General features: G+C 37.8%; 1 protein-coding gene across 4 annotated transcripts; it reads left to right on the top strand.

Annotated features, from left to right (window-relative positions):
- Positions 1–25,928: 25,928 nt before the first annotated feature.
- Positions 25,929–142,651, top strand: SEMA3C (semaphorin 3C). Of its 4 annotated transcripts, XM_064656428.1 has the most exons (19): positions 25,933–26,061; positions 26,242–26,335; positions 29,408–29,548; positions 93,218–93,378; positions 95,530–95,592; positions 96,951–97,070; positions 100,804–100,894; positions 104,649–104,768; positions 106,675–106,817; positions 108,765–108,879; positions 111,036–111,105; positions 113,807–113,951; positions 118,648–118,870; positions 127,399–127,487; positions 129,620–129,661; positions 130,919–131,076; positions 134,393–134,460; positions 137,116–137,246; positions 138,984–142,651. In XM_064656428.1, exons 3-19 carry the CDS (start codon positions 29,446–29,448, stop codon positions 139,395–139,397), a joined length of 2,256 nt encoding a protein of 751 aa, XP_064512498.1. In that variant the 5' UTR covers positions 25,933–26,061; positions 26,242–26,335; positions 29,408–29,445; the 3' UTR covers positions 139,398–142,651. The 4 variants fall into 4 exon arrangements, with proteins under 4 accessions (XP_064512499.1, XP_064512497.1, XP_064512498.1 ...); XM_064656429.1 differs by lacking the exon at positions 26,242–26,335 and having other exon boundaries at positions 25,929–26,061; XM_064656427.1 differs by having other exon boundaries at positions 25,931–26,335.
- The last annotated feature ends 1,528 nt before the right edge of the window (positions 142,652–144,179 follow it).

The following is a 144,179-nucleotide window of genomic DNA, read 5'->3' as shown; positions in this document are numbered from 1 at the left end:
TTACAGCACTAAAACTATCACTTTGGAGAACAAATATTTTATTTAGCAACAGAACGAAGGACTTTTCTCCTGGATGTGCATTTACAATTTTTCAGTAATACAAATTAGATTTGCATTAGTCTGATGGATTAAAATTGGTCAAATTTAAAATTACACAATTTCCTCCTTCCTCAGAGTTTTCTTTTAACTTTGACTAAAAATAGGAACTTAAAACTCTCCTGAATTAAGTGTTTGGTTTTCCATTACCTTTTGGAACTGCCACTGGACAAAAATGCCACCTGGGCTGCTTGAGAAGGATCAGCACAAGTCTAATGAGGAACAGCCGAGGGAGCTGTGGGTGTTTAGCCATGAGAAAAGGAGGATCGGGGGACCTTATTGCTTTTATCAGCTACCTGAAAGAAGGTTGTAGTCATGTGGGTGTCGGTCTCTTCTCCCAAGCAACAAGCAGCAGGACAAGAGGAATGAACCAGGGGAGGTCCAGCTTGTATATTACAAAGATTCTTCAAAGAAGCTGTTGTCGAGCACTGCAACATGCTGCGCAGGGAAATGGTTGAGTACCCAATCCTGCAAGTATTTAAAATAGGTGTAGATGTGGCACTGAAGGACATGGTTTAGTGGTGGACTTGGCAGTGTTAGGTTAACGGTTGGACTCAATGATCTTACAGATCTTTTCCAATCAAAACAGTACTATGAGTACATGATTCTATGAGAGACTGGATAAGGGAAGAGCAACTGATGTTGTCTACCTGGACTTTTGTAAGGCCTTTGATAAGGTCCTCCACAACATTCTTACTTCTAAATTGGAGAGATATGAGTGGACTATTAGGCGAACAAGGAGTTGGCTGCAGGGCCATGTTCAAACAGTTTCTGCATTCAATGGCTCTATATCCAAATGGAGGTCAGTAACCAGTGGTGTTCCTTAAGGGTCCATACAGGGTCCAAAACTATGCCCCTCTAGTCTGCTCTTGTGAGACTCCATCTGGAGTACTGCATTCAGTTCTGGGGTCCCTAATACAAGAAAAACATGGACTTGTTAGAGAGCAGGTCCAGACAACAACCATAAAAACGATTAGAGGTCTGGAGCATCTCCCCTTTGAAAACGGGTTGAGAGAGTTGGGCTTGTTCAGGCTGGAGAAGAGAAGGCTCTGGAGAGATCTTAGGGCAGCTCTTAATATATAAGGGGGCTTATAAGAAAGATGAGGAGAGACTTTTTTACCAGAGTATGTAGTGGAAGAATAAGGCAAAATGGTTTTAAACCTAAAGAAGGCAGATTCAGATTTAGAGGTCTAACTCAGTAAGACAGTTATTGTTCATCAGTGAAGGTTTTGCTCTCAGGAACAAGCAATTAAACTCAATGTAATATCTGAGTACAAAAAATGTACTGCAAGAATTGGTCATTATAGTCTCTATGTCCTTGCATCAACTAAGAAGGTTATTATGGGTTGAAAAGTTAGTAATTTGAGGGCTTCATAAGATGATAAATTTGTTTAATATAGTGATTTGATGTCATGTAACAAGGGTTATATTTTCTCATGAAGTTGAAGGTGCTTGAAGTTGCAATAATTCACAAATATCCTTTTCAAATCTTCTAGAAATTATATAAAGATTTATCACTTATAGTTCCAAGCAAGATGGAATTCCATCCACTGCTGGACATAATTTATTATCCATGGAGATCTGCAAATACTGAGAAAAAAATCTTAAAAATAAAAAATGTACTTGTACTTCTTGAGGTTTATAACCTCAAGAATTACCAGGAGTATGGTAAAAGCAAAAATAACTAAATGGTTTTAAAATGCTTTATTGACTTTCTTTACCCAGACTTTCTTAAATTACCCTCTCTCTCTGTTTCTGTGAATTTTTTTCTTGATTTCTTTTTCTATTTTTTTTAATAAACAAGATTTTTTGGACCATGTTTTATAAGTGTGTTGTGTGTGTTGTCTTACTGGTCTTGCCAGGTTTGCAAGTACACATCATTAGAACTGTATATACACTACTCATTGTATAAAGGAACATTTGTAAAAAGTGGAATCAACACTGTTTCTCTTTTGCCACTCCTGGAAGAAAAAGCTTAAATATCCACATATTAATGACTTCTTCTTAAATGACTTCTTTGTCAGAACACTGACTGTTTCTAAAGGCAAGTTCTTAAGAAAAAATTAGCGACTCACAACCTTGTGAAAAAGGGTAATGACAAATGTAAAAAGTCATTTTCAAAGACACTGGTTACACAAAGAGCTGCCTGTTATTTTTTGCTATGTCTGTGATCATAAAGGCAGTTTTTGCTTCTTGTTTTTAGTAAAGATTTCCATCAGCTTTTTTTTTTTATTGTATATAGTATACACACAATTATAATAAGCTCCAGACCTCTGACTTGGCAATAGTTTTCTAAACAACACAACACAAATAAAAGACAAAACCATTGCAAGACATTCAGTAAGTCTGGAATGATTTAGATCCAGCTACTCCATTGAACTGTTATGGGCTGCCTTTATAATATAGCTGGTAAGCAACTACTATGTTTTCTACCCTGAATTCTTCATAATCAGGAAAACTTGCCTGGACATTTCTTTTACATGTACTTTTACATTAGCTGTCCTCTGCAAGAGATTCTAACAATTCTGTGTGTTGATGTTCAGAGACTTTGACTGAGGCTTTTCCTGGAAATTGGGGCAATTCATATTTAGCCTTAATGCTAAAGAAATTTAGCATATCATTGATAAATAACTTTTATGTTATTGACAACAGAAGATTTCTGGAGACTGTTTACACCTCTGCTAAAAGGTAAAAACAACCCAAAAAACCAGCCAGGAATGAAATGAACTATCCGGTCAAAAAGAAAAGACCTGAACATTTGTTTTTGTATTCAATCATAAGGGTTCTTTCTTTCTACCAGTCTGCATTAAAACTTACAGACATCTCAATTTTTTTTTTTTCTTCTTGTTATAGCCCCTCCTACTCGAGTAATAACACATAGAGAAAGAGTTTGAATTATGGATTAATCCTGTGAGACACTGAGCTTGCTACTGAAGATGTCGGGAGGCAGACACAGCTTTTTTAATGTTTATCAATATGAGCTGAGGGAAGACTTAACATACTGAATACCCATGAAAAAATCAGGGGTCTGGGTACGTCAGTAAAGGTATGGAAAATATTCAGGATTTGGTCTCAAAATTTTATTATTAAATTATTTCTTGCAACAAAAAGTGAATTGTAGTAGAGGGTTTGTTTTTCCTTGTCTTTTTTTTATTATTATTATTTTATTGTTTATGTTTTCTTTCTATGGCACATCAGTGCCACTAAGTAGCAAAAAGCAGCCTAGCAACAGTTAGTACACATTGTATATGTGACGGGAGCAACACATTCCAGTTCTTATGATTTCTGGGATATGGCCATGAGAAAGAAAATATGCCCAGATCACTGCTGAGTGCGTATGAACTGTCTGCTCACAGCTGGGTACGTCAAAAGAGCCAGAATAATCTCTGCTGTCTTGTTAGCTGCTTTATAATAGGACAAAAAATTCCATATCAGCACCCTTTCCTCGCCTTTAATCACCCTACCATTATCATCTCTGAAGGAGGCAGCACAGTAATTCAAGCAAACTTTACAGACTTTAGCATATATTTGCATATTATGAATTAGAAATTGCAAAGATTAAGCATTAGCCTTGATTGGAGCAATTGGTTTGTCTGCGGGAGCACAACTCCAAGGGCAAATAAAAAGAAAATTCCTCTATTACAAGAATGCCATTATACATCTACGGTAGCACTTCCCCAGAAAAGCTACAGATACTGTGATTCACAGTAAACCTCCATGGGAGGTTTGGACAGTCTTTGCAAGTGCAGAGGCATCAAGAGTTTAAAAGCACATCCCTAACTAGCAGAACTGTGGGGAGGAGAGGAGGGAGAGGTCCATATCTCTCTTTTAAAGCAGATTCTCTCTTTGGGAATCTGCTCAGAGGAAGATACAGCAGTATGAAGTATGAGCATAGGGGTATAGGGGCAGAAAGGCAGGAAGACTCAATCTTTCAGTGCACAGCACATGATCACCAGATGCAGGTGCAATTCCTCAGATGCCTGAGAATTTCTTTACTTGGTCCTCTGAAAAATGCCCAGATAAGCTCTTCTGCTTACTCCTTGATTAGGTTCAGGCAACTTAACGTTAATTTTTGGTCTTCCTCTGCTGGGAAAGGCCAGGGGGATCACTCTTATCATGTCACCTTACCAATTACCAGGAGAGGGTAAGGCACAATGGCAATTAGAGTCAGAGAAAGAAAGATACTTTTACAGCATTTGCCCCAGATCTGTTAGCAGGCTTAGTAGTCACTAACAACCCAAGAAAAGCACATGGAATGAAAATACAGAAATTTGAAGAATAATTAAAGAATACTCTCCCAAGAGAGAGATTTGATCCAGATTCCCAGCACAATAGTGTATAATTATAATGAGATTAAATACTTACAGTAGTAAGGATCAAAGGCCAAGGTTTATAACACATTTTTGACAGGGGAATGTGAAAACAAATCAGTGCCCAGTGGCCTACAGATGCCTAGCATGATGGTCCTATATCCCAGTGAAATCAGGATAAGTCAGAAACTTCTGAAAATCCCACTAAGTGTGTTGGTAGTAGCTCTGCATGTCTACATAGCATTTGAAAACCTAACTCTCAGCTAAATCATCAATCAGAACACAGAAGACAACAGACAGCAAAGGATTACAGTTTTTATCACAGTTTCTATGTCATTCAGGAACAAGAAAAAAAATACCCTTTTAAGAGTTTGTAATGACACTAAGAATTTCACATCTGTGTTTTAGACACAAAATGATGCACTATATCCCTAAAAGCAAATAAAATCCAAAATTGGAACACCACTTTCAATATTTTTACAATTCTGATTAATATTCATTAAACTTAGCTGACATGACAAAGTTAACACAGTAACAGAAACTTATTGTGATTCTCAGTACTACTAGAAAAAGCAGCATGGCATTTTTTCCATTATCAATGGAAAATTTCAGCATAGATGTCACCAGTCTTTCCTAACTCTGTCATGGCCAATATCCCCATGCATTTACTGGACACACAGTTTGATGCTGGGCTCAGTCTTTACCCTTCAAAATTCCCAGCCCAAATAAAAACACACCGCTTGAATCATAAGATCAGTGACTCACGCCATAAAATCAGGCTTCCTCTTTATTTGGACATTGAACAACTGGCTTGACCCAAGTTGTAACAACTGTTTGCTGAGGAAAAAAAGCAGCAATTTCCCTTAAGCTCAAGGGGAGCTGGTAAGAACAGACGTCAGATTAAGTGTGTTAACAGGGTCACAAGATCATTTAAGTTTTGCTCAGTGTGTGAGTTTTTGAAGTTCTGTGTAGCTTTTAAACAAACACAATTATTGTACTAGAAAGGAGCAGAGACAACCCCAGAAATGTTTGTAGAAATAATAGGTCTGTTAGCTAAGATAGTTTAAAAATCTCACTCCTTTTTGCTGGAAACTGTGTTACTGACTACAAATAAAGATGCTGTCAAAAGCACAGGGAGCAAACAATTTAGAATATGTTGCAGATGTAACAATCAGTACTCATTTAAACCTGAGTAGATACAAATGCTTAAGATACTCAAACTGATTTTTAATTACTACTTTTACTTTGAAATTCAATTTTATTTTAACTTGTGAAGGTAATAGTTGTTGCCAAATCAAATTTCCCAGCTATTTCTTACTCTCCTGTCCCCAAGACTCAGCTAATGCCCTGCATGATTAATTTGTGCTTTTCATCATTTGTGCATTACCAATATTCATGAATATTCAGCAGATAAATTTCTCTTCCTCTCTTACCGTTATATTTTTCCTTTGCTTACACCTGCACAACCCCACTGCCTTCATAGTACATCCTCAGATACACCTGTGCAATGTTACTGAGGATAATGGCCATGCCATGCCAACTTAAATAAAGAAGTATTTTATTGATGGAAAGGCAGAAATCTAAGTCACTCTCCTTTGAAAAAACTTTAATTACTATCCCAAAGACATAAGAATATAACAATCTAATCCCAGTGAAAGATAATTAGGAGTCTGGAGTACCTCTCCTGTGAAGACAGGCTGAGAGAGTCAGGTTGTTCAGTCTGGAGAAGAAAAAGCTCCAGGGAGACCTTGGAGCACCTTTCAGTACCTATGGGGGCTACAAGAGAGATGGAGAGGAACTTTTTGCAAGGGCATGTAGTGACAAGAAGCGGAGAATGGCTTAAAAATGAAAGAGAGCAGGTTTAGATTGTATATAAGGAAGAAATTCTTCACTGTGAGGGTGGTGAGACACTGCAACAGGTTGTCCAGAGAAGTTGTGGATGTCCCGTAGGTCAGTTTAGATCAGGCTTTGAGCAGACTGGTCTAGTGGCATGGGGTTTGGAACTAGTTGATCTTTAAGGTATTTCTAACCCAACCAGCCTATGAATCTATGATTTTAGGAATGTCAAGTATTACATGGTTTATTCACATCAATCCAATGCGATCAAACTATGCTCAGAACCATAAAATGCTGCAGAAGTATAGAATAAAGAGAAACATTTATGTTCTCTACCAACTGTAAGTAAGCTCAAGGTACCTGGGGAGGCAGGGAGGTGGTGTTTCAGTAGAGTTAAAAATCTATTTCTGAAATAGAAGGGGGATTCAGTGAGAATTAAATCTGTAGCAAAATAAAACACAGGAACTATAAATAACCTTTAGGCTTCAAGTTATCACTGTGATTTGTCATAGTGAACCAAACACAACCACCAAGCAGAAACGAGGTTTTGGCAATCAACAGACACCTTGCTGCCAAACATTTCAAAGAATTCACATGATAAAGCATATAGGTGTATGATAAAACATCTTGAAATCTTTTGAATCTCTGCCAGACAGATAGGAATTGATTATGTAGAATTATAATTCTTCTTTCGCCCTTAGCGCTGCCTGGTACAGAGAACTGTCTTTTTTTTAAAAACAAGTCAAGCTTGAAAGTTCAAACCTTTATCAATGCTTGCTGCCAATATGGCAAAGTGAGGAATGTAAGAGTTAGACACAGCAGTGGAGTAAGGGAGTAATGTAAAACTTCTTTTTGTTCACCCCCAGCATTCCCAGCATTGGAGCCCAGACTGCCATGGAAACCTGTGCTGAGTCAGGCAGGGGAAAGCTGCTGGGCTGCTCTCAGAGCCACATGGGACATGTTCTCTTCTCCTGCACCAGCAGAATCTCACATTCATCCCTCTGTTTTTGATGCAATGATTAGCCTGTACCTGGGCTTGCTGAGAAATTTTGGCCTGAAAGATCTTAGATCTTATTTTGGTAGTCACAAGATTCCAGAGATGGTTTCCAGAAAACAGTATATTTTTGATAACTGCAGCCAGCTCCTAATATTTTATTGTATCATGGCAGTGTTTTATCCAGAGGAGCTTTTTGAAATATTCAGATTTCATGTGAAATATATGTCTGGTTCCATGGTCCAGACAGATTTCAAAGGCTCTAAAAATCTTACCCAAACTTCATCAGGAGTAAACTGAGATCATAATGCTGAACCTGCTGACTGCGTTGTCTACAGTCAAGATGCTCAGAGCTGCCAATATGGGAGATATAACCCATCATCTGCAAATCTTATACATCCTTTTATGAGCATATAGAAAAAAATCTGCCACTAAATGGCGGGGAGAAGAAGTGATTTAATTCTTTTTTTCCTAGAATTACAGGAAAGTTCAATAAGTGATCTTTATTTTGATGTGAGGATTCCTACCCCTACTCCTTTTTTCCAATGTTCCCTCACCAAAAACTCGTGAAGCATTTTTATGAGCTATATAAAAGAGGGTTGTTCTTATTCTTTCATACTCAAAATGCACAATGTCCGTTGTCACAGGCTATGATTTTAAGCCATTCAGTGGAACCCACTTATCTGTGTATATATTAGATACATGAGAAAAAATTACTATGTTTGGATCCCTTATACAGAGTCAGTGCATTACACTTAATAGTTATCTGGAAGAGATCAGTTCTGCAGTAGTGCAATCATTTTCAGGATTTCTGTTTTGTTGGAATATATCCACATATAGAACATAAAACATGAATTTTTCTAACTTAGCACACTATTTTTCTGGAGGCTGTTTGAAAAATATTGTATCTATACAAAACCAGAGGGAAAATGTAGGCAGCACTATACACAGTACTTTCAATTATTTGGAATTTGCTATTCACCTATTTGGGTAAGTGCTAAGCCCTGCAATTTTGCAAGTCTTAAGATGTTGCAGGAGTGTTTTCACTTTTCAAGATCAGACCCTAAGTAAATTATGGGGTATCTAATAATGGCACATGATCAGCTCTGTGTCTCATCCAGCTTTATGGATCATCACCAAACTACCAGAGGAGAGTAAGATCAATTTAATTACAAAGTTTGAAGAAGACTTACTTATTAACCCTCATTTTTTAAAGCTCCTATGTGTCTGCCTGCTGTATGAGTCAATATCCTCAGGCACGTCATGCTAGACTTCTGCATTAAATTGGTCTTCTTAAGACAACAAAATGAAATGTAAGAAAAGTGATCCCTTTCCATGTGGAAAACTTCCTGGTCACCCATGTTTAGATGCAAAATGTCCCCACTTTACACCTCCTCTTTTTCTCTAAATTCTGCATGACTAGGAAACACTCATTCTTTGATGAAAGCATCACTGCAGGTAAGTACTGCTAAGACACATCTTTTGTGATAGTTTTCATCACATATAAAACCAGCCACAGTGCTTTGAGAGTCCTCCTAGCCCAGTAATGTCTCCAGAAATGTCCACCTGTGGAAGTACAGGGAAAGAGATGATCAGAGCAGGTACAGTATTTCACCCATAATATTCTGTTCGTCTTCATCTACTTTCAGATTTATTTTCTAGGTGTTCCTTCAGTCTGTCTGGTAACCCATATAAGTGTCTTGCAAACACAGCATTTTTGGCAAAGAATTCCAGAGTTATAAAACCTGTTGCAATGAAGAATCACTTCTTTTTGTTTGTTTTGAAATTCTCTACTCCAAGATGATAGTAGAGGAGGACTATCTGATGGATTTTGTACTGGAAAAAGCATGAATAGATTCCTATCTACCTTCTCCATGGCAATCATTATTTTGCCAAGCTTTATCATACTCATAAACTTTCTCTTTTGTAGGCTAAGGAGGTCCAATCTACTCATCTGTTGCTTATGTGAAAGTTGCTCTACATCTTCATTCAACCTTACTGTCCTTTGTTTCTTTCTTTTGATATAGCAAGGTACACAGATTATGAAAAAATTATATACTAGCTTTCTTATGATTTTTTGTTTCTCTTTCTGTTTCTTTTCCTAACAATCCTTCATATTTTATCGGCTTTTTTGACCACTGACACACTCTGAGCTCTTGTTTCCATAAAACTATTGTATCAGTGAGGTTAAAAAAAAATTATAGAAGTATATCAGTGTATTTTAAACATCTGAGACTTTACTAAAAGTCGCTATGTACTAAGTAGTTCTGCTACATAGTAAAACTTTTATTGTTGAATTTATCTGTCATGTTTCGAAGATGGGAGAGAGACATTTAGCTGACAAAGGAGCAATCAGCAGCCTGGATACTGGAGTACTCACGCCTGGCTATATTCAGGTGTGGCATTATAAGAGGATAAGGTAGCATTAGACTTCCCTAAAATGATGTCTGATAAATGGTATGTTACTATGACACATTTGTACACTTATGTGCCATACATTTTTACAACTGTCCCGGCTGTATTTTTTATAAAAATCCCAAGAGCTGATTTCTACCTCTTTGCCTTTAGATATCTGAAGAAAACAGTAGCACTCTCAGCAGTTTGAAATTCTCATAGTAAGAATTTCTCTGTTGAAACAAAAACTCAGCCAAAAATAGAGAGAGAAGTTTAGGAATTCAATCTAAAAGTTTCAAGTGTTTGTTTTTGTGCTAAAAACCCGTTGTGTAAGAGCCATCCTGCCACATTAACAAGGCCGGGGATGTCCTGATGTGACTAATTTTCTGGATGTTGCAGAACTGTGCTGGTAGTCACTGGGTTTCTATGTGCTGCAAATACTGGTTTCTTTGTTAGTTAAAAAATCCACTTATTCCAGAAATTTTCCATACCTCAATTCAACACTCTGTTGCACCAAACTGTACCTACAGTGCCAGAATATCCATTTTACGCTCATATATCTTTTCTTTTTAGATAACGAAGGCATAAGTTTATGCTGTTTATCAGAGACATTGGTCTTTTGAACTAGAATTGAGAAGAGGTAAATAGTTCCTCTTGTTGAAAAAGAGAATTGCAATAACACCTGAATTATCTGAATATTTCACTACCCTGCTTTTAGTTCTTCTTGATATAGCTTCTCCAAAGCTCCAAAAGAGCTTTTGGCAGGAATTCCTTTTCCCATGCATAGGCTGTGCAATGTTATTACTCCTCATTAGGTCCTGTTGATTCACTTGGGGTTAAAAGGAACCCAGGATGGATACTGATCATTTAAAGGGAGATCAGTGACATACTTTCTACTTCTACAGCTAATAGTGTAGCTATTATAATTCACAGTGTAAAGACTTTTATTCAGGGACAGACAATATAGTCCTGAAAATATGAAATATGAAAAGGTAAAATGTAGATTTTTTTTTTTTCCAATTGAGGAAGAAGTTCAGAGTACTATAAAAATAAAATAGCTGAAAAGAGCAATTTACACTGGCTTATTAAAGTCAGCATTTAAATTCAGGGTGAATGCTTTTAAAGTACTTTAAGAAAGAGCAAGGATGCCAGTTGGATAGCTAGCTTTAGACAGAAAACCAGAATAAGGTGTAGTTTGAACAGAAGATCAAAGAGAGGGACTTACAGAAATTGCACATTGTGCTGGCTACCAGCACAGGAAGCTACAGTCAAGGCAACTAAAGTTAAAGACATAGTGCAATTATTTAAAAACACAAATGAATACAGCATGTCCCTGCTTGGCATTCAGAGCTGCCTGTAATCCTGTAACTCAGGCTGGAAGTGAGCTCCTATTAGCAGGAAAAGTAGAGAGAGAAACCAAAATGTGCTTTGAAGATCTGGATGTCTTTATCTTCATTAACTAATCTTGTCAACTCAGTAAATTTATTCCAGTGCGCAAATGATTGAGCAAACCTTACAGTAAATGAAGGAGAAAGTGGGAAGAGAAGCACTTGATACTGTGGAAAAATCTGTTGACTGCTTAAGAGAGCTTATTTTTCCTCCAGTCTTGTAAAATATCTGTGGCAAGGTCTCTTACATTGTGGAATAAGTTTTTTTTTTCCACAATAACTTTTCGATCAGTATGATTACAGAACAAAAAGCATGGAGGATTCACCCTGCCAAGCTACTCTAACCTTAGCTATTCTAACTCTAGCACAGGCCTTAGGATTTTTATTTAATCACTGTATGCAGGGTCATAACAGGAGGACTACAATTTTAGTCTCTCAATATACTGAAACAAAACCAGATTTTGCTTCTTTATAAGCTTTATGATTGAGTTGATAGCATACACAGATATTCCTGATAAATAAACATGAGAAACAGCAAACAAACAGCAGAGAATGAGTCATACAATCTTCAAGCAATGATACTATACTGATCAGCATATACATGATAGTAAAGACACAGGTTGCATCTTCAACTTTTTTCTGAAGTAACAATGAACCTTGGGATCCTGACCCATCAGTCATTCAAGCTGGCACAAATAGACACGCACTGTTTTGCTTTTATGCCAAGTACCCAACTTGCATGGAAATAGCAAACCACTGGTGGGTGGTGCAGTACAGATGTAGCAACAGCAAATTTTGTGTGTTAGTTAGTACCAAAAGACATTTGCCTGGTTAGATTGTTGTCAGCAGTTTTGTTCATTTGCTCTTTATCCCAGAAGATTTGTTTGCAAACACTGCTGAAAATGTCAGCCAAGTTTAATATACCATATATTCTCATAATGAAATAAAATATATCATCATCACAAATATTTTTTCCATGCCTAATTGACATTCGCTCAAGGAATTTAAAATCTAGCTAGTGCTGTTAAGTAAATAAAGGTTTGGTCCTTACAACTCTTTTTCCTTGCTGGGAAGCTCTTAAATTATGTGAGTCCTCCTACCGACTTCAGGAAGACTGCTGGAGTTATTAAGCACAAATCAAAATTTTATTGTGGCATTTGTCATTAGATAATGGCAGTACCTTCAGGAAGCCATGCATTTTCTGCAATGGGGGTAAATACATTGAACACAGACTTGAAGAAAACCTTTGAGCATCCTTAGGATGCCAGTGCTGTAGCTGATGCAGTTACTGAGGTGTGTTTTGGCCAAAGGCAGGCATGCAAGGTGCGAAGTTTCAGGTACATGTATTATCCTGTCATATTTGACTGTTTCAGGTTCCATACAGCCTCCTTGTCACTTTCTTATTTTTTCTGCCTTGGAACATTTCTGGTACAGTAGGATATACGAACATTTCTTTTTTCCAAAGGCTCAAAAATGCCACATTCACTTCCAAACCTATGTCTCTTCTCAGACAGCAGTGCATTGCGCTGTTGCCAAATACAAACTTGTGGGCTAGATGCCTTGTTTAAGAAAGGTAACCTGAAACTCTGTAAGTTTTGTATAATGCTAACATCTGCATTTATTCAGCTGAAAATTATATGCACAAGGCTAGCTCCTAGCTGGTGTAAACAAGGACAGCTTCTCTGAAGTCACCGAGGATTGCCTCCACTTACACAATCTAAACATATGGTATATATTCATCAGTTCACTTCCCTTACACAAAGTTGGCCAGATTGCCAGTGAGGTATTCATTCATATACTACTCATACATACTCTTGTGCTATAAACAGCAGCCCTCAATTATAAATTGAAATACATATCATTGCTCAGATCAGGGATGTGCTGAGGCAGTTTCAGCTGGTACAAACGGTTCTTGTAACCAACACTGATTATTAAATTTTCCATTTAAAAATGAATCTCAGAAAGTTTAACTCTCCGCTGCAGCTGTCCTTTTGTGCACAGATTGGGTAACTGTGTTGGCTCTTTCTCTCTTGCTTTATGCCCACTTAGTCATGGATTCAGAAATCCCCTCCTGCAGTTTGTATATGGGGGACAAAACCTGGTTTCCCTCTGTTCCATACTCTGTCCTAAGCTTTACCTCATGGCCACTAGCCCATGTTCAGAATTAATTGAAGTTTGACATCCAAATCCTAGTTTAAAGGCAAGGAAGAGCAAACAGAACTAGAAAATAGGACAGACAAAGGGGATCAAATAGCAGGCTTGACTGCATAAAAAGGAGTTGCAAAGGCAAAGGCAGATTTTTCTTCTGGGAGCACAGTGAAAGGATAAGGAGTGGTCAAGGAAAGGATGTGCCAAAACTGACATGAGGAAACTCCAGTTTAGAAAGGAGGAAAAAATTCTTTGTTATAAGAGTGCCCATGGGCACCTCCTCAAGCAGGCTGCTTGTAGAGGTGACTGAACATCAGTCCTTGGAGATTTTCAGGACCTGATGGGATAAGGAGAAATGTGATCTTATTTTGAGGCTGGATTTAACTCCAGACTTTGCAAATCTTAATCATGCTGTGACTCTGCAGTTCAGTTAAATTCATTTTTTGGGTGACAAAAGTGTCAACAAGATAATTCTAGTGACTGCAGGTGAGTAACACTTTGCTACATGAATATAATTTCCAGTGAAACTCACGCACTCCTTTATGACGAATTATATTATGTATGATATATTTTAATATGGAATGATATGATGATATAATATATAGGATAATTTTTTCATTTAAGCAACCCCCAACAGATGATAGCCTAATTTTTACGTAATGTTCTGATAAAATCTACAATTTAGCAGACATGAAGAAAGAAAAAACACTTTCAGCTATTTTCTGTAGAATAGAAGTTTACTGACATAGAGCAACAGCTTTGATAGCTTCAAAGATTTTGCTACATCCTCAGAGAAATATTTCTAATGAAAATGTTGACCTTAAAGAACAGGGATATGAAACAGTATTAAAAAAAATGAACTTTTTAGTGTCTGAGATTTTATGTATATTTTACATACCAAAGGATTTGAAATTCTTGTGATTAGAGATTAAAAAATAAAAGATTTTTGATCTGTAAATGCTAGTAAAACATCCTTTATTTATAATTCTCTAGAGCTTTTGATGATAACTAGTTGTTATGTTTGTGGCTTTTTCAGAAAGTGAACTTTTACTCTGAATTCCCTATTTGCAGTTTATTTTTCACTATTAGCAACTAAGATGATATAACCTCCAAAAGGAATCTAAGTGATACATTAAAAAAAAAACAAACAACAAAACTCAAACCCAAAATGATTTTTTTTTTGTTTCCCTCATACTGCTACATGCCATATAAAAACTACTTTTTTTTAAACTTTGTACAGAGGGCTTCAACGTACTGAAAGCAGATGATCTATGTACAAATTCCCTGTTTGTGTGACATAAGAAATCACTAACCCCATTTTTGGAAATCATGCTTTTCACTTATTGCAATTGCGAAAAGAGAACATAAAAATAAAATTAAAAAGTAAATCATTCTCTTTTGATTGCAACTTACATCACCCTGCACCTGTGTAAACCACCAAACAAGGTGTGAAGTAGTCACCAGTGAGTTTCAAAATACCTCCTCATTAACAAAGATGCTTTAAAAGATTATTGTTCAAAATTAGTTTCTATGATACAAAAATAAAATTAGCATCCTTGAATATTTACAAAGTCAATGTGTATTTTAAAACTAGGAAATCAACATCCTCTCTAAGATGTAAATAACCTATACAGAATGAAAAATGCATTCAACAACTTGAGCATAATTTACTTTTCATGCACCTTTTGTGAATAGACTTGATTTTTGACAATGCCTTCATTATTCAAAAATATTTCAACCAGTCATTATACAAAGATGAAGATAAGCCAGAGTGAGTCCTGAGGCTGTTTGAGGTGGCTCACAAATATTCATTTGCACTTTAAAAGATTTGGGGTCTTTTGCATATCGTAATTGTTCTTTGAATGCTCACAGACAGAGATTGAAAGATGATAGAAAATACTCTTGGTAAATATTCTTTTTTTTTTTTCTGCAGTGACTCCTTTCAGATTTAGCTAGGTTGCTAACTTCATGTTTTCTCTGGATTTGAAAGGCTCTCATACAAACACAGCAAATGTGTGATGCCATCTCCAACAAAGTAGATTTGTAAGACATCAAAAACACAGGTATGCTCTGGTGTTACTGGATGTTGCTGAAAGCTTCTTAAAAGCTTTTCAGTGTTTTCTTTGAGTCATGATGGATTAGTTTTGAGAATCCACCTAAAGGCAATATAGCATTAGGTGAAGAAGGCACTGAGAAACAGATCCTTTCTGAAAAGTTTCCTATTCAAACAGAGAAGCTAAAGAAAGAATGTGGTGAGGGAGTCTCCTTGTCTCCTTTTCTGTGCAAGGTAAAGTCAAGGTGCATAGAAATGGAGGTGAAGTTGTGACACACAGAAATTAACCATCAAGATCACAGAAGATAGGGTGTGAGTTGGGGGAAAGTTTGTTTGTTTGTTTGTTTGTTTGTTTGATTGATTGATTGCTTTTAATCCAGAGCCTGCAGCAGTGAATTGAAAATCCTTCATTATAGTCTCAATTGTTTTTTTACCAGGCCCAAACTGAATAAAACTAGTCACAGAAAGCAGGTAGAAACTGGAGAATGAGATAGCTGAGTAAAAGTTTGAAGCATGTAGAAGGCTGCAGAATTCCTTTAGAGCAATGACACAAAAGAGACTGAAGGAAAGTGCATCTGCTGGCCTACAGAAGTGACTACAGAAGTGACTCTTGAAGTGATAACAGATACTTTCTTCTAAGAAACTAGTAATAGCTCTTTCATATATCACTACTCTGACTGTTTTCAAATCAGTTCTAATAAACTGCCTAAAATGACATTTCACAAAGCAGTTGGTGTTTAAAGGTACTGGAAAAGCACTGAAAAACCTTGAAATCTGTACTGGAAAAATACTGAAACCCCCTGAAACTTGTACCTAGTGTGCGTTCCTAGGATGTATAATGTCTCTGCTAAATAGAGAACTAAAACAGCAAAAAAGGCACACTGTCATTTTATTACAATTATTACTATTAAAAGATGATGTAAGCCTGCTAGTAATACAAAGGAGACTGCCTGGCAGATTGTATGCCCATCTTCAGTTGGGTCTCAAGGATGGGATGGATGCTCTTGATTGAAGTGTCTGCCTTTCTAGGAGCCATCAGACTTTGCTGCACATAAAAGGCCCAACAGTCAAAATAATTCTTTACTAGTGACTATAATTTCTCAATTATTTACATTTAACTGCAAACTTCCATTTGCCATCTGTTACTTCAGATCTTCAAGTATGTAGGTAACAATTAGAATCACAGCAATATCAATAAAGATTAAAAAAAAAATACAGGAAGAATTTTGGAGGAGCAGTAGGTGGTATGTTTGACAAAAATCCTACAGTTTTGTTCGGGCATGTACATAAATCCATGCAAGTGACTCCACTAGTCATGCCACAAGTGGAGCAAGCAGAGCACTCCCAAAAGCAGCCATTCATGGAACTGCCTTATTTGAACCTGTTCCAAATAATGACACCAGCTTGTACGTTGGAATTCAGCTGGGCTGTATTCCTTCATTCCAAGTATTTGTTATCTGCTAAATTTAACAAAAATCCTGTCATTTTTTCTCAAACAGAAAGAAGATGAAAAATCTGATGCAGTAGATGCAGAATTTCATTAGTAGAATTTTCACCTCTAACAGCAGGGATTCCAATATAGATACTGAGGTATCATTGCCTTGGGGGGTTTATCAAGTTATAAAGATATGCAGGTGCTAACATAAATTATTTGTCAGTTCATAACTCAGTGGACTTACTGGCTTCACCGGAATAATATTTTTTTTGCCAACTGCAGTTCTGGCTTTTCAACTCATAATGTCCATGCAATGATGAAGTGGGTTGAAATTCAAAGCCCATAAATCCTTCCCTTACAGGATTCTTTTAATATTAATTAAAAGTTAAAACTACAGAGATGAGAAAATGACCAAATTCAGCTCTTCATTTCAGCTATCAGTTTCTGTAAATAACAGAATCTCTGCACATTTCTGGTATATGCCAATGGAAAAAAAAAATTGACAATCTGGAGAATACCCAAGACATATCTGAAAGCAATTTGTATTCTGCTTGTCAAATTGTTTTTCCTTTTTAGTTGTCAGTGAAAGGGATTTAAAGGTAGAGATCAAGTGATAAATTACATAATTCCAGGAAACAGGACAATGAAATATATCCTTGGCATATGCTAAATAATATTAACTCAGAAAATTTTGTTCTGAGAGACTCACAATTGAAAGAGTCCATTGCTCATTGGGGTGAATAAGGATGATGCAAGATAATCCTAGTCTAGAGACATTTAGAATACCTGACAGAACAGGCACAGGGTGAGACAAGAACAATCCCTGCCCAAGACATCCAGCACATGCAGTCCTGAGTCTTCCTCTGTTCATGAAAAACAGAAATCCAGCTTACATGGTAACCATCTTTCAAGGCTCTGAAAGTCCCACATAGTGATTATTTTTTTTGTTGCTTCTTGTTCCAGAGTGAAGATTTCCTATCTTTCTGGGAAGCAATCCAACATTCACCAACATTAGTAGAAGCCACTACGTTATGTTTTGGGATCTCACTAACTTCTACTCTGAATTTTCTGGAGCAGAGGGGAGAAGAGAATCTCTTTTCCATCCAAAGGGTTTCTTGGGTCCACATTTTGACAGAGCACATCTCTGTATTCCTCCTATTCTCACAGCTTACATCGCTCATAAAAAATGTTAGAGGCTCAGGATTAAGTACTTTTCTTAAAAAATTTTTTTGACTCAGAGCAGGAACTTAAGAATTCATGTCCTTTGTCTCACACATGTTCTAACTCTTTAACTTCCATTTGCATGGAGAGCATAAACAAGTGTTTAATGCTAACCCTGCCTAGGCATACCTTCTGAATTGTGTCTGTAGGTCAAACCACCCACTTTTGGCTTTGTCATCTCCTGTGGTAATTTCCACACTGCAAAAGCAGTACTTTGCCTCTTCTTTGTCTTACCTTGTATCTTCAGACTCTCCAGTAAGAAAACACAAGACAGTGAACTATCCCTGTCCCAGTAACTCATTTAAGGTACTTTTAATTACAGAAGTATTAATACTTGGTGCATGAGTGTAGAGAATTGCCATTTCTTAAAACGTATGTGCTTATACCAAGATGAATTTTCTATGCTAAGTGCATGAATAATGCCCTCTTATGGCAAAATTCAGGGATTCCCCAAAATTTATTTGGTCTAAGATTATTTACATGATAAATTAACCTTAAGGAAAAAAAAAACACTTATCTTGGGAGGACAAAGTAATTATAAGGGAAAATATGCTTGTGCATGATATTACTGTCATAATGCATTATACTAACTTTTTTCTTCTTTATATTTCCTCCACTTCTCCAATGTTTAAGAGGATAAACCTGTCTTGAAAGCATTTTTTTAACAATTATGATAAGGAACTAACTTTTAGAACATTTTAATGAGTGTTCTTTGCCAATTGCTTAATTAAATTGAGTGCATATAAAGCAAAGAGCAAGTATGTATTATACATATGTTTATTGATAATGACAACAAAGGATTTAACTGGTTTCTGGAACTGCTTGTAATATAAGTAAACTGCAAGGAATAAACAGGAAGACTGCATTGAAATATTACTGAAAATGTTTATCTCTAGTTTCACAATACGTTCAAGTACACTAAGTTAAATTTTTATGAAGTAGTAAAAGTTAAGCATTTTAAACATTAGCAATAGCAAAATGGCAACTATGGCAATTTTTAATAAATATTTTGAATCAATTCAGTATTTTTCTTTTGACTTTTCTTCCTCCTAATTGACAGAATAATGGGCAAAGAATAAATTGAATTTAAGTTAGAAAGGTGTAATTTTGGAGAAGATACTGTGTTCTGGCTGCCATTCAAACTATAGATTTTTAATTTTTTTTTGCCTTCTTGACTTAAAACAAACTAATGCTAATAGATTCAAATAAAGATTCAATTAACAGATGTTCTGGAGAGAGTCATATAAAAAAAGATAAATATTTAGTGGAATGTTTATGGTCCTCAAGAAAAAACTGAATGTAGGCTCACTTTAAATTGTAGTTCTTTCAATAAGAAGCCAAGAACCAAGTTAAAGTGACAGAAACTTTTCAGTTTGGTAGCAAATTCTGAGGCTTGGTTCCCAATGTCAGATGTTATGCTGTATTTTGGATGCCTGTGCTAACTCTGAGTGGGTAATTAATAAAATAATAGGCATAAAGTGTATTTTCAATCCATAATAGCCAATAAATACATATGTTAGAATCTACAACAACTTCTAAGTCCTTTTTTAACTAATAAAATATGATTTTAAGCTGATGACTTAATGTTATTTTAAATTAACCCATATCCTGATTGTCCCGAGGCCCAAAAACCTTACAAAGAAGTCAGCAGACTCTCTTAAGTCCCACTGAACACACAACGCCTTCGTAGGCTTTCGCTCTCCAGGCCAAGTGTTTGCTCATGCTTTCCACACAAGTTCTAATGAACACAGTGGGGTAGCTTTCAAGAAGGGTTTTGATGACTGAAATATGATAAATTAATATACTGACAAAAGCATTTTTAGAGCACTGACAGTTAAAAAAAGCAAAACAGAGCTCCTGTCCCTATGAATCATGAGCATTTGGAGGCATCTGTGACAAAGTCTTCTACAATGACAAAGCTCATACTACCTGAGGGTTCACAGGGCACAATCAAGAGCACAGCTTCAACTTCATCTTTTTTAGAACCTTACAGGAATGCAGTGGTATCTATACAACAAAGGAATAAAGTGATCAGTATTACAGGTAAAACATCAGTACAACACCACCTGTACCACAACAATTCCAGAAACAAACCTTGCTTCATAGCAGAAAACATCACAGTCTGTTTGAGAAATGAGTATTGTGATAAAGAATTAGGACTTGAATTACATAGCATCTCAATGTTTCCCACCTTGGGGGAATCATAGGGTCCTTTGGATTTACATTAAAATTGCCAATGCTACTTCAGTTTCCTCAAGAAAAGGTAAGAAAAGTCATACTGAGGTACTTGAGAGATCTGTTTTAAACTCCCAACTACAGTGATAGCTAAGACATAAGGCAAAAGGATCAGGCTTGATTAGTAGGAGAGGAGATACTTCTGGAGCCTATTCCATTTCTCATCATTCTCTGGTCCATATGCACAGACCCTTGACATCTCCAGGGGACAGTGGGCATTATTCAGATTGTTTCAGTCAATGCTCTGTTTGGTATGCATACTTTAAATTACAAAGTTTTTTGGCAGTTTTGCTCTTCCTTAGGGACAGTGGCCAACAGGACATGTTAGGGAAGGACAAGGCACATGCAGAATGGTTCTTCTGCTCCTCTTCTAAAGTAACGGTCAGCAGAATGCAAACAACATGTAGTGAGCAATTAGTTGGCAAATACCATCAGTAAGGCTTAGTCTGTACTTACAGAGAACAAAACAAACCAAACACTGTAAGATATGCAGTCATTACTCTTCATTTGAAGATGAAGGATAGTGGGAAACAGGATTCTGTTGGCATATTATCAGACATTAGACTGGGGGTGTCTAGTTTTATATAAAGTTTACTCCTAAAGCTTCTAGGAGTGTGTTTCAAACCTATGATGAGTAGGAAAAAGTCATAAACCTTCCTTTATTTTTATTTATTTTTTGAACCAGTGATTCACATGATGCTCTATAAACACTGAAGTAGCTCAATCAATGACAAAAAGTTACCTTTCCAAAATGTCTTTTCAACAGAATGAGAGGACTCCCTTGAGTGTTGTGAGCCCCACAGATGTAGCAATGGATCAAGCACCAGACTGGAGAGTGGTATGCTTTGTTGGAAAAGGCCATGATGCCCAAGGGCTATGTCACTGCCCCCTCTATCCTGAAGTAATCTTCTTGCCTCCCCTCCTCTCTCCTTCTACCTCTATTTGTCTATTTGGATAAAAAGCTTCTCCCTGAATGCTACTGCTTTACTTCCCTGTGTGTTCGTAGAACTCCTTACACCATATGACAATACTTCCAATGCACAGATTACACATTGTTGCATCCTTCATGTATTTGTGCTTTCTTCTATTTGTAGCTTGCTTGGCCTGAAGCCATCCTTGGTGCATCAACCACCCATCCCTTTTCATTCACATCTTTCTTGTACATATTCTTAGTCATCAACTTGCGAAATAATGACGACTTGTATGATTTGTTATAAACTCAAGCCTAGCTTTGTGCAAGAACAGTGACTCTGGTTGTATCACTGACCTCATTTAGTCACAATTGCTAAAAAGTAGAAAATCTGACCAAAACATTGTATTTCTCCTAGAAACAGCAATAATGTGGTTGCCTTACTGAAAAGGGGAAGCATGAAGGCCTGGTAGCGTACCAGGAATACGCTTACATCTTGTGTACAGACATAGAAGGACTTATTTGATGACAACCTTGCCAAAATCACAGTCATTAGAGAGGTTACTATGAAGTGCTGACTCACTGACTTCCAGGGAAGCCACTCAGTGCTGGGCCTATTTGATGAGACAACTGGACTTTTACCAAGCTAAGAGCATAATGTTTTCCTCTGCTCCCATATAGGTCATAGTACTTCATCAATGTGGTTACACCAGTCCTAAGCACCTAATTTTTCTTAAACTGTGAAAAGACAAATTGTCTCCTGCAAATGGACTTTCACAGAACCTTAAACAGTAAAAAGTAAACTGATTAATTCAGTTTGACAGCTTATTATTAGTTACATGCCAGTAGTTTTATAAGGCTTTGACCTTGGTGGAAGCTTCACTCTTTGTGAGCAGACCTACACTGACCCACCTGAATAAGCCCATTGACAAGTTAGGGCACAGCATGTCCAAGGACCTTAGGCCATCTCTGACCACACAGTGGAGTCACCAGTAGCTTTATCTCTATTATCTCTTGAATCTTTGAACTATTTGTTATGAAGAAGAATATGAACTGTTATTCATATTAGTAGACCTTCAAAGCAAACACCTAATAGCTTTCCTACAATAAAATGTTGATATATTTCACACTTTTCCCAGTTCTTGTAACTGTTAGAAAGAAAATAAACAAAGATTAATTAATTGGGTTACCCAATGACCCTGCATTTCTTTAAAGTGATTTGGCACTCACAAATGAGGACAGAGGAAATAGAAGTTAATAGCATTTTCTGTCACCACTTGGAATCTGGACACTTACTGTATACACCTTCCCTTTGATTTTTAAAAAAGGAATTAATTCCATTTGATGGTCACTTTATCATACCTTTACTACATTTTTTTATAATAGCTGGCATTTGGTCTTGTCTTGATCTGTGTTTGTGGTCAAAGCAGAATCTCATTATCGAGGCTGTTGATCTTCATAATGGCTAGTTGTTGCCAATCCAGTTAAATCATTTGATTCTCTTCCACTGTGCTGCCCTTAACCATCCAACTGCTTCTCAGGAGGTGTCTTTCTCCTCTGCCATCTTCATCATTCTTACTTTCCTGCCTCTATTTTCCTTCTTTCAAACCTGTGTTCCTTCTGGTCCTACTGCCTCCTCTAATATGTTCACTTTTTCAGGAGCTTGAAATTTAAGTGAGGAGAAACAAAACAAATCAAAACAAAATGAAACAGCTAAACCCAAATCCAAATGTAATGTAAACGCCCAAATATACTCTTGTCTTTCTTGTTCCTGGCTTCAGCTAGTGTTTAGGTCTAAAGCTAGGCCTGGGTCCATTAGGATGACTTGTTTGGGTAAGAAGCAAACACCATGCACTGATACAACAAAATTAGCTCTGTTTGTTTTGGCCAGGGGGATTTGCTTGCTTAGATCACATTGCAAGAGTCAGAACTGCTCCGACTCTGAAGCTGAGTGTGAGGGCCTGACTCTGTCCTCACATATATGATGTGACCTGGAATAACTGCCCTTAGTTATAAATCTCACATGCAACAAATCAGAACTAGAAGCAAATTGTACAACACACTGTATGCTTTGTATAATAGAGGAATGATTAAAAATCAGCTGCAAAGCAGAGTCCAGTTTATTTGACCTCATCTCCATGCTAGGCTGTAAAATACGCGGTCTGGAAAGCCTGGAAAGCAAGTGTCCTGCATACTTTTCATTTCACTCACAGGGCTGATTCATGCCAGTAAATGCTGAAACCCCACCTCATAATTGGGAGAAGTAATTTCCATTCCATGAGTTTTGCTTGAAGCTAATGTATGCTATTACAAAACACCTAAAGTAAAACTTTAACCATTTCTCTTAGCCCAGCTGTGAAGTTCAAACTGCTTTTTAAAGTTGTCATGCTCTGACCTGCACATATGCACATGTTAAATACAAATAAATCAATATGGCAAGCTTATTCTTGTTTCAATTTGCTTTTTGTTTTTAAAATTAGCATACTCTTGCTTTGCCTATCAGATATACGCGTGTGATGGTATCTCACATATTAAAGTTTTGCATTTGTCTCTTTGTAGTTCATTTGCTATTTTATAAATCCAAAGTCCTTGAGGGAGTGTTGGAAAGTCCCATAATTTTCCTTAGTGTTCCATTTTACCTTTTTATCTGTGATGTAGCTAGCATATGTGAAAAAGAAATGCAGATAGCCAGATGGCTCCCCAGTGCCCATACATACAAAAGCTCTGACAAACACAAGTGACTTTAACTAATGCTGATGTTGATTCATACTTGAGCTTATTCTTATTGCTGTCTTTTTTCTAATCCTATATTATTAGGAGCATATGTGATGTTACCTAGAAAATTATTATTAACAATTTTAAGGAAAAATGTAGACTTTTTTTTTTAATTAAAGCAAAAATATTTGGGGAGGAGAGAATCATCTTAATTCCTGGTTGGTATTTCATGGTAACATTCTTCTTTTTCTTTGACTGGTATCGCCACCCATTTCACATGTCCCCCAAATCTCCTAAAAGAGAAGTTATTTTGTATTTGCTTTGTGGTTTTCTGTGCATTTTTCTCTGAATCACTCCACATAGATCACAGCAAGAGGGAGAACACTGAATTAGCTGATTCACTTCTGTTGCTTGGTGTGGGATCTCTAATTGCACTTAGTTGAGGGGATTTTCCAATGCAGACAAGTGACTTTTCTTTTTGCCAGGGCACTGCTGTCAGACCGAGGCATTTGAACAGCACCACATTTCAGGGATGAGCAGCATCATGTTCGCAGCCATGCCGCCTGCCCGTGGAGAGAATAAGCTAATTAATGGCTTAGTTTAACCGCTCTCTAGGACAGCAAATGTTCACACATTTCTGAGTAGTTTATTTGTGTTAAGGAGGAGAACTGGAAGAGCATCAACTTTTTTAAGGATTCATGATCTGGAGAGCTCAGTTCATCTGAAGACATCAGTCAATTAATCCTCAAGACATGATCTGAAGTGGGCAAGATTTTAAAAATTCTGGGTTTGTTTCTTTTCTGGAATCAGCTGCAAATCTGGCTTTCCATTTCAGAGGAAGGAGCATCCCATACTTCTGTGTTCTCTGTGATAATAAGCACCACATAATATTGCATTTTCTTGCTTGAGTAAAGCACTAACTTTACTAGGCTGGTACTGAAATCTGGGGTGAATCAGGACATAAAGATATCCACTTGTGTAGACAAAATTTGTTTAGTCAGGGTGCTGCATTCAGATGCTCTGTGGCTATAATGCATCAGTATTATTGACTGCTTTGGTTAGTATGGCCAGAGTGTGTTAATAGTTGGAAACAAAACTGTAACTCAAGCTTGTGCTCTGATTCATTGTGGGTACTTGTTTACTTGTTAACATATTTCTGGCTGTCAGAGATGGCTCAAGTGTATCACAAGATGTGCTCCCTTGAAGTAATGCTGTGACATTGCCCTGCACTGCCTTGGCTGGATCAGAGACCATCTCTCTCTGCGAAGGTGGAAATCTTGATTCAGAAGTAGTTTGCATCCAGGAGGTCAGAGCAGCACATAATATGCTTGAAAGACAACTTTGGAAAACCTAACCCAGAACCCAAAAAGAGTTGTTCGGAAAATCCTTGTGGCTTTAATGGAGCTGCGCTGCAGTTCACATTTTCAAGACATCTTGGGTAAAGTTTTCAATGCTGTCCCACTGCCATGAGAGCACAAAGTCTCCTACAGTCTCCTACATCGCAAAAAAGCTTCTGAAAGCTGGGGTAAAACTTCTGGAGCAACTCTGAAAACGAACTTTAAATCTAAGCACTGCTCGAATTCTCCTCTCTTACTCTTCTTTGCTCATTTTCTTTCCAAGTTTTAAATCGATTAAATAATTCTTGTTGGGGGAGGGCGAGAAGATCCCTTCCGAGGGGTCTGGCTGCCACCCGACTCCCCGCTTCCCACAGCCCAGCCTCATTCCCTCTTCACAGTGACACCTACCGGCATTCCTGGTCGCTCCCTGCAACCCTCCCAGCCCGGGGCCGCTCTGCCCCTGCCCCGCTCTGCCCCTGCCCCGCTCTGCCCCTGCCCCGCAGCCTCTCCCAGCGCTGCCCGGCGGCCCCGACCCGGAGTCCGCTCCTGCCGCCCGGGCTTTGCTGCCGTCGGGGCGCGCTGGGAGCCCCGGCACGACCTATCCGGCGGGGCACAAACTTTCCCGGCGAGTTTCCCTGCCCTCTCCAGCGCACAGGGCGCGGATGGGGCCGGAGGCTGCTCCCGCTGAGCCCTCGGCGGGCTGCGCCCCTACACAGCCCCGACTGCCCCGTGCCCCCGCCGCCCTGCGCGCTGCCAGCGGCGCTGCCGCGGGCGGACGGGCCGGGCCGGGCGGCAGCCGCCGGCGCGCAGGGCGGGGTGTGGCCTCGCCATTATTTATGAGCTCCAGCCCCTATTTGCTCAGCTAATGATGCACCGGCGGCCGCCGAGCCTCGCCTCGCTAGAGCGGCGGCGGGCAGGGCAGGGCAGCGCCTGTAACTGGAAACCAGCGCCGGCTCCGTCACCGCGCGGCAGCTCCATTCACTCCTAAGGTGCGTAATTGCGGGCAGGGGAGAAGCGCGCCCGGTGCCTTAGGAGTCCAGCTGCCAGGATTACTGTACGGAGGAGACGGGAGTACCCCTGCAGCCGCCGCGAAGACAGACTTTTCTTTTTATCCTTTTTTTTTTTTCTTTTTTTTTTTTTTATTTATTTTTCCCTCCACAATGAGCCAGGTTTGGAATTAAAATGTTCTGGTAGCGGGAGTGGAGTCTATAAACTGATAGAAACCAGATAGAAATCGGTATTATTGGTGCCTCTAATAGCCGGGTAAGCATAACTTAAAGTTCTCTTTCTTTGCTGTAATAAGATGTGAAATGTCTCTGAGGATTGATTTTTCCTGCTGCTCACAGATAGTTAAAGCAATGTTTTCCAGATTGGCATAGTCTGTGTTTGGCAGGGATTTTTTTTTCTCCTTTATTTCTTTTCTTTCCTCTGCTGAATGATTTCTCTTACAGGATTTAGGGTAGGACCCAGCCTGTGGCACATGACACCTGCACAGCACTTCATAGCAAGGCGATACTGTACTTTCCAAAAGCAATACACATGGTGCAAGCGACCTCCGTGGCAGGGAAACTTCACCACTTCACTTTAGTAGCGGTTTGTCTGTTTGTTTACAGTTGGAATAGGGTGTAAGAGCAGAAATGTAATTAGACACTGCTTTTTGCCTGTCCTGTAAGATTCTTTAAAAGTACTTTCAAGGTTTTAGGTCTGTGAGTTGTCAGCAGAGATCATGTGCACGGGACATGCTGAATATAGCATCATGACTTACTGAGATAAATTCAGAACTGGGATATAAGCCCAAAGCAAGAGTCAAACTTGCAATTCAGTTACCAGCTCTGTAAATCTCTGAAATTAAACCTATTTCCATTAGGTAACTCACATGTCAGGCACCCTGAGGTGCCTTTTTGGCACTATATGCATATATTATTTATGTGTCTAACAGCTGGGTAGGAACCATGCTGCTCAGCATTTGAATCGTATATGTGCCTGTCACTTCTGTGTTAACGGTGAAGATCTGCAATTTGAGCAATGAAATGTAGCAATGTTTCACTCCTGTAACTGATTGCACTGGAATTGGCAGGAGGCACGAGAGTGGGAGGGAAGGAGTGCTGAAAGGGGTTTCTTTCTATTATTATTTCCTACAATATTATTTAAAGGAAGGGGAAATCTGCACACTTGTTCCTCTTTGACTTTTTATCTTTATTGCAAAGAAAGCATAGCGCTACTACTGTAAAATACTAATCCCATTGCATCTGTTAAATCATATGTTCTGTATGATTGGCTATTTGTTTTGGCCTGACAAAGAAATTTTATCAGGATTTAATGCCACTTCTCTCTTAAAAGAGGGGTAAGTAAAAGGATATCCCATGGGCTAGTCACAAGGTTTTAAATTTAAAGCCCACAAAGCAGCGTTAGTACTAGAGTTCGTGCAGCCTGTTTAAAAATTATTCTTGGCAAAAACTCTGCAACTATCGTTTTATTAGTTAACAGACCTTTAGAGATAATTTGGAACTGGGCCAGAATGGATATATTTCTCCTACAGACCCAATCTGTAGCTGGCAAATTTATGACACGGGTGTTTTTGTCAATTAGCAGAGTTGTAGAATTACTTGATCTCTGTGCATTTCTCGGTATTCCAGAGCAAATCATGAAGGGGAGTCTAGAGTGTGGGCTGCAGAGCTCTGCGGTCACTTGCATGCTCTCCATCCCACCCACAACTTTATATGAAGTCCTCATGCAGAGAGAAGCCTTTCAAAGTGATTTACAGTGAGTGGATCAGGAATGACAGAGGTAGTAATGAGATACGGGGCTTTTACCGCTAAGTCAGTGGTGTGGATCTGACCCAAACCAGTGGTGACCTAAAGTCATCCCTGCCTGACAGCTCATTCCTGCCGTGTCGTGGTGCTTACAGCCGGTTCTTTAAGGACAGGTGTGAACCTCAGAGGGGCCGAATGAACAGGCATGTAGAAATACTGACTTCCACTGGAGGGACTGTAGTGCTGGAGCAGAGCTGAGGTAAAATGCAAGATGATTGTACAGACAACAAATCTCTTAATGAAATAAATGTATAGCTTTTAGTGCTGTCTTCTAGCTGTGGGGGTTGTCTCTTTCAAAGTGCTTCCAGTTGCCATAGAATCAAATATATCACCTGATTGATGAACTAGTAAGTGGTGTCTAGTAGAAGGGCTGTTTACACCAAAAAGACAAAATATATATATATATATATATATATACATATACATATAAGCAGCAAAGTAGAATGGGCCTAAAATGAGGATGTTTTTTATTCTCACCTTTGGAGCTGAGCTGACAAAGTTGTTAGGATAGGTGAAATGAAATTCGCACTTCACAATTTTTGGAGAGATGCAGTTTAGGAGCAGATATGATATAGATATGTAATATTCAGCTTCTGATGTCTGCTGGGTTTTATGGATCTGGTCCAAAGTCCATTAGAATTGTTAGGAAAGTGCCATGACTCCAGTGAGCTCAAGTCCTTCTTGAGCTAAGAAAAGATGCAGAGTTTTGGACCATTTTCTGATTCTCTGAGAAGTTCAGGCTTCTCAGCAGCTAAACCCCATAAAATGAATGTAGAATCAGCAGATGTGCAGGAGGGGTAGCAGAAGTATCAAGTGTAACGCACTGTCCAACTCTGGGATTCTTAGTGCTCTGTAGAAGTCTGAGAGCAGGTAAGTATCCCGAAACGAACTAGCCCAAAAAGCAAATGTTGACTAACAGTTTCAAGCATGTTGAAATACTTTTGGTTTCAATGTTTTGAAAGTCATGATGAACATAGTCAGGACTTCTTAAAAGAAGAACTAAAGGCTATTAGAGAGCTCAGCTTACTAAAAACTTAAAGTTCATTTCCAGGAACCTTTGATTTCAAATGTTAAAAGAAAACAACCAAACAACCAATTTCCCAAACCTCCCCCTCTGAACATGAGGGAGACATGTCTAAAAATATCAGCCAGCTTTTTGTTCATGAAACTTTATCTGCTGTCCTTGCTTTGCTCTGCCTTGACATTTAGTATAATTATATTTCCAGCAGGTGGAATTGTCCTCATTTTAAATAAACTGAATCTGATGATGTAGTCTACCCTAACCAAAACTTGGGCTCTGTTGGTTCTTATGAACAGGCAGAGAGCTCCTTTTGTGCCAGCATAGAAGACTGCTGAAGAAAACCATTTTCAGACATACAGGGAAAACAGAAGTGCTGTACCTCCTTCACATCAGTTTTTATGGCTTCAACTGGAAGAGCTTTCTAACACAGATCTTTCCATGCTGGTGTTTTTGCTCCACAAAATTGTATAAGAAGAGTAATGTAATATCTCTGTCTTTCAGGTTTTGTTTCTTGGATATTACGTTGCAAAACTGAAGAGATGGCCTTTCTTGCAGTGCACGTGTTGATTGGGATATTTATTTACTTTAGCAGTGTAAAAGGATCTTCCCAGCCTCAAGCAAGGGTGTTCCTAACATTCAATGGTAAGAAAGAAGATAAACATTCTTAAGCAAATGTTATGATTGAACATTTTCTTCTTCCCCTTAAGTTCAATAACTGAGTATAAACTGGCTTTTTGATCTGCGTCCACAATTATTATTTTGGTTTGTGTTGCTAACGTACCTGTCAGCCTAAATTTGATGTTTTTTACCTGAAGCTACCTATAGCTATACATGCTTAATTAATAAGACTTTCTCTTTGTTTTGACTTATTATGACTTACTAACAACCAAAGGTTCTATTTCTTATCCTTAATTTTGCTTGGGAAAGATGGTAGCATATGGCATGTAGTGGAAGCTAGGAATGATTTGAGTTCCTTTCATTCAGTGCCCAACTGAGACGCTTTATACTCTGAAAACGAGGCTGCCTCAAGGTTTACCAAAATAGTTAGCCAGGCACAGAGTCCTCTGAAAAAGCATCATTCCTTGTGCACTTTGTACAGTGTGTAGGATGTATGTAGCATGTAGCAATCACTGATGCCTGCATATTGTAAACAAGCAATCAAAATTACTATTTTCAAGAGAAAGTTGCTTTTACTTCTGAAGTTCTTAGCAGTACCTTATTGCTACAATTACCCCAGTATTACTTTTAATAGTAATTTATTCTTCTAGTGTTAATCCCTGTCTTAAATGCTGATTTTAGCCACCACTTCAGAATGTGTGTGTTCACCTTACAGCGTCTGTTAAATTTGAGCTGAAATTTTCTGTCAGTAACTATAGGGGTGTTGACTTTCTTGAGCATTCTGCCTTTTTGGTGATTATCTTTGAGCTATGAATGCTTGCTACTCCCTGCACCTGATGCTGTCTGCAATAGGATGACTTGTGTTGTTCATTAGTGTTGGGATGCCCTGCAACTGCCATGGGAATATTCTGTGTGCTCTGAACAGTCTTTAAGAATCACTTTAAAAATAATCATGACTAGTAAGTATTTCAGACTGCTACTTGACACAGCGATCATGACTATGTAATCATGAGACTGAGAGACACCCAGAAGGAGACCTGCCAAGTTAGACCTTCCACAAATACCACCCAGAGACTGATCAATACAAGGTGGTGTATAGAGTATAGGGCCCTAAACTGATGAGTGCAATACTTACTAGGTGTAAAATGGCATAGTTATAGTAAAAGCAATAGTAGGAATTGATTCCAAGAGGGAACTGCCAAGTGAAGAAGTAGAGGTGTGAATTTCTTTTCCTTGCTTAGATAGTGTGGGCAATAACTGTTCTGGACAACTCAGCACAGAAGCAGGTATGGCTGTGGTTGTGTGTGGCACTGCAGGTTTGCCACAGTTATGCAGAACAGGCTGATTTGGATTTCCACATCATCTGCTTAATGCCTTTAAAAGTAATGTAGGCTTCCCCTGATCTCTGGTATGACCATGAAGTAGGAAGTGTTCAAGTTTTGTGTTATTCAGCCTTGTGAATGGGAAAGAATCGTGATGAGGGGCAAATGGTTTTAACATGGACTCGAGATTTGTTTTTCATCACAGGTATCCTGCGAGTCTGAAACACTGAAGCACCCATAGAGCAAAAGACCCCAAATGTAGGGATTTAAAAAAAATACTGAATGAAAATCTTAATTCCTCTGTTCCTCTCTGGAAGCAGGTTCTCCCTCCTTCCTTTAAAAGGTGCTATGACAGCTTTATGTTGCAGTGACCCCTTGATCTGGTGAGCTTTTGGGCCCCAAGAGCCCTGCCACTCTGTGCTGGCCCTGGGGATGCAGCCTCACCTCACTGGTTCCTGCTGTAACCCTGCTTGGCTGCCTTGGTTAGACCTGTTTCTGAAATATCATGTACAGTAGTTGACTGTCCTGTGTCCTTTCCTTGATTTTAAAGTGATGCTTTGCATGAGTGAAAATGACTCTCTAGCCTTGGTGAAAGTTAAGGTAAAGTGTCACCAGAGCCTTGCAATACTATCTGATTATCTCAAAACTGGTATTTTACATTCCCTGATACTTAACAGTCAACTTTTAAAAAAAAAAAAACACAATCAAACCTTAACAAACCAAACCAACCAACCAAACAACAAAGAAACCCCAACAAACAAAACATTTTGAAGTCTAAAATTTTTAATGGGTCTTTTGAAGTCATAAAAGGAATTAATTATGTCCTTTATAATATGAGAACTATGTCTGAAATAAAAATTTTTTGTATAATATGTCAACAGTAGTTTTATTTTTAAACTTGATTTCCAGATGGTAAGAAACAGCTTTCGTTATGTCAGAAGAGTTTGCAGGTTGTTTTGTATAACAAGGTAATGGCCCCACCTGTAATATGAACTTATGTTCTATAAATCTGTTCATTTACATGAATACTGGTAAAAGAGAAAAAGGTGAAACTTTGTGTTAATCTCTAGCAAAGTGTGATAACACACTTTCTTCATAAGCTGCTTCATAGCTTATTGTTTTTAAATTGTGTAGGAATATCAAGTTATTGGCCGTCTCCTTGCCCTGAGAAACTGTCAGTTTTTATGGAGAATTGTCACTCTTTTAAAGTGCATCATTTGAAAATAAAACTATAATTAGGTCTCCTTATGTTTTAAATGACATTAGACAATAAAGACAAGTCATTCAAGCTTAGGATATTTACATGATATATTTCAAGTTCTGAATTGGATTTGGCTTGGTGTCTACAATTACATTACATAAGTTTTGGGGGTAGAATGCATAGAGGAGGAGAAAATGAGTGATGCTTTTCAAAGCTAACCTGCTCCTTCAGGATCAAGTCAATTGAGCTTATTCACACTGCAGCATTTCTCATGGGAAAATCCAGCAAGTATCTTGACCTATTCTGTTTTTCATCAGGAAAGATAAAAATGCGAATCATTTGAATCATGGGCTGCTTTTCTCTTTGCCATCGACTTCATTAAGAATCAAATGTAATTAAAAAGTACGCCTGGGTAATACCTCAAGAGCCTGATAATGGGGATTTTGCAATTAACTTCAATGGATGAAGGACTGCAACCCTAACTTCTATTTTTGAAATCAAAAGCCTGGCCCCTTGTCTAATTAAAATGTAGTTCATGACTTAGCTGAGATTGTTAACTGTGCGTATGACGTGAGTGTGGAACTTACTGCTGTCTGCACCCTGAGTGCCTTGAAAATTGCAGCACTGTACAGAACCCTGAGGCCTGATTTCTATTGCTTTGCACCTTGTATAGCCATTTACTCAGCTGAAAGAAAAGGTCAGGCTGAAGCTGAACTGCTTGCCATGCACAGGTATACGTGGTTATAGACGGCACTGGGCCTGCAGAGAGTCAGGCAAAGGGACTCTCAGTTTGCCTGGAATAATTTGACGTGACCCAGTTGTCCTATTCAACGGTGATGGTTCAAACCATCAATATTTCTACAACATCTGCACTTGCAGAGCCACTGCAGTTGAAGAAGAAAGATGGCTCCAGCTTTTTCTGATTCTGAAATTGCAAAGGTGTGAAGCCTGTGGTGCGACAGCTGCAGCAGTGTTGGGGAATCATCTGCTGTGTTGCCGTGGAGGATGCAGGTGTGAGGGAACCTGGGATGGGGGAAGTAAAGGACTCAGCATGTCACCCTACACCATTGGTGTACTATTCTCCCTCCCCCCAGCTCTTCTGGCTCCTTGTCCTTGGAATAGATCTTTCTTAATCTGCTTAAATCACTGATCATAATTAAAGCACCATAGTTTGTTTTCTCTCCATAGCAAAAGACTTACCTTATCTGTTTATGAACTATCAAGTATGGTGCCTGCAGTTTCTCAAACTATGTGCATTCCTCTTTCTTACTGCATGTTCCCAAGCAGATAATTGGGAGCTGTATCGTTCAGTCTTTACAGGGGAAAAAGCTTTCTCAAATCAGCGGGAATATTATCAGAATCAGGAAGGAGTTATTAGACCCCAGGTTAGTGTCTGAATTTGTTTCATACCATCTCAAATTTATTTTTGGATTATTGCAACCCTAAAATGTCGGGCTGTACCATTTTAACATAAAATTCTGAATTAATGAAAGCAGACTTAGTACTTATTTTTTAAAATACACTCGAACAAACCTTCTTTGAGATTTAAATTTTTATGGTGATGCACAACCAAGTGATAATTTCACAATCTATTGGGAACATTTAATGCATTCCTACCTCAAATATCTGGTCTGACAGATATTTCCCATGCAGACTCTTCCATTGTCTCCAGTGAAAATTCCATATGAGAAGTGGATCAAGGCTAATTTGCAGACGGTTTTGTTCTTCTCTTTGTCATAAAATTACTAGAACACGTAAAGGACTTTTAAGAAAGTATCAGTCAGCTTCATTAATGACAATTAAAAAGCATAAAATGTCACCAGAGCAACAGCAGCACTTATTCAACTGTCAACATATTTTAAAAGATTTAATGCAACCCCTGTGGTTACCCTCAAGGAAAAATAAAGGAGCTGAGAACCATTTTCTTTGAGCTCTTGAGCAACAGCAGTACAACTTGTTTTTAAACAATCCCTCATTGTAATGTTAATGTTACCACAGTTAATAAAAAGTTCATTTATTATTTGGGGGACTTTGTGCTGATGACAGTCTAGTAGGCAAAGGTTTATGCTCAAATAGTTGATTGGATCTTTTTTGGTGTCCATAGAATGAAAACTGCTTGCAAAATGAAGTAGAAGCAAAGCAAAAAAAAATAGAGAAAGAAGAGATCCATGGTTTTATTTTTCTTTAAATGCAAAACTCATCTTGAATGTTCATACAGTTGCCTAATTTTCAGCAAGTTGGGTCATATTTTCTCAAATTTAACTGATTTATTGCTTTCACAGCTTCGTGGATTTAAATAATGCTAATTTATAAAGCATTGAACATCAACCATGTGTTAACACTTCCAATTTAATTGTCTCTCACTGGAGATCTAAAAACTTAATACTTTCAACTAAAAATAAAATTAGTTTTATCTTTAGTAGTGAAGATGGTATTTTTACACTTGGTCATAAAATCAGAGAATATTAAGGGGCTGCAATGGGCCTTAAAGGTCATATAGTTGCAATTCCTCAGCCTTGCCATGAGTGGGGAGATCTCCCACTAGACCAGGTTGCTCAGAGCCCCCATCCAACGTGACTTTGAACACTGACAGGGTTGGGGCATCCACAACCTCTGTGGGCAACCTGTTCCAGTGTCTCACCACCCTCACAGTAAACAATTTCTTCCTAATATCTAACATAAATTTCCTCTGTTTCAATGTGTATTGATTATTCCTTGTCCTCTCACTACAGTTCTTTCCAGCTTCTTTCCAGCTTCCCTGTAGGCCCCCTTCAGATACTGGGAGGTTGCTATGAGGTCTCCACACAACCTTCTCTTCTCCAGGCTGAACAGCCCCAAATTTCTCAGCCTGTCTTCATAAGGGAGGTGCTCCAGTCCTCTTTTCAGCTTTTTGATCCTCCTCTGGGCTTGTTCTAACAGTTCAATGTCCTTATGTTGGGGACACCAGAAATGTAGAGGCCCACACAGGGCCTCTAATTGCCGACTATGGTTGTTCCTAAAGACAAATGCCTAATTTACAAATTATAGTCTTTTACAAATTGTAGTATTTGGGGGCAATTTTAAACTTTTATCTTCTCTGTATATTTCTTTCATTGCTTTGTTGTTTATTATTCTTTTTTTTTCTCTGTTATTGAAATAAACAGAGGCTTAGTGCAATAAATCTTACTTCTACAGAAATTGAATTGCTTGAACAGGCTGTGAATTAAATGTAAAAACAAAGCAACATCAAAAAAATCAAGCATTTTAAAGGAAGCATTATGTAGAAATGTCAGTATTCTTTCTACAGTTCCATGAGTAGACATCCCACGTGCCAAATGACATTGAATCTACTTATTTTCACACTCTTGTTCAGTGGCAGTGTCACTGAGTTAGCTTCACTGTCATTATTGTTGACAGAAGTATACAGGAAAGGAGAATTTAATGTATTCTTTCTGTATTTAGTTAAATTGTGCCGTGCAATTTAACTTCAGTTATGAAAATGATCATGCAATAAAGCTGAAGTCACAGGGTCCAGTTCTGTGTTTGTTCTCCACAGTTAGTATAAGAGGTATCCTCATGGGAAAGCACAAATAAGTACATGTCTTCAAGGTAGTTATCAGGCAACAAATTTATGGGAAAACCCTAAAAATTTAATCCTTCTCTTGGATGAAGAACTCATCCAAGTTTGATAAAATTTGAGAATTGTTTGTTTCTTGCATGATGATAAGTAGATCTCCTATCTAACAGATGACTTACTTCTTTTAATCTCTTTTTGTTCCCCAACTCAGTCAATTTGTCCTGTATCTGAACCAGCTCATGGTTTGTTTGTTTGTTTGTTGTTTTTTATTTTGGTATGGAAAAATCAAACTTTATCTGAGAACATTTTGACAGATTCTACACATCTTAGCACTCTCTACTTCTCATAGAAGAAAGCAGCTTATCTTGGCCAGTTCCACTGCTCTGACATTACAAGCCTTCCCTGTGTTGCCTGTCCAAGGCAAGTGCTGAAGTCCCTACGTAGGCAGTTATATTGTCATTATTGTACAACACATCTTCTTTTTATGTTTAAAAAAACGTGATGAGAGGGAAATGGCACAGACATTTCTAATATCCCGTCTTTTTCAGGATTGTTCTGGTACCAGTAACAAGAGCTCCTCTGTGAGCCCTTTCCATACTGGATGAGCTCACAGTGCACTTTGATATGTGGTGCTGCACAAGCCTTTTTGTGTTATCAGATGTAATTAGTGACGTGACTCACAATAATTACTCATTTTATTGAAGTGCGTTGACTGAAATCCTGCCATGAATAAATACATAGACCAAGAACTTACCCTGTCATTTGAACTGACTGTTTCCTCAACATGTGTATTTTGTTCTTTTTGCTGCTGACTTTTCAGTGTTCTTAAGAACACTCCTTGTAAAAAGACTAGGCATTGTTTCTCAGGGAAGGGACTGTGCCTTAGGAATAGTTTACTGATTCACAGTGCACCTTCTCACTTGTCTTATTTTACGTCTAGATGGCAGGGGCTCAGCAGACAGCAGGTTAAAAGAAGGCTGTATGCTTTCCCCTGTTTATTTAATTAGAGAGTTGGGGTCTCAGGGATGCAAGTGAGTGCTGTATTACCTATGTGAATCAGGATGATGTTGAATGTCCTCTTTTACTGTGAAGTGTGCCAATTCTTGTTTGGGTAAGGTTAGTGGAGGTGTTGTTTCCTGTTCCTTTGTACAGCAGTATTTGGGATATTTGCAACAGCAAATCAGTTTTGCAGAAGTGGGTGCTACCAAGGCTCCTCGATTACCACAACTAATAGCCCAGATAATAGGTAGCTTTTTTTTTTTTTAGAAACACAGTACAAATAGTTTTAACTAATAATTTTAGAATGCTTATCTTACATTCCAAGACTGCATTTTGAAGATGTCCTGCTGCCATCTTATATCTTATCTACAAGAAACTGTAGTCCGCAGTATTTCATCATTATCAGGAAAAAGAGAAAAAAATTTCTGAAACTCTTCATCCAACCACCTCAATAGAAAACATCTCTGGAACAGCATTTCACTAGTACACAACTATAGGGAGTTCTATCAGGGAGTCTCAAGAAACACAAGGCTCTATTAGGAACTCTGTGTTGTTAGGGAGAGAAAGTGAATTTCAGATCTGGTGTATGAATGCCCGCAAATCACCATGAGCTTAGAGACTGGTCTGTGAGCACCTTTCAGGGCTGAGCTCTTAATTTTTAATTTGGCCACCATCTCCCAAGTGTTATATGACATTTTTAATGAGATTGATAATTCTGAGGAAGAAAGAATGGTTTAGATTTTTTTGTTCTTTTGGTGGGTGTTTTTTTAATTTTTATTTGGGGGCTGTAAGTAAACACTTCATATAAAATACACCCTCTTTTTATAAGAAGATTTTACTTGCAGTAAAAATTTCAAATGCAAATACGATTCTGTGAAATGCAACATTTAGTAAAATTCAAAAGTCTGGGAATGAATACCCAGACTTTCAAACAGTTCTGCTTAATTTTACTCATTGCTCTGGAAATAAATTATTGCCTCAACAAAATTATCTTCTAGAATATGGATGAGGAGACATTACAATCGGCTCGGACTGCCAAGTTGCTTAATGGAAAAAAATGTGTATTGGCAGTTACTTTTATTTAAAAAAAAAAACCAAAAAAAAAACCAAAAAAAAAACCAAAAAAAAAAAAAAAAAAACCAAAACTATCCCAAAAGTCAGCTGAACCCAAATTCTTTTAGTTACAGGCACTGCTTTCAGCCATTAAACAGGTCAGACTGGCATTCCAAAATTAAAGAAAAAAATTGTATTAGAATTACGTGGCGAATGTGTAATGGATTAAAATTCACTTTCAACTGTCTATCAACTCAACTATGGTCTCCTTTTAGAATTTCCTTTGCAATTTCACGGTTCCTCTATTGCTTTGAAACGCAACTGAAAAACACAGGGTCTAGTAAATCCTTCCCTGAGAGTAATAGGCTTTCTCAGTCACCTGTTCTCATGATCATTTGTTGTTTTTTCTTAGAATTTTTTTTCTCTTGCTTAATACCATTTCTCTTTACCATTCTTAATGAAAAATATGTTTACTTTTAAAAGCTGTTAGTTATGCAGAATAAATCAATTTATCTCAGCTAAGAATCAATTAAATTGGGAAAACATTTGTCTTCTTTTAACATCTTTGTAAATCAGGCTATATCTCTCAGTCTCCCAGCTTAAAGGAGCTGCAGAGTTAAATTTACAGGGAGGATAAGGGAAATATGCAAGGCAAGCGTCTGATAATTCATTTCAGTGGCTCGGAATGGCAAGGTGTGTTTTCTTTCCTTCTCGTGCATGCAAAGTTTTGAACAGCAGAAGGAGAAGATAAGCGTCATGTTATATATGGACACCACAATTGATATTGTAATAGGAAACAGGGAGGGAAAGATGGTAACAGTAGATGTATTTATAATGCTGCAATGATTTTTTTTAATGCAAAAAGGTGTGTGTATTCAAAACACTGTGTCAGAGGTACATCAGTATGTAAACCTGCATTTTCTGTTCGTTGATACTTAGCATTTTACTAGGTGTGAACCTAACACTGATAAAGAAACTCCTTGAAAACAGCTACTGATCCACTGAAAGTGGATTTTCCTTATCCTCTGAGATATCCACTGAGTCATAACCAGCCAGGGAACAAAACACTGTGTTTTCCTTGGGACCAACACTATCGCACACTTCTTTGGCCTTTCTGGTGCATTACAATGGCACAGGATACACATCGTAACACATCTAGTTTTTATAGTTCTTAGAAATTCCTCCTTGTCTGGAATAACCAGCCTGCATGCCTCTCATTGCAGTTCTCTGAGACAGTCTCTGTGTTAGTGTGTTGAGTGCTCTTACAAGGCACAATATCAAATTAGTACACAAAAGTGTGAGCACTTGCATTGTCAGAATAGCACTCTCTGTTTTTTTTAATATCAACCAATTAAGATGTTATTTTCAAGGAGAGGCTTGGCATTTTTTCAAAAATTTACTTCTTGAGGCCTGAAAAGGATTTAGTTGGCATGTAGAAATGATCCCAGGCTTAGACTTTTCGATGGCTTCAACGTGAACACAGCTGGAATTTTTTAAGCTGATTTGAGTAAAAACCCACTTCCTGCCACTGTTGAAAATAATGCACTATAATTTTATTGTGTTTTTTTTTCCTAAAGCAGACAAACCTACAGCAAAGACAAAAGAGTTTAAAGCCCACATGAGGTGTTTTATTGTGGTTCGCATTAGGGAATTAAAGCTGTGCATATATGCTTGTAAAGCTATTATCTCTGATTTAATAACTTATCATCTTTCTAGCTTTGGTAAGTCCCTTAAAAATGAGAAGGTTGTCAGCCATTCATTTCTCCAGTAGAAGCACTTTTTTGTTTATGGATACTTGGGAATCTAAGACTTTTTCAAATAAATTTTTCAAAAGTATAGTAGGAATAAAGAGTCATTTTCCGGTGGTTTTTATTTCACTGAATGTTCCTTCAACCTTCCTCTGTATTATTTCCTGATCTCAAGTAAACATGTTCCTAAGTTCACACCAACAGCTGAAAAAGTGTGTCCTTAAAAACTAAACTGCATAAAATTGCAAAAAAATAATTTGAAACTTTCAGATGTAGTCAGAAATATTACTGTCTGTGCTAGTAGTGCTCAGAAAGTGAAGCTAGGAGAAGACTTACAAACTTGGCCAGCATAGTTTGGCCCACCAGCCAGGTCTATCCAGCAAACCACAGACTTGTATCTGGTCCCGTTTTTTGCTTTGAGACATGGGAGAATCTGCTTGCACAGTATATGCTTCCTTAGCTGATGAATTCTTCCTCCCTAGCACCCAGAAGACAAGCAGTGTGGGTTCATGAAGCACTGGCATGGCATTTTCAGAAGAAAAAGAACATGAGTCTTTCTTTATTTTTGTGTATATTTGCCCCTGGATGGGTTAGAGCAGGCACTGGGGGAGAGAGGCGAGCACAGGAATTCAACATCTCCCCAGCATCTGGGAAGAACAGACCACCCTGATGCAGGGGCTCTGAAGAGGGTTTTGTAGAGGAAGGTTGTGCCAGCTGAATCAATACTGGGGCAGGTTTCTTACCTACTGTGGTAATTTAAATGTATGGGGGGGGGGGCAATCAAATAGAATTGTTAAAACAAACAAATAAACCAGCAAATCTTTCTGGAGTTGATTTTTTTTTTTTTTTTACAGATACAGGAATCTGCCTCAAATGATGACTTAATTTCCATTTGCTATTTAAAAAAAAAAAAAAATTCCACATTCTCAGGGTGCCATTGCCAAAGAAATTTCCTTCATAAAAACACTCCAGATACATGCAGCACTGCAGTACAGTGATGAAATCCCTCTCCATTACTATTAGTATTATATTTGTGCTTCAATTCAGTGCATTTTTATTGGTGTGGTTTTGGTATTAGTATTGGTACTCGGGGCAAGCATGGAATGCTGGTTATGAGGCAGCCTGTGCTGCTTCTTGTATCCTTAGTTCCTCTCTTATCTTGTCCTTAAAGAGGTGAAAGAATTCTGCCTGGTCTTGTCCAAGAGGCAAGCAGCTGAGTTTATTCTTTTCAGTCTGTGTGGTGACTGTGAAGGACCTTTGCTTTAAGGTTACTCTCTTTTACACAAGGGTACAATGGCATTGGAAGGGGTTTATTGCTTGCTTTTGGCTGTTGAAGGCATCCCTAGGCAGCTGGAAATCCCTTTCAGATTGGGTTGGATGTGAGAGAAAACATGTAACATCTAAGATCAACTAAACTTGAGATTGTAACATCAATAAACCACAGCACTCTGAATAAACAAGGTGGCCACTCAACTGTTTACTGTTCCTTTTGCTTATTTTTCCAGCCATGTGTCTGTGATAGCCCCAACCTGTTTACTGAGCAGTTTAAAATGACTTTTTTTCGAAATAGGTCTGACTTTTAGTTGATAGGTATAAGTTGTATGCGGAAATGTGTCAGAGAGAATTAGCAGCTTGTGGGACATTTTTTCTCTAAAAGGCTCTTTCAGGAAAGCAAGTGTTCATCAGTGGAGAGCGAGAGGGTGGCATAGGAGGCACCAAGAGGCAAAAGGGTCTTGTAGAGATTATTCACAGGCACAAGATATTGCACCCCAGCTCACGCAGTATGAGAATATTCAGCCTTAGTATCTGCTCCAGATGTAATCTCCAGTTCCTTTGAAGCTGATTTCAAATCTGATATCAGATCTTCTCATGTTGAAGAAAGTCCATATGTATTCTCTTTAGGGTCATTTAGGAGGCAAAATACTGCTTTCTTTATACAAGAATGGAGCATAGTTCTGGCCTACTGTGTCATTGATATGTTAAAATTTTCTGCAACTGTGCCAATTCATTTGTTTTGATTTGTGGAGATGAAAGATTCGGAAAAGAGATTGCTGTGACCAGTTTTGGACCCTGCCAGCATAACAGGTTCTGGCAAAATAGAGGAACCCCAGTGAAGGGCCACCAGGTGGTTATGGGTGTTGGAACACGTGGACAGCCGAGTTTCTTCTCATGGCTGTCTGATGGGGAGAGTCAGACTCTTCTTCTCAGCAGTGCACAGTGACATCTGTTTAGATGCTAGAACTTTTTTTATTTCTTCTTCTTTTTTTTTTTTTTTCTGTTGGTTGGTTGGTTGGTTGGTTTGGTTTGGTTTTTAATTATAAGCATAGTGAGACATTGGAACAGTTGTGTAAGGAGGCAGCAGACTCTCCACTGGTATATGAAACTCAGCTAAATGAGGTCCTGTGCTCACTTCAGTAGGTAGTTCTGTTTTGAGCGGGATTTTGGCTGACACAACCTTCAGATGTCATTTCCAACCTGCATGTTTTGTGGTTCTGTGATTTTATCAGTATCAGCAGGTGTGAGTCTTAAGGGGTTGGTAACTGTGTTGGCAGTGTTTTCAGCTTATCTATTAAAGCAGCTCTGAAGAAGAAAGTTAGCTTTTCTCAAAAAAGTCAGAAATCTGACCCAAATGACCTGGCAGCCTGTGTCCACAATGAAGGCTATAAACACTCAACATCAGGAATTTTTATTTAGATGCTTACTGCAAATTATTATGCCTGAAGTGTGAGTTTCCAAGATTGAAACCTTGCATGTTTTGTAAATTGTTTTCTTACAGTTTAATACAATAGATTTCCCTGGTGTGGAAGAGAAAGACATGAGTCTGTCTGTATTTGCACAGTAAAATATAACAATTCCTCTTCTAAAGAATGGCAGAAATCCTAGATATGCAGCATTAAATGAAATTATATGAAAGCAATGTCAGATGATTCTGCCTATGTTTTCCATACATAATCTCCTTTGTTCTCTTGTTTAAGAAAAAGAGATTGCCTTCTTGTTAAATCAGTACATGTTATGAGGGAGTGTGCATTATGTAACTAAATTTACAGGTGCGTAATTTATATGTTTAATTTTGAAATTCTACTGAACTCCTTTATTACCAGGTCAGAAGAAAGGTTAAATTATATAAGTAACATTGACCAAATTTCACAGTATGCATTTGGTCTCACAACAGATATTAGAACTTGTTCTGGTTCTGGTTTATTTTTGAAGTTTGTATCTGTACATATGTGTAATGTTACATAGAGCAGATAAAGCAGACTTCTACAGTACATTCTGTGTTTGGGGAGGTATATGTGTCTACTTCTGGGCAAGCTTTATGTTATCTGATGTATGACAGTTGTCTAGCAAAAAAATGTTTGCAAAAATAATACTAAAATGGAAAATCCAGAGTAAAAGATTCTAAATTACGTGGCCACATCCTGGTTTGAATGCATACATTTGTCCAAGATATTTAATTTTCTTTCCTTTCAGTAGCTGAGTTTGCACACTCAAGCTCTGCTCTTTAGTGATGTGTGTGCACACATACATATGCACAACCAGCATAGGAAAAATTAGTAATATGATGCATACTCTGAGTTTAACCTTTAGCTGTCATGTGATTTGTACGGAAATATTTTGAATATTTGAAAAATTCCTTGGGACTGTATTGATTGTTAGACTGTACAGACTTTTAGGGAAGGTTTGTTTAACCTCTCTACAAGGCTGTGATGGTCTCTGATTGGCATTATTCATCGGAGTCACTCAGTTTTTCCTGTCTTTGTAGTCACAGAATCATGTGGTTTGGAAGGGACCCCCAGCCAACACTATCAAAGTAGATCTGATTGTATCAGGTTGCCTGAATGTCCCACCCTTTAGTATCAGTGTTCCAGTAGCCTCCCAGCAGGTCATTTCATGCATAAGTAAGATGACTAATTCCCCATCCCTGGAAGTGTTCCAGGCCAAGCTAGATCAGGCTTTGAATAACCTGCTTTAGTGAAAGGTGTCTCTGCCTATGGGGAAATGAAACGAGATGAAGTTTAACATCCCTTACAACCCAAACCATTCTATGATTGATTCTAAAAGTTCCCCTTTTCATTCATTTCTTAAAACTGAACAGACCTTGTTCTCTCATTTCTACATGCGTGCCTTGTGGTCCAGAAACATTATTTGTTCCTTGGCTTATTTTTAATCTTCCATTCTAATGCTGAGCTGCTTGCTTCAGTAATTGCTCACCATCTCTTCACTCCTCTCCAAGTTCATCTCTGCATATAATAGGAATAGAGTCTGGCTCTATGTCTATTACAAGAGTTCGTCATTCAACCACTTTAAAACTGACTAAAATCAGAATCAGAACAATATATCTTTCTGTGTGTATACTCACTGACTATTAAGTTGGTTTAGTGTCCATTTGGGGAAGAAAAAGGAGATTTTTTTTGGCCCCAATGCAATTAGAGTCAAATATTGAGCTGGTTTGTTGTTTGTTTTTTTTTCCGGAGAATGTGAACAAATGTGATTTGAGTACCTACAGCAGTTGTTTAGTGTATTTTGAAGTTGGATTTCATGATATTATGAGGAACTCACCTGCAGCCATTTTTAGAGAAGTTTCTCTATAACTTTCTGAGGATGCCTTTTGATTCCTTCACATAACTCAGCTCCTATATGCAGTTTAAAAGAAAAAGCACGTTTACCAGTTCCCTATTAATTTACATTTTGGGCATTAATCCTTGTCATTGGGGCAATCCAAAGCATTGCATCATTTGGTAATACCAAAATAGGAGCAAAATCTTGTATATGAAGAATAAAATAGAATATATCTCAATTCACTCCTTTAGATTCTCTGCAGACAAATTCATTTCCATGTGGTAAAGGATAGATGGATTTTGTCTGTAATGGGATATTCATTTTCATTTGATCTGCCTTAATCCTGAAGATATGGGTTTAGATCCCAGAGCCATTGAAAATATTAGCTTGATGTTTCCGTCAAACTTGAAAAGCTCTGTGACTGAAGGCTCTCAGCAGCTGTTATCTGCTATAATAAATGCCAGTGATAAAAAAGACTAGACAAGCTGAGGATTTAAGAACAAATAAAAGTATTTTCTTAATTAAGTTAGGAAAAAAAAATCCTTTGCTGATTTCTTTATTGATAGAAAAAAGTACCAAGATTGTTCTTTTCCACAAATACTGCTTAGGATTTGGGGGTCACAGTTCATAGCAAAATACACCACCTCTGTTTGCCCAGCTGCCACACCTCCTATGCCTTCTCTCCTCTTGTATGTGAAGAGGCTGAATGCAAGGTAAAGGGAATAAGAGATTTAGTGCTGCTCTAATTGTAGATGATAATTAATGTAAATGATGTTAACAGGATTAAGACTTTTTGCTTCCATGTGCATATCCCACCTGAGAGGAATGGTGCCCTTGTATTTAAGCACAGGGAAGAGAGCATAGTCTTCCAATGTGGTTTTGGCTACGTAGTGACATGTAATGGTGATCCAGAATGCAGGAATAAGTCTTGCAAGTTTTATTTTGTTTTTTTCTTTTTTTTTCTTTTGGTTTTTTTTTTTGGTTTTTTTTTGGGGGGGGGTGTTTTTGGTTTTTTTGGGGGTTTTTTTGGTTTCGTTTGTTTGTTGGTTTGGTTTGGTTTTTTTTAAGCCAACTTTGCAACAACTGGAAACTGCTCCTCCAGCATAACCGAGCGTTCTAGATAGAATGGGCCCTCAAACAGAAGCAGGCCAAAATGTCAAAACCAAAGGAAACTCTTAAGGAGAAAAAGGATATGGGAGGGATGTTTATTTCAGCTTTCATTCCGAGTTCAATTTTATGGATGTTACACACAAATTAAAGTAAGATTGTGTTACAGAACTGTGTGTTACAAAACCTTATGGCACAAAATTTAAAGAAAAAAAAATCTGTATTCATGTCTGTGTCTCCATACACTTTGAACAGATGTATTTTAATTTCAAAATGGTCCACAGAGGTTTATGCCCAGCATATTGCTTATATAGCAGCAGTCTTTCTCTGTCTTACATGTTTCCATTTGGTTTTGGCAAAACATAAGGAAACAACAACTAAAAAGACATTCCATTTTGTGGGGACAAAAAACCCCTTCTGCAGTCCAATGATGTTACTGAACTTTGGATTATGATCATATTTTCCAATGGGTGCAGTATTTCAATTAGAAATCTACATTTAATCCCTCTCCACCCTAAAAGAGGGTGAGATGAACACAGTGATACATGGCAATGTTCAATGTTTTCTTTCACTGTAAGAGAGTATTCAACTTTCTAATGAAAGTTAGAATGAAAACAGAATAGATTAATATCAGCTTATATGTTTTTACAACTTTTTTCTTGTGTCCAAACTTCAGCATGAAGCGTTTGTTCAGTTCAGAGGTTTCAGAGCCCATGGAAGAGGGCATGCATTAAAAGGTGGTACTTACATGTGTCAGGACAGGCCTTGCTGCTGCTCTTGCCAGTGATGAACAGGGCACATGTTTGCTGTTGTCCCTTCTTCACTACCCACACCAGTAATTGTGACTTTGCATTATTTATAGAGACTGAGTTGGTTTGCAGTTTTGTTTTTTCCTGCTTTTCTCTCCAACATGACTGTACCCAAGCTTTTTGTTGAGGTTTGTCTGGTGGAAGCAGAATTAAAGATTTTTGTGTACTTTGCCATCTTATGACAACTGGCAGCAATTGAAATGAGGCATGTCAAGCAACTACCACAAAAAGAAATCAGTAATTTACGAGTTCAGAAAAAGGTTGAAGAAACAAGCCTTCTCTGTAATTTTGCTGTCTTGTACAGTTTGTTAATATTTCCACATTTGAGAATATTTAATTTTCCTAATTGAGGGAATGTTACACTACAGTTCAGAAGAGAAGGCAAAATCAAAAGCAAAATGCTCTCATTTTCATCAGAGCAGTGCTAATGCTTATGTTAGTCAGTGAGAAAAACATGGGGGTGTATGGGAAGCAATAATTCATTACTGTCTCTCCTGCAGTCAATTAAATATGTCTCATACCTAACTGATTAAAGCTGCCTTTTTTTCCATTATGATAATAAGATTCATTGGAAACAGACTGAGAGTAGGACCATTTCTCCCAGCATTTAAAATCTCTAGAGGAAGGGAAAAAGTAAAACCCAAATGCCAGCCTTGCCAGTTTGAGTTTGATTATATAAAGTCAATAGCTGTAGCTTGCAATAGATGCAAAGTTTTTCTTCCTGCTCAGTTGTTGACTCCTGTCGTAGCTAGACCTGATGAATCTTAACCAGTACAACATGTGAGAAATTTTCACTCATGACAAAACCATGGGTCGGAAAGGTGATGATCTGCTGTGTAGGCACAAGTCTGACATGAAGATCCCATGTGAAATCATAGATCATCTTGCAGAGTAAAGGACCTTTCCCTATCCCCAGTTTGGCTGCTTTTAAAATAGTATAATTACAGAAGGATTTCAGAGAACCAATCTTTGTAATGCCTTTCTCTTTCTATAAAATCTATTGTTACTTATTTCTAAGCTCCTTAAGAGACTATATACTATTCTGCCAGGCTAAAATATGCATTGCCCTTAAAATTCTTCACACTTACTGTCTCCTCTAATTTGATTCACATTTTCTCCCTTCTGTATCTAGTTCCCTGTCCAAGTTAAAATGTAAAATAAAGTAGAAGAGATGTTTGGGCCTCTGAACACATTGCTGAAAGGTTCATTTTTCTACACACAAGTGTTCAGAGTATTTCTCACAGAAGAATAGCATAAATTATGGAGATTCTGTTCACAGAACAGTGAATGGTATTGTCAGTTTGCTTAGGAAAAACTAATGAGGTTGTAAAGAAATACTGTCTGCTTTATAAGAGTAAAATTTGACAGCTGGAAAAACAAGGGCAATAGGCTGACTTCCATTTTCCATTGATTTTAGCCCCCAACATTCAGAAGACTTCCTTTTCTGCAAAACCACATTCACGCTGCCTACACACGAACTCACAATGCTCTTTTGCTCCAAGCCAGAGGCAGATTAAACTTCATTAGTGGAGTAAAGCTTGAGGAAAGTTCAAACTGTAACAGATAGTAATTTGACAAATAAAGAATTAGGGTTTGTTTTACTAAGGCAAAAATAAAGGCCAGAGCAAGGTTCCCATGGCTCTTTTGTGCCTTTAACCACTGGGTAGGAATACCATCCCTTTTCATAGTTTGGTTTACATACTGCATAAGCCTAGTAGACAAATACCATGGATTTTTTAATGCATTTAAGCACTCAGTTGAAACACGCATATGTCTCATTAAATAAAAAAAATATGCCTAAAAGTATTTGCCTTAGAGCTAGAAATAAGAACAGAAACTAAAATATGTGTTCAGAGTATTCTTTGTAGATGCACTAGTAGCTCAGCTTAAAATCAAAACAAATGAATGCATTTTATGTCTGGATAGATTGCATTAGGTTTATGCAACAACAATAAATTCTCACCCAAGCATCCTCATATTTACACGTTCCCAGGCCTTGCTGTTCTAGAATAAAGGATGGATCATTACAGGTGAGTGACAGATACCTGTGGTAACTGATGGGCTGTGATTTGAGAATTTAAGTTCTTCTCACTCCACTAGCAAACTGTGTAATGGCTAACGTGCAGTGGCACAGTCACACGCAAAGGTGTCTGACATTAATATCTGAAAACTTTTTATTAATATATATTGGATGAGCTTTAACAATCTACTTGCTATATGTTGTACGCTGGAATGTACTGCATGCAAACAATATTACAGAGTGAGGGCTAATGCAACAGAAAAATGATGTGCTGAAATACCTGGCAAAAATATGTGACTGGCTCCTGCAGTGGAATTAAAAGCCACTGTGTCTTTGTGTCTGTGCTTGCTCTTGTGCCCATGGGGAGAATTAGGCAACCCTGTCAAATAAACAAATACTCCAAAAATCATCATGCTTCTTTAAACTTTACCTGGAAGTATGAAGGGGATAATCTTGGAGGACAGAAATAGAACACAAATCTTAATATTTAGTTGTCTTGTTCAGGTCTGCAGGGAGGTACTGCTATTAGCCTGGAATCTGCACACAGGATCGTTGCCTGAAGAGAAATGTTTGCATAGTTTACATTCAAAGAGCCGAGCAGAGATTACTTTCTTTGCTGCATTGTATATAACAAAGAGAGAGAGAGAGAAAATGTTTTAATTTCCATATTAATTTGGAAGGAAGGAGTCAGAAGTTCCAATTCCAGACCATGTTTCTTAAGTAACTGTTGTAAGTAGGAGACATAAGGTAGGGTAATCAAAGTGCGCTTTTCACTCTTCTCTGTAGGCTCTGCCGTGATACACAAAAAATAATTCAGAAGGAGTTGAACTCGACTGAGAAGCATAAGTAGCTCAGGTTAGACCCAAGTCCTAAGTTGTGTCTTGTTTTCATAATTATGACTTTATTTTATAGCAGCTGGTAACTCTGTAAAACACAGAAATTGTCCTTTTGGTGCAGCCTTTGGGATGGTGGAAGACTAGAGCTGTGGCCAACTGCGATTCCTTTCTTCACATCCACCAGATGATTCTTGTGGCCCCAAAATCTTCTCTTTGACTGTCTTCTGCATGGATTAGGCCTCATACATCAGTTGTTGTGCTGCATCTCCAAGGCTGAATGTTGGGAAACATCTAATTTTGGAAGGCTAGTAACACTCTGACCTGGCTTGAAACTGGCTCACAGATGCCAAAACTGAGTTAATTTTGTACATGTTGCCAGAAGGTACTCCTGTGCTTGGAGGTTTTAAGTTCTTACTGTTGTGAGTGAGCAAATCTGTCAGTTTTATATGATAGTGATCTCCAAATGCTGCATATAGACATACAGAGATGCCTGTGTTCTGGAATGGATTTAAGCCCTGGTGAATAACTCCTTTAAAACTTTACAAGGTTAGTTAAATTGTCATTTGGTACTTTGTAAGAACAATTTACTTTACGACTTGAAGGAAACTACTGCACTGAAAGCAAATATAAAATGATGAAGAAAGTGAATTTAGTTTTCTAAATTATTTTTGCAGAAGTAAAGGGGGAAAAAAGTGATAAAATTAGTCAGGGTGAAAATAGTACATTTCTTCAAAATAAGGCATACATTGTAGTCAATACATGTGTCAAGAACAACCCTGATGATACTCATTTAAAAACCATGAAATGCAGGGTAACTTATAAGCTAATTCTGAAGTGTGTAATGAATAAAAATTGCCTTATGTTGCAATTAGAATTTGTGCTGACAGTGAAAAATACAATTTGAAACCACACATTTAGACTGACTCCCTTTTCTCTCTTCGTCATTCAAGTAGCCTTCTCAGCTGTGTATGTGGGGGCAGCTGCACTTACCTCTAATGAAATTATTGCAGCAGAGAATTTGGCTCTGTTTCATTAACTTTGCTTGTTTCTCGGAGCTTTTATGTCTCATTCCCTCAAGCAACAGAATAGATATCTATTCAAGACACTTGTGAATTCAGAACACTTTATGTTTTTTGCCCCAGGTAAGGAAGGTGTCTAAATCTCTCTCTTTTCCTGATTTACACATGTACACACACAGTTCTATTCCTTTGTCTATGTGTGCACACAGGCACAAAAGGTCGCTGTGAGACCTCTATCTTAAGACTTGTATTATAAATATAGGAACTGTGAAAAACAGAAATATTAGAAATCTTAACTCCTCTAATCCACCTAATTTTATTGAAAAAGTGTTTGCCCCAGCACATTTTTGTGGTGCTTTCTCTTGCTCAGTAATGAATGTCTTAAGCACAGAAACTTTTTTTCTGTTATTTCAGCAAGAAGAATTATTTTCTAACTATGAGCCTTTGTTTTCTATTTTGTAACTCTTTGTAACAGTCAATTATACTTTTGTGCCCCGTCCTAATCCTGTCCTGTTTAAGCACAGTGTACTCACACAGATACTGTTGCTATGTTGCTTTACAATCATTTTTTGACCTTGCTGGGCATGCTTTGGTTTGTTTGTTTGTTTGTTCATGTTTTCTTGTTGTTCCTTCATAATTCTGTTTCTTAAGTCTCTTGAATACTTAGTGTTCCAGACTTGTGCGAGTTGTCCTTCACATTACTAACAGTGAAGAACTTAGCAGGAAAGTTCATTATTCCATGGATAAACTCAGGGTGGTAAAGGGCTGTTGTATGGTGGGATTCTTCCAGATAGGCTTCAAAGTGATGCTAAATACAATTCAGTGCATTTTTAATTAATTTCTTGCAGGTGCATACACTTCCATTGTTCTAATGGTAATTTAATGTGTGCAAATCCAGACTAACTCCCTTGAAGTTGGTGAATATGCATCACCTTCCTAATTGTGTATTAAGGGATTAGATTTGAAATGGTAAAACTACAGTGAGCCAAGTCCATAGGCACATTCCCATATCAGCAGTGACACAGAACTAGTGAACTAACAGAGCCAGGACTTTGGACAACTCTACATGTTGATGTGCACGCTGTTTCCTGAAACTTGTCATTTTGTCACTGACTCACCAACTGTACAAATGCATAGGCCTGTGCTCTCAACTCTTTCATATATCAGGCACAAGTCTATTCTTGCCCTCTAAAGACCACACGTGCGGTAGAACAGAAGCGTCTAGAGAGTATGTTGTTCCAGAGGCTTTCAGACTAATTCATCCTACCTTTTGCCATTCAGCTTGACTGAGATGGAAATCTCAGGTTTTACCTATGAAAGGAAATGATACCTGAAGTCACACACTTGAAGGTCACTCAGGTAATTTCCTTAGTGGTGCCTGAGACAGGATCACCTTGTCGGGTGTAATGGGGGAGACCCATGTGGAGTTTGGTTGCTGGTAATAGCAGGCAGCAATGCTGAATTAGGCTGCCTTATCTCAGGATTTTGTCTCCCTGCTTTCCCCTGTAGCACTTAGCGCAGTCTGCTGGTTGCAGAGAGATCCAGACAGTGTTGTAGTAGTGGAACAGGGGCTTCAGGATGTAGGAACATGTTTTTAACTATGTGACTGCTATTGTCAGTATTGTTACCGATGTTGGAATATTCTGTTGTAAGCAGATTTCATCAGAGTCCTGCTGCCAATGCTGAATCCTTTTTCTGTACATTCTTCATGTGTCTGGGTACATCTCTTCTTCTTAGAACTTCATTTGAAAGCAGGATTTTGACTTGCATATAGACTTGTGCTCTGAACAGCCTCGTACTTAACCAACAAGGATACTTAGGTCTGAGGTGTTGTGTGTGCCTCAGGCTTGGTGTAACATTGTTTACTCAGACAATTGTCACTGGTGCCAGCACTCCTTGTTACACAGTTTAGCAATCTGCTGCCTCCTTGGCCTCTCAGCATCAGGACATACTCTGCAGAAAGCAGCCTCTGCATGCCCTGAAAGAAGTTAGTGACAGAAAGGAGAATGAAAATGTAGTTCATCAGTGGAGTCTTTACTGCTGTTGTGCAATATGCATGTAAAATCATCTCCTTATGCCTGTTGTTTACTGTGTAGCAGAAAATAAGTTGAATTGTTGAGGAATTTTCAGTCTTAAGAAAGAGTTTAGCACATCCACAGTTTCTTGGGCTGGAGGATAAAACGGGTATAGAAAAGCAAGTGCTTGCAGGGGTGTGAATGGGCTTTTGTTAAAGAACGATAGAAAACAAAAGACTCACCATGATGTTCAGGAAAAGCTTTTATTTTGTCTAATGCATAAGATATTATTTCTCTAGCAATTGTATCCTTACAAAATAAGACCCAACTACATATAACAAACAAATTAAATTAGACCTATATGTGTTGGATGGTTTGTTTTTTGGGTTTTTTTTTGGTTTGTTTTTTGTTGTGGTTTTTTTTTTTTAGGTGCATAATGTGCCTGAAGGCAGTTTTAACTTGCATAGGCTTCAAAGGTTTGTGATATATGATATATGCAAAATGAGAAGAATTTCTGGTTTGTTCTTCTGCTTTCTTTATGGATAAATGCCTGTGTGCCATGCAGCAGACAGATTTAAAGTGCAGAAGTGTTTAGGTATGCAATAGGAAATGGTGTTCAATTAATGGTGTTTAATTAATTTGATGCTACTGTTCTTTAAGTAGGGTAAATAAATGTAGACTGTACCTTTGAGCCCATTAGCTTTATCAATTCCTTGAAGGTATGAAAAAATTTGAAAACAGCATTTGAACAAGTATGAAATAAAATAGAAAATACTTATGTTTTGACTGGGATCATTAGAATTTTTCCTTGGATTTTAAAGCAGTGTTTTATTGCCTACTGTGAAGAGTTTTTGCATAAAAGCCAGGAAACCCGGATGAGAACGTTGTGCAATATTAACCATATCAGGAGGCTCTATGTGGGAGAGCCACTGAGTAAACTACAGAAATGGCATTGAAATCTGTAGGACTGGTAGGAAAATAAGACACTACTATCACTTTTCAATATGTATGAGACATCAGAACTGAAAATAAGAGAAATCAGTGCTTCTAATCTTCAGGTACCTTATACATAATTTTCTCTTCTGCTTATCTTCATTATCATTATTACTTTCCACCTTTAAATACAGTTTTTTCTAGTTATGCTGCAGCAACTCTAGTGATCATTCTTCCTGAGCCTGATTTGATCCCGTGCTTCTCACACTTTATTCCCCATGTCTGAACAGGAACTTGGATTTTACTGGGGCGATTGTGGGCAGGTCTGAGTGTCCCTGTCCAACCTCCATGCCTCCATGAGAGCAGCATGGCTTCCCAGCGACCACCACAGCCAGACAGGACTGCAGGCTCTGCAGTGCTGCTGCCTATGCCATGGTTGAGCTCTCTTGACTTTTTGCCGAGATGACAGAGCTGCCCTGCGATCCGGTCTGGGGTCACGGCCGTCCCCCCAGGCAGAGCAGCCTTCCCGGACGGAGATGCCACTGCCAGCGGGCAGCTGTGTCTCACGCCGTGTATTTTTGGAAGTCTCTGAACTTTACAGTTTAAGATGTGCCAGAAGTAGTTAGGAAAAGTTCAAGAGACACTGAGCACTTGAGTGCTTGCTTTTTAACCCGCTGGTCTGACAGTGTTAGTAAAACCTAGTTTGACAGTCCTCAATGCAATTTAAGTGGATTGAGCTGCAGGTTAGTTTGTTTCAGTTGCCTCATGGGCAGCAATTACTTCTGCTTATTAGAAACTCTCAACATTTTTTAAAAATTATTAAAATATGTTTTCAAGTTTCTAATAAAGAAAAGCTTTTTAAGAATATAGTTTTTCCAGGAATTGGTCCTGGAGTAATGTGGGCTGAACAAGCATTAGCACCACTAGTGAGTATGCCACAGCAGCAGGCTCTGATCAGCAGTGGAAGAGTGAGAGGAAGAGTGAGGAATGATGGCAGGAGGAAAGCAGAAGTGGACTCTGCTTCAGAATGAGCAGACCAGCCAGGAAAGTACTGAATTAAAGTGGGAAAGAATTTTTTTTTCCCCACTAGAAAAGAAGTAAAGAAAAGCTTTGGTTGGTTTGTCACGGAGTCTAATTTAGTGGGCCACTTACTGGCTTCCATGGAAGGAAGAAATGTGTATTCATTAAATCATGTTAAAGATGAATAAAACTTTCCTGTTGCTTCAAGTGTTTCACCTTTTCTTTCTATAATGCTCCTAAGTATTTGCCACGAGGGGCTCATTGGCTTCCCAGGGGACTTAACATTCATGTAACAGTCCAGAAACATAATTGTCTCGTGCTTTGGTATTACAGCATATTTTGAAGAGATTTATGGGGAGGGAAGAGTTTGAAGAACAACACAGTGCCTACTGTCTTCTCACAAAAGGTTTTTGTCTTCCCTCTGTGACAAGCCACCCTCCTCCTATGCACGTTAGCACCTGTGAAAGTTTTTGTGTGTGCTGCTCTTCCACTGTACCTGTTCCTGCTCTGCACAGGTTTTCTGAGAACATCAGTTAGAATATATTTGCAATGCTTAACTTTGCCACTTAATATGATTTATATGTCCAGACTAAAAAGTTTCAATAACTGTGACTTTTTATACTGCTAAACATAGAAATTTAGCACTCCAAATACTGATTTAATTCATGTGTGGAGGCAGTCTTTTGGGGAAAAGATGGAATCTCATTTGAAAAATTATTTCCATTGTATTCCACCCCTGTAACTATTTTGGGGTAGACACAGCAGAGACCTTTAATGTGAGTTAAAACAGCTTTCTTTATGTTCTAACATAAAGCCCATTTAAGCATTTCACAGGAAGACTCTCCAAGCTTGCACGGCTGTCCAGCTGTCTGGACAGACTGTGTACAACAGGTGTTTAATTATGATCTCAGTTACATATATACCAATAGTCCCTGGTGCTGCCTTTCAATACTTTGTTTTAGCTCAAAATCTAATAGTTTCAACTTGATATCACTATTGACTGTAAGCCCAATGCTTATGAATTCCTGTCTGTAATAAACACAGCGGAAGACCCAATTCTGAAGCTCATTCAGTCTAAAAAAAAAAGGCAGTTACTAAGACTGAGTTATTGTTCTTATTTTAAGAATGAAAATAAGATTTAAAATTAATAATTTTTTAAAAATCACAAAGACTGACACCTACTTTTCCCATCTTTTTCCTTCTAGCCATCAACATGTTTTACCCAGCAGGTCTAACAAACAGCCATATGCTCTTTAGTCTCAAGGGAAGCAGTTCCAGCTTGAAAATCAATATGTCACTACCAGGCTGTGGTAATGGATGCTTACAGCAGCAGGTTTATATAAGCTAATGGTCTGCTGTGCAACAGCAGCTCATTTAGATGAAAGGGTTGACTAGTCTCATTCAAATGTTTGGGGCAGCAAAAGATGAATGTTTGTAAAAGTTGATCAAAATGGTAATTTGTTCACTGATGAGCAGCCTGTCTATAGTTGCTACTCTGGAGATCCTGCCAAGGAATACAGTGTACAGTAGTCCATAGATTTTTTTTGCAAGATGTTTTCATATTTGTAAAGACTGGCACTACCCTTCCATGAAACAATATAGTTTAAATTGGTTTTTTTCATGCATATGCATCAAACCCTCTAGACTTGGATAAGCTGGAAGAAATCTGCAGAAAACAAAAATTGTAAATATGTTTGTGAAATTTGGATAGATTTTTTTACAAAACTACATCAAAATCATCAAGGCCTGGATTTAATGTATACTTTGAAAAGAGAGCCTAAGTCAAAGGCCTAAAATAAAGGTTGTTTTGGGTTTTTTTAAGAATTCTGCTTTCATATTTTTTGTGGTTTGTTGTGGAGAACAATATTGACAGGTCTTGTGGATCAAAGTTTGTGGGAACAACTATATTTTATGTTGTGTGCCATTGCAAAGCCATTTGCAGTGCTTTTAGTTCAGGATTTCTGTCCTCTCATTATGAATGGTGACCAACAACAAATCCAGACTTCCAAGTTAAACTGGCTTCTGTTTAGATTCTCACATAGCGTGTGGTACATAGCCCATGTTATGAAACCTACTTCTCATTTCCATCACTGCCTGTTCAAGATAAGTTGCCTCTCTAAATTTGCTTCCATCTAATATAGGAGGTCTTCAGGCAGTTCTTTTCAACCCTTTTCTATTATTGAGGATAAAATTACTTGTCTGAATAATTCAGATCCACGCATTAGATTTTGCTTGAGTTCAGCTCTAGAAATGAGTGAAATTTTGTGCAGGAAGAAGCGATGTCATTCTTAACTGTGTCTGCTTAATTCTAATGTGCATAGCTTGTGGAGTTTTATTTAAAAAGAGCTGAAACACATAGCCAGTGTATATCTTAATCTCATGTTTGGACATGGTGTACTTAGTTTAAATAACTAGTTAAAAACAGCTATTTACCACCCCTTTGTAACTTGCAGAAGCCAGAGCTTGCCTTGTTGAGCTTTTAAATTGTAACTAAACCGTATTTTGGTGATGTACGGGTAACTCTTTCTGTTTGTTTATTTCAAACTCTACCAAACTCTTCCATCAGCTTGTTTTACATACATTTATAAGTGAAGTTTCATCGAAAGGACATGTGGCCTCTTGTTTGTGAATTTGCAGGGAGCATCAAAGGACATTATAAATACACCGAAAATTTCCTCTAGCAAGAAACAAAACCACCAGGTTATTTGTGCACTGTGCATGTTTATAGCCTACTTCAAAGGTTTTGGTTACCTTAGCTCTGAGCCGTGGAATCTCTCTTGCAATTGATGAGGAGGTCAAGAACTCCTACGTACACACATCAGCCTGGCAGACTGAGCTTGATGTCACAGCACACTAGCGTGTTGCCTTTTGTCTGAACAGTGGTCTGAAGCTCTGTAAAATAAAGAGAAAAACACCCTTTTGGCATCTCTTAAAAATCTGATCCACTGTCCCTTAAAGTCAGTTGAAAGATTCCCATGACCTAAATGTTGCTGTGGAGTCTTTTGCCTCAGAGGGAGCCTGTCGGAAATCTCTGATAGGATCCCAGGTTGGATGAAAAGTGAAAAACTGACAAACTGTATTATCAAATATCAGAAAGCATAAGAGCTTGTGAAATGTGAAGCCTTTCAGTATATTAGGTCAGCTATTCACAGAGCTCCCCCTTCACATCAGCCTGGAAATAGAACTGATAAGTGAGCATGGGTGAGAATTAGATGCATTACGAATGTCTTCAAAAAACCCAACCGTGTGAAGAGAACATTACTGAAGGATCAAGTCAATCACTAAAAGACTAGAAAATAGCCAGCCTAAATTTAACTCAGCTGTTTTGTGATCATGCATTGTGAAATTATCATTCCAGTTATTCGTAGTCTACCAGCGTCTTTGGAATTAATCAGGGCCTGAGGTATGATTCCCGGCTGTGGATGTCTACTGTTATTTGTGCAAGGCACAAAGTGGAAGAAAAACATTTCTGCTCAGTGTTTCTGAGGAAATTGAGTCCTCTTGTCTGTCCCACAGTTTTTATTGACAATTCTAGACCAAACAATTAAGTAGTTTTCAGATGGTCAACAAGTGCTTTTAACAAGGGTTAAATTTCTGTTTGATTGCAAAAGTGACAAACATTTAGACTTTCAATTTTCCATCTATAAGTTAATAGACATGTTATAGTAGTAATTTAGTTAACATTTCTAAAGACATTCCGGTGCTTCTCTGAGCAGCTTTGAAAAGCCCAGAGTAATTGAGAATATTGTTTTCAAGAGAGGTCAAATGATCCCTATCACTGAGGAATGAAGATGGAAAAAAAATGAGTTACTTCAAGGTTGTTCAATATTCCATGCACTGAATGAGTTAATTGGAGTACTAAGGTAAATGTGCTGATGTAATTAAGAAACATGTTATAATTCACAGTATTATAATTCACAATAACATAGAGGTCAAATTAGATTTTATTCAGGCACTTTTCATCTCCTGAGTGCTTGAATTTGCAGCATTAGTTTTCTTTCAAAGTAAAGCTGAATGAATTTATAAAAAACTTAACAACAGTGTTTTAAAAGCGTTCTGAGTACTTCCTTCCTCTTCTTCTGAAATTCTCCCATCATGCTCATGCTCGTAAAAATCATAAACCGTATATGATTTTTGAGGTTGTTCAATCCTCTGCCACTTAATTGGCAATGACAATGAGATGACCCTTGTTGATGAAACCTAGAGAAGTCACTTTTAACCATAGTGCAGCCTCCCTCCTGTTGTTACCCATTGTATTTGGTAGAAGGGATTATGTCCACATTCTGTCTGACCTCGTGTTGGAAGGTAAAGTAAAAGGATGTAAGTCTTGAGTTTATGGAAAAAAAGGCAACATCTGAGACAAGTTCCTTTCTCTCTGGTCTGATATTGAGGCATTTGGTCCAGGCTGAAACATGTCCCTGCTGGGCACAGGCAAAGAATAATTTCTCAAAAGTGCCCATTTTGGTCACGTATGGCTGCTTTTTCCAGAAGACAGTAGAGGACACTTCCTTGTAAAATTTCAGAGCAGTTGTTGAAAAGATGCTCAAACCTTTTATATTATGTTATTTACATGACTATGGTAAAAGTATATATTATACTCAGCCTTCTTTTTTAGAAGAGCGAAAATGTGTAGCTGAAAAATTCCAGGGTTCCAGCCCAAGCCAAAGAGCCAAAATGGAAAAATTTAGTCCCAGCAATTTTAGTTGAGCAACTGAAAACAAATGTGTTGAGAGCAACCTTTGTATAATCTAAAAATATATATAAGACTCTGATAAAGTGGTTGTTTCTGGCTACTAAATTAATAGAAAAATCTGATTACCTAAGTAATTTAGGAAAGGTCTGCACATTAATTGACCAAGAGTGCAAATGAACATGTGTATCAGAGACCTTCACGTTCTTTTTGTGTTACAGTGCTTTTAAGTAAACTGGAATAAAAGCTTCCATAATGATATAAAATTATTTTGAAATACATGTTCTAACAATAAATTCACTAAACCCTAACTTTGTCCTAGGAACACTGTTTGTTGCTTGACGAATCAGTGAAGAACAGATGAACTGCTGTTATTCGAAAGAGTTACTTTAGAACAGGTTGATGATTTACTGTAAGCCTGGTTCAGAGTTATGCAAATTTTTTTTGTCCTGCAGGTCTTGATATGAGTAAGAAATGCAAAAGGAAAGTACAACTCTGTAGCTGACTGAAAAGAGAGCAAATAAAAATATTGTGCTTATGAGTATAATGGTTTAGTGTGGAGGAAGGAAGAAAACAGTGATCATAATTCAAAAAGAACAAGTTAAAGGATATTTATCCAAGCTAGATATTTTCAAATGTGAGAGGCTGATTAAGTTTATCCTAGCCAAATTTAGGGAAAGTGTAAGGTCCCCAGTTCCAAGTCTTTGGTTGTACTAACAAGTACAACTTTCTATGAACTTTCCTGGGTACTGATGCCATGGGGCGTGAAACAGCCCAGGTCTACACCAAAAATTACCTTTATCTCCAAAACAGGGAATCTGCATCCAAAGCATTTGCTGGTAATCATCTATCCTGGAAATTTGCATACTTAACCCTAACTCATATTTGTTTGGGAAAGTGCTACCAAACAATGACAGGCTCCTATTATTGCAGTTCAACACTGTAATCTTGTGTCTTCAATGTTACTTACATAATAGTGATTTTTTCTTACTTGCTAAGTTCAGCATTAGTGAGTCTTTTCAAGAGCCCTTCAGGGATGGTGGTGTCCAAGTGATCAGAGCATGCTGGATCAGCAGAGATGAGGCTGCTCTTTGCAAAGAAGTAAACAGAGGATTTAAAAAAGTATGGACATGTCAATAACACAGGAACCAAAAAGCTTCCAAATTAATCAAAATGCTGTAAAAGTCAGTTTAAATGCATTTGAAGGATAGTAAGGTGAATAGAATCAAGCAAAGTAGATTTATAAGGTCTAAAGTAGATTTTAGTCTGATGCAAATTCCTTCTTTGATGGAGTGTCTGCTTTTATGGATGTGAGGAAGTGCATCTGTTACAGCTTGACTTAGCTTTGCCCATTTCAAATTCATTTAAGTAAGCTATGGAATTAAGGTCTAGGTTAATTTAATGTATGCTTAGTGGGTGGAAAATAATTTAAGAATAGTGTTTTGTTGTCAAACTGGAAAGACTTCTCTAGTGTGATTGCAAAGTGTCTGGAATCTGTATCTATTACACATTTTCAGCGGCAGTTTGGATGATGGAATAGAATTTCCACATTTGAACATGACACTAAGCTGAGAGGAATTTCAAGATTTTTGGGGGATAAGGTCAGAGCTCAGAATAATCTCCCTGAATTGAAAAATGGTCTGAAATCAATAAACTGAAATTCAATTAGGAGAACTGCAAAGTCTATATGTGCAATTAGGGAGAAGAAATTAAATGGTCAAATGAAAAAGAGGAGAAAATTGTGCTGCAACATCACAGAACTGGAGTTAGGTGTACTACCTTGCAGATTAAGAAAGGAATAACATAAGTGTGTCACATAAATTCATGGAAATGTCCATTTCAGTCACAGGAGGCAATTACTCTTCTTCACACTGATGAATGCAGTTTTAGTCACTGCATTTAGCAAAGATGCAGACAAAGTGAGGGGAGTCTGGAGGACAGCAGCAGGGCTGATAAGAGGTATAAAGATATGACCTGCAAGAAAAGCTTGAAATAATTGGGTTTGTTTAGTCTGGAAAGGAGAAGACGCATCATGTGGGAGAAGGGAACTTGATAACAGTCTTCAAAACTGTTACAGCCATGGGGGTTTATCAGTGGTTCCCCGGATCCATGGAGGACAAGGCAGTGAGCTACTGACTTAATTTTTAGTATGGATTCATAAGACAAACTTGACCTGTGCAAACTTAAACAGGTTGTGTTGTAAGAATGTGAGAGGTGGTCCACAGAGAATTACACATAGAATCATAGAATCATAGAATCGATTGGGTTGGAAAAGACCTCCGAGATCATCGAGTCCAACCCTTGGTCCAAATCCAGTCCATTTACTAGATCATGGCACTCAGTGCCACGTCCAATCTGCGTTTAAAAATCTCCAGGGATGGTGAATCCACCACCTCTCTGGGCAGCCCATTCCAATGCCTGATCACTCTCTCTGTAAAGAATTTTCTCCTGATATCCAACTTAAATTTCCCCTGGCGGAGCTTAAGCCCGTGCCCCCTTGTCCTATTGCTGAGTGCCTGAGAGAAGAGACCAACCCCCACCTGGCTAGAACTTCCCTTCAGGTAGTTATAGACGGTGATGAGGTCACCTCTGAGCCTCCTCTTCTCCAGGCTAAACAACCCCAGCTCCCTCAGCCTCTCCCCATAGGACTTATGCTCCAGTCCCTTCACCAGCCTTGTTGCTCTTCTCTGGACCCGCTCCAGCACCTCAATATCCTTTCTGAACTGAGGGGCCCAGAACTGAACACAATACTCAAGGTGTGGCCTCACCAACGCAGAGTACAGGGGTAGGATCACTTCCCTGCTCCTGCTGGCCACGCTATTTTTGATACAGGACAAGATCCCATTGGCCTTCTTGGCCACCTGGGCACACTGTTGGCTCATGTTGAGCTTCCTGTCAATTAGTACCCCCAGGTCCCTTTCTGCCTGGCTGCTCTTCAGCCACTCTGTGCCCAGCCTGTAGCACTGCATGGGGTTGTTGTGGCCAAAGTGCAGGACCCGGCACTTGGCTTTATTGAACTTCATCCCATTGGAATCAGCCCATCTCTCAAGTCTATCCAGATCCCTCTGCAGAGCCCTCCTGCCTTCCAGCAGGTCGACACTCCCTCCCAATTTAGTGTCATCAGCAAATTTGCTGATGATACACTCAATCCCCTCATCTAAATCATCTATAAAGATGTTAAACAGGACTGGGCCCAACACTGATCCCTGGGGAACACCACTGGTGACCGGCCGCCAGCTGGATGCAGCTCCATTCACCAGCACTCTCTGGGCCCGACCCTCCATCAGAAAAAAACGTTGTGAGCCTATCTACATATATTGGTTCTTCGTCAGCTTAGCAGGGTGAACCTTGCCAGCTATGCTTCTCCATTTTGATTTGGTCCATTACATTAGCTTCCATGTGAGTGGTGCAATAAATAAAACATACATTTATTGCCTTTGCTGAAATATAAATTAGTCAAGGAATTGGCAGTAATCCATAATGTTAACATTTTTTTAATGAAAACTGTTACTTCTCTGGTAGTTTTGTAGGAGGACAAGGTGTTAGTGTTTGATGCTAATGAATTATATATTTTCCATATATCAGAAATTAATAGTACAGATATCTTTCACACATTTCTGTCTATTTTGTTTATTCCATATATTTCCATAAAAAAGTTATCTAATTTTCATGATCTCTCCACCACAGTATACTAGGGATTATGGACTGCTTATTAAAAACTGAAATATCTAGAAGTGAGCACTATGCAAACCTAGAAATTAACCTTTTTCTCCAGAAATGTACTAGTGTTCATAATTTTTGGCTCTAGTATGGATCATTTTTTTAAATGAAAATGAGCAAACCCGTAAAATCAGGCAATATTTTGCCACCAGCTTCTGTGGAAAGAAGACAGATATTTTTATTAGGCTAAAGGTTGCTTCAAAATTCACTTTTCAGTTGCTTTTGCAAAATTACATGTTTCCTGATACAGCTCTGGGATTACTGCCGTCTATGAGCGATGCCATCATTAGGGATATGGTGCATAGTATTATAAGCCTGGCATTTCCCACAATTTTCATTCATCTTTCGCCTTTCATACTTTTTCACCCTTTTTTTTTTTTTTCCATATCATACTTTGCTGAATTTCCTGTACTGAAGATGTCTATTAACATTTCTGGAATCCTTCTAGGAAAGTCTCATGTTCTTACCCTAACTCGGACTGAGTCATAAATTTATGTGGAATGATATGATATTCTCAAAGAAAATACAACTTGAGCTATTGGGATGACCTCAAGGGAAAGAAAGGAAAGGAAAAATGTAAATCAAAATATGTGACTCCATTGTTACTGCCAGTAGGTTTTGTCATGGCAATTCTATTGGTTTCATGGTTTTGTACCTTGATTATGTGCATAGGGCATTCTTTGTGATCTCAGGCTCACCTTGAGTTGCTGCTCGCTGCTTCTTGAGTGCCTTTGGTCATCAATAATAAATGAACGTGAATATTGAACTCCTGTGTATGGGTTTGTGAAAGTGCTCCAGCCCACCTTCAATATTGGAAGCAGGGTAAAATGGCCTGTGAGCTCTCTGAGCACATTCAGCAAAGGCTTTGAGCAGGGCAGCAGACACCAGCACCCCGAGGGAAAAGGAAGAAAGGAGGACAGTGAGGAGGCAGCCACAGGGCTTCGAGGGTGAATAAAAATGCAGTGACACAGGGCAGGAGAGGAAGAGAGTGCAGCATATTAAAAGTCTTGCTGCTAAAACGTTAAAAAGCAATGTACTAAGGGGAGAAATAGAAATTTTACACCCTGGCTTCTGCAGGATTCTACAATCCTTCCTAAAATGATTTGGGATCCTATCCAATGTATTTTCAGTATTCTGCAAATGAGTAAATAAGCAGCCTTGTTTTGCTCATAGTGAATATGCTCTTCTGTCAAGTGTACAATAAATTAAGTGGATTGGTTGCGTTTTCAGTCTGGGAAGTGCAGAGAGAAATAGCTTAATTTTGTGTTATTCATCCCTTTCACCCTTAAATGGGTTATTGCAACAGCTATTTAGCTAGAACTACAACCAGAAGACTTTAATACTGTTGGTGTAGTTGATATATACAAAAGAATTTTTCTCCATGATGTACTAGGTCCTCAAACAAACAAATCGTGAGCAATGAAATCCAGGAAAAGAATTGGTTCTTATTCTACCAGCTGTAGTGGCATTTTGGTAGTATCTCAAAAGACTTCAGTTCTACCAAAAAAGTCAGTAATAATTATAAATAGTTCTATAAAACAATTTGTGAAATTAGACTACACGTTTGCATCAAGCATATGGATGTAAAACAAAAAATTAATTACTTGATTCAGTGGTCTTGAAAAACCAGAGAAGTGGGGCTGGTATTTACCAACTGCTTGCATGTGACTTCTTAACACCTTTAAGGAGTGCCTAAGCGACCTACCCTGTCAAGAACTGAGCTAGCCTAGCCTAGATTTGCCAGGATTTGAAGAGAAATACTAAATTACTACAAGAGGCATTTAGCCAACCTAACTCATATATATACAGAATATATTTGTATGGAAGGAAGTGTTACTGCACCCATATGTTAAACTAAAAAGTTACAGCTTTTTAGGGAAAGATTGGTTTTGAATTAGTGATATCCTCACAGAGATGCAGAGGAATGAATAAACAACTGATGAAGCTGATTTTGAATGAGTCAAGGTAAGCCACCATCCCTCTTTGAGCAGCAGTAATTTTTTTCAAGGAAGGACAGGAAGGATCTGAGAGCTTCTGGCTGAGGTCAGAACTTAATCTTTTGGTGGTTTGTAGTTAGGGTTTTCTTTTTATTTGAGTTTCAGCATGAATGTTTTGCTTGGACTGACCTGTCCAAGCTGCCACACCTGAAGTAAGCACAGCAGACTGGAAGCTAGATGCGTTTGTCATGTTGGATTGATGTGATTCATTATGCTGATAAAGAATAAGAAAGGCTACAGGGAACTAATAATAATTATGTGGGTTTGGCTAGTAGAAGTGTAAAGTAAATGCTTTATCTGGTTATAACATTATTGGGTTAAAAACAGTGCTGGATCTCCAGAAAGGGGAGGTATCCCCAATGTAAGCTCTAAATGCATTTTTTTTGATCAATCACATTTTTGTGAAGGTCAGCCTTACCTCACATGTATGACAAATCACTTGCCTGTTAGCATTTCTTATCAACTACTCCCACAAAGAATGATGAATACTTAATGTACTGAATGTATACAGTATCTATTTTCTGGTGGAATTCCAGCTGTAAAATTACTTAATGTTTTCATGATTAAATATTAGAGACTGAGGGGGAATGCTTTTATTTGTCTGAAACTGTTATAGCTACCCTAAAAGCCTTAGTTCTTGTTAACATGATGAGTCTTATATACAGTATGGTTCCATGTTGCATCCCTGGAACTGAGAATCGAGGGGACCTCTGAAAAGCACTAAAATATAGGGCAGCACTGAACTAGCTTTACAATTCTGAGTGTAGGTGCTAGACTGAAGTTACCCATATGGAGGAAAAGGGAGAGCCTCAAATCCGTAGGCTTCTACATTGAAAGTGTTCAGCTATTTAAAGCAGTATCATTTTTTTGATATCTCAGTCCTCTCCTATGCTCCAGCAAAACACAAGGTTTTTCCATCAATAATTAAAGATTTCTAGATTATATCAGAGATGATTGTTGCACCAATAAAGCAGCAGGGTACAAACCTTGTACTTCCAGGTGGGTTAATGCTTTTAAAAACAGCATAAACATCATAATATGGGGATATACCACATACTATACTCCTAGGGATATGGCAAGTGATGTTTTCTGTCTTATTGACTTTAAATGTAAAGGTTGATCAACATAGTATTTAAACTGTCAGCATAATATTTTGGAAACGAAAATTACTTGGCAGTAATGCAGAATATGCAAGGAGATGGTACAGGGCATGTACTGACACAGAACTGATCTTCTGGTTGTGCAAGTATTTGAAGCTGATTTACTGGATGGCAGCAATGGTGTTAAGAATTCATAATTTTTTTCATTAGAGGGGAGTTGAATCAAATATTTCTTCAACATCTGTTTATATAAGTCTTCTGTTCTACAGCTATAAGATGAAGTCTTCCTAAAAGGTACCTGTGACTGCAGGTGCATTTCTGGTCTGTCACACTGATTCTCTGCTTTCTGAATGACTTGATACAGCTTTGTAAGAGTACATAATGCTTTTCATACTATTTAATAAAAAAATTGTCCCTTTAAATAACAATGCCTTGTGTTTGACTTGTAATTGAAATTGTAGGTAACTATGAGGTTACCCCCACCTACTGAGACAATGAAATCTTTGATGACACAGTGTCTCAGTAGACTAGGGAGGTGGGGAGAAATGTTTGCTGCACTTCAGAGACTATGGTTTTGTTCACAGTCTGCTGGTTTGGATTAGAGTCAGAGATGAGTTTCCAAGTCAGCATGCACCCTGCCAGAGAGTTGTTCTTGGAGCTGCTGCTTCTTAGTAAAATGCAGAGGGAACAACAAAAAAAAAAAAGGCACAGAGGAATGGCTACTGGCAGCTTTTCACTCCTATGTTTAGGATATTGCAGAGACAATAACCAACACTGTCTGGACTTTGATGCAGCGAGTGCTGGGTGGGCAGTACAATTTCTCCCTTTCGATAGATTTTGTTGTTAGAACAGCAGTGTTAGAAAAGAAAGGAGAGTTTTCACTGAGACTAGCAGCACAAGCAGCATGCATTTAATATGTGAATGAAGCTTCTAGCTTTTATTTAAAACATAGTGGAAAGCTTATTATATGTTTTACGATTTAATATTTCCCCTCAAAAGGAAAACATTGATTTCAAAAATATAAAATGTATTTCCCCCCAGGTAGCTGAAAATTTTCCAGTTTCTATAAAGAAGGGTGAAACAAACCATTACATTTACAGGGGTTTAGTCAGCCTACACGGCAAAAGTATGTAAAGAATTTCTTCAACACAGTAGTTGTTTGTAAGATACTCAGACCTGTTCTACTGATGTAAAAACTTGAATGGTAGCAACAATAATAACAATTAGCATTTTAATAATATTTATTTTCAAGAAGCATCAAAAGCTTTGCAGGGCACATGATCCAATAGGTAAACTGAAGGACAGAGAAGTACTACCAAGTTCAAGAGAACCTACATTACTCCTTCAGACACAGGCATGAGCATAATACGGCACTCCCACTGCTTTTCTGAAAGTGTTACATACCCTGATCCAGGTTTTTATATTTAAGCACCCAGAATTACCTTTCTGCCAATTTTGCCTGGATATGTTTTGGCAGAAGGCTCACCAAGCAGCTGCAGTGCCTCCTGCAGATGGAGGTTCACCTTCCTACTGCTTAACAAGCTGTGCACGTACCTTAGTCTTCTGTCTGTAATTTCCCATCAGTGGATCAATATTGATGATACATCACAGGTATACTATGAGAATAAAGACACTTAAAAATCAGGCAGGTATTATAGTAACCACAGGCATGTAAGACAGAACAAGAACAGCATTTATTATTGTGTATGTCTGGACTTTGAGTCACTTCAACAGGGATTCAGTTTTGCAAAGTCTGGGTCAGTGCAGTCCACAGAGAGTTCTTAATCAAGACTTCATTTCCATTATTTACTTTCATCTTAAGGCTTACGTAGTTATGCTTTATATAAACATCTAAAGGGAATTTCAGCTTGACTTTGCTGATCACTAATCAAATGAGTTCTTATGTACTCATGCACAACTTTTTTAGAGCTACACAACATGTACTGGAAGAGAGGGAACAGTTTACAGTTTATTTAATTAGCATTTCTTATAAACCTACCATAATTTCTAGAAAAATAATTCTAAAAAATTACTGTTTGTAAAGCAGTTGTTTTGATACTGTCCCTGCATTTCTTGTAACTTAAAAATTCTTCCCTAAGAAATGAAAAAACATGAAAAGATGACGTTAGTCATCCAGCTTCTTTACTCTCTGTGCTCTTTATGAGTTCTGCATCCTGAGTTTGCAACCTTAAATGGAATTACTGCATTTGCTAATTGTAAGCTAAGTACATGATTAAAACAAAGTTCCTTTTCTGCATTTGTCATTGCTTCTTATCTTTTTTCATTTTATGAATTTTGGCAGAGACTACAGGACCATACATATTTGTGAAACACAGTCTACTCTATGCTTGTATTATGAAATGACATTATCTTTTTTCTAAAAGTACTAGAGGGTGGGGCACTCAGGAGCAATTATGGCCTGACAGGACAAATCTTACTGAAAGTACCTGGTATTGCTAAATCTTTTAGATAGAAAATTCCTCTCATGCTTTTCACATTACAGGAGTGAAATCTGTATAATTATTCCAATCAGCAGACATGCAGTGTGAATCACAAAGAAAACAAGATCATAGTATTATAAAGATATCAACATATTAAAAGGGGAACTTCACCATCTTTTTGCTTACAGCAAACATTTTTTTTCTTGGAAGCAGCAGAAAGAAAAGCAGTGGGGCTTGTTGATGTCAGCAGCTGTGCTCTTTGAAGTCCTTGGAGGTGCAAAGCAATGAAGAAAATTAATTCCAATTCAATAGTAAAAAGGGAAAAGGTGATGTTCCAGAAAACAAAACCTTTTCCTTGCTATCTAGGTGATGAAGCTGCCTATGGGAATGTGCATTTTGCAGATCTCGTGCATTTTGCATGAGATCTGTTCTCTCACAGAATTAAATTTGCTCCATAGGCCAGTGCTGGAGGCGCCTGCTGGCAGGTACCTGTACTGAGTAACCCACTGGTTTCCTTGCTCAGAGGTCCATGATAACACTTCTGTGTCATGGGGCAGCCTTAGAGGAGGATAAACTTGGAGGACAGACGTGGTTTGTTTATAGGAACAAGTTGTCCTGGCAGAGAGTGTTAGCAGCTTTACAGCAAAGGCTGTCAGATCTTTTTTGTATCTTGTTAGCTCTCATCTTCTGTCTGCTGTGCCCTGGTGTGGACAACATTTACTTCAGGCCTCATTGTCGTAGCTGTAGAAAGGCTTTTGCTATTGTAACATTGGATTTCTTGACTTGGTTAACTAACCTGGTAATGAAGCTTTTCATGCCATCTGCATCATGTCAGCAAAGTAATCTTCAGCTTAGACAGCAGCTGGGCATGGTTTTACTGACAGATGGTATCCTGTCATCTCTTTAGCAGCTGTTTGGACATGGCTCCATGTCAACGCCACCATGATATAATTGTATCCTCTGAAGCAAGCCCAATGTGACCCTTAAGGCACTTGGCATCGTGCTGTTGGTGGCATATTTTGCAAGAATATTTTGAAGAAAGGGTACGGAAACAAGAAATCCGAGTGCGTGTCACATATGTCCTTCCTTTGCACACTTTTATGGGAAGCGACAAATGTGTTCCAGCATTTTAACAGTAAGTCTTTTGCTGGTTGCAAACCTAAATTTTGGATTTAGAAAGCTATATAGAGTTACTATGAACCGTGCCAGTTTTGCAGTAATGTTACATTGTTCTGGCTTTATTCCACTGATGTTGCATTTAATTGAAGTTCTAGACCTTATCAACCATCAAATTTTAAAATCAGTGAGAGAATATTAGTGCAACTGGTGGAAAGCTACTTTAAGAACTTACTTAAATCTTTTCTCTCACTTGATGTATGCGGTCTTGGCAGTTCTGAGTCAAGATGGGCGTACAGGAGTTAACAGAATCAAAGCTCTGAAGAAAACTAACAACAGAATAATTTTCCGTGTTGGAATTCAAATGTTTAACCTGGCTTCTGTGAGGAGATTCTTTACATTTTTAGACTCCTGTATTGTAAATTACAAGCCTTTTACATCTGAAAGCTCAGTTCTCTTCACTGTTTAATGTGCCCTCAAAGATCGCAGGTCCTTTTTTTTCCTTTATTGTTTCCACGTATGCATCGTGCACTTAATCACATTATGTGCTTTCTCTCTGCCTGTGGTTAGTGTCCCGAGTGTAGCACTAACAGATGTGACACAGCTCCTCACAAGGCTTTGTGGCTGTCCCTACAGAAAACTTGGTTGGCAGTCCTTGTGAGTCGTGTGCGTCTGTGTTTATATATACACACATACATATATTTGCATCCAAGCCACTTTGGCCACTATCTTAGAGTTCAAAGAATCTGCAGTATGAGTGTTAATTTTGACCAGATGTAAGTTCTTTTGGTCGAACTGAGTCGTACGTAGGACCTCACCACAGGAATCTCATTTCCGATGCCTCCTCCCTTGACCTTTTCTGAGCAGTTAATTAGCAAGTATTGTGATGATCACTGAGGACTGGCAGGTGACAATTAGATTCTCTATTTCTACAGGCCAGACTAATTATACTTGATTTTACTGTCAGGCAATACAGCTTTGGTCAGTTATATGCATATGACAGAAAAAACTCACATGACCATTAAATCATTCAGGGTTCCTCAGTGTTGATGAAGTATTAAAGAAGTTCAAGACACAAATGTAGACACATATTTGCAATGCAGTCAAGTGCACAACAAATAGACTTCTTAGCTTCATTGTACAGTTTTCTCGTTGTTTATCTGTTTGTCTTTTTTGCTAACGCTGAGAAATAACAAAAATATTCCTAAGATTATTGTGGGTTCTCTGTGCTCAGTAGCTGTGGAGGTTCAACATGCTATTTTCAGTCTAATTCTCCTTTACAAAAGAGCAATGAATAATAAAAAATACAATACTTCTCTCTCATCATTTTTTCCAAAAGATGGTTTAAAAAGGTTTTCAAGGCTGTGATGTTTTTCAAGGCTTATGAGTGGGCTTTGTTTTACTGAACTACAACTTAAAAGACAAAAAAACCTTTTTCAAAAATCCAGGTCTCTGGATGAGGATTCAACTTTTATTTTGACCATGAGAAGCAGCAAATATTTTTAATGGTTACAGATCATGCCAATGAAATAGAAATCTGTGTCCACATGCCCAGGTGACACCATTTAAAAACCCCTCTGCCCCAAGTTGTGATGTTTGGTTATCTGCTGCACTGTCAGCCTATAAATACACATTTTGGCCTGAATGCCAGTGTGCCTCTTACGAAGCAATAGAAGAGAAAAAAGGAGGAAAAATCTGAATGTGCAGAGCATTAGCATGTTAAAATTGATCCACTGACATAGAAAGTATTTTCCTTTTAATGTTTTGGGGTTTTTTTGGGGGGGGCAGAATCCCTCCTTTTGTGTATTTGTAGCATACATGTTTTCCTAAGCATTTTACCAGTGAATTAGTGTTCATCATGAATACTGATCTCTGTAATGCTTGCTTTCAGCCTTAGAAAATACAGATGAGAGCAACAGCCAAGATCTTTATACCTGTGTGTCTTTATGTGTTTAGGTCTGGATAGTTAGAGTGTGACATGGAGTATAAACCAGTATGACTGAAAGGTTTCTGAGTAGATTTTCAAAAGCCACGGAACTTTGTCTTCAGAGTCAAAACATAGCTTTGTTAAATTTTTACTGTATATATTGCATGGTCTGCTTTTCCAGATTTAGCAAATTCATGTGCATTACAGGCAGCTTGAGACATCGCTCCACCTAGGTTTTGCAGCTGCTCTGGTTTGCCCAAGGATCCTGCCAGCCCTTGAGGCTGTGAAGTTAATGGGAGCTGGATTGGTACCCAGGCACACCCAGCTGCTGCTGCAGTTTGGCTGGTAGTTCAGAGGCTGACTATCAGTACAGCCAGAATAAAGCTGGATGCCTTGTGCTGTTGGAAGTGCTGTCCTTTAGGTGAAATGTTAAACAAAGGTCAATTTACTGAAGTTTGAAGACTCAGACATAAAGTTTGAGCCCATATATAGCTGTGTAAACTCTAAGCCTCTGACTTTTGTGTTTGACCTTCCACCTGAGACTTTGTTCGACTTCAGTATTTACTTTTATTCTTATCCCCAAGCTTGAGTGTTGTTTGCTACGTGGTGTGAAACAGCTGTTCCCTTTAACCTGGAGCTGGTTGTTGAGAGATGTGTTCCCTATACTGTGTTCACTCTCCTCTGGGCTATGTTTTAGGAGTTAATTAAAGTGGTTTTGGATCCTCGGGCAGTGTTACTGAGTGTTATTGTTTTACTACCTGCTGTTGGTTACTCTTTTTTAAATTGCTTTCTATTAATGACCTAAATTTGCAAATCTAATACTCAGAATGGCACATCAGAATGTTGAGAGTACAAACCTATTTATTTGGGGACAATGATCCATAACCTTAGATTCCCTCATGAAAACTACTAAAAATATATTAATAGTATCCATATTTCACATCCTATTCTCCTCCTGAGTGAGTTTCAGAGCAATGGAAACAAAGTTTCATGACAAAGTAGCTGATCTTGTCACAGAAAGGTCCTTCCGTCTGGTCAAGTAGGCCATTCCTACTCAAGATGAAAACCTCCAAATATTAAGCAAGTCAATTCCTTTGCTTTTTCCCTGAATTTATGTAGCATGCAGGATTAAGAGCTCTTCCTGGACAATGGCTGTGAGGCTGTGTGCTTCCCTTGAGGGAGAAAATTTTGAGAGAAAAAAATGTTTCTTTATCAAGTGCAATAATGCATGCATTTTATTTTTTTATATACTATCACTTTTTTTTTCACAATGAACCCTTACTTTGTTATTTTAACCATATTAACTAATTGCTATATGTAAGTTTTGCAGTTTGAATGCTTGATTTGTCTCATAGCTAGATTTGCTGTTAGGCAATTATTGGTATCCAGTCAGCCTGGATGAATAGAATTGTTGTACTTAGAAGGCTGAATACTTTATATTGCTTTAACAAATTAATTAAACCTGCTATTGTTTAGCCTGCAGGTATAACTTATACAGCTTAATCCTAGTTGTACCAGATACAAATGTATTGTGGGTCCTTAAAGACCTGTATATTTCTAACTAGAATTTACGATTTCCGAATTCAGTGTTAGGCAACAAATGAAGCTTCTGTGAAACATTTGTGCTGAGAACCTTTACCGAAAACCTCATTACTGTGTGGCATATTTTTACAGCTCAGTCAGTATCACTGATGAAAACAGCCTCAATAAAGTCAAGATTTTGTTCGCTGCTGATAAATACCAGAAGTTTGAAGGCCGACTCTCATTCTCACTGCACTCAGCCCTTTCTGACTTACTTCTGCCTGGCCTTAATGTCACCTTGTTTGACTAAGTGTACATCAGTTTGCTGTCTCCTTGACTTCTTGAGAACAAAGTTTTCTATTGAATTTCAGTATTTTTCTCTGAAGTTTTTCTGTTGCCACTAATACTATACCTGATAAGTCAAATGCTTTATACAGATGATTTAATTTATATGGTCACCTTCACATCAGTTCCTTCCATTTCATAGTTTTCTGAAGCGATGTGTGCTAGGACCCGCTGACTGGCCTGCTGTACTGGGAAAATGGGCTTTCAGGGCAGAGAGATCAGGGTATTTCACCCTAGGAAATGCTCAGGAGTACAGTTTGGAAAGTACACTCCCTTGCAGAAGTCCTTAGATGCAGCCCCAACCCCTGCCCGCCCTCTGCTAGTGCCCTGATATGGGGGATGCAAGCGTTCACATGACCCCGTGTGTGGAGCCTGGAGTGTTCGGAAACAAAAACTTGGGAGGTCTCTAATGGGCTTGGACCAAGCCCTGTGTGAGACTCAGCGTTGATAATTGACTGTCTCTGTGTCTGACATCATGCTTCAGTTCATGTCAGAGAAAGAATCTGAAAAAGTAACTAAAAATTACAGAACTTCAGGAAACATCACTTCAGGAAAACCTCTTCCCAACACACTGGAGGTGCTGCCACATTTCCTGTGAGAGTTCATCTCTTATTCTTCTAGCTAAGGCATAGAGGAATAGTGGAAATCAACATTCACCATAAGATTTCAAGAAAGAAATGCATATTTATTTGAATCTTAGAAACCAGCCTTACTTCTGAGAAATAAAGTTTTATTGTTTTGTGTCATATAGAGTCATCTTATTATGTTCTCATTATAAGACAGAAATAGTTTGCTAGTCTTCATGATTGCTTTATGATCTTTGCAGTACCAGTGACTTTGTTTTCTTAAACCTTCAACTCTTAAACTCTTTTAGCGGAAATGGGCTTGAACTAGGTTTAGTTACACTTCTGCTGTGTAGGCCCATGTTTAGCAAAAATACTTTTATTTGTCTCACTATTTAGATTGCTCCAAACACTTTTCTGCCAACTATGTTTGTTAGTTTGTTAAAAAAAATATTTCTCTGAACTTTGACTTGTGTAATATTCCTCAAGGCAGTGCTATTTATAAGAGTAGTGAAAATTTGCACCTTTCTTTGATGACATGGAAGAGAATGGCAGGGTTAACTGGAGACCAGCAGATCCTGCTACTTCCTTCTGAGCACACAGTGGGAAACATACATTCCTTTTCACTCACTGAATTTTCTTTGAAGCACATCTCTGCTATTGGATGTGTCAGTGGCTGTTTCAAAAATTCTTCTACTTTTTGGACCAAAGCCCTTACATTTGGGACATTGGCTCGCCAAGATATATGTACGTGGCCAAAATATATATTTTTTTAGGGAACTTTAGAACGTTTTTCTCTCTGGATGTGCATCTGGGTTTTCTTTTTCTTTTTTTCCTACTCTCCCTGTTGTTTTTGTTTTGAGGGTGGTGATGAGTTTATTCATTGTAATAGCATTCTAATGCAGTGACATAAATCCCTTGCTAATAGGAAACAGAAATAACAAATAGCTTCATATACATTCAGTGCAAAGCACATGAAATGTAGCAAGAGTAACATGTCAAATAAGACAAGTTGGAAAACCTAAGAATTGTCAGTGGACTTGGATGTCAGTGGCAAGGTGTAACAAGCCTTTGCTGTTTCATATGTCCTATTTGGAGGCTCTTGTGTGCCAAAAATTCCACTGCTAGATTGCATGCTTATTTCTCTCTAGACTATCTGTGTTTGGGCATTTATTTTCTTTGATTAAAAGAGAAAAGATACTTCTTTTTACTTACATCAAACTTTTCATTGTTCCTCAAAAATTTTCATTAGTAACAGTTAACTAAGTGAAATATATACCACTGAAACACAAGGGAGGCACATTTAGGAGGTGGGAGAGGAATATGGGCTGAATGATCTCTTAACTCAATTTTCTCTAATGTGGGAGGCTGGGAGTGAAGTGTATTAGCACGGCTTTATAAAAGAAACTTCCTTCTGACAGGTTTTCCAGGGACGCACAGCAAGCCTATCCCTCAGGACAGGAAAATGTGAACCTCATTGGACTCAATCTCGTGAAATATCTTGGTCACTGCACAGCGTAATTTGAACCCATAAAGAAAAAAACAAATTCAGATTCCATTTCCAGCCGTTATTTTTAGTTAAGCCACAAATCATTAATGGCTGTTTAAACAAGGGGGTTCCTCATTTTTCTCCTCAAGCATGTGCTGTTTATCTCCTACTCATGGAAGTACACAGCCAGCTCACTCGGTCCTCCAAGGCCATTGGAAAGGCTTCAGAGGAGCCAACTTGTACTGGAGCTCTGAGAAGGGATCCTGGCTCTGCCTCATACAGTCTTCTTAGGGATGACTGTTCCCAAATGATTTCTCCCTTTGCAGACAGAAAGGCCAAGTTACCACCCTTGATCTTATAGGACATGAAAGTGGGCCTTGGCAGGAAGTCCCCCTCACAGTTGTGGTCTTGGGTGACTTCTGTCAGGTCACTTTCACTCTTTTTGTTTCTCATTTCTCTTCTTTGACTTGTTTGCAAAGGTACCACTGTTTCTGACAGATGTTTGTGTTCTTCTGTATGTTTCAGTTGCACAGAATTGCAATTTTGCTTTGAATCTGAAGTAAATTGATGCTGACAAATAAATTATCGGATAGATACATTAGCATCTTTGATTTATGAGGAGTGTCCTTCCACAATCCCTCTTTTTATCCTTAACCCAGAGGGACTCCTGAGAATGGCTTTTCTTAAATGTATCTAGGCAAGATTACATTGAGCCAAGAGGAAGAAAACTGTGTGCAAACCAATTTTCAGCTGCACTGACAATCTTATTTCTAGGGTGGTATTCTTCTCGCTCTCCTTTTGTTTTGGTGGGTTTCTTTTCCATAACTCTCTTATTTCTTGATTATTTCCTCTGCTAGAATAGCAATACATTATTGTGGCAGCCTAGTGTTTATTTACAACTTCCAGGTAAAATTTAGCTTGCTGTCTTTCAGTAAGACACTGCTGTGTATTTTAAAACATTGAACTAACTATTGCCATTTGTAATAACTAACCCAATGTTTTAATTTCCTTGCTTGTTTTTTCTCTTTTGTCTGATAAGTGATTATCTTTTTTCACTTTCTTTTTTACCCGAAATTAAAAACTGGTCCAACAGAGCATTAAAGATGCTTAACTTGCATTCTTGACAAGTCCTAGTGGAAATTCTTGTATGTTTTCAGTGAAATTCTAAATGCTTAATATTTTTCTGGAGTAGACTATGTTACAACTGCAGCAGATTAAAAACTGCCCTAGTTTTCTTCTTGTACACTTTTTGAATTCTTTAGAAGATCCTGGTTTATTTCAGTCCTTAGCCTCATCCTACTAAAAATACAGCCAACAGTCCTTCAGTGGAATCTTGTGAATTCAGTTGATCGCAAAAGATGTGAGCACAGGGGTAAAGATCTGCAGAGGCTGGATTAGCTCTCAAAGTGATTCATCTCTTTGGAAGGGCATAAAAGGAAGATGGAAGTTTTATTAATTGAAATTACATTCGTATTGCTAATGATTCCTGTAAAAGACATGCATCACCTTGCAGCATTTTCAAATACTTGCAAGAAAAAATGCATAACCACTGACCTATGGACCTGGTGTTTTGAAAAATGCCCATGATGTTTTATTCAAGGAGTTATGTCTTCCACCCATTCTGAGTTTTCATGGGGAATTTTCAGCATCAGGTTGGCCCTTATGCAGATCAAGCAAACTGAGAACTATTTGGAGTTAGAGCCTCATCCCTTTAGGTCCCATTTCACCTCAATAAATCAAGCCAGATTCCTTCAAATGGAGCTTTGGAGAATCTAAGCTACTCCCCTGCTCTCTTTAACCCACTAAATTTTCCCTCTCAGTGAGAATATACAAAGCTTCTACAAACTGGGCTCCTAAAGTCTGTACTTCAGATGGCTGCAGCAGACTATGACTTCGTGCAGCCTGCCAGATCAGCTTATGTACAAACTCACACCTCTTTGGGATTTGACTTTATGAATGGAAAAGAAAGACTGATGTAACCTTCAGATAACTTGGAATTCTTAAAATGGACCTCCTGAGCCCCTCTTAATAGCTTATGTTTCACTGAGTCAGAAAGGGTGATGGAGCCATTGGTTTTTGAAGGAATGCCCTTGCTTTTCCTCCTCCTAGAACGTTTGCAAGTCTGTTGTAACTTAGTGGCAATCCTGACTTTGAGCCTGTGGTTTGTGCTGCCATGCAAAATATTTTTGACTTTCTACTGACCTGCCTTGTTTAATATTCAAAGCCACTTGTTACATTTCATTTTCCTGTGTTTTTCCTGCCTGTCGATTTCCTCCAGAAGATGATGCTTAGATTGCTTGTAACCCTAATGGCCACAGAGGGTTTGACTGTGGTTTGGGTTGTTAATGTGGTTGAGTGACTCAATAGGAATGATAACATATTTACCCTGGACCTCTTAACAGAGTGGAGCAGACAGGAGGCAACCTGATAGAAAGTTTCCAGTAAAAATATTGCTCTGTTTCTGTTCAAAATTCAAATTGGGGACCTAAAATCTTTCAGCCAAAAGCACTGTTTAAAAACTAATTAAAAAGCCCAGGTGCTTGTATGTACCTACTTCCAAAGTATTTAAGCTGCTATAAAACTTTTTTTTTTTTGCATTGATATTGCAATTAACTGAAATTATGTAATAGGCCACCCCAGCCCTTCTCCACAGGCATTCAGAAGCTGGTCTGTGGCCCAATCTTGAGAAGCTCATAATCTAAATAAACAAGACAAACCAAAGCTAGAAGGAGAAATAGACAAATGAAATAATGCACCTACAGTTCTGCAGCTGGCCAGTGGTAGAGCTCAAGTTAATCTAAAAGGTGCTTGTCACCAGAAATATGTGTTTTTTCAGTAAGGAGAACCTGATTGATGCTAGCTACAAGCTAATTGACTTTCAGAAACTACTCACTATATTATTAGAGACAAGTCATAGGAAAAATGTGTTGATTTAATGAATTCACAAACTGAGACAAAAGATGTAAGAGCATCGTCTCCCATGTCATGAAATGGAATCAGAAATAACATGTCCCTTATCACAGTGGGATATTCTGACATACACATACACAATAATTCAGTGCTTTTTACCTTGACATACAGCAGAAGAGACAAGATTATGTGAATATTTTAGTATTTTATCTATTCCAAACTGGTAATGCATGTTTTTAACGTTCACATATCCTAATCATCAGCAGTTATTTTATGCCTTTTATATACTTATTTTTTCTTCAGTACAGAGGCAAGCTTGTTTAAATACTTGTTCATTTCTGATTAGAATGTTTTTCCCAAGGCTATTGACATAGTTTCCTTTGTTCAATTAAATCTAGCCAAGTACTAATATTTCCTGAGTAACAGTTTCATTACAGCAGAGAAAACAGTTCAAACAAATTGCACCCTATACTCCCTTGTTACACATCCATCCACACCCTAACATTATTAATTAATGTAATTGATAGGTCTTATTTTAATTAAAATCATACAATAGTTATAAATAACCTTGCAAGATATTTGAAATGCTCTATGTGAACAACTGAATGGATTTTTGGTGTCAGCTACATGTAGCAGAATTTTTGCAGGGTATCAATAATTTGGGGGCCAAGGTACAGAAAAAAATTTGTCTTTTAGCAGCACCATTTAAAATTTTTTTAAAAAAATGTTGACCAATGTTTGAAAGCTTACTATAGTTAACATTGGGCCTAGGCTATGTGTCACCTCATTGATATGCACAAGTTCATACCAGCTGAAAAGATAGTCCTTTGCCTTATAAGTGAGCTGGACAAAGGGAAGCAGAGCTGAAGGAGAAGTGATCTGAACATGCAGCCTGACAAAACCTGCAGACATTATTCATGTGATCAATTTTTGGCATCTATGAAAAGTCACCTTCTGATTGCTTCTGTGAATAGTGTTTTAAGGAGAAATACTGCAGATTTGCTTCGGCCTAGTGTGTGAGGGGCAGGGGGATATTAGGTGGTATTTAATATTATCAGGAAATTAATGCAAATATATTCACATTGCAGATATTTCATTGTCTTTCCTTCCTCCCTCTCCTCATGTGTCACTTGCTTTCTAAGATGATGACTCCAGCAAATTAATTTGTCACACTGCAGTCTGTGTGATTTTTGTCTTGCTTGGAGGTTTTTTATACAATTAAATTTGAGTTCAATATATTTACAAAGAATTAGATCCTTTTTATTTCATTGACCCAAAGTCTAGCATTGAAACAAAAACCCCAAACCATTAAATAACTGTTTTCAGATTACTGGATTTTTATTGCTATTGTTACACTTGTCCCTTGAGGTAGCAGGTGAGGCAAAGTTGTATTTTTATCATATTGAGGAAATTCAAATTCATCATATTCAAGAAATTCTTGTGTTATCATGTAAATGTTAGATACCTAGCCTGAGTTAACCATCCAGGCTTTTTTTCTAATAATTAGAGAAAAACAAAAGAAAACAAAACAGGAACCTTAAGAATAAGGTTAAAATCAGTAACAATGGAAAAAATTATGTTAGTTTGGATGAGTTAGATTCTTGTGTTACTGTTCTTTATTGCAGAAAACACTGAAAACAATTACTTTATTTCTCCCTCCTTCAGCAGAATGTTTCTGCCCAGAATAGCTGTCGATTGTTAAGGTTTCCTTTTTTTCATGCCCAAGGCTAAAATATACTGTCATCCTCATCTAGTCATGTTTTAAGGCTGAAGAAGGTGATCTATTTTCTGGTAGTGCAGGATTTGTGACCATTTCATTCAGTATGAGGAACACTGACGAATGGACTTCTTTGTGTGTTCTTTGTCTTACAAGTTTTAAATCATTAATCATTTTTTCTGCGTCGTTCTATTACTGGACTACCGTGCACTGATTTGACATGATAAAGGAACAGGCCATCAATAGGCACTGATGAGTCCACTCTGCCTCCTGTGACTAGGCTCAGGAATTAGACTTCTGAGCTACACTGTTGTATCTGCATGATCATTTTTCTTGTGGCACATGTGAAGCAGAATGAAGTACAAAATGGACAGTATATTTCCCCAGACTCCAGCATGTTTCCTTTGTTATGAAATCAACAGGTGTTGGTGAATTCTTTTGGAGGACCTATTTTGGAACATTAAGTGGCATTGCTCTACAGAGTTTAACCGTAGAAGAGATGACAGTAGTTGTGACATGACCAAAGCTAGAGTAGGGGAAGTTCAGTATGTCAAGGAAGTATAACCAGGAATTTAATATACCAGTTATGCACCTAAACTGACTTCTAGGTGGGAAATAAGAGCCTAAATTCAGAATACTAATTCAAGAAAATCCAACCAAGCTCATATTCAGATATTTGCACTGATGAAGACTGTACTACTGGGTAAGCCCTGCACAGTTTTCTCACAGTTTCTCTTTTCATTGGGTTGGCAAAGGAGGTGACTGCCTAAGGTGTATTGGCAGGCAGAACAAAATCATTTCTCTGCCTAAATTCTTCAAGGACTCTCATATGCATGGTCAGGCCTTACCAGCCTTCACCAGATGGTCTGTGATAGTTGTGAAAAAAGACATAATAATGCCTGAAATATTCTTGCAAGTAGCTGCATACTTGTGCTCCCCTTAGTTCTACCTTAGTGTTGCTGTATCAGAAGGAGAGTCTGACCCGTATTGCAAAGCTGAGAATGACATTTCTGAAAATGATTGTCTGTGCTCTAGCTTAGTTTATAACACCAGGACTAGGGCCCAAGTATCTGAACTTCTAGGTCATTTCTCACCCTGAGCTCATATTTTAACAATTTTTGAAATTTTACCAGCAGCCAACTGGTAAATATGATAAATTTGGAGACTTAATTCCTGACGGTTGTTTGAAGAGCTGAGATATGATTCCTAATGCTTTAATTACTATATTTTATGCCAGTGGTTCTCTGTTGGTTTTATTGGTGTTGAGAGTTGAACATTCAGAGCAATGCAGTGGAAAATCAGGTCACCTGACACCTGGTCAGTGTAAACTGACATGGTGTGAAGTCGTGTCATTCTCAGGGTGATGATACTCACATAGCAAGAGTACATTTGATAACCTTTGTAGCACAAATGAGAAAGATAGCTATCACTAGGTTGTAATATTTTCAGTGGATAATATTTAGGCTTTATAATAGATTACCACCAAAATACATAAAATTAAGATGAAGTTATTTATTCTACACTAAATATGTATCTGATGCAAGAGACTCCTTCTTCTAGGAACTTTCAGTACCAGTAAACTACCCAGTAACCCAGAATGGAATAGAAAGAAGAACCAAGCAAGAGGAGCAGCTAGTTGGAAGTTATTGCAATAACTATTAGTTTTTATAACTGATAAAAAGTTTGTAAAAATATAAAGATAAAAAAACACTGTGAAATGCCATGATGGTGAAGCAATTTAAGGAAACTGATCAAAATATGTCTTATATAATACTGAAAGCCCTATCTAATAAACACCAACTAAAAGACTTAAACCTGTTGAAAATATTTTTCATTCAAGTTGAGTTCAAAAGGTCACTGTTTGTCATTCTTCCTCATGGGTAAATCTGCTGAAGTTAACATGCCTTTAGTAAACAAATTCTGATTAAAAGCTATTCAGAACTGTCTCTATTTGCTTTGTGACAATCACATGGTAGATATTTCCTTTCTACTACAATAGAATTCATGACATTATCTGTTTAATGGAGCTGAAATGGATTGTGCATTAAGCAGCATTATTTTATATGACACAGAAACACTAAAGCATATGTATCTGTAAAATTGAATTATTTAAATGTATTATGCAATAAGCCTAAATGGTTAGCAGCAACATGAATTAGAATGCTACCTTGAACATAAAAATTTAATTTGTTTTTTTTTTTCTAACAAACATACATTAACTGAACTCGATAGTAATTCTGAAAGACAGGTAAGTGTTGCTGTAAACATATAGCAGATGGTTAAATTGACATAAATGGAGGGTGAGAGATTTGTTCAAGGTCAGAGAGCAAGTGCCCAGGAGTTCTGATGTATAGTTCCCTGTTCTGATCATGAAACAAATCTCCTTTGTTCTATGTATTTGTACATGGCACTTTAAATGAATAGCTGTATTATTATGCTTGTGCTTCCAGAATATAAGTACAGGGCATACACAAAGAACACACTCTATGATTTTTGCCTTTAAATTATTTCAATTTTTGTTTAAGTATCGGGGACACAGTGTTATGTACTGAGAGCACTTGCATTATCCTCTGCTACAATTAGTAGTTTGCTACAGAGATAAGTGGTTGACTGTAGTTGATTTCTATCCTATTGCCACTTCCTATCCTATACCTGCAGTGTGCCAATTTTAATCTGTCAGGAATCTAAATACCCTTCAGGTTTGGTTTGCTGATTGAGTTCTTCCTTGAAGCTTCTATTTCTATACTGAACCTGTAGGAGGTACACATAGTAGTAGTTACTCATCTTGACTCTTCTGCCTTTTTCCTGGAAGCAATGATTTGTCTTCTTTTTTTTTCCTTTGCTAATTTTCAGCATATCCAAATAAACTAATAGCTCACTCCTGTTAGAGCTACCATTATCAGAAAGAGACAGTGTTGTAATCATGAGATGTTTCATAACTGAAAGTTGAATATAAACAAAAAGTTTTATCTAATTTTTTTTTCTATCTGTCTAAATGCAAAAGAGGGAGTTCTTATGCTTTTTTCCGCTTCTTTTGATCAAATACTAAATGGTCATCCTGCCAAATAAATATGGCAAGTCTAGTTTAGACATGGAGTGAGTGACTGCAGAAGGTTTATTTACTTTAATGGCTTCCCATTCAAATGAAATCTAAACAGAAGAGCATAAAAGTTATCTCAGAGTTTTGGCTGAGCTTATTAAGTCTGAAGTGTCTGGACTTAAAACAAACAAACAAACAAAAAATCTCTTTTTGCATGTGAAATACATTTGAAATAACTTCCTCCAGCTATTTAATTTTCATTTCAAAGGCTTTTTTGTACATTACCAAGTGCAACCCAAAAAACAACCCGGTCAAATAAATACCAAACTGTTACCTTCACTTCACATATGTAAGTCAGTGAGTTTATGTGACGTGTCTAGAGTCAAAAAGTAAAATACCAGCAGAACAGGATTTAGAGTTGAGGGGACTCTAATCCACCAGGCTAAGCTCAGCCCTCTGAACATGACTTTTATTGTGCACCCAAATACCAGCTGGTGATCATTTGAAGATTGATGGTAGCATGCAGCTCTGGAATGTGCTCCTAAATTCACTCTTTGTGTCAGTCTTCATGGTGCAAAAAAGAGTGAAATACGGGTGTGTTCTGTGTGTTTAAACAACAAGCCTGCTGCCCACTGAGCACGTCTGCCCGTGGGGCTGGAGCACTCCTGCTCCCATTGAGCCAGTAGTAGGGACAGACACATCTCATAAACGACACCTAACAGTGACAGACCCACTTCCAACTTCCAAATCTGCAGATAAATAAGCTTAAGTAAAATATTTTTCACTGCATACATGCTTGGAAATATTTTATTTTTGAAGCTGACATCAAAAGACCCCTAAGTCTTAATTAATTTAATATTGAAAGTACTCATAACAGTCCTCGGTGTTCAGCACAAACAGAGAACACTGATGAGGAAATTAATAATTTCCAGTTGTGTCCAACCACTGAAGTCCTCTGGGGGACGTGGCCAAACCCTGTATTCAGTGAAGCAGGTTGCGTCATAACAGTAATTTGAAAAAAAATAAATAAAAATTAATGTGCAATCTGATGAAACCACATGGCTATTCCTCTGATGGGCGTGAATGTATTTAATATACCAGAAAAATGTATTTCAAGGAAAAAAAAGAACCAACAGGAAAACATTTAAGGATAGGCTTGACCTTTGCTTTTCTCCCAAACCAAACTTTCCTTGGCTTCAGAAAGCATCCCAAACACCCACGTCCAGAAAGCAGCTTGCTTCCTGTCAGTGCAAAAGGCTGGGTGGCCTCTCGGATGCAAAATAAAATTTAATAAAAGAGCTTAAATTAGGCTACAAGGGGTAATTTAACCATACAGAGCAACAAAGAAATATAGGCACAGGAATGAAGAATATTGTGGAGAAGTTTTCTGTTATTCTAATATTTTTACAAATAGAAATAACAATAGAAGGTTTGGATAAATCCAGTTGTGAAGCCACCGTGGAATCAAGCATGGCTGTCGCTTTTGGTAAAGTTTGTTATCTCCAATAGAATGACCTTCTGGCATCATGTTGGACCAGGGGTTCATTGAAGGTTCACTGAGGGGGGGATGCCATTTGTTGACCTCCAGCTGCTTTGTTTTCTCACATAGTGGAGTGAGAATAGCTCTTTCTTTTATCCTTCCCAGATGTAAAGCAGAGCTTGCTAACTATCTAGAGCTGGTATACAGAGATGTTTATCTGATGTATAGACATGAGTATACAGACACCAGGTATATGCATACCATCGACATACTGAGGAAACAGGAAAACACACTAAAAAAGGAAGCAGTGGTTTACCTATTTATATGTGCTACCCACCATCTCTTGGTTTTGCTACATGACTGTTTTTATGAGCATCCTTCTGTATTCAAAATTGTCAATGTATAAAAATACTACCCTTTAATTCAGTAGTCCATTGAAATTATTACTGAAATTCTTTTGAATGTGAAATACTGCCCTCCAAGCATTCTTCAGCTCATAACTGGGTAAATTTTACATTATTTTAATGAAGAATGAATGAAAGCTAAGCACTGGGATTTAGCTTGATCTCTTTATGTCTGATGATTGCCTGATAGCTAATCCTAATTTGATTAAATTGATAATAATAATAATGAAACTGTAACCAAGCCTGCATATACTAAGTTGCCTTTTTTTATACTGAGTAGGGGTGAGAAGTGACTGGAGAAGATAGGAACAATATGTTTTAAGGAGATCTGTGGATAAAGTGACATGGCTAGAGTTGCAGTACAGTTGGTAATATCAATAAAGGCGAGGATTACTGCAGCAAGGGCAATAATGCCAATTGTAGATATACAGAGATTATCTGTATCTCTGGGGAGGTTACTCTTTGAAGGAGAAAAAGGAATATAATGAAAAGGGTTCCTCTGCCTCGCCACAGTGAAGTGGGCTCTTACTTTATTAAAGAAACCATAATGAAATATTTCAGTTTTTGAGCTGTGTTTTCTTGATGGATTTTTATTAGCTGTGGTAACAAGAGTAATTTGGCAGCTTAGTGACAATATGCTTAGAGAAAAAAAAGACTGCATATGAGTTAATGTAAAGAGCTTTTCCAGTCTGAAAAGAAGTTAAGAGACTACTGTCATACTTTCATTATTTAAGCTGTTGATCATTCCACAACATTTAATAGTTCACTACAATTCAGAGGCACAGTTGCTGGTACATCAATGAACTGCACATTTAGGGAGTAGCTGCCTCTGTCAGTTTTGCAAAAGGCAGATTATATCTTCACTGTCTGCAGGCTCCCTCAGTAAATCTGCAAAGTAAGTGCTTACACTGAAACAGAAAGGTAAACTTGCAAAGAAAAACAATTCTATCAATAAAACAACCTACCTTTCACTCAACCTTACACTCTCTCTGCTCCTCTCTCTCCCTCCCCAATATTCAAAAACATCTGAGCTGACATCATCTGTCCCATCCGTTTGTGGGGAGTAGTCAGGCACTTAAATCTAAGCATTAAAAGGTTTGCTTTTATCACAAAAACAATAGCCTGAATGAGATGCAAAACTAAGAAGTCCCCTCAGACCTTGTTCTCCTCCCGGTGGCCAACCCACTAGTGACAAATGGGATAAAGATGAATGACTTGAGAGAACAGCTCCCAAGTCACATGTTGCTGCCCACTTCTGACTTGGAGAATAGCACGAGCTTCAGTCTTAATTCATTTTTCAGGCAGACAATTACAATAATTCACTTTCTTCCATTTCTCATATCTCTATGTAAATTTGGATGAAAGAGTTCTGGTGTCTGCATACAGTCACCATACAGTCAGGGCTTCAGCTGGCCAATTGGTCTGATAGCTACTTGGAACATTTCTCTGTGTGCCTGAGCATCGCAGGAGGAATCACAGCCGTTCCTCCAGTGATGTGATTGGTGGTCCACTGGAGAAAAAGAGGAAGAGAAAAAACACAAGAGATTACTATGAAAATATATACTTCTCCCAAAAGAAGTAAAATTATGTGGAATTTGTCTAACTTCTCCATGGGTGTGGCTTTTATTTCTTACTCTGTCTCAAAAATAATGTCATACTTGGCAATTGAAAGCTTCTCACTCCTGCACCTGGAAAACAAAAACATCCCTAGTGCCAGTGGCAAAGCCACTAAGTGCACCCAAGCTGAGCTTCTGCAGCCTTTGACAGTGTGGCAAGGACCCTCTCTCCATAGCTCTCAGACAGAAACAAAAGAGTAAACTCTGTGTAACTGTGCAGACTCGGAAGTATGTAGCTTACAGCTCTTGGAGAGCACTTTGTGTTCTGCAGAGCTGTTATACACAAGCTTTTTGTACACAAAGCTCGGAGAAGACTGGCTCCCATCTGAATGGCTAACTCAGCTGCAGTGATCTTAAACCCAGTTGGCCTCTCCTTATGCTTGCCAAAGTTGTCCCTTTCAGTTTGGGACCAGAAATGAGAACAAAGCCTGGACAGGATAATAATGGGCAGAAAAGAACGAGGTAATATTTGAAGAATCAGATACCTTCTGGAAAGTTCTGTAGAATGGCAGTATTTGTAACATCTTCTGATATAAAACATACAAATTGCATTTATATAAAATTATAACTGCACAGTACTTATTAAAAAATAAAAAGCCCACTTTTCAATGTTTTTATTGAAATACCTATACAGACTTTAGAGGAGTTATTCCAGGTTTACAGTAAGGTAAATGGAGGAATAATCTGAAAATTATGGCTCGATGAGTCTACAGCCTAGTGAGACTGGATGGCTGCAGGGTGTGGGTGGTCTTGCGTAATGCTAATGAAGGAATCTCAATACTGGAATATTTGGCAAGACTTAGGATAGCTGTGCAACTGCAGCTTGAAAAACGTTGACATATTTTTCCTCTTCGTTTCAGAGTGGGTCTTCTATTGTGGAATGTGGTGTTTCATCACAACAATATCTACATAAGTTAAAAAAATAATATCTGTTCTTCACAATGTAAAGCTTCAGTAAAAATGCATGTAACTTTGTCGGGTATGTTGGGTTCATAAGCGTGCCACAGAGCCATGTTAATACATTTTGCCACACACAAGTAAGTGACTCTCTTCTGGTGTGTTTGCCTTTGCTTAGAAAGCACATTCCTTCTGCACAAAACTGGCAGCTGCCCACACCTCAGAGAATCTGCCCCTCCTTCATTCTTCAAAGTACTAAATCAAAGATGAAAAATTCCCTCGTAGTTTTTGGTAAATTTTAATAAAACATCACTCTGTTATGAGTGATTCCCCTTTCAGTACAACTTTTAAAACGGCCCAAGATTAAAAGCAGTTAATACTGCATTGTGATCTTTTTTAAGTCTGTGAGTTACCAGGATTTTAGGACTTCTGTGTATCTTGCAAATTGTAAAAAAAAGACTCATCTACTGACATATGTGAACGCTCTGCTTAAGGTCAACTGTTAACTAGGATGTCTTTTTCTATCAACACATGGTCCCCTTCACAAAGAGCTATTGAGTGTTTTACTGGTCCTAACATTTATGTTGAGCTGCTCAAGGTGACAGATTGTTCTTCAGACATGCTAAAGTCACCTCTGGGCCTGATTCTCCAAGGACTTCACCTTGGTGCTCTGATTTCTCTTTATAACAGACTGCACTATCTCAGTCCAGTAATGTTTAAATTCCACTTTCAACTCATTAAGCAAATACACCCACAAGTATTCAAGGTGTATATTTAAAACAGATCATATTTAGATATCATTGACATTTCCTTGTTATTTACTCTCATTCCAAATACAGCAATTAAGTTTCCTTCTAGCAGATTATACATTTTAGCTCTGGGCAAAAAGCGTTCCTGTTTCAGCCTGTACTGTCTGAACTCTCTTCCTCTCTATCCTCCAAAAGATCTTGTTAATTAGTTAGTTTGTGATTTTATGAGCACTTGTAAATCTATTTTCTTCCCTCTCACTTGCTCTTTTTTTTTTAATAAAAATGCAATTAAACCCCCTTCAGACAGATTCAGAAGCAAGCAAGTGTGCACATCTGTGATTTCCACTCCTTATAAACCTATTACCCTCCTGTGCAAAAAGCCAGATTTCATTGTAACAGCATTGAAGAAAAGAGCAAAGACCCTCATGCATGAAGAAGAGATAAAGAGATAAAGAAAAGGTCAAAGGTCCACGTGAGCTTTTTTGGGTCCTGTGTGGTTAAGGCACACAAGGGACTGACTAGTAGCACATCTGGCTGCTTATGGCTCTTTGGCCAAATGACTGTGTCCCCTTTTATAATCAGCTTCGCTTGAGAGTGGCTGAGGGGTGGGTTTTAGTTTGAACGCTGCATGAGCAGTGACAAAATGCTTTAGCAGCTCTCTTGGCTCACCCCCTTAAGTAGAAGGAATCAATATATATTTCTTCAAAGAAAAGAAATATTGACAGTGCAAAAGTGACTCATTCTGAAGTTTTGAAAAGAAATACTCAGACTTTACTTGTTCTCTTTACATACATAAAATTCAAAAATATGCCTATTGTATCCTCAGACATGGAAAGCAATATTATAAACAGCACACTAATTCCACAAGCACTATGTAAACTAAAAAAAATAATACATTTATTTCTTCATTGTCTTTTTACTGAAAAATTAGAAGTAAGGGCAAGAAAACAATAATTAAAATCAGGTTCTTATGAAATCTGATGCCTTTTAACTAGATCTTTTCCAGTCGTTTCTACTAATAAGTTACAAAACAGGGAAGTTAATCAGTACAAAGTAGAAAAGAAAATATTTAAACTGAAAAAAACCCAGACCTTTTCTTTTGGCTGAAGTTTTTTTTTTTAATTATTTTTCATAACTTTGCAGATACCTCAGATTCCACTCACACTTTTCATTCAACACTAGTAATGTTATGTACACTGTCTAAGTTTATATGACCAAATTACTTTTTTGCCTGCTTAAACGTGACCTGTGAGTAAAAGGGGGCCATTTCCATCTGATGCTATAAGCAAAAACATTGTTCTACCTAAGTATTTATTTCTAGGAGAAAAAAAAAAGAAAAAGAAAGAAAAATAAAATTGGGTTTTCATTCCAGTTCCTAGAAGGTGAGATTTTACATTGCAGTTTCACATTTGGCTGGCATATTTGTTGGCACAAACTCAAGGCTTAATGAGGCTTGAGAGAGTCTTACAGCCTCCATAACTGGATGCTAATGTTGTTGAGCCTACTGCTGGATGTACATAAGGTGTGTCATTTGTGCCCCCCAGGCCCCATGAGAACGTAAAATAAAAGATGATTTGTTGTATTGCTGACTTCCAAATCACTAAGGCTCCATAAAATCCATGCCAGTTTGGGCAGCAGAGGTTCCCTGTGGAGAAGTAGCCCATCTTCCTAGAAAGCTGTGTTAATGCCCTGCACTGTGGTGCTGCGTGGGAAGGGATTGCTGTGCTTTACTCCCTGCTTGGTTTTGAGGCACATGCATCAAATCTCTGCTTCTTCTCTGAACTTCCCTATAAACAGCCTTCTGAGGCTGAATCCTTATGCCATCAGGACAGAGGAGGAAAGCATATTATTTCTTGTACTTTAGCACAGAGGATCCTAGATTTTCTCAAAGTAGCCTTGCTAGGCTGGAAATGCAGAGACGGCGTAGTGCAGACATGACTGCGTGCAGCCTCTCACGTGTCACAGTTTATCCACAGTTTATCAGTGGATAAACTCATTGCTTTGAACGTGGGCTGGGGATGGTTGCATACCAAGGCTGTAGCTTATGAAACCCTGCAAGGTAAAGATAATTCTTGGTTATGTTGAACCTTTCAGTAATAAGTGGTTATGTGAATCTGCAAATAGGAAATAATCATATTTTGGGAAGCTTCTGCTAAAAAATGCATAAATTTCAGTAATGTGTGCATCAAACACCCTTATTAGTATAAGATGTGTACCAGGGAAGTCACTTATATTAGGGTTTTATCTTACATCTTAGGTATTATTATATTCCTTGGACTAGGAGAGTCATGCTGTTTTCAACATTGTGATACCAGTGAATTTGAATTAAGGAGTGATGAAAGATTGATGTTGAGTCATTAAATAAGACATTTGGAGGACTACCTGATGAGTGGATCTAGCTCAAATGTCCTTATGCAGACTGGACAATTTGGGTATAATAGGCTGTATGATATAACTACACCTTCCTGGATTCCCAGTCTCTAATAAGTGTAATTTGTTTTGTTCTGGCCAACATATTGAGTTTTGTGTTACAAAGGCTTTTGTGATGTCAATAATAGTTATTGCAGAAATATTTTGTTATTTCTTCTGGGAGAACATAACTTTTTAAAAATAATACTTGCATTAGCTTTTTTTGTGGTGAATTAGTAGGATAATTAAAGTAGGTGTTAAACTGTGTAATTTTCAGTAAGCTGTCCACTGTGTACAGAGAAAATTCCCAGTCAATAGGATCTCCAAAATGTGCAGTTCAATAATGCACATGGTTCTGTAAAGAGAATTCACTGAGGCTTTTATCTTTTCATTAAAATAACCTCTCCTCCAAGATCAGATTTCTTACACTAGGGATCAAGTTGGTTTTGGTTTTATCCCTGAGGAAAGGCAAAACTAAATTCAGTGACTGATGAAAAAAATGACGAGCAAAGATTATTCTTCTGTCATTAAGGATGGAAGTTACTTGCATATTGTTTTATTGTCAAATAAAATTGTTAATATTCAGAGAGGTGTCTACATCATCATTCTCCATATAGGGTTTACTGCTTTCAGCATTTGGCTTAATTCCCAAAGTGTGGAACAGAATTTGCTCTGAATGTCAGTAAACGTTTACTTGATTTTTAGCAAAAACTTGGAGATGAATGGAACGTGGAAGACTATACAGCACTTTTCCACCCACCGCTTTTTCCAAGTAATAACACGCAGATAGTAAATCTTTACAAAATCAAATTTTCTTGGGTGATTGTGTGGCAAATTTTGTTACATGAAAAGAAAATTTGATTAGTTATAAATTCCCTCACCACTTGCTTGAGTAGCCCGAAGAGTCTAATAAACTGTAAGCTTCAGCACTAAAAGAAATAAAACTAATAAATCTGTATGAAAGTTTTTTTTCATGGCTTTCCTTCCTCTTATGAATGGCATTGAGTTTCCATAGTCTAGTAATGTGTAATAAGGTGTTCTGCTTATCAGCAGCTTGATGGAGACAGATTACCCTTCTGGAACCTTAAAAAGAATAATACCATTGCAAAGAGGTTACAATTTGAAGAAAATAATGGATTTTAATAAGTGAAAGTCATGGAAATCAAGTATCTGTCACTGTTTTTGTCTCTTGCTTAAAAACAATTGTCATGATTATGATTATCTCTTATGTCAATCACAGTGTTTTCACTGTCCACCCCTGTCAGTCACTGAAAAGATAAGGAGGGACATTATTTTGTGCAGTCATTGTGCTCACATCTACCCTATGCTGGGCAGGAAACTCTCCCAGTTTATCTGTGCTTTCCTAGAATATCAAATGTGCAGTTATGAGAAGCTTCAGTTTCACCTTACAGCTGCCAAATGTTGTGGTAAGGTTAATAATGCCACCAGGAAAAGGGATGAACACTGACTTCTCAGGCTGGTTGTAAAAGGTCAGTCTGAGAATTTCAGAACAGGCAAAGGTACTGTGTGTTAATGGCACTATCCTTGTGAGTGTCCCAGGTGCCTTTGAAAATCCTAGCTAAAAGCTTACAAGGAGGATGTTTTTAAATTAAATAAAACAATTGATTTTTCAAGCACTGAAGAAAGACTTCTGAAAGTACTGTGGACAGTTTCCATGTATATTTAACAGGTGGTGTTTCAGTTTAAGCTTTTAGGCACAGATTGTAAATCTTGATTGTATGTTTATCTTTTGTTGAGGGACATATGAAATAGAAATATTATTTGTATATTTTTAATATTACCATAAATAAATTCATGTAGGCAATTCAGCTCCTGAAAGCTGTTGCACATCTTTCAGTAACTGAGGATAGTTTTCATCTTTCTATGAAACTATTTAGCAATCATGATAAAAATTAAATGGAGCTATGTATCATATTTATCAATGCAAATTATATTCTGATAAATATTCTTTCAATCTTTAGATGTCTGATAGAATCCCAGGACTTCAGGCTTTGCCTTTTAAAAATTGCTCTCCAAATAATTTTCAAAGAAAAAATTATACTTTCAGCTAAATATGATTTTACAGAAGCTGCATACTTAGGAACACATTTTTAGCACACTTTTTTGTTTTTTTAAACAGAGCACATATCCAGAAATATTTGTTTTGAGAGTTTTATTTTCCAAAATAACAATAGTTTTAGATGACTAAATTTGTATAAGACATCTACTGTTTTCTGTAGGTAACAAATGAGCAAAAATGTTGCTTTTAAAAATCCTAAGCTTTAGGAACAGTGACAAGCCATATTGTCCCAGACAAAGTTTGCAGCTAAGAACTGTGGACTCAGTTCTTAGGTTTTTATGAATAAACATTATACCAGAGCTTCGTTTTCATATGTACTGTGTATTTGCCACCCTTTTAGTGTCACGGGGAACACAATTCAATGCTAATGTTCATGAAGTAAGAAAACATAATTATATGTTAAATATTTTAATAAAGACAAATCGATTATTAAGGTTTTATTTTTCCATTCTCAGCTCTTGAGAAATATCCCTTCTGTTATTACCGAAAAGTAAAACAATCTGAGTGGGGCCAAAATATATTGGCCAAGCAAAGACAGGAAGGCTGAGCTTTCTTGAGGGCAGCAAGTAATACTTATATTGCAGATGCTTATGCTGTTCCTGTAACAGGCCTGATCCTGCACTACTGAGATCAAAGGATGTTTTCACTTCACTTTATTGAAGAAAGTTTTATGTTGAAAAGTAGAGCTAGTTCTATAGTTCTGGTAGTTTGGTCCAAAGCCTATAAACAAACAACTGAATAAATGGACACATTTAGGCTTGACTGAATAGTTTTGTTTTATTTTTAAGTAAGCCATGCATGATGATGAACCAAATAAACTTTGACCTTGAAAATGATAAAAACCTATTCTTAATGAAGCCCCCTGTAAGGAAAAGAAAGTAAAATGTTCTTGCGTAGTTTTCGTTGATCTTGTGGATTTTCTGCAGTCATAAACTTCAAAATGTATTGAACACATTGACTAATTTAATAAGTTATCTTCCTTAAAAGCCAAAGCTGTAAATAATTATATCCATTAAAATAAGAATTAATTAGATGAATGAATAATAGCATTGCCTGATTTTTATGAGCTGTGTCTATCTACTTAATGTACAAAAGAATTATATTCAAATTGGGAAAAGAAAATTTGTTTAACCATTATATTACTAGGTAGTGTCTAATGAGGGTTTTTCTTCTCTTACTGCCCCCATTTATGTCCAAAGATGTGTTTATTTAGAAAGAAATGCAGTTGAGAAGCAAGAAAGGCGACTGAATCTCTTTGTTAAGTAACTGTCTTTACTATTTCAGAGCTGCAAGAAACTAAAACCTCTGAATATCACAGAATATCCCACAGTCCCCTGGATTACCGGATATTATTAATGGATGAAGATCAGGATCGGATCTACGTGGGCAGTAAAGATCATATTCTGTCTTTGAATATTAACAATATAAGCCAGGACCCTCTCAGTGTAAGTTCGAGTTTTGTTTTGAGAATCTGAGGTTGCTTTATTACATGCCTTTGTTTTTAAGACAAAAAAATATGTATTTCATTATTTTGCATGAAAGTCCAGGCCCACACCTTATTGAACTGTTAGTCCTGGTTTCACGTGTAACACAGATGAAGCTGTTCCTTGAACACTGTTTAAAACTGACCTGTTTACTACTTTTGAAGCAACATTCAGCTTGGCCAGGCCTCATAAGGAAAATTTGTATGGTTTGATGCTTTCCACTCCTCTCCAGGATAAGATAAGATAGTTCAGAGATGCACTGTTAAAAGGAGCCTGTAAGTAAGAATAAGATACACACTGTCGTTCTCAGGCCATAGGGAAAAAGACAAGGACAGAGTTGCCTTTAATCTTCAACTACATTTATTTTTGTTTTGTACTCTGGAGCCTAATTCACTGAACTATTTTCCAGTCTCTTGTTATGTCTGTTGTCAGCCCTTGCCTTTCAGTTGGGTAGCTGAGACATCTCATTTGGGTTTTTTTCTGCTTTCGAAATAGGTGACCTGCAGAAGTACTTGTGTGCCCAGAAGCTTGACTGTTAAGCTGTTACCTCTCTACAGACTTAGTCTTGCCTATCTTTAGACTACCAGAGCTACTACACTGCCTTAAAAAGTACCATAAAGGCCTTGTTCCACCAAATCCATCCAGTCCTTTAATCTATGGGCTTTATTACTGTACCTCAGAAGGACTGAGGAGCAGCGATACCCAGCTTGCAGCAGGGAAGATAAATGCTTTCCTTGAGAGACAAGGCTTTTAATGTGTCAGGGGAGAGAGAGGGTCCCTGCCAGAGAGTGATGGAGCACAGTTAAATTAGGCTTTGCTCTGAATCACCCTCTGGATGTGCCTGTCTACCTGAATTGATTGTGCAGGGAGCCCAGGGAGGCTCACTCTAACTTACACATTTAAATTAAATGCCTCTCGTTCAATGGTGTGAATGCATCCTTCCCTCCTTCTAATGGTACCAAAATCTCCTTCTGAAGTGAGGCTGCCTTCTCTGATCTGAAATAGCTTCTGTGACCTTTTTTGCTAAGTCCCATCTCCGCAGTGATCCAGCCACCCCTGTTTGGGAGGAGCTGTGCCCCCACATGACAAACTCTCTCCTGCCTGTGGCAGGTCCAGTTTAATTCTGATAGGAAGGCCTCTGTTGCATGAAATATTTTCTGCAGTATAAAGCTGTGAGGCATTTCAACAGCCTGGAAAAACAAAAATAAAAAAAGTCAACAGAAAGGAAAAACACAAAAAGTTTTCTGGCAGTGAATGTGTTCACCCAGTATTAGGCTCAGAATGAATCTCTGTAATTCCACACAGTCTTCTGGTTGTTTATTTATTTTTATGGCAGATTCACTTTGCTGATCTTATACCTCTATTGAAATCCTGTACATATATGCATTCTAATCCACAATTCTACATATGTATGTTTATAGGTACATAAACAGAGATCTTTTAATGCTGTTGTTTATGTTACCTCGAGGCTAAATGTTATCAGGCTCTGTCACTTACTAGATTTCTAGGGATAAATTTCTAATGGATGTCTTTTCTATTTCAAAATCAAAATAAATAATGGAAGAAACTCAAAATGTTTAGAGTTTGATTATAAAACAGATAAACATTCAGACATTGAGATGTCTGTTGGAAAACTGTGTGAATAAAATCAGTTTGAAATCCTGACATTTCAAGCAGGTTATATCATAATCTATCCAAACTTTTGATGTTAAAATCAAAAAATTGTTACAAGAATCCTTGTTGCACAGTTTTAGCCTTCTGGTTTCTAATGTGCATAATTTCTGAAAGTTCAATAAAAGTAAAAAAGTAAAGACAGTAATTTAGGCAATAAAGGTAAAAAATCTCTCTTATTTAGAAGAGAAAATCTAAATAATTTGATTAACTTGCCTTGAAAATATGTAATAAACTTAGAGCCAAAGACCTGGACCTTTATTTTGTTTACCGCATGCTAAGACAGAAATATTTTCATGTATCAATGAAAATTCTTTTTTTCCTTATAATGAAAGTGTAAGATATCCAAATATTAAAGTATTAGTGTAAGTGAGGCAGTGAAATGTTTTGTTTAAATTATGTGAAAAATATGCTACTTGAATGATACTTCTTTCCTTACAGATCTCCTGGCCAGCATCAGCAAACAAGGTTGAAGAGTGCAAAATGGCTGGCAAAGATCCTACAGTAAGTTATAATCCACATGCACACATATACACAAATTACGTACTTGGCAATAAAGTAAGAGCACCTTGAGTGCAGCCAAAGCAAAATGAAAGAAGTGTTTGTTTTGCTTTCGAAATGCTTTGCAAGCCTATCTATAAAGTGAAATTCTGGAGAAGCAGGCAATGTAAACAGAATGCACCTTCAGACTTTGACAGATGGGAAAAGATATGCAGTGTCCACTTTCTCGGGTTTTTTTTGTTGTCACTAATCAAACCAGGTAATAGTACTTTTCCAGATATGTCCTGGGTGATGCTCAACAGCCTGGTGAGCTGCTCTTTGGAGTGGGGAAGTGCTCTGGCTGGCTGCTTGCCCCAGGAACAGACTTTGAGGGCGGGTGGTACCCACCGTCTGCAGTCTGAAGACCTCGGTTGAGCACCAGCTTTCAGATGCTGTAGTGTGGTATCGGCTCCTGCTGTACCAAAAATGTGAATGCCTCTAAATGTAAATAAACCAGTGCAGTCTACTAAACAAGGATTAACTCTACTGATTTTCATGAAGCTGACTGATGACACAGTTTCCAATCTTGTGCTCATAGAACTCACACAATTCTCACTGTCTTTGGTGAGGTTTGGATGATTGAATATGAAAGTCGTTCCAGGATCTCAGTAAGAAAAAAATATCCAGAAAAAAAAATCTGTTTTCAACCTATAATATGCTAACAGTTGATCACAGTTAAAAATAAAAGAGGAAGAGAAGAAAGAGGTATGCTGGAAGGAGAAAACGATAAATCTGATGGTGTGAAACTATGTAGTCTTTAACGTTCTGTTCTAGTTTTCATGCTGATTTGAAGATGTTACTGTAGGTCTTTAATACGAAACAACAATTCACTGCAAACTTCCTTTTAAAGTTTTGGAAAGAAAATATTTATACAAATAACGGGATCTGAGATTTGGACTTGCTTTGCTTTTCAATAATCTCCATCTATGATGAACAGATTGGGGGAAAAAGAGACTGTTTCAGAGGTGTCCTTAAGGAAACTTCCTAAGGTTACTTCTTGTTTTCCTGCAGAAGTCCTGCTTCTTCTCATGCAAGGTACAGAGAAATCTGTGAATAAAAATTGGTTTGCTGCATGGAAGCAGGAAAGTTACACGCACTCCTCTCTAACTCCTCTGTAGTGCCTTATCAGTGCCCAGTTCCCAGACTAGGCAAAATGGCATGAAAAGAAAGAGAATCTGCAGCTGTTCAAATCCAGAGACTAACAAACTCAGTAGCTGTTTTCATGACACTATGAAAATTATAAATCATGCCTCTTCCCTGGAGTTCCCAACGTCTAGTAACATTTGCCAGTGTGAAATTATTGCTCTCTGTACTTCCTGCAGCATGGCTGTGGAAACTTTGTGCGTGTGATACAGTCGTACAACCGCACACACCTGTACGTCTGCGGCAGCGGCGCCTTCAGCCCCGTGTGCGTGTATGTCAACAGGGGACGCAGGTCTGAGGTGAGTCTCTTTTCGTTTTATCCACTCCCTTCTGTGGTGCATCCTGCTGGTGTGATGTGAAAAGTCAAAATATTGAAAACGTAAAAAAAAATCAGTGATCCGAATAGGGTCATTCACCCGTGTTAAATAGCAAAAGAGCAAAGGTCCGTAGTTTACCTGAGGTGTTACCAGCTGGAAGCAAAACCATGATCAAAAGCCATGCCCGAAATATGATGGTTGTCCGAAATTCCACAGTCATACCAAATGCTGGGCAACATTTGATACTACTTTTTATTTGACATTTTCTGGTGAATTCATTCCTACCATTTGGTGGGGAAATGCCCAAGAAATACTTGAAAGGAGCTAGCCAGTAAAATATACAGTCCACTTTTTATAGCTTCCATGTGTTACTGGTTCCTGGGAGAAGCCCTTAATTTGGATAACTATTCAGGGATGCAAAAGTTTGCTGGACTTCAGCTTAACACCCATTAGATGCAATCCCAGTACAGGAACTTTATGTACTGCACAAATTTTGCCCTAGATTCTGCCCAGGTGAAGTTGGAAAGTTTTACTTCACTGTGAGATCTTACTTTTTCTAGAGGAGTCTCCAGTTTTTCTGTATTCAGTTTCACTGTTCATTTTCAATATATAAAGTACCAGATGTTTCGGTATATGGTTCAGTTTTCCTGATTTGAATGTGAAATGTTTGTTTATGTGCAAATGTAATGGGTAATAAATTAAGCAACCAGAAGGAAAAAGAAAGGCACTTATCAAGAGGCAGCACCTCAGGAGCTTTCAGGTCAGATTCATGTCTGGAGGCACAGGGGTGTGCAGTATATTTTCCTGAACAATGTGGAAGCAGATGTGTTGGGAAGGAAGATCAGAGCGTCCTACCTGGAGTGTTGCCATGTGAGGGCAGCTTTAAAAGCTGAGCTGGCTTCTTGGGAAGACACTGGGAAATTCATCACTGATTTAATTGGGAGTGGGATGGGAATTCTGGCCAAGACCCAAGATACTGCATAGGTTGCCAGGGAGGTGATAAGTCAATGTCTCTCCAGATCGGTTTGCACAGGATGATCTCAGTGACTTTTGTTAAATCCCTACCTGGCTCCAGCCTCCTTAGCAGAATATGCAGACTGAATCACTGCACCTTCAGTCCCAAAACATTATCCAAAAGTAGAGATTTGTAGGCCTGGATTTAAAAGTGCAAGCAAACAGAACTGACTAAGTAAATCCATCCCTTAGGTTAATGAATTTGGCATTAACTTGTTTTGATGTATTTTGAAACAGGGGTCACCTTTCCTCAGCATCATCTTATTTCCTGAGAAATTATTTAAAATATAAGAAGTTATGTCATTTGTCTCTAATTAATGTAATATTCCTTTATTATCATAATCTGCAGCCCAGAGAACTTTGAATCGCATTATTTCAGAGTTTTTTTAAATGAAATTGGAGCAGAGGGGAATGCAGGAAACGACATCTCCAGATGATGCAATATGTTAAATTGTTTAAATGAAAAGTAAAGATACGTGATTTGGAAAAGAACTGGCTTCACTTAGCCTGTCTGTATAGCTACATGCCTATATCAATTGATTAAATAAACTGCTGTTTGAGATGTCTGGAGTCTGTGAGACACTTGACTGTAGGCATTGCATGCTCAAAGCCATTATTGTACAGGCCAACAATAGCATAACAGTTTAGAACCAAGAATTTCCTTCTGAACTCATTGCATATATCTGTGCATGACTAATTAATAGAGCAGAATGAAGAACTGTGTAGTTCTGATGGGACTAGTGAGAACCCATTTTTTTTTCTCTGCTTTTATCATTTCACCTTTAATTTAGTGCAGTTTTCCATGCAAAGAAGGCTGTTTTTGCACGTGCAAAATGAATATTTTACAAAGCACATCTGTTTTTCTCTAGAAGCTACAAAGCCTGACAGAGTCGTATCCAACAATTATAAGAACTGGGACTGTTTTGCTCTTTTGTTTTGCTCCGGGATTCTACATAAGCTCACAAAAAAGAAAGATTCATTGATGAGGCAGAATTTTTACCTTTTCCCTGAAACAGAGGTTATACAACAATTAATTTTCTTCCTTGGCACACTTCATACTTTGCTCTTTGGTAATTACTCCCTCAGTCACCCAAATATATTCTAATGTCAAAGTAAATGCAAACAGAAGGAAATGTAATCCTATGTGACATAATTATAGACTAAAAGGTAGTTTAATATATATGAAAATCAAGTGTAAGCCTGGAGCTAGTTTAATAGAGCAGTAATGGGCGTTTTGAATTGGTAAATAGTGGTATAATATAGTAAATATGGATTAAAATTAAGCTGCATATTAATCTAGAAGTGAAACAACAACAAAAAGCCACCCAAGATCATGTTATAAACTTTAAACCTATGTTTTAACATTGTTTAGAGAGCTTATTACTGAAACAATAGATAAGATCTCTGTGATTAAATTAGGCAAAACAGAAGAGGGCGAAAAGAGAGGGGATAATGGATATGAAAACTTCCTGCTGCAGCTGTGCATTTGAGCTTGATGGAATCTCCAGTTTGCTGGTGCCAAATGGCTGCTCAGGGATTTGTGTGGCATCCCCCTTCCCCCGTGATTTACATTAACTGTTAAAGAGAATATAAGGAGTTGCTGTCCTTTGTCAAATAACTAATACATTGGCATCTAGATCACAGAAGCCTTTCTGTGGAATTTTTGTCAGCTACCTTTTTATTTTGAAATTTTTTAAGTTCGGTTGGTTGGTTTTTCTTGCAAGCGTGTCTTTTGGCTTTTTATTAAAGATTAGAAGTTTGTTAGAGGAGCCTAGGAACAAGCTGTTTGGAATACAGTGGTGTGTGAGTTGATGTGCAATGGATCAGTGTCTCTGTCATTAGTGACTGCAGTTTTTAAGGAATGGGCTTGGACATGAGTCACTTCTTGCTCAGCACACTGTGCTAGTATTGGTGGGAACCAAGAAGTGAAGTTACAACAAAATGGGCAAATATTCTAAATATACTCAGGTTATTTGTATTTCAAGCTGTAGTCCAGGTTTTATCTACTTTGCTAAATGTGTTCCCTGTTCATAAATCATGTTAAAATATAAACAAATCCCCATACCATGATTTCTAAACAGAAAAAAAAAATTCAAGAGATTTCAGGCTATAATCATCTATCACTATGGAATTGGAGCTCTACACATTATCAAAGAGATGGTATTGAAGAAAATAAGTATGATTTAGGGGATTTTTGGGTGTCTGATAGATCAGTAAAGACCAAGTGTTTTATACTATCATCAAATGACAGTTCTCATAAGAAATTTTTATTTAATATGCATTATTCTTATTATTGTTCTAGTAACTTTATTATAATGTCCTAGACTGGTGTGAGTATAACCATGTATTCAGCAAATAAATGATAAATAACTTCAAAAACACAGAAGCAATCTCCACAGATGATATTGCAGAGATCAGTCAACCTCTCCATAGCTTAATTGAGATAGAGGGGAAAATTCTTTGTTTCAGTGTCTTGAATTTATAACAAGAGTCTTGAAAATAACTGGGTATCAGTGAAAATCTTATCTACCAAGATGATGGAATTCTGAATAGACCAGTTAAACTGCAGATAGTGCAGTAAAAGTACCCAATAGTGCAGTGCTAATAGAGCATTGTTAATGCTGGAAATGGCCAGGCATAAAAATTATTTTACATCTGATGGTTTCTGAAATGAGAAGTGACACGTAAATCTACTTTGCAGGAACAAATCTTCAAGATCGACTCCAAGTGTGAATCAGGAAAAGGACGCTGTTCTTTCAACCCCAACGTGAACACGGTGTCTGTTATGATCAGTAAGTAAAGATACTCCAAGTTGCTGAGTCTAAACCCATATGGTCATGTGTGGTCATGAGGATTGACAGAGTGCCCAAAAGGAGCTGGACACAGAATTCAGCCTCCTGAATGGCTGATGAGCACAAGGGTTGGGTGCTTTCTTGTCTCAAGGCTTATATGAAACTAGAGGTGGGTGGACAAGTGAAATGCAGAAAGACATCTTTGAAAGGGAGAGAGAGAGAAAACAAAAGGTTGTCCCTTTTCCAGCTTACACATTTTTTCCCAGGATTAGTTTCAACTTTACATTACCCTGTCTAGCATTTATGTTTGAATGGTTTCTGACCTTGTTCATCCTAGACAGAACTTGTGTCTCATTTAATTATTTGTAAAATCTCAGAGTAGCCAGGGAAAGAAAGCCTGAAGATTTCAGATGCTATGAATTTCATTTTTGTTGTCATCTCCGCTGTAGAGCCCACCAGTTATTGCAAGGCTCTTCATTCTTCAATTGGTTTTATATCCAACCAATTTTGCAAGTTTCTTCCATTTGAAAGGCCAGAAAGTGATACAACTGCCACTCCTCAAATATTCGTGTGAACTGGTGGCAACTGTACTCATTGACTGTGACATATAGCCCAGACAAAGGATTTCTGCTGTGCTTATTAAACACCTAAGAGAAAACTCAGAGGGGGCATATGCTCTGTGCAACCTAAGTCATCTGTAAAAGATCGTTTTTATTTTTTTTTCAACCAGGAAGCGTGTTATATATACTCTGTGTAACCTGACCTTTCACATTTGCATCATGTTCACAGACATACAGTGCCAAAGCCTTGATTATTCAACATGTGCCTACTCCTTGCTGTATTTTTGGCTTTGAGAGGAACAGCAGTTGCACAGGTTTTTCAGACTATTTCACCCAAGGTTTACAAGGGAACAATGTGCCATGTTTCTGCCATTCAGCTTCCACTGAAATCAATGGCAATTAAATACTGTGCCAGATATTTCCTTTAAAGTTTGAATCTCATGGATCTTAAGTGAAGTGTCATATAGTTTATCCTACACGGTCTGTTCAAAATGTAAATTGCCTTTTTTTTAAATTGGAAATATATTTAGTACAAAGGACAGATATATTTATTCACAGATGTTTGAACTAAAGCACCTTTAGAGAACAAGTGAATGCTACCTAGATGTCTCTCTGAACCTTGGCTGTACTTACACCTTTATCTCATCAGTGATCTAGGGACAGTGTTTACAGACACTGGCTGTGGAAAGAAAATGTTTGTTCAAAGTCAGTGATTGATGAGTCCTCTGCTACTCATTGCTATTCTAGCATTATGAAGTGAATCAACTGTCATTAAAAAATTAAAGTTTTCTTTCCTTGTTCCTTCTGGATTTTATGTAGCACCATTGAAGCACATTGTTTCTGCATTACTGTCTATAGAGTAGGCTGCTTTTTTTGTACAATAGATCTATGGCAGCTTTGTTCATCTTAATAGACTTTTTGTTACCTTCCTTGATCTCTCAGGTATGGGTCTAAAGAGACCTTCCCTAACGTTTGACTTATCTTTCATGACATCTACAAAGTTTAAATTATTCCACAAAGGTCATATTCCTTTTAAAAAGAGTCCCACAGATTGGGTTTTATATTTTCTCCATTACTACAAAGTCCAGTCAGTTCAGAAACATTAAGCTCTAATGAATTTAGCCTCAGTATCCAGGCCAGAAAAGGGAACATTTTGTAACTCACAGCTTGTGTTAATGAGGGGACTGAGCCCATGTACTGGACTCTTCTTCGGGCAACCTGCAGGAGGGATTCCCTCCCCTTGTTTCAGAAGACAGAAAATACCACCGGACAGGTTAGTTCTTCCAAAATGAAAGAACCATTTTTAAATATTGATGCAGTTTCTTGACCATTTTGGGCATCACCAGCCTAGAATAGAGGAGGAAAGCTGATTCACCTTTCAGAGGAAAGCGGTGATATAAAAACAAATTTGAACTTCATACAATTTGCCATTGTACAAAGACACATTTGCATCAAAGCAATGAAAAATGTGCTTTGAAGCAGCTTGGCATAACTAATGTGCAGGACGTATGTCTCTCTTCCCACCAAGACTCAGATATTTATAAAAGCAGACCTCATCAACTCAGTAATTCCCCCCAGTAACAAAGTGAAGTAGTGTGAGCTCCTTGTGCTGTGCAGACCAAGTGCTGTGTGGAAAGTAAGGATTTTACCAGAAGGAAGTGGAACTGACGGATTTCATCTGATACACGATTAGCAAGCAGACACTAGGAATGCTTAAGACATAACTAATAACACTGATACGTAATAGGATTAATATTACATAGTACAGCACTATTGTTAGTGTGTACATAACATTTAACTGTACATAACATTTAGCAGGAAGCATAAGCCTGCTCTCTTTCAGCTGATTCATTTCATACTAAGCATGTTTGACTGAAACAAGGAGGCAAATATGCAAAATCATTTATAAATGTGTATAGATCCAACATCATTCTGTCAATACCTGCTGAGGAAGTAAACGTTTCACCAACATGCAGCGAATGCATTTTTTAAATCCCCTGTGTATGAACCTTGTCATCACTGGCAGAGGTGAAAGCAGAAGAGTGGCTGCTGGATGCCCTACAGGGGTTCAGTTCAGGCTCCAGTTAGCAGCAGAAAAGCAAAATCTCCAGTTGTAATTCTCTCATGAGCCAGTAATCTTCCATATTGATGTGTGAACATACATACACACACACACAGAGCATGAAAATAGCCTCAAGCACTTCTGAACCTGTGACTCTTGCCAGCTTGACCACACTCTCTGGGTAGTCCAGGAATTCAGACAAAAACATCAATCAAAGGACCCAGCTGTACTGGAATGTATTCAGCCACCACTCCCACCCTCAGAGTTAGAGTTTATTTTAGCTACTGTTTTCTGCTCTGGGGTTTCATTGTCATTAGTCAGTGGAAATTGTTTGGTTATTCATGGAGTGGAAAATGATAGTATATGTAATTATAATTATATATACATATGTTTATGCACACACATGGACTCAAACAAATGCAGATACACATCCTGACTGATGGACTGTGTGTTCAGCCCTGCACAGAGAGCAGAAGTTCATAGTTCTGTTAATGTAGGAGTTGCATGTCTAATTCTGTTCAAGCATAATGACCCTATACTTGGAATCAAGTACACAAATGGGGATAATTGTTGCTCCCTATTACTTTGAGTAAAGTTCAATAATATGATTGTCTGACCTCTGCAATACTGAAGTCAGCTTAAGGCTGCCTGGGGCAGCTGTGACAATACTGCTGGTATAAATTGGCACTGATCCACTGACTGCAATAAATGTTGTGCCAGTTTACAACAGCAATAAATTCAACCCAGTCACTTTGTCTATTTCCATAGCAAAAAAGTTATTTGAAGTGAATCCTTAAAAAATTGGATTGATACTTTTTTGATAACACTAGTCTGATTTTCCAGTGATCCTTAGCAGTGGAAGCTGAGCAACTAAACTTCCTATCAAGAGGTTCACCATGTATACAGCTCCGCTGTGGCATTTAATGATGCAGTTTCCTAAAAGTCTTTAAGAAAAATCTGATTTTAGTTTGTGTCATTGTAAGTCAGAGGAAACCCCATTCCCATGACCCACTATTTATCTGTATAGACTCCTGTGTAAATAAAGAGTTGATGCATTTAAAATAAACTTTTGAGTCTCCCAAAAACCATAACAATGCATTGAGTTTTTCCCCTCCATTTCAATTCTTTTCAGATGAAGAGCTTTTTTCAGGAATGTATATTGATTTCATGGGGACAGATGCGGCCATTTTTCGGAGTCTGACCAGGAGGAATGCAGTGAGAACTGACCAGCACAACTCCAAGTGGCTAAGTGGTGAGATGCCTTTGTTTTACCAGATATTTTAATGGATGTCAGAGATTCTGCTTTACTTTGCTTATAATAAAGAGTTTATCTTTTAAAGAGCTCGTCTCTGAATTTAATGTGCGAAGTTAACCATGAAGAAGTGTATGTAAATACGTACTGTAGACAATGCACAGATGTAAAGAATTCACTGCATGTACAAACCTCTTAGGCCACCCCACCTGAGGACCTTTTTTGCATTAAGACTGAACCAAACTGTTCAAGGGACAGTGTGTGAAAACCTTTCAAATGGCAAGTGGTCAGACAGTCTGAATTCTAGAAAAGTGCCTTCACCTCTAATGCATCAGATATTGCCTTAAATTAGAGTATTTGATTCTAAGATACCAGCTTCAGTTAATTCAAGCTGATCCACATCTATGCAGAAGACTCACCACCACTTGCATTCAAAATGTGTGCAGAAGAGAGTCTCATTATCAGACAAGTCAGTGAGGATTATTGCTACTTATTTCAGTGATAAGGAATTGGTTATCTAAACACAGTAGGAAAACTCATTTCTGAGTGGGAGCACTTAACTCTGCATCACTGACATCACTGTGAAAATTCTCCCTGTCTTTACTGGTAAGAAAACTCCTTCCAGATAAACTGTTCTGAATTAAAATGGTGCTTATGCCTCTGAGCAAAGGTAGATATCAAAATTTATAGAGCGACTAACATAGCAGTTACAATATTAGAAAGCCTTCAGGTATGTTGAAGTAAAGTTACTGTGGTTTTCTCTTGGTATTTTTTAACGTGACTCTCTTTAGTTATTCCTGTGTGGCTGTGACTACAGTGAAATCGTAGGATTGCAATCAGAATAAATTCAGTTCACTATGGACGGGAAACTACGTCTGTTTTCTAAGTTTTTCTTCTGTTATACTTTCTTACACTTACCTGCACACCCTGACATGTGCATCCTAAAGTGAATTAGAGAAAAAGAACAATTAAAAATGCCTAATTTCTGGAAAATCTGCCTGTTACCTATGTTCAGAACAGGTACTTGAAAGTACAATTTATTTTCATGTCCTTTTAGAGCTGTAGTCATGACACTTATTATATTAATTGAGAATAGGCTTATGTGAATAGAAAAATGCTGCAGTGGAAAGGGAGTTTTCTGTCAGACAGTCAACCTTTGTATCAGACTGTTTCAAAATTTGTACTGCATTTCAACCAAACAAGCAATCTTGCATGATCATTGAAAAGACAAAGCCTTCGTGCAGGGAGAGGGTCCACTTCTTCCTTCAGGAAAAGGAGAAGGTCTCTTGAGGACTCCTCCACTGTCCATTATATACTTGCTTTTAAGGTTATAAATTATTTTGCTCTCTGACTAGTGCTCCTTTGCAGTGTTTTGCATCCACATTGGGTTATGTTTAACAGCCTCTGATATGAACTCAAATGCTGCTCAAGCATTTGTGTACCCTTCTTACCTTTTTTGTGTTCCATGAGTTGTTTTCCTCTCTTATTTATGAACCTTATCTGTTATTTTCCTAAGCTGTTGCATCTTATGTTTTGTCTCAATGAGACTTTCCTTAGGGGCCCCAGATAGCACACAGATTCTTCCCTCTTCTTCCTCAAAGTCTTTGAGTCTCTGCAGTAACCTAATACTACTGCTTCTGGATCACTCCTCTAAAAATCTGCTGTGGAATAAAATACTAAGATGCAAAAACATATGGCTGCCAGCAAGGAGCCATTTACCTGCTGATATTTGTTATATACAGACATGAAGCTAGAGCATATAGCTTAGCCTTCCACAGCATTATATGCATTACTCTATATGCATTACACAGTGCTTCCTTGAAGCAGTCAGTAACTGTGAAGTCATTAATTGCTTATTCTTATACATCTTATGGTTTCATCTTTTTGGTAAATTTTTTCATTACAGAGCCAATTTTTGTGGATGCTCATGTTATCCCAGATGGCACTGACCCCAATGATGCCAAAATCTACTTCTTCTTCAAAGAGAGACTCACAGACAACAGCGGCAGCACAAAGCAAATTCATTCAATGATTGCAAGAATATGCCCAGTAAGGACTATTTTGTTTGCCAGGTTGTTGGGATAAGCCTTTGATTTATATTCGAAACAAATTTCCTGTTTTTGTGTCCACCTTCATAATTAAGAAGAGCTGTTATTGAATTCACAGTTAGGGTCTGAACATGTTATGTATATCAGGCTGTACCTGTAAGGATATGGAAATTTAGGGATTCAGGGATTTGTGTATTTCTCTGACTGAGTCAGAATACTTACCAGTGTTGAATTTTCAAACTTGTTGTCCTTGGCACAAATAGGGTACATTATTTTCTTAGAAAAACTGAGCTAAAAACCAGTGAAGTCTCAAAAAATTCTCACACTCAAAATCTCTAAAGCACATGGGAAATATCAAGCTTTTAAATGGGTTCATTTAACTTTCAAATGTTGTTTTCATTTTTACAATATCTGTTCTTTCTGAGTTCTTGCATTGATGCATGTGTGATCCTAACTTTAAAAATGTGCACAGGAAAATTAAATTGAGGAGTTATGGCTATTCCTGAGCAAAAATCAGTTTATTTTCACAGCACTCCTCATTGTCTCTGTTTCTTTTTTTGTATCTGTAATCAACTGTAGATGAAAAATGATTGAAACAGCTATTAATATCTGGTGAAATGGATGTTTTTTAATGAGAGAAAAATTATAAATGCGCGATTATTGCTATCCTATTCATTCCTTCTTTTGGAAAAGTTCAGGAAGATAATTGTGTGTTTACTTTAATTTAGGTCTTCTTTAGAATTTGATGCTTTGTGATGTTATTATGCCTGGGTGTGAGGGCGTGTTTGGGATTGTGCTAAACTCCTTCTCTGGCAATATTATGAGGCATGTGATCTCTTTTATAATCTCAGTTCTCTGTATTTTTGTGAGGATGCCTGAAGGCCTTTTTGGGTATTTTGCAAGAAGACATTTTACACAATTACAGCTGTATTTGGTTTTTTTACTGTTATAATGAAGCCCAGATGATTTTTGAAAGGCTTAATCCTGTTTAGACTTAAACTGAAGTCAGTGACAGAACCCCAAAGCCAATGAAAATAAATCTGAGCCAGTCATATTTGTATACTTGTATACTACCATATTCATACATCAACACTTTTGACACTGGCCAAATATATTAATAAAATGGTACTAAGAAAGACCCCACAAAAAGACTCCTTTTAAGTCACCTGAAAAGTCAGATTACCAACTCTAGGAGCACCAGTGAAACATACACAGTACTTTATCAAAATCACATTTCAATAGCTTCTAGCTTTTGTTTTTCCCTTTCCTTGGGTGACATTGTGCTGTGCAGTTTATAGACACTGCTCTTACTTAAGGCATTCACCAGCAAGATGAGGCAGATCTATCACCTTGATGCTGCACCATCTGGTTTGGCAGTTACAGTTTCCACCTTGCAGCAGAGAGAAGTGGAAAGATCCTTGAATGAGCTGTGACCAAGCCAGCTCTGGACCAGGCTAGCAGGACTTGCAACAGTGCAAAAGTACCTTGACCCACACTAGCCATCATTTCTGACTTTAGAGCATCCACCTCATGTGCCAGCATGGCTTACTAGGTCATGTGCAGCTATGCTGCTGTCAAGATTACAAAAAACATCCCTCTATAGTACTATGAGACCTTTTGGAGATAGCATGGACTTTACACTGGATGTCAATGAGTGATACAAACCTCCACAGTCCTTTCCAATCATACAAACACATTATACTACATGCGCTAAATCTACTGCCTAACTCTCCAAGCCTGCTAGCCTGCTCAGAAAACTAGTTCTTGTTTTTTTTCTGCATATGGAGCATTTAGATAAGGGGATTTGGTTTAGGTCTATCTATTTTTATATTAAATTTACCAGATAATTATCTGAATGGTGATTGAACTTGAGAAAAAAATGGAAAAGACTAGTAAAATGTTAGTTGTGTTGTACTTTTTTTTTTCTGACAATAATGTTCCTTTCCAGAATGACACAGGTGGTCAGCGGAGTCTTGTGAACAAGTGGACAACATTCTTGAAAGCAAGACTTGTGTGCTCAGTGATGGATGAAGATGGAACAGAAACGTACTTTGATGAATTAGGTATCACAAAAAAAATCCCTTGAAAGTTTTAGCTAAATGTTACATTCTGTGCATATTTAATTATTGATGTTCACACAGTTTCTTAGTCAAGTTGTTTACAGTGAAGTTTTGGCTCTAGAAATCCATGGTGCAAGTTCCCTTGTGGTTTTATGACAGGAAATTAAAAAATTCTTCATAAGTCTCTCTGCGTAAGTGCCATTACCTTTGAAATAAAGGTAATTAATCTTGACTTTGTAAAGGAATTATACATATAAAGAATTAATATTTGGAAGGGAACATCTAAGTTAATCTGTTACTATTTTACTACCAGTTAGGCTTACTATAGAGATTTTTTAAAATCTATTTGAAACTGTTTCTTATACCGCTGTTTAACACACAGCTTTTCCACAATACAGTTTTTCTATTTTTTGATCACAGGGTAGAGGCCTCAATTTGGTAGTTCAAGATAATATTAATAATTCCCATTACTGGCATCAGCAGTAATACTATGAATAGATATAATTTCTCAGGAATCATTCAGTCACATAGATTTTTGTTTCAACACGTGAAACACTGTAAATATTCAGTGCATAATCTATACAGCAATCACAAGAGGGTTCCTTTCATTAAGGAATTAATAGATGCATATCTTGATACCTAATTACCAAATAACATTATCAGAAGGTTTTGAATTCTGTGATGTCCACTGAAGTGTGCAGCTGAAGTGTGCTGAATCATAGTTATAAATTCAAGTATTGGAAGATTTGTTATGTGCATTAGTAGAAATATAAATAATGTAAATGGCTAATAGGCCCTGCACTGGGTCTGCATCTGGTTCTGATCTTCTCTCCACTGTATCCTCTCACTCTTTTCTCAGTTGTTATTCCTGATTCTCATAATAGTAGTTTGAGTTTGGAGTCTTTTTGAGTTTATATATTTACAACTCTTTGCTGTACTTGTTCAAGGTTTCAGTGGAACCTGGGCCTTGGAGCAGATCCTAACTTGCTCTAACTCAGAATGTGCAAGGTGCTTGGAGGACTGATTTTCTGAAGTGCACAGTGCCTCAGCACTGCCACAGCAACTTGCCTTTCAGAACTGTGATTTACCAACCCCCTCCTCTCCACAATGCAGTAGGATAAATGCTTTTAGGGTTTTTTGTGTGACAAAATGTAGGACCAAGTGAATAGGATACAATGTTCTCAGCGTGGGCTCCTAGCACAATTCTCTAGCAAAGAGGAAGAATACAATCACAGCTGGAAATTCGGAAAAATGGGAGAGAGCAAACACATGCTTCTGTGTTCATGTATAATGCAGGAGAGTGTAACACTTCCAGTTCTGCATGGTGAAGTCTTTTGCTTTTGACATATTGAAAAGAATATTTAAAAAATTCAGAGGGTTAAGTGAAGGAGCCACATAAATTTATGGGAAACTAAAGAATATATTCTGTGATGAAAAGCTCAAACAGTTCAGTCGTTTTTGTGTTGTAAATTAAGAGGTAGCATGATTATAGTTATTAAAAACATTTGGAAGGAGAAACTGTCAGAAATTAAAGTAGTTTTCACTGAAGTGTAAAAAAAAGAATCAATAGATCAGAGGTAACAGTGGGCAAATTCAGTTCAGTGAGTAGGTACAGTTTTGCACAGTGCAGTTAATAAATCCCAACACAAAGGAGCTGGGAGGTTTACATCTCTCAATGTCTTCACTGCTAAGCTGTGTGTCATTCATATCATGTTGAGAATGAGCTTGTGAGGGCACTAGAGTACGTTCTGGATGATAAAACACCTAATTTCCCTGGTTTTGGTTACATCCATCTATGGGAACTCTTTGTCTTTAACTTACTGCAACTTCAGTGTTTGCCTACTGTTAAACAACCTGCTGAAACAAGATCCAGCTGAGAGAAATGTGTGACATGGATCCTGAACGTATTTGAAAATCTTTGCCTTCTATCTCCATAAAGCTAGATGGCGTGGAGTTAATTTCCAGATCTGTTTCTGAATGTTCAAATGCTAGATTTATGCATATATGGTCTGTTGATATGGTAAGTCTGCTTTTTGCTGTTCAAGTCTGAGACAAAATTGCCATTGACTTTAGCAGGAATAAAGTAATAAGTTAAACTAGAAAATAAAGAGTTTTATTAGTATTCAAAGCATTTTTCTTTTTCCTTTTCTTTCTTTCAGAGGATGTGTTTCTTTTAGAGACAGATAACCCCAGAACAACGCTTGTGTATGGAATTTTTACAACATCAAGGTAAACGGGGAGGTTTGAAAAAAATTACCTTTCTGAACTGCCTGATTTTCTGTATGAAAACTCAAGTTGATTTTTGTGGACCAGGCTGTGCTGTGCAATTTTGTATGTCTACTGCAGCTATTGTTTGTATGCAGGAGTAAGAATCTCAGTACCATTACTGTTGGTATCCATGTTAGAGCTATGCTTCTTGGAACAAACTGCTTCCTGACATACTGTCAGCTGGCACTGGGAAAACATTTCCATGGAGGGCCACTTGTTACTGCTCAGCAGCAGAAAGCTAAATGACTTCAACACAGTGAACTTATGTGGCATCTGAGAGCACTTAACACCTCCTGAAGAACATCCAGCACCGGGAAAGAATTCTTACATGAATTCATACAAATCATTTCCAGTCTCTCAGCTGGCAGATGATCATACAGATGGCAAATAATCCATATCAGCTTCAGTTGGCTACAAAAGGACAAGCTATGGCATTTGATCACCTGCTTGTAGCCCTAAGCTCCCTGTTACCAGTCAGTATTCACTTACTGTCCAGTTTAGAAAGCATTTAGTGAGCTCCCTAGGGTGGTGGAAGTGCTAGATATGGCTTACTGTGCTGAAACTCTCCACAAAGATAGACTGACAGGTGGAACCACAGATTCTGCCTTTTTTTTTTTCATTTTCCCTCTTGCCCTCACTACATAGTGTTAGTATAGAGTAGAAATAGTTACTGCTTACTGATTTCTGATGTGTTATCCTATACTTCCTGTTACTTCTTACTTTCAAAGAGGTTTTCTGCTTTTTTTAATTTTTATTTTATTTATTTGATCAAATTAGCAAATTATGTAACTTGCTACCAATAATTTCTTTAATGGCAATTTCTAGTAAAAAAAATCCTTTCATAATTTTTTTTCCCTCGATAGAATTTTTTCATGAGCATCCAGGGATCTGCTTTCTTAAATATGTAAATGACACAGGAGAATATGATTTTATGATATTTAATTGGAAAAAAACCCATCACATAACTAGTAAACATTTGGTTCTGTCTGCAATTTATGATTCCTACTTCACAAAAAGAGAAAATGATCAGGTTATGTTTAGCCGTAAAACCACACTTATGATTAGTTTGTGGATGCAACATGACTGAACTGGAAACACTTCTACCCAAATCTTCTGGTATTTCTGCAGTGGAAATGAGGTTTGAATCACAGGACCATATAAGGTGACAACAAAGAGGAAACTTCATTTTTTCCTGGCTCTCAAGCTATTTTCTCTCTCTGTTGAAGTTTTTACACTCATGCATTTCTGTTCTCTCTCTGTTGAAATTTTTACACTCATGCATTTCTGTTCCCGTGAACCACATGGTTTCTGCTTGCTTTCTTTTTGTTCAACTGTAGAATGTATTACCTAGTTAAACGCAGCAGCCATAAGGATTTTTACTGCTTAACAGTTCCTGTATCATCACCTCTGTAGACTTCCAACTCATAACAGTAGCAAGATAGAAACATCACAGAAACCTAATAACTAGTAGTATTTTTGTCTAGATCATACAGAAGGAAACCAAGTAATATTGAAACAAATTATTTTACTGTCATAATACGCTGTAAAGCTAACATAAAACATCTGGAAAGACTAAATAAATTTCTCAAAATCTATTAATACATAGTAAAATTTCCACAAGTACCATAATCCATCTAAAAGGTTCCTTCTACTAATCCAACTGAGAGCAATGTGGATTTCACTTTCCTTGTTTAGACACTATGTGTAATGTTTTCATTTTTTTTCTGGAGCGTTTTTTTCTTCTTCAGTTGAAAATAATTACTTGGATTATCTTCATCCTACAGTTAACATCAGACAGATTTTGGACTGTCTGGAGTTTCCACTTTTTAAAGATAAATATCACAAACCTTGCATGCAGTGAGAACAAAAATGTAGTCAGTCCCAGCATCAGTCTGGAAATTATTCCCCCAATGCCCTTCATTATCACGGGGTGATGGAGACCATTCAGGGCTTGTGCTAACTTAACCCATGGCTAAGCCCAGAGCAGTGGGAAAAACATGTCCTTTTCTTAGGGGACTCCCTGGGTTCTCCTCAGGAAGCATCAAACTTGGGTCTTTGTAAGACCAGTTTTGTGGGTGGACTTGTGGACTGTATAGGAGTAATTCCTTTACAGCCACAGTATGTCCCCACTTTGCTTAGAAAAGCTAGCAACTGATTGTAATTATCCAACCAATTGTAATTGCTCTGGATATTTTGATTAATATTTTAGCCTTGTATTTTAGGAGGCTCGTGGAGATCTTGTGGTTAATATACTGGTAGGGAGTTCTGGAAACCTGTGCTGAGCTTGGCAGTACAAAGTTTATAAAACTCTTGTCTCACTAAAGTCAGCAATATTTTTGCCATTGATTTAACTGGAGCCAGATTATATTTTTTTTATATTCAGCATTAAGAAGCATTCTTATTGCACCACTAAGGCAGTGCCTTCCTTCCTCTTTTTTCAGTTCACTGTTCAAAAAGGTGCTAAGTCTTAAGAAGTAGTGGTGCATATTGAGCAGCTAGATTAGTTGATTTTAAATGTATTAAATCCATGCTATAGAAGGATTAAATTGTATCAAATATATTATTTTAGAGGTATCTTTCATCACTGGACCATGCAAAATGATGGAAAAGCTTTAAAAAAGTTGGTAGATTGCAGTGCTAACTTTTTCCTGCTGTCTTCCAGCTCCATATTTAAAGGCTCAGCCGTGTGTGTGTATCATCTGTCTGACATCCAGACCGTGTTCAATGGGCCATTTGCACACAAGGAGGGCCCAAACCACCAGCTGATTCCATATCAGGGCAGAATTCCGTACCCGCGACCTGGCACCGTAAGTACAAAGATGTTTATGCAGGTTTGCCAATTGCTTGTCTTTGTTTAATACATAAATAAATACTATTTATTCCAGGAGGAAGGACTGTATGTGACTGTGACAGTTCAAAACTCTTTTATTTGCTTCTCAGTTGTCATACAAATCATGTAGTATCTGGAAATCCTCTAGAAAGAATTAGAAGTCATGTAAAATGTTAATCAGTCTTTCTGTTGAAAGAATTATTTCATTACATGACAATCATCTTGTTTACATATCCACTTCCATTTTGTGGGTATATTTGAGCAAAATGTAGCTAAATAAATAAGCGTACAAAGACAGCATTGTGAGTGTGTTCTACAGTCTAGATCCAAATGTCTGTAAGTCTGTCTTCAGTCTGTATGAATTTTCCATAGTTCTCTAAAGTTTTGCAGCTCTACTCAGATGCTTAGGAGACATAGTAGGAGATTTAGAGGAGAATAAGGTTTCTGGAACTTGTCATTTGGTTAGGCCTAGTACCCTGTCAGGTACTGAATCTTAGAAGAGGGTCCTAGAAATAGATGTGTTTTCATGCCAATCAGTTCACAGTAGCCTTCCTTGTTAAGAATGCTTTTTGTAGGCCTTGAAAATTTTTCAGGACTTTCTTTCACTGTGTTAGGGGTAGTAATAATCTTCCAATAAATTCTGTACACCATTAGAACTAGCTCTGTTTCCAAGTTGTGCAAAAATATCTCATGAAATATTTGAAACAAAACTACTATTTTTTCTTGCTTTTCAATTTTATGGTACATAAAAATTGCTGTTAATGCACTTCTTTATTTGTTTGTTTACTTACTTTTTCCACTATTCTTAATTTAGATTTAGCAGAAATATGATATCTAATATTTCCAGCCTTAATGAAGAGTGTATGAACTTCCTCTAGAATCTTCCCTAAATCCATATTTGCTAAACGAAATATAGTAGTGTAGATGCGTGTTGAATCCTATGAAGTCTTAAAATTTCTTAAGTATCAGAAGGAAATAAGTATGCAGAGAATAATAAATTGTTTCTCAACAATGTAGTTATATTCCTTTTAGATGAAAATTTTGTTGCTTTTCCATTTATCACAGGAAATGAAATTTTGTTTTAATTTTGCCAGTCCCTGCAAGAACCTTCAACCATATCACTATTTTATTCTGATTCCTCTTCCTGCTGCAAGATCTTGTTCTTTTTCTCTCTTTCTCTCTCGTACATAGAATACCTCAGATACATGGAAGAGCTCTCCTTATTCACACAATTCTTCATGACATTTTAGTGTGATTATTACGGGCTATAAGAGTTAGGTTCCCAGATCTCTAGAATTACCTAATCAATACTTGACATTCCACTAAGGTCTAATGCTAGCATTAGTCTTTCTTTGCAATTAATACATACGGCTCTAATCTCATGAGTCCACTGCGGCTTTAAACTTAAACTTTACCAAAAAAAAAATTGATCCATTTAAACTGGAAGTTTCATTCTCTTGTCATTAGTCACATTTCAAGGTTTCTTGCTGCTTCAGAGTATTGTGTTTGTATGTGTTTCCTCAACCACTGCCATGTTATTCTTGGTTTACCTCATGGAGGCTTATGTGGTATTCCAGATGGGCCTGAAGAAATTGGGCAGCACAATGGAAAGGGATAAAAAAATTAGATTTGGATTTAATATGGTGACAGAAATTGTCTAAATTTTTGAGATGTGCTGAAGAGCTCTGAATTTGAAGATAAATTCTTAGATCATAGCTCACATGAAAAAACAAAGTCAAAAGAGATTCCTTTAGATGATCAGTGCTAGTTTCCTGATCACTGGTTTTTCTGTGCTACCTCACAATTCAGCCACAACATATATCTTAAAGGCATACTTTATAAGATGGAATTTGTTTGGTTTTGATTTTATTTCACTGCCCAAAAGTTCCACTTTTCACTTATGTCAAAGCATCTGTGAAAATCAGAATATGGGGATTTTTTGCTGCCCAGAATTTGAGCTCAGAGAGTTAACTTTGATTACCAGACTATGGGGTATGATCCTCTTTCCTCTGGAATGTACTTTTCTCTCAACTTCTGGGATGCTGGACTAAGCAGGGATGCCTTTTTATATGACATGGAAAATCCTCCTGAAGAGATATTCATACTAAACCTCTGGACAGAAACGAACGTTCATCATATTGCAGTACCTTGGATCAACAGTGGAAAGGCTTTGGTGTAGTTTCAGTAGGATTAAATAAAGTAATAGGTTCTTTTGGCCATGATCAGCTCTGCAGTGTTTGGCTGGCCTTCACTAAATACCAATGGTTTCTTGTTTCTCCACAAGCAAAACTTACTTATGGAAAAAAAAAATACATAATTGGCAGCTTGCTACTAAATTCAGTGATGTTTGAGGATAGTTTCCATTTTTCAGAGTTTACAGAAATAGTTTTTGTACCTACAGCATGTTGGGGGAATATGCTGTAAATTAAAGAATTCTGGTTTTCTCTGCAATCTAACTGCATGGTGATCAACTGTGAACGAAAGATTGTGTAGCCAAGTCCTTGAATGAGGTGTGAAGGATACACATTCAATCCCTCCAGGAAAGGGATAGCTTATAGGGTTCTATAGTAACATTTTTTGTTTGTCATTGTTTTATACAGGGGATAGCAAAAGAATTAATTGATTAAAGATGTTTGTTAAGGCTTTGCTCAGAACACCAATATAATGTAAATTTTTAGGGTCATACTGGGGTGAACCATAACACAGACATTTTTGCAGGAAGTCACAGTCTTATGATCACCAAATCAAGAATGGAAGGATTGAAAGTATCATAGAAAGTCTTTTAGCTGAGCTATGTGAGACAGGAAAGTTTAATTTGAAGTGCTTATGAAACAGAATCCCTCTTGAGAGGAACTGGGGTCTGGCAGAGCACTACCAAATAGAATAATCTTGCTAATGATGAACACAGTTCTTTTTTCAGCATTTGTTGCTAATCTTAACAGATAGTCCCATAAATTTTCTGGAAAACTGTAGATGGATATGCCAGGAAGGGGAAGAGTAGAGCAAGCAAGATAATAATTCAATTTTGTGAACAATCTTAGAGGGCTAGCATGTAGTATCAGTTCTAATGAAAACCAAAAAAAAGCCCTGAGGATAAATAAGGGCCCAGAAAAATCAGTTGTCAAGGATGTCAAATGAGAAAAGCAACCAATATCTGAGCTGAGTTCTGGTTCTTCTTCCTGGAGGTAACTGATGCCAGGGCAATTTCTTTTAAAGAACTCCTACGAGAGCTGTTCTACTTTGTATGAATAATTCAATCCTAATTGAGTCAGAAGATGATCCTGAAGCCTGGGTTTAGGCTGAAGTCTCCTCTCTACTTGGTTCCTGGTATGCCCAATAAATAGTTTATTAGCTTTTAGCAGCGAGGGTAGAACAGGCACTCCTGCCTGTGGTTAGAGGAATCCCCTGAGAGGTGAAGACCCAAATTCCAACATTTCATCTCATCAGGTAGGTTGGACACATGATTCATATATCCCCAGAGAGTTTCCAAGTCTCTCAGAATATGATCCATTTTATGTAATTTTAGCCATCTAAAAGCAGGGCATTTAGTCTGAATTACTGACTTCAGAGGAAACCTAAGAATAAATGTCTGACTTAAGGCAGTAGAAGTCAGGTGAGGTAAATCTTTCCCTAAGCTACTGGCTATTTTGTGTCTGTGGTTTTGACCAGAAATTCCATCTTAGATGTAAGAATGGCCCTCGTCAAAATAAAGAAGTTTCCGTCAAGTGCTTTTTATTGAACAAATCAGCATTTTCCAATTGGAAAAATATTGCATTGAAACACTTCTGAATAGCTCCAATACTCCAAGGAGAATTTCACGGCTCAGAAATATGGTAAGGGGGAAAATGAAAGCCCAGGGGCAGCAATAGGAAGTGAAGTAATGGTAGCTGAAAAAGAATAATGTAAATTAACATAAGTATATCCATAACATTGTAACAGTTACTGGCATAGCCCTGTTTTTTTCCCAATCTTCTTTTAGTTTCACTCTCAATAAATAGTTGAGTTTTCTAAGATGCTTTTTATTTTCTTTAGAGGTCCAGAATGCCTTGGGGCTAATTATTTTGATGGTTCTTCATTATACTTAAAGAAGCATCCAGAGTATTCATGGATCTCAGTTATCTCTCAGGCAGAGGGGAAAGTATAAACAATCTTCTGAGAGATAAATGAGTTGTTACAGGACCCCCTCATCAACTCCATATTATTGCTTTTTCAAATGAAGATGAGTCACAGGCCCTTTCATCATCTCCAAATTACAACTGAGTGTCAGATTTTGTCTTTTGTCTTTGTACTAATTCTGTAACAAACCGGATGCAAAAGTTTGATATCTTCCCATACCGATCTCTTGGATTTTTTCAATTTTTTTTTTCAACAGGCAGTTTGGAAGCATAAAGTATGTAAAAATATGTTCAGGATTAAAGACCTTAGTCATCAAGCTGTGTCCTGAAAGTGCAAAAATACATTTGTGTTTGTTTTATCAGCATTGATGGGAGTTCAAAGCGTAGCTATTCAACACTTCATTCCCATTACTGGAACATAACACGTTTTGGTCAGTCTGCAGTGCTCTTTCAGGAACTTCCTTTGTCAACTTATCTGTCAATATTTGCAAATGACTTGGAGATGAATACTCTCTGAAAGATACTATTGTTAAGCATTACTGTGCACGTTTCTTACAGTGCCCGGGAGGAGCCTTCACACCTAATATGCGGACAACAAAAGAGTTTCCAGACGATGTTGTGACCTTCATTAGGAATCACCCTTTGATGTTTAATCCCATTTACCCAATACACAAGAGGCCGTTAATCATCCGGATAGGAGCCGACTACAAGTATACAAAGATTGCTGTGGATCGAGTGAATGCTGCTGATGGAAGATACCATGTCTTGTTTCTTGGAACAGGTAAGACAAAATTAGCAGCATTCATTTTCCTCCACTGCAATAAAATTTACAATCAACTCTGATTTGTACAACTTAGAGCTTTCAGAAATACTTGTTGAAACATTTGCTGTCTACAGAAATGTCTATAGAAATCCATAAATTAGGTTCATTTTACTTTCTGTGCATTTTTGTATCTACTATAGACATCAGTTATGTGCAAGAAATACAATGTATTGATATTAATTTTATTTGAGACAGAAATCAACACTAGTGTATGTGTTATTGGTCCTAACTAATTATAGTTCTCTTGAATATGGTTTGTCTGCAACATGAAGATAAGAATTTGATACCCAAATCTAGCTTTCTAATTTTTGTATACTCTCATCATTATTATTTAATATATCCTATGTAAACTACTTCTGAAGAAAAGCATGATCCTATCAGGATATTGCAAAGGCAGAAACAGCAACTCAGCCAAAAAAAGAGTAGTAATATGGAAGTACTTGGCAGAGAAAAGGAAACAAATGATCACAGTCCTAGCTGAAGTGGACACACAGAATTTGATCCAAGTTTTCTAAAACAATTTCTGTCTAATATAACCTATGTTTTGTTTCTAGTTACATCAAATTTGAAGCTGGTGTTATGCTTCTGAAGTCTGCAGGGTCAAGTGATTCTCATACTGATCAATTTTGATTTTTTGAAATATTTAGATATGAATCACACTGTTTTGATTGGAGCAGACAAGCAGAGTGGTACTCTTGCTAGATCCTAGGACTCATTCACATCTGAAACTCCCAGTGGCTTAACAGGGCATTGTAGGTTGATAGTCACAGAGGCTAATCTTTTTTACTACAGATGGTTTCAAGTAGAACAAAGGAAAAGAATTCCCGGAGAACAAATACATGTCTGAACATCAGAAAATGATTACAGAGGTGGCTTGTATTGCTTTTATGGTTCACATATTATTGGGATCCTGGTTGTTTTCTGTTTGCAGAATAACCATTCCTGCCAACAAACTCTCATGAGGCTGGGAATAACCATCTTGTTATAATAGATTTAGGAAGTGGGTGCTAAAAAATCTCTCAAGAATGTCCCCTCAAGGACAGGACTAACAGGAAGGTTCTACAATCTTCTTAGAAAAACCTCCCCAGCTATCAAAATCAGCAGGGTGCCTGTGTGCCAAGGGAGCCAACTGCATACTGTGCTGTATGAGTAGAGATATATTCAGCCAGCAGGTTGATGGAAGGGATTCTTTCCCTTCACATTTTATTATTTTTTTAAATATATAGTGGTGACGTTGTCTTAAAATGCTCTATAAACATCTAATGTTATTTGGGGAAACATTCTACTAAACATTAGTGGAAAAGATCAAGACATAAGTTTCCAACTCGCATAGGATTGTTAATACAGCAGTGATAGTTAAAACTGGAAGTGTATTCAAAACTTGAAATGTGCATGAAATCACAATATTAATTGTTAGCATTTTAATAATTCTGCAAGAGATAAATGTAGGTAATTTCATTTTATACTTTGATGGCCATCTGACTGTTTTTAGGTGATCAGTGTGGTCTCATACAGACACTTGTGAGATGTTAAAAAAACCCATCAATATACTGCAGCTTGTTCTTACATTATGTTAATCCTCTTCTTTGTATCAGCACAGGACCCATTATGGATCAGATAAGTAAATAATTGAAGCTCTTGATACTTTATATTCATTACTTTATCTTCTTCATTACACTGGAGACAAGGATCATTTTCTGCTTGCTAGTTAGTTGGAGGGGACACATTCTTCTTCCTGAGTAGGGCACAGGACATGAATAGCTTCCAAGGTCTTCCTCAAAAGAAATTGATGCAATGTAAGTTACTGCATTTCTCAGCCCTTTCAAATAAAAGTGATCAAGTTTCAGCCACTGAGAGGAGAAACTTGTTTTCTTTATACTCTGCTTTCTGTGAGACTCAGGAGGATTTGATAGAGATATTAAGTGTCAAAAGGAATGCAGAGGGGATTTGCTTTGGTGTCGGTTCATCCCAGCAAATGCAAAAACCACATTGTATAGGAGAATTTCATGTGATAATTTTCTTGGGAACCCGGAGCCCCACAAACAGAGACAATGGGACTTGACACCTGGTGACAATTACACTCAGCTCAGATGATGAGTTACTGCTGCTGAACTGCGATGTTGCCAGCTATGTCTGTCACTGTCAGTGACCTGTCTCATGCTTGAAATCAGAGTGTTTTATGTCTTGCCAGATGCAGAGCACACAAAATGTTTAGCTTTTCCTCTCTTCCTCCTCGATAGCCTTAGTAATAAATCAGTTCCTGAATGTAAGTGAAGAATAACAGAAATATAAAGCTCTGAGAACCCCAGTGGCTATCATCATGTCACCATGGCACAGGAGGGTATAGGCAGCTCTGTAATTTTTTCACATTAATGTGAACTAAATGTAGTGTTTCCTTTGCTCTCCCAGACAGAAGTGCTGAGCTCACAGGGGCTGGTCCATGCCCACAGTTAATATGCTGCTTTTCTCCCTTGCTTGGCTATGTAACAAACAAAAATCCCAGGGACAGACGTTGCTCTCATGGCACTCCACCCACTTTTCAAATGATAACCATCTCCTGTTTTGCCATTGCTTTTCAAAATGAAGACTACCAAAACACTTAACAAAACTTGCTGATTTTGTTAGGTCCAGCCAAAGGGATCTGTTCACTCCCCTCTGGCATGAGCTAACTTGGAGCAAGGAGCAAGTCTTGACTGGTAGAGAGCTGTGCTACAAGAGAAGAGTGCTGTCTACCTTGTCTTCCCAAACAGAAACACAAGACATAGTTTACTTGGAAAGAATGTAATCACTCATTTGCATATTTGACAAGTGCAATAGTGATGATATTTTTTTCCCTAGGAAATGAAGAATTACATATTCAGTTCAGGAATTTGGGATTAGAGTTATGTTTCTATTATCCTGTTTCCATGATAGGCCAGGACTCAGTCCTGAATTTTTGGATTCACCCTAGAGTTGTACTGTGATTTCTTTACTCATTTCAGTTTTATCTAAACAACCTGAGCTTTCAATATTCTCTGTTTATCCATTGGTAGATTGTTTTCCATCTGAATTTTAAAACAGCGGTAAAACACCATGAGAACGTTTTCATGAGATTAATATTTATTTATTAAGCATGCCACCTACTGCTTGCAGTACGAAAACCTCTGGTCAAAGTACACACAGATTGCACAACTAAAAGATTATGCATGGGGTTTTTTATTGCTCTTGTGTTATGAAAATATTTAAATGTCTGGGTCAAACTTGGGTACATTAAACAGCTGTGGGCACCAATGGGATTTTTTTTCAGCTCCTTGCTATCAAGATAGGATATGTTTTTGTGGAAAGAGATCTAAGTTACTGTTGTAAAAAGGCACTTCAGACTTCGATGTGACTTATTCAGATGATTAATGTCGGCTGCATGCGTCTCATGTGGTGTTAGGTTGATCAATGTTTCTTATTATCTTTTCTGATGCAACATTTGTTTTCAAAGTCTTGATGCAGTATGTGCCTCCAGAGCATAAGGTTGTAATACTCATTTTCATGGTGTCATATGATGGCTGTCTTTTTGGAAAACTAACCCTTGCTGACAGTGGTAGCCTCCAGTAAGGCAATAGCCAAAATCATGTAATGATCTACAGAGTCTAATGGAGAGAGATAATCTGGTCAGAAGAGCACGGTTACCTCCCATAGTTTTCCTGGCTGCAACTTCGTGACTGTGAGCTTGGAAGATGATGTTGCACAACAGTGGCACAACAGGCATCAGATAGAGTTTCCTTCTTCCTCTTGGTCATTGTGCCTGAGTCATTCGAAACCTTTTGTTGACCCACTCATCCAAAGCTTTTTCACAGCCTTTTAAGAGGATATGTAAGTTAAGAGGGCGTACCTCCACCTGCTTCATTTCCCCTGTTCAGTTTTTATTCAAACAAGCTCACATTGTGTCCCAAAAATTTAACCAAGCTGGGGCTGTACGAAAATATTGCCCTCGAGTGTGAGCATTTGTATCTGTCTTTTTGTCCTTTGATGCAGCTTGAATTTTATGAAGCTTCACAGTGGTACTATGAGCTGGAAAAAAATTGCGCCCATTTGACAGATGAGTGAACTAAGCACAGAGAGATTAGTGTCTGTGGTGGGAGCTCTGAGTTACAGCAGACACCCAAGGACAGCCGAGGGCGTGGGAACGTGGCTGTCAGCCCTGACTGCTAACCTGCCACCATCTCAGGTGCTCTGCTGAGCCTCAGCATTTTCTCAGACAGACAGATTTTAAACATTTGGTAAACTTTTTGCTTTCTTTTTTTCTTTATAATGTTATTTATGTGCATCAGGCTCAACTCAGATTAGAGACCAAAAATAATTAAGTTGCCATTAGGCTGACAGGTACAACATGGAGAAAAGTTTTTAGAAGGTCTCCAGCAGTGTCAGACACATCAGGGGTGGGGATTACTGCAAGAAGCATCTCAAACCTCATGTCAAAGTAGACATTGCTGCCCATTGCAGTTATTTTTTTTATGATGTGGAAAATTCAGGTTTCTTTATTTGTTGATTGTTCAGTTTGTGCGTGTGATGTGGCTCAAGGGTAGATGGATCCTGATTCTCTTTGAGGCTCACATTACTGACAGCTGCAGTGTTCACTTAGGACTGGAGAAACAAAAGCTGGTCAAAATTCAGAGAATGATGTTTAAACTCAGACCTTCAGATTCAGCCAAACACCTCTGTATTTGTAATTTCTGTTCATCAAGCTTTGCTTTCCCCCATTGCCCGTGGTCAGCCCTATTGGGAGTTAATGTAATCAGGCACAGGCTAACTGGTATTGATGAAGCTTAGCTGATTAACATCAGCCCAGAATCACACCTTGCATTTCAAGGAATATTATTATAATTCTGATTATTATTATTATTTTTTGTCTCTTCTGCTTCTTTCCTTAAACAATTTATTGGACTACCTTCCCTCTCCATTTATTTCCCACTCTGCATACTTTCTACACTATTTTTTCATCTTCACTTTCCTCCCTTGCTGTTCCCAGTTTCTTAGTCCTCTCAGAGGGAACGTGATTTCATTATCATTGCTCTTCATGTCAGGCTGGGACACCTGCAGTTATTAAGCAGATTTGAAATGGAAAAACATTTTGAGTTGCCCTTGTCCTCTTGCGGTCAGCTTGAGGGAGATTCCTTTTTGTTTGTCTGTCTGCCCTTAACTCACAGACTGCTGAGTTGATGTGAGGCTGCAAACAGCTCTCGGTGAAAAGTCAGGGAAGTGGTGAGCATAAATCTGCCCTTCACTTCCAGTGGTGGATTGATATTCTGGAGACGCAGTAGCTTTTTCATGACAGTGTGAAATCATAGCAATGCAGGCCTGCTTTCAAGTGGATTTCTGGAAGGAGCAAGTAAATGGTGAAGGAAACCATCCTGTTAATTTTTATGATTTTTACAGAATTAACTTATAATTTCATACATTGATCCAAACTTGAAAAAATTTTACTTGTACTTCTTTGATGATCTCTTCTGCCTGATTTATAGTGCAAAAGATTATCTATTGAGAAATACACTGGGAAACAGCTCAGGCACTACTACTTTGCATAAATCTCTTGCAGTGCACAGTGCTGCAACCCTTCCAACTTTCCCCCTGACCCAGGGAATTTAGTTCACTGCCTCACCATTAGCAAAAAGAAGTAAATAATATTTCCAACAAAACTCAAATATACCATAAGTTTTCTGACATGAACACGTGTAAGTGACTTAATTTGTTAGCTACCAATTTGTCTTTACACTGGAGACAGCAGTACTATTGAGAAAGAAATAAGAAGGGGGATTGGGCACAAATACTTGCTTTTTGTTTTTTAAGGAAGAGGCTGAGCAACAGGAGAAAAACTATTTTTAGAAGCAATGGGAGGACTATAGCCTATAAGCTATATATTATTGGAAGTATTTTATTTTTGTATATGTACAGACTATTGGAATCCCTTGCTTTAAGTAATTTCATTTAATTAATAGCTTTCTACTGTCTACTTGAATATTTATTTTAATTCTTTTATTAAGTCTCCTTTAAAACAATAGAACATTCCTTTCTGCAAGGATCTGTCCCTCATGGTATAATACTGAATCAAAGCAAATGGTAAAATATTGAGCCAAAGGGAGTGAATACTTCACTCTGTGTGTTTTGCTGGGGTGTGACACAAAATGTAGATAGGACCCTACTTTACAAATAGTAAAGGTTATTAGGACACAAGGACTTGGCGTCAGACATTATCAGTATTTTCTGTGCCAATGCCCAGGATAAAATCTCCCCTGAGGTTCTGACTTCAGTTTAGGGCAATGTTTGAGGACTCAAGACAATTTAGGAATTTTAAATGTGTGGCATGTGCTAATGGATCATTGACATAAACCGGTTCTTCAGAGGCTCAGCAGCCTCACATTCCTTTGCAGGTAAGGTCACTGTCAACATGGTTAGTGCCCTGTATGTCAGTTGCAAAAAAACCACAAAAGGCAGTTGCAAAAAACCCACAAAGGGCTGCAGCTCCTTCCTGCACTTCTTATTAAGTGTTTTGTAACGTAGAGTCTAATGTGAGAGAGAGGGAATTGATAAAAGGGTGCAAAGAGGCAGAGGTGGACGGGACTGAAGCCGTGTATATTTGTGAGTAGGTTTGTCCATTTAGGAGGAGCAGAAATACACACACTGTTTTCTCCTTACCTCAATGAGGTATACATCTGCAGCAGTTTAAATCTTTGGTGGGTCCTGGCAGTTAGTAAATCTCTCTCAGGTTCTCACAGCTTTGCTAATACTGGCACCCAGGCTAGACCACAGCTGTGCTACCACAAGATTTAGTTTCAGTAAAGTTTCTTCAGAAGGAACTGGTTTATCATGCCATTGTATAATGAGAATAAATGTCTCCATAGAAAATTCTCGTGAAAAATTCATGCCTAACATGCCCTGAGCATGTACAATTGATAGCTACCTATTTTTAAGTCCTGTCAGCTTTCAGTTTCTCTTTTCCTTCTTTTCTTTAAAGACAAAATACTGCAATGTGCTCTCTGTGTGTGGTCAAGTCAGTAAATATCAATATTCTGGCTCTAAACCTTTTTTTTTTTTTAAATAAAAATAATAATAGTTGTTGATTATGTTACTATTATTATCATTATTATCATTATCATTATTATTATTATCATCATTATATTATCATTAGATGATGATGATGATGATGATGTTTCCTCAGGGGAAATAAGAATATGTAACTTATTTACAGTAACCAACTTGCCCTGCAGCTCTAGCTATGGAAATTAGTCACTGACCTTAAAACAAAAGCAAAATTGCACTTTTTCAGCTTATGTTGTCTATATTATGAATTGTGAAACAGGAAATTTCCTTTCCTTGGTATCAAATTTGTAAAAATACATGTCTTGCCTATATTGTGCTGTACTAATGTTTTACTAATGGCACAGCTCTTATAAAACTTTTGATGGCCAAACAGAATCTATACCATGTGTTCTCATCCCTCAGAATCAATACTGAGCAAATATATTTAATCTACTCAGACTAATTTCTAGGGCTTTCAGGCAAGAGGAATTCTATGTGCTGTGCTTCTTCCAAGTAAAAATACTTGTCCTTGTGATTATCCCACAGTCTGTCTTTTCTGCCACACCAGAAATACTTCAGAGGCTGTCTCAGCCTTTAAGAGCCTTCACAGATGGACTCCTTCATCTCATATATTTTTTCCGCATAACAAATTTGGAAAACTAATCACAAATTTCCCTTTGGTCTCACTCATCACATCTACCCTGCAAAAACACTGTCAGTGCCACATCCTTTCTATTTCTTACTCCTTTGATCTGAGTGGATTTGGGAGGCTTGGAACTGTATTTTGAGAGGGCAGCTATGATATAATAGCTACTATAACTTCACCTTGCTTTTCTTTTTTACCATATGGACAAAATATTAACTCCTAGCAGTATGTAATGATTGATTATTGTTTGAATTTCCTAAGAAAACGTTTTTATCTTGCTGTGTTTAGGTGTAGATAGAGTTATTCTTTGGCAGGCTTTGTCATGTCATCAGTTATCATAGCATTTTATTATTGAATATGAATATATATTAAATTCTGCAGTAGCTCCCTTTTACCTGTTCATATTGCTGTGTTTTACTTTAAGATCATTAGGATAGATTCTGCCTCTGTCTGTGTGCCTACAGCAACTACTACAGAAGATACTGGTTTTGACTGATCTTTTTGTGTAGAATGGTAACATTAATGGTAGTACTGTAACTCCAATCTTACCATGACTTCTTCATGTTCATATATGACAATAATACTATATATAGTATTCCTATGTAAGGAATCATCTTATTATTCTTTCTGACCCCAAACCCTCTAAATTACTGAACGTTTCATATCTTTCTCCATGTCACAGTAATTGCTTTGATGGTTTCTTTTTATAATTAATAAAGGTTGATCTCCTTTTTTCTTTCTCTCACTCCTTGGTCTCTCTTCACATGGTTTCACTTGTTCTCACGTTTTCCAGATCAAGGAACTGTACAGAAAGTTGTTGTCCTACCCACGAACTTCTCTGCAAGTGGAGAACTCATTTTAGAAGAGTTGGAAGTTTTTCAGGTTTGGCTTGTTCCTATTTTTACTCTTCCAATGTGTATGTTCACACAAACACTTGTTCTAACAGACTTTGGCTAGGGCAACTGTGATTTGATAAAAGATCAAGTAAATGTGCATACTGTCAGCTTGATAAATACACAAAGAGGAATACAAAATATCCACTGTTATGAAGGCTGTAGCTAGCTGAAGTCCTTTTGTTCTATATTTCAGTTGCTTGTTTTTTATATTGTTGTACTGGCTAGAAGGATTTTGATAATCTCATTTTTACAAGGTCATGTTATAGTAGCTGCCAGAAGGCAACTTTTATCACTGGCATCATGTATTGAGACTGTCACTATTTACAGAAGGAATCTAAGACTTCTGTACTTTGATTATCTGATAATCTTCCTGGTTCTGAGCTGCACAATGGGACCAAATTAGTGTTGTTTTTGCTTAACTTCAGTTCTTCAAAGCCACATGCCTCTGGAGTCAAGAAAGCTATGAGCTGTGAACACAACATAAGCTGAAAAGAAACACAAGAACTGCAGAGAGAAATAAGGGAATAGCCTCTGTCAATCACTCTGGCATGTAACAGCTTGTAATAACCTAAAGAAAATGTTCTCCCTCATGTTAAAAAATCTCTTTCAAATATTTGAATGGGCTATTCATTAAACAGTAGTCTCGGGGCAAATGGTAGTATGCATCTATAAACCTAGTTAAGGGTTTTGTCATGGTCTATTTCCTTCAGGGAATACAGAAAGGAAAATTTAAGATTTTTTATCTAGACAGAATTAACAGTTTCTTTAAGAAAAAGAATACACTCTGTGTTAACCCTCATAAAGGCACAATTAGTCTTTCTAGGCTTTTGTTGAAGATTTCCCTAGATTATCTAAAATCATACCCTTCAGTAAAGTATTGCTAATTCCACTTACTGAAAGAGATATTATATAGCAAGAAGATAGGTGGGCTGAGAGGAATCTTCACCCTAAACCTAGTTTCCGGGCCTCTATGCACAGACCTTTTTATCCCGAACCCTAAAAATCATGATATCATAACCCCTGCCATTGCAATCTGTGTGGCAGCGTGGTGGTATTTAGATGAGTCTCACCAAGAGAGCAGGGATGAGATCACTGGTTGTGTGCTAATAAATATTGAGAGCAGCAAAGGAGTGATTCTCTTCCAGAGTATAAGCAAGGAAAGGAGAATGTGACATTGAATCCAATGTTGGATTTGACCTTGAGTCTCCAGACGGTTCATGAAGTACTACTGCAGCTCTAAACTCCTTCAAACCTATGCCAATTCACAGGATTCGCAGCCAGATTTTCTAGTCCTGACCTCCCTGCTGTGTTGTAGTCAACTGCAATTAATCCTAGCCCAGTGTTATGGCTTTCATTTGTGACTGAGCAAATGCTTAATCTTAAAGAAATGCTGAACATTTTTGTTACCATTGATTTTATCACTTGTTTGGATGAGAATAATGGCTTGTATCACTTGCTTAAGGCAAGGAATGTAATAATTTCTTTTCCAGCTCTTTAGCATTTGATTTGGACACAGACACTAACTGACTGCTGTGATGACACACAGTAGTATACAGTACTGTCTGTGGGAAAGAAACATTCAAGAACACACATGCCACTTTAAATATTCTAGTAATTGATTATCTGAATTTTTATATAGGATGGTAACCAAACTGTATGTACTGTAGGTAATTTGTAGGAAAAATATGTCATATTCTTATCTGCATCTTGAGCTACTGTATGATTTTTCCTTATCATCATCATCTAAGAAAAAAAATGTTTTCTTATTACACAGTTAGAGTAATGGCTTTAAAACACATTGTTCCTATACTGCTGAGATAGCACAGATGCAGGTTATTTATAAGTGTACAAAAACCTTGTTGGTGCACATTAGTAATAATAACGTGGTTGAGTTTAATGTCTTGTAAAACAATTAGCAAGACATTAATTGTATATATGTCATTTGTTTAGTTCTGAAAATAGCAAAAAATTAGTAGGAGTGAGTGATGCCTTTCCAGGATATGAAAATGTATGCTTTTCTTAGATAGGACTTAGGTTTTAGTGCTTTTTAAATTTTAAGGTTGGGACAGTATTAAAAAGAGAGTTCTTGACAATCTGGTTTGTAACTTTGTCTTTCAGAGTAATTCTCCTATAACAACAATGAAGATTTCATCTAAAAAGGTAAAGAAAAGTCGAATGGCTAATTAGTGCTTATTAACTGAGAAGCAAATTGACTTAAAGATGTTAGGATATCAATTCTTGTGGAGCATACTAAATATAGGCATATTTTCCATAATGAATACAGAAAACCTGACTGACATTTGCAGGAGCTGTTTATATGCCCCAGAGCCACTAAGATAAAATTTCTATTCATTATGTATAATTTCTAAATCACTGAAAGTGTCAATTTTTTTGTTGTTTTGTTTGGCAGTTAAGGAACCAAAAAAAGTACTAAAAGAGGAAATTTGCCCTCCCCTTGTTTTCCGAAAGTCCTAAATGGAAATTTTCCCTTGGAAGTCTGTCTGATCAATGTAAAAAGGCATTATTGGGGCTGTTGGGTTCATGGTGCAATTGTGCACCTTTGTTCATTAATAATAAAGGATAGCAATAAGAATAACAAAAACAGCTGAGAGGATTTCTGCTGAAATGTTAACCATGCAAACTAAAAAGATGTATTCTATGATTTTGCAAGCAAGATGTTGCTCAATATTTCACAAAGCTACTACTAAGTAAACATTATTCACTAAATTGAATTCAGTGTAATGTTCGACTTTTATGACAAAAAGATCAAAGTAGTTTCAAGCGTTTTGTTCAAACTTAATTTATATTTTAAGAAAAATTGATTAGTTTTTTTGAGTAAAACAGTCATTTTGGCTCAGATTTTGGTAATAACCTATTCGCTTTGAACTTCTTTTGCAAAAACTCTGATTTGTTATGAAAGTTCATTTGGCTTATTTTTCCAGGTAGCTCTGTCAGAATCTGGCCCTAAGCCTCAACATAATCTCTTGGTTTTACATCTTGGAAATCTGTGCTGTGGAGAATCCAGCTTGGAACTCTGCATAATATTTATTAAAGGGACTATGTGTAGTGAAAATACTTAGTTCAAAGGCTCGAGCCAGTAATCCTCACTGAATAAGAACCAAGTTCTCAAATCTGAGCAATATTAACTCAGCCTGTCTGCCCAAGAACAGAACAATGACACTCAATATCCATTACATTCCCGAGTGTTTCTAGGTGTTTTCTAGCAGGAAGGTAGAAATATTATAGGCCTGTTCAGCTGGGAGATTTCTGTTGATATTGACTTTATGTATATTAGTGGCTCCTCTCTTGGTTCTTGAATTAATTCCAGAATTAATTGAAAGGTTTTTAGGTGTGTTAGCCAAGTCTCGGGTGAAACTCCTCCACATCTGAAATAAATCTTTCCATTTCCTCCTGCAGCAACAGTTGTACGTGAGCTCAGATGAAGGGGTCACCCAGGTGTCCCTCCATCGCTGCCACATCTACGGGACCGCCTGTGCCGACTGCTGCCTGGCCCGAGATCCCTACTGCGCCTGGGATGGCAACTCCTGCTCCAGGTTTTATCCCACAGGAAAAAGGTGAGCAGTATTAAACGGCCCTGTGAAATCTGCAAGGAGGGAAGGCTTTTGTTCTGCTGTGTGGCCTGGAGTGTTGTAGTGTGATGGAGGAGTGGGATGTCATTCCTTTCATGAGCATGTACAAACAATACCTTCATACTGATTGTGCTTGGAATTATTCATCACCTAGGGATTGTATGCTGCAAGAGTGTATGATAAAGAGCTTGGCTTTTCATATTTCAAGTAATGGACAGAAAAAAAAAAAAAGAAAAGGAAAAAATGGTTCCTAATCATAAATATTAATCCATCTGTCTCATGCACACAAAAACCAGTGAAACATTCGTTCCCTTTTTTAAATTCAGTTCCCTTCTATGGATGTAATTATGGTAGCCCTGAATACAGCTAAATATCTCTTGGGCTGTCTGAGGAATAAATTCATTAATATTTTTTTGTTCCTCATTTGCTCCTAAGTGAGAAGAATTATTGCCAGGGAACTTATAGGCAAATGTGATTTCCATGTAATGCCTACAGGTTTGGGGGTTTTGACATGAGATTTATTAAAGCAGACCGGGAAAGTGATTTGTCTTTAATTTACAACAGAGCTAATAGTCCATCTCATAATTCTTATGCAAAACAGGAGCGACTTTCCTGCTCCTAGGGGAAGCTTTTAAGAGCAGAAGGCTGTAGTGAGTTCTTGTCTTACCAAGATTTCAGTTCACATACAAATAAAGTTACAGAATACACAATGAAGTCTTACTGCAGAGGAGACAAACCTTTCAGATTCATGCACTCTACAACGACATGAAAGGAGGGTGTAGCCAGGTGGGGGTCAGACTCTCCTTCCAGGTAACAAGTGAGAGGACAAGAGGAAACAGCCTCAAGTTGTGCTGGAGGAGGTTTAGATTGGATATTAGGAAAACTTTATTCGGTGAGAGGGTGAAGCATTGGAACAGGATGCCCAGGGAAGTGGTGCATTCGCTGTCCCTGGAAGCATTCAAAAAACACATAGATGTGGAGCTTAGGGACATGGTTTAGTGGTGGACTTGGCAGTGCTGAGTTAATGGTTGGACTCCATGATCTTAGAGGTCTTTTCCAACCCAGATGATTCCATGATTCTATTCTATGGTTCCGTGCCAGAGCTTTACCTACTGTGTGTCACAGTGCTCACTGCCTGCACCTGAGCTGCATATGCAGAAGGCCACAAATACATTTACCGGGTGTTACTCCTGTATCCTCATGGAGGGAGACAGGCAAAGCTTGGATCTGCTCCAGTGATCCAAACAGCTGATAACAATGTCATCCCCTGGGATTAAAGACAATTGGTTTTTGTCATTGCAGTTTTCTTGACTCATTCCTTATTTGAGATTACAAAGTAAAGCCCAACCTGGCCATGTAGCAATTGGTAAAGTACATGCAGTTTTTACTGCTTTCTTTCAGCCACAACTCTGCAAACTGATTGTTTTCTTCCATAGAACAAAGGTCAGAAGATGGGGGGGGGGAGAGAGAAAAGAAAAATCCCCAAGTCTCAGACCACCTTAGTCCTACACTAACATAGCTGCTGAAAGGTACAAGGAGCAGTCGGATATACCCAGCCTCTGCAGTTTCCAGTGGATGCCTTGCCATCCCCATTATATACACCCACCCATGGTTATTTCCACTGGGGCTTGCTTTCACGCTGACATTTTGTTTGCAGTTTTTATATCAAACCAAAATAAACCCCTAAAACTGTCTGGAAAAAAGTTTGGTTTTCATATGTGAAGGAAATTTATCTAACAAGACAGAGTATGAAGGAGAAAACATTGGTGATTAGAGCCAAATCCTATAGTCTAGACAGTAGTTTCTGCTGCATGCATTTGCTTATTTCCTTCTTTTGACACTTCTGTCTCCCGTGAATTACTGTAGTTCCTCATCCAACATTGATTTATCCCCAAACTCCTGACAGTATTAGCTTAATTTTCTAACCACCACTTCTTTTTTTTTTTTATAAATATCAAACTGTAAATTTACATTCTCAGAAGTGCTTAATGCAAATGACATGCCATTTCTGACACTGTGGAGCAGCTCACAGTAGTAGCACAGGAATCCTGACATTTACTCAGAAATTCTCCATTGCCTCCTTTGACTCACATAAATACTTTACAAGGATTAAAAACCCAAGGCATAGCATGAAATATTTTTGATGGTAAGCATCAAAACTATACTTGGAATGTCAGAAATTACTCCTTTGAAACATTACCTTTCAAATGTTTCCTTTTCAAACAATACAGTGAAGGATCAGGTGACAGAGGATTATAAGCACTGTCTCTGGGTGTTTGTGCACTACCTGGAATAATGTGGCCATAGAGGCATCACCCTTCACTCAGTGGTACTGCAGCTCCTGGGGCTTTTTCTGGTTTTGGGTCCTGAGAGCCCGTAGTGCAATGGTTCAGAATACAGCTGTCACATATCACAGCAACATCCAGTTGCAACAACCTCTCACAAATATATTTTCAAGTTGATAAATACTGAACTACCTTACAGAATATTTAGCAAAGAAAATAATTTATCTTACGATTAAAAAATTTGTGTACCAGCTTTTCATGCACTGACTTCTGTGAGCTGTGACCTCCTAGCTGAGGACTGAAATGCCAGTATTCCCAGTCCCAGTAAGCTCCCTAGACAATTTGGTACAGAATTATGATTTTGCATCAGTCATCCAGATAATATGATAAAGTCTCCATTTAGAAGTATTCTGATACTTACTGAGTTCTATTATATTTTCGAAATAGTCGCATCCCTCAAGTAAATAACAGAATGGAATCTTAGCTCTCCACCATTCTGGATGAACACTTCAGTCACTCTGCTGCCAAGGTGGCTACAGGCTCCAAAAATATGGTGCCTGCTAAAACTAGGGAGGGAGCATGCCCTATATCATAATTTTCTGCTGGTACATTAGGTATGAGCACTATGACTCTCATGCATCTCATTCTTAGGTGCTTGCCTTTATGAAGAGCTCCAGCTGGGGCTTCTGGCTTTGAATGTTAGGTCTTCATGAATGAACAGATGTCTTTTTCATGTATCACTTCTAGTCCTTCCAACTCTATGCCTCCATTGGAAAACTACTTTACCTACCAAAACTACAACCATTTTATAAACTTCAACAAACTGATTCTTCACTTATACAGTATCTCCACTCTAGCAAGCCTGCCAAGAGTAAAGCACACTCACAGTAGGTAATGAACTAGCCCTAACAGTTGATCTAGTAAAAAAAAAAAAAAAAAATCCAAAAATAAAAAAGTGTTTATTTGCAGTGTAGTTATCTTGGAATAACATTTTTTTTTTTTACAAAATACTGCAGGAGGAGTCGCAGGCAAGATGTGAGACATGGAAACCCTCTGACTCAGTGCCGAGGTTTCAACCTGAAAGGTACTATAATTTAGAGATCCTCATACTATATAAAGAACCTTTGTGTGATTCATCACAACTCACATTATCTGTGTGGTTTACTGGTAAAGCATAATTATTTTCCAAGTCCAAGTTTTGGGTTGGTTTGGTTTCAGCACCTTTTCTTGCAATTGCATGAAACTTGCATATATAGAATATATAGAATATATTTAGAATGATGAACCATGAAATACATAGTTCATCATACTCAAAATGAGAAGTTGGCCATATATGCCATCAGACCAGGGGCACACATCAGAGAATTATGCTCCTTTCACTTCTGCTTATGATCCTGAATCTTGAAGTGCATTCTCATCCATACCATCTGGAGACCAAATAATAGAGCTGACTGTAAATTTTTTACTGATTTTTTTTTTTTTTTAATAGAAGAGCAATGTTTTAAGAATTACCTGTGAAAAAAGTTCCATTAATAATAATTCTACTGAAACGGTCTCCACGGGGTCTCAGAAAAATGTCCTGGATCAAAAAAGACCACAGCAGTCAGTGGGTGTAGATTCCTCAGCTCAAATGGGTCTTTCCCCATGATTCATTATTAGATCATTTATATGAAACTGAGTAGCTTGAACAGGTAACTACAAAAGCTGACCCCAGCATTAGAATATGCACCTGAGCTCTGAGAGATCCGTATTGAAGTAACTTGAGCTGTGTATCCTCCCTTGCAGGCATGTGCTGTGACCTCCCACCCACTGTCTGTCCCAAGGGTGGGTGTCTTCTCATTCCATGTGGAAAATGTGAGAATGTCAACTCTCTGCCTTCTGGGCTGAGGGGAAACAAATGTTTCAACCTTGACAGTCTTGGAAAACAGGTTTCTTGTTTTCCAACCACTTTTTTGATGTGGATGTATTTATAGATTTATGTGTTTTAGCCACTTTATAAAGGATGTCTCGGTGACAGAAGTGGGATATAGCATAGGTAGATGGCAGTTGTTTCCCTGGTGGAAAACAAGATAAAACAGAAACAGCAATTTAGACTATTTCAAAATATAATGAGGGCCATTTATAGCAAAACTACTATGTTTGGGGGAAAAAATGAAATCTGTCTACAGGACAAAAGAGCAGAGAGACAGGCAATAGCAAGAAATCTTCCAAGTTCATAGAGAACCATAATGTTGAATCAAAGCCTTTAAACACGGTAGGTTCTGTGCCGTAGCCCCCTAAGCATGTATAAACTCAATATTTTTGGCATATTGTAATTTTTAAATACATCATCATGAACTAAGGGTCTTGTATGATTGCTTTTCAAATGTCTGTTTAATATTGTTATGCTTGTGTTAGGCCTTATGGCCATTAGAGAAATGCATTTGTGTTCTCTCAATCTTTTTGTCAGCATGTATAAGTTGTAGTAGTATAGAGTAAGCAGAACATTATATATATATTGATCAATTAAACAGAGAAAATTGTCTGTCTGTGGTACACCTAGTTCCAGTATACATAAAAGTAATATTGTGGTACACCTGTGATTCTCCACAGCTACAGATAGGTCAGCCCACAGATAAGTTATTTCGTGGCTTATGGCCTTTGAATACAAAATATTTCTGTGTTATTCTGCTAAAGTTAGAATTTGTTTTGGTACAATATCATAAATGTGCTAAAAAGTTTGAAGGACTAGAACCAGGCAGTCTCCTTCCTTTAGTAGAATAGATTTTAATTTCACGTATCAGTTGATGAAAGTAGCTGAAAAGAATGGGAGATAAAGTAGAGTCTGAGGAAAACCAGTCTTAGGACTGTTCAAAAACAGAGTCAGATTTTAGACATGTAACCTCTAGGTATTTGCACTTCTCATATTATTTGGTGTCCATTGCTCCTTTCTCAAAAAAAAAAAAAAGAATTGTATTTCATTTATGAAGCAAGCTTTTAAATCTGGAGGTATTTTGTTTTCAGAACAAATAATATGGTTTGGGCCAAGCAATAAGCACCTAAAAGTTTCTGTCAGTGACTGCCAATTGTTCACCCATCGAGACTATAAAGGGACACAACAAGTCTAAGCGATGACATATGCTCAGCACTTGCCCAGGTGTTACTGGAGTGCTATAAATCTGTCTTTCTCTCTGTTGCTGGCCTGTCTACGTATTCATCACATTTAAGATTGAGAGCCAAGTCCCTTCCTTGTGTTGGAAGAGAAGCAGAAGAGCGGGAGCCCAGCCTGCTCTCTCTCTCTTCCCTGTGATGCTGCTCGCAGCTGGAGTAGCTGGAGATTTCTTTAGGGCATGCTGCTCTATTTTGGTCATACAACCATATTCCCTTAACTCATTGTTAATGGTGAAGTGTGAAGAAATATATTAAATGCTTCATTCTCCTTTGGAATAGTGGAGAATGAAATAATTTCAGAGAAAAATATCCCTGGGCTCAGCTACCCCATCAGCAAGGCTTACCAGGATACAGGTATCCTAATTTCTCAGAACAGACCATGTCACTCTAAAAACATTGGTACTTGGAACTGAATGTGCTTCTTCACATTTCATTTATTTTCTTTGAAAATTTTTTCCCTTAAATTACTTATTATTGGCCAATATCAGAATCAGACATACTTCATTTTGTCTGTATTGCAAACAGCTACCTGTTTTCTACATTAAATCACCATTCACAGTATCCTGACCTGTTTTCTTTTTTTTTCTAGCATACAGAAATGCTGCAGAAATAGTTCAGTATGGAGTGAAAAACAACACCACCTTTCTGGAATGCACACCTAAATCTCCTCAGGCTTCTATTAAGTGGCTGCTACAGAAAGACAATGACAGGAGGAAAGAGGTGAGTAATGTGAGCAGTAGCTCTGAGAGGATCCTCAGTCAGCATCACATTCCCTCCCCAGACAAAGGCAGGGGACAGTTTGTGTTTTCACCAGGCAGTCTGGCTATAGTGAAGCTGGAGAACTTGTGTGGATGCAGGACAGTGACCAGCATTGACTCATATGAATAAGAGCAGACTCTTCAGTATAGCTGGGACTTCATCCTCAGCCCCAGTGGTTTCTATCAGATCAAAACAGCTATCAGAAAATTAAAGAATTTTTCCCTCACACCTTACTAATTGCAAGCTGAAGGTTTGCAGCACTCAGAACTTCTTCTTGATCTAAGGAAATAGGCAGAAAAGCAATAACTGGCATAAAGTTCAGGAAGAAGTCAGCATGGAGTAGCCCCTCTGTGCTATTGAAGAGATAAAAGGCAAAAGTGGGAAAAATGTGAAAGGTTTCTTTAGCACGAAGCTAGTCCAGGGTAAGAACACGTATTGACAAAAGCATTTCCTCACCATGGTGCAATCACATTTTCCATTACTGCAGTCTCTGTGGCTCTCGAGTTTCAGCACTGTAATATACAGTATGATTGTTTATGGGGAATGTACCTTCCTTAAGTAATTTAAAAGGGGAAAAAATCCATTTCAAATCCAAGGCAGTTACTATATGAATAAAAAGAAACATCTTTCCAAAGGAACCATTAAGTAATGTGGTGTCTTTTGATAGGTTATAAATAGTGAAAAGCATTATTCTCCTATCAGGCCATTTTGCAAAAACAGAGGGGACTTAGAAGCCTCTCAGTGAGTTTTCTCACTTATTCTTCAAAGACTCAAGCCATGTGCTGGCAATAGGTGCAGTTCTTTAACCCTTTGCTTCAACAGAACATCTCCCTTTTTTGTTCTTATGTTCAATAACTGAATTAGAATCAATGCAGTTTCAAATAGCAACAGGAAAACTAAAGCGTCAAAGGGTTAATTACATTTCAGGCCCTCATATTTCTGGAAATCCTCCACAATGCCTACAAAATTTTACAATAGAATAATACTATAATAAGTGAAGCAAGAGTATTAGGTATAATGCAAAGTGCAGTAGCAAAATAGAAAAATCATTCACAAAAATACCAGCACAGGTTTTCTTTCATAATGGGTTGAACTAGACATTTTTACTTCACAGCTGATATGCAAAAGGACATCTGCACAGTCATTTATTTTGGATGATAACTCAACAAGCTATGGTAACTTGCTTCTTTCAGATCATGTGACCGTCTCCTGGGACTGTCCAGAGTCTGAAGACAGAAAGAAAACAGGAGAGTAGAATAGCTTTTGGTTTCCAATGAGCCAAGTCCAAACTGAGGCTACTGCAATGATAATTTTTATACCAGGCTATAGCCTCTGAAAAGCATATAAGAATTCTTCAGAAGTTAGCCCCAGGAACCTGCTCAAAGTCAAAATATTTAATGAGAAGCCACTTTGTGCTCAATGCCAAATGAACTCCTCCAGTCCTGCACCTTTCTTCAGCTGAGTCTCAGCAGCAATCTCTGATGCTGGAAGAGACATTCTCAGGGGTGTAATTCTGGCAAATAAAAGTTCATTTCTTCAACTCTGCTATTTGAACATTATGAAAACATATATATATATAAATATATAGCAACTTTTAAGAAAGGAAGTCGTGTTTGAAGTGAAACTTACCAAAAGGTCCAATACTATGTTGTTCCATAACATTCCCTAAAAAGTTCCTTCTGCTTTTCTGCTCTTCAGGTCAAGCTGAATGAGAGGATCATAGCTACTGAGCAAGGACTCCTCATTCGCTCTGTGCAGGACAGCGACCGGGGGCTTTACCACTGCATCGCGACGGAGAACAGCTTCAAGCAGACCTTGGCAAAGATCAACTTCAAGGTGTTGGATTCAGAGATGGTGGCCGTCATGACTGACAAGTGGTCCCCTTGGGCCTGGGCCAGCTCAGTGCGAGCACTGCAGTTCCACCCAAAGGACTTTGTGGGAGCTTTCAGCCACTCCGAGATGCAGATGATTAACCAGTACTGCAAAGACAGCAGACAGCCAAGTCAGCAGAGGGAAGAATCCCAGAAGATGAGAGGTGACTACAGCAAACTGAAGGCCCTCATCAATAGCAGGAAAAGTAGAAATAGAAGGAATCAATTACCTGGATCTTAATTTTATTTTATAGTAATAGGTATCTTTCTCCTCACTGTAGGGGGCTTATATTTGTCTGTTGAGAACAAATTTGAGCAAATATGATAAAAAAATTAAATGAAAAGCCAACAAGCCTTGGAAAAGATCTCTCTCCCAATGAAATGCAGTGTAACTTATCTAAAGAAAATAACTTAGAGCATTTTTTTTCCTAGATGCTTACTGACACTAGGCTGGGCTCTGTCCTAGACGCAGAACTGGGTATTCATCTTAAACCAGATTCATCTTTAACATCTCAGTATTTAATTAAAGCTGAGTAGAAATTTTTACAAAATTAACTTTTACCTCTGGAACTGTACCAGCTAGAATGGTGGTGAAAGAATCTGGGGTAAGATGTATCTCAAAGTAGGGTGGTACTAGGATTTCTTGCACTGCATTTAAGAACATGAGTTTCTTCTTGTTTACTGCTCAATATTGGGTTTACAGCTTTCACTCATTGTCCAAATCATGTGAATGCATGCTGATAGGAAGCAAATAAAGTATAGTAGAAATGTTTCATTCATTCAGAGGTCAAATGAAGGAACAAATAGAAGAAAAACAAAGACTTTATCAAAGGAAGCACTGATTATTGTGCATAGTATGAGTTGTAATAAATTAGTGAGATCTGGAATGTAACTTAAAATATCTCTGCTCATATTGATTTTTATTAAAATAGGGTATCCTATAACACTACGTAGCTTTATAAGCAGCACAAAGGTACCAAGAGAATGTTCATTATACACAGAATTTTGAAAAACACCTAAGTGACTTAGGTATTTTAGCTATTTTTCAAACAGATTACACTCCAATTTTTTTGCAAAGGACAGAATGTAGGTATACTGTCTAGTGTTTACTCAGAAATGAAAATCATAGATTATTTGTATTCTGTTCCATGATTAAATTGGAGCTGGTTCTGCAATGTGGAAACAAGTCATAAGTATCTTAGAAAAATTTAAAACATTATTTTTTCAACTGTTTTCTCAAAGTTGCAAATATTTTAACTAGAATTTTTTAATTAAACCATTCCCATTTTCCAGTCTTTGTACCCTTTTTCTTTTCCATCTTATTTTCCCAATTTCTTCCTGCTTTCAGTTCTCTACTGAAAAGCAGATCAGGAAAAGAAAAAAAAAAAGAATGAGGGAAAAATAAAACTGAAATATGGGTTTGGGTCAAAAACCAAAAGAAATCTTTTGCTTAAGAAGCAGCTGTCAGGTCTAATGAAGTAAGTTTTGTTAAAATTTGGGTGAATGTGCATCAAGCCATCCTAAGAAAAACAATCACCTTTTTTTTTTTTGAGCAACACTAATGCCAAAAAACAGGGACAAATCATCAATCATTTTACTATGTAAGAGTGTTCTGGAAGCCACTGCGTCTGTTTGAAGCATTAAAAATGTGTGAGTACCTTAGAAAAAATATGATTATTTATGATACTATTCAAAAATACAAACTGATGTTCGGCTCAAGACTGAGCTATGTTAAGTTAAAATTCTACTTCTATTAGAATACTCTGAGAGTAACTCTACAAGGCATGGGGTTTTGTGCCCAAAGATCTGGTAATGGAAGTAACACTGGTATTTACCTGGTATCACTTAGATGTGTCACTTTATCACCACCTGATGCAGAATAGCTGGGAAATGGGCCCTGATCTAACCACTTAAACATTGTTTCTGAATCCTTTGGATGCTGGTGGGAGCCCTTTGAATTTAATTTGTTATTATTGCTTGCATCAAAAAACATGGCCTGCTCATATATTGCTATCTAGTTAAGTGCTTTCCTTAATCAAGGCCTAATTCAGCAATATTTAGCCACTGGTAACTAAGGACCTTCTTATGGAAATTGTCAGGGAGTTTTGACTTCAGCGAGCTTGGATTTGGCCCCAAGACCTGGCAAAGCAGACTCTGGAGAAAAAAAAACAACAAAAACAAAAATAAAAAAAACCTGAAATGGGTGAGAGAAAATAAGGGTTTGGTTGGGTCTGGGTTTTTTTGCCAGCTGACTTTCGGTACAGCACACTGCTTTCTTTTTTTTTTTTTTTTCCTGAGGATGACTGACTTCTGAAGTATGTAAGTGACAAACCAAAAATCGAGTGCCATGAAATAGAACTACCTCCTGGAATGACACTAGTGCATATTCTCTGTATGCTGCCATGCCCTTCCTATTTTCCCAGCAGATTCACTGCAGAGTTAGTGTGATACTAATGTCTATTGTGAGGCTCGTAATTGCTTCCAGATGGAATACAGTGATTAATAGGTATTTAAGGGCACAATTTGCCCTGTAAGTGGTTAGGTACAGTGATAGTTTAATAGGCCCCCATTAGGCCTCAGAAATTACAGTTACACTGTTTTCTAATAGAATATTGGCAATAAGGGATTCCATTAAAACAATCAGCATAGCTCAGAGTTTCATATGATTATAAAATAATATTTTTAAAGCTGCTTCATATACCATTATTATGGTATGACTGTTTAAGGGATTACACTTAAGCTAACAGTTTTTCCTGCTGCATGAGAACGTCAGTATATATATATATATATATAATAAGCTTCTGTCAGTGCGTAACTGGTCCAAGCTCCCATGCTTTAGGAACCTTCCCCATGTATAGAGTAGTCTGGAGCCAGATGCTCAGCTGGTATAAACTAATGTAACTTCCTTGCTGTCCATTTAGCTACTGTGGTTGATACCAGCTGAGGGTTTGGCCTTAAGTGTACAGAATAGACAAACTGCAATTTTTATTTGTTTAAAGTAGCCCCTCTACTGTAGGTAACACCAAAACTTAAGACTGTAATATTATTTGTGCTATTTAATACTTCCTATTTTGAGAATTACTAAATAATGTATATAATTTTATTCCTTAAAAAAATACGAAAGCAAAAATGACTTCTAGGCATAACTTCACCAAATGTAAAGATATGTTCTCTGCTAAGAACTTCACCGTGTACTGATATTTTTTTGCTGTTTTTATTTGGTGTAGTTTGTAAAGTTTGCTGAAATCTTGACCTAACAATGTGTTCTTTGCAATTGTTGTTACTGTAGATATGTGTGTTTTATTAAGAAAATCTGGTTTTTAAAAGTGTAGGTATGTGTATAAGTTCCTAGCATGATGAAACTGTCATTACAGTGAATATGCATCATATAGTGTGTAAGAAAGAACAAAATGTAGTTTAACATAGTGCTATTTAATTGAATATCTAAAATGCTGTTTGCCTGACAAAATAAAGTGTATTGCAACACCTTAACAATTTTTTGTCTTCCCCCTTATGGATATGTGTTAAAAATAAGGAAACTTAGAAAAAAAAAAATGAAAAACAATCCCTTAGACTTTCTAAACAAGAAAATACTTGTAGCATCAGGTATTGGTCAGTTTTGAGCCCTATTCTGGGCTGAATACTCAGTCACAGATATATCAAGGAACTCATGAGGAGTCAGAGGTTAATTCTTTCAGAAATTATCCCTTATAAACACCTTGCGTATAAGCAGATTAACTTATTATTCATTGGAAAAAAAAAAAAGAGAAGAAAAAATTAGTATAAAGTCAGTCAGAAATGTCTGACAAAAAAAGGGGAGTTAAGTGTAAATGCTTTCTACTTGTATTACACTAAAAAAAGAAAAAGAAAGAAAAAAGCACACACACAAAAAAAAACCCCAAAAAACCCCAAAAAGCAAACCATCAGCCTCTCCGCCCCCCCCAAAAAAAACCAACCCCCCAAAAAACCCAACAAAAAACAAGCACATTCTGTGAAATCCCCCTTCTTTCAGCTGATGCTCCTGGCCTTCTCCAGGCACCACTGCAGGGAATAAGGGCTGCTGAGGCTGTGCCACAGGGAGTCACAGCTCTCTCCCATTTCCTGGTGTGTACTTGGAGTGAAATAACCTGCCTGACACCTACAGACGCTCCTTTTTCCTGTGTTTATCATAGTGGTGCTCTTCTTACTGTCTGTTTTTCCAGATGGCTTTTAACAAGAAAGCATGGGGCCTCCTCAGTTCTTTGGGATAATAATTAAAAATTAAATGTCACAAATACTGACCTTCACAACAAGGTTCTGGATCGTTAAACCCGGATTTGGATTTCCCGGATAGATGGGTTGCTGCAAGGCTTTATGAGGTGTGAGTTGATAAGATTACCTCACTCCAGGATTTCCATGCTGCCGGTTCCTAGATGTGCTGATATTGGATAGTTACCTGCTCAGCACTCAGACCAGTTTGGGTCGGAAGCTGAGGTTTCAATCACTCCCACGTGCTGTAGGAAATGTATGGACTAGGCTCCAAAAAAGATGGACATTTACAGAGTTTTATGCTCTGAGAAACCTTTCCCAGGTCTGGTCCTCTGTGAATCCTCCTCAACTGTCTTTTGCTGGTCTTCTCCCTGTACTCTTCTTTGCCCCCTTCTGCAGGGTTCAACACTTAAGGTTTTGATTCCTTAGCTCTGAGCAGTGGCAAAACAAGACATGGGACTTCTCTGGACATCAGATACGAGGTGTTCAAGTGTCTTTCTAAGGTTTCCCTTTGAGTAAAAGCAGGATGCAAAACTCACTTCCTCACAGGACAGAGCAGTGTCAAGCACAACCTCCTCTAGGTGGCCAGAGAAGCCCAGAGGGGACTGCACAGGAGGTACCACTAACACTGGGGTGGCTCCCAATGCTACCAGATGATTGTTGCCTCTGGAATTAATTCTTGTCTCCAGAATTAAGTCAGCAGATGTAATTCTGTGAGGCAGGCCGTAAAAGGCAGTTTGTGGCATTGTGGACTAAATCTCAGGAGACCAATGCT

The sequence above is a fragment of the Pseudopipra pipra genome, chromosome 5 (genome assembly GCF_036250125.1).
Source record: "Pseudopipra pipra isolate bDixPip1 chromosome 5, bDixPip1.hap1, whole genome shotgun sequence".
In the NCBI taxonomy this organism is placed as follows: domain Eukaryota; kingdom Metazoa; phylum Chordata; class Aves; order Passeriformes; family Pipridae; genus Pseudopipra; species Pseudopipra pipra.
Note: the sequence above shows the minus strand (reverse complement) of the source record. Positions and strands in the feature narration are given on the sequence as shown.

Bases quoted from the DNA above. Each gene is read 5' to 3' on its own strand.
- SEMA3C (XM_064656429.1), top strand. From the start codon at position 29,446: ATGGCCTTTCTTGCAGTGCACGTGTTGATTGGGATATTTATTTACTTT. The intron at 97,071-100,803 runs GTGAGTCTCTTT...TCTACTTTGCAG, and splicing joins ACAGGGGACGCAGGTCTGAG to GAACAAATCTTCAAGATCGA. The intron at 113,952-118,647 runs GTAAGTACAAAG...CGTTTCTTACAG, and splicing joins CGTACCCGCGACCTGGCACC to TGCCCGGGAGGAGCCTTCAC.